Source organism: Podarcis erhardii (assembly GCF_964252035.2).
Source record: "Podarcis erhardii genome assembly, chromosome: 16".
NCBI lineage: Eukaryota > Metazoa > Chordata > Lepidosauria > Squamata > Lacertidae > Podarcis > Podarcis erhardii.
Genome location: NC_138514.1, coordinates 3,732,676 through 3,856,765, shown reverse-complemented (window position 1 = coordinate 3,856,765; position 124,090 = coordinate 3,732,676). Strand labels below are relative to the sequence as shown.

At 44.3% G+C, this 124,090-nt stretch overlaps 1 protein-coding gene across 3 annotated transcripts; it reads left to right on the top strand.

Moving 5' to 3' along the window:
- The first annotated feature begins 7,409 nt into the window (after positions 1 to 7,409).
- On the top strand, positions 7,410 to 68,149 carry ADRA1A (adrenoceptor alpha 1A). Of its 3 annotated transcripts, none has more exons than XM_081843318.1 (3): positions 7,410 to 7,567; positions 12,196 to 13,909; positions 65,376 to 68,149. In XM_081843318.1, the coding sequence occupies exons 2-3, from the start codon at positions 13,021 to 13,023 to the stop codon at positions 65,897 to 65,899; spliced, it is 1,413 nt and encodes a 470-aa protein (XP_081699444.1). In that variant the 5' UTR covers positions 7,410 to 7,567; positions 12,196 to 13,020; the 3' UTR covers positions 65,900 to 68,149. The 3 variants fall into 3 exon arrangements, with proteins under 3 accessions (XP_081699444.1, XP_081699445.1, XP_081699443.1); XM_081843319.1 differs by having other exon boundaries at positions 7,410 to 7,816; positions 12,649 to 13,909; XM_081843317.1 differs by having other exon boundaries at positions 7,410 to 7,816.
- The last annotated feature ends 55,941 nt before the right edge of the window (positions 68,150 to 124,090 follow it).

Genomic DNA, 124,090 nt, shown 5'->3' with positions numbered 1-124,090 from the left:
GAAAGTGGCCTGCTGTTCTGAAGAAACCAGAGGCCTTTCTCCTGGGCATGGTCGGCCAATTGGTGCCAAAGAAGGACAGAACTTTATGTATGCAACAACAGCAGCAAGAATACTCATCGCGAAGTATTGGAAGACACAAGATTTATCCACCCGGGAAGAATGGCAGATGAAGTTGATGGACTATATGGAATTGGCGGAAATGACTGGCAGAATCCGATACCAGGGAGAAGAGTTGGTGGAAGAAGATTGGAAAAAATTTAAAGATTATTTACAGAAATATTGTAGAATTAATGAGCTATAGAAAAATGGTGGAATGAAGTTATATGGCTTTGGCAGAAATGTTATAAGGAACTAGGTACAGATAGATTGTTAATGTATTAAAGGGAAAAAATAAGGTTAGAATATGTTAAGATTAATTACAGGACAGAAAACAGATGAAGATGGAAAGGAATTGCTGAAACAGTTAATTGAAGTGGAATACAAAAAGGGAGGCGTGAGGAAGTCAATGAAACAAGTGAACGAAAGTTAAGATTGAAAATATTGGAAGTGTTTTTAATTGTTTTTGTTTTGTTTTGTTAATTCAATGTTTCATGTAGTGTTTTTGTTTTTCTTTTGTATTTTATTATACTGTCATGTTTAATTCTTTTTCTTTCTTTTTGTAATATTTAAACTCTTAATAAATATTATTTTTTAAAAAAAGAAAAAAAAGAAAGTGGCCTGCTGTACAGTGGCTAATATTTGTATTCATTGCTCTGCCAACAGTTGCCTCTGGGGCCACCAAACATGAACATGTGGCCTCCAAAAAGGTACCGAGAAGTGAATGTGGCCCTCAGGCTAATAAAGGTTTCCTGCCCCTACTCTGCATTCTTCTCCTGCTTTAATCTTGCTGGCCATAATTTATGCGAAGGCTGATCGCCAAAGAATTGATGCTTTTGAATTCTGGTGCTGGAGGAGACTCTTGAGAGTCCCATGGACTGCAAGAAGATCAAACCTATCCATTCTGAAGGAAATCAGCCCTGAGTGCTCACTGGAAGGACAGACCGTGAAGCTGAGGCTCCAATACTTTGGCCACCTCATGAGAAGAGAAGACTCCCTGGAAAAGACCCTGATGTTGGGAAAGATGGAGGGCACAAGGAGAAGGGGACGACAGAGGACGAGATGGTTGGATAGTGTTCTCAAAGCTACCAGCATGAGTTTGACTAAACTGCGGGAGGCAGTGGAAGACTGGAGTGCCTGGCGTGCTCTGGTCCATGGGGTCACAAAGAGTCGGACACGACTAAATGACTCAACAACAACACAAATCATGGCTGTGTAACTTCCTCCTGTTCCAAGCTCATTCAGGCACAGGGCTACTCCCAGCTGAACTAGCCCAAGCCAGACAAAGAGGAAACAAACCTTTAAAACAGCTTTACACCTGTTCAGGCTTCTTCTGAGCTGTCTAATCACTGACTCAGCCAGGATGCAGGAGTTACATCAGTGTTCCTTTGACTGAGCCAGCACTTTAGCTGGCTTAGCCCAAGCACCCTCTATTCCAAACTCACTCCTCCTGGTGGATCTTGGGTTTGGATCAAGCTGTTTACTGGACAGCACTGAATTCCCATGCATCTGCATCAGAGAGAACAAAAAGGCCTTTCAATTCTTGCCTGCGTATGAGAACACGGATGCTTTGGCAACGCTACCACACTCCCGTCTGCAAAGCACAATTCCACCTCCCCATTCCTCCCTTTTGATAATTGCTATCTTCCCTGGAGCTGCCTTCCCATACCTGTGTTTGTCAGTGAAACATTGCAAGTGTCATTAATCTCTATGAAATGAAGTAATTACTTAACTGAGAGCACTCAGCAGTTCCTTTGAGCCTAATGATGCTGAAAATGAAAAAGAAAGAAAAAATAAGATCTCAGCAATACCATGTAAGGACAAAGGAGCCAGGAATGACTCTTAGCTTCCCCTTCAACTTCCCACACTCCCCCATGCAACCTGCTGTGCAGGCGGACATTGGTGGCCCCCCTCCCATGGAGTTCCCTCTGTAGGGGGTCCCCTTTCCTTTCTCCTGGACCCAGCTGCATGCAGGATGAGGATGACATTGGGGGAGGATGCCTGCCTGCACATTAATTAAGTTCTCAAAAAAGAGATGATGGGGCAAGTGTACCTGCCAGGAAACCATGTGCTCTTGGCCTGTCAGGAACTTTGCCCAGTAATCACAGGGGCTGAAAGGCTAGCTGTGGTTACTCACTGATTAAACAAATGTACTCAGCACCTAAAGGATCACTCCTCTATTAGAAAACTTCAGGGCTGGCTCCATGGTAGTTCCTGAGGCTCAGATGAAGTCTTGCAGTCACACTCTTGTAGCAGTGTCCAGTCAGTGTGGTGTAGTGGTTATAGTGTCAGACTAGGACCTGTGTGAGGCACCAAAGGGATGGGCCCCTTTTACTCCACAGTTAAAGCCAAAGGTTAGAGTGAGGAGTAGGTGATGGAGAAATAGAAGAGCTGGAGGCAAGGCCTTTGGGAGAAGCAACACTCTCTTGGCGTGTTAATGCTGTGAACCCCTCCAAAATAGTCTCAGCTTGTATATATGTGTAAATAAACCACCTATCATACAGACACCACAGTCTCCTCTGTGCTTCATTTCCAAAAGGAAACACAGGGTAAACATGCCTGGAATCTGACACCACTGTGGAGACTGGGGTGTAACATTGGTGGCAGGCAACGATATATACATGAAGTTGGCATGAGACCAACAGTGCATTACATCAGGAAGATTTAGTGACTTCAGTTTCCCCTGCCTTCCCAACTTAGAATAGCATCCCAAGGATATAAGAACCTAAGAAGAGCCTACTGGATCAGGCCATTGGTCCACCCAGGCTAATCGCCCACACAGCTTAGATTTTTAAAATATTAAGTTGTACAGTATATAAATGCTTAAAATAAATTCCAGCATCTTGTTCTCATGGTGGCCAACCAGATGCCTATAGGATTCCCACAAACGGAGCACAGAGCACGACAGCACTTGTGATCCTGCAACTGGTATTCAGAGGCATATTGCCACTGACAGTGAATGCAGAACACAGCCTTGGTGGCTAGGAGCCATTGATACCTTTACTGTATATTCCTTAAATATGACTTTTCAACCAAAGTAGTTATTTTTGAGAGAAAGCACGTATAGAAATGCCTCTTTTGAGAGAAAATTCATTTAGAAATATTTGTATGTGCGTTTTAATGTGCTTTCTTAAAAAAATAAATTACAGAATAACACAGAGATTACTCGTTGGTGCACATATGTGAAAGTCCATCTCTACAATTGAGTAGTGGTCTGTAATGGCGGTCACTCAAGAAACCAAGGAAACTTCCACAGTGACATGTGACGGCCTAGTTTACGCCTGGAGGTTGGCAGAAATATTTCCATCAACTATTATAGATGATTGTATCAAGTGCTTGTCTTGCTTTCTATCCACTCAAATGTAACATTTGCTACAAACTGCATACTATGGACATGAAACCCAAAGATTCTCCCAATCCACGCAATCTGGGACATCACCACTTGCTACATCTCAAAGCATTTGAGCAAAAACACCGGCTAGGCTTTTGACCCTTATAGGAAATTTTTGTGCAGAAGGTTTGCAGAAAAAAGGAAAACCTTCCTTCAACTAGTCCTTATTTGTCTGGATTTTGTTATATAGCATGCTCAGTATTCAGGACAAGGTCTCAAATATCTTTCAGAGAAAGAGAGAAAGAGAAGAAGAAAAGATCTTAGATTTGTGTGGTTTGCTAAAAAAAAAAAAAAAAAAACCGACAGTGCTGAAGACTCATTTTTTTCTTGAGCTCCTTTGTAACTAACACTTCCTCCAAATGACTCAGGGCATAACTACATATTACTCTGCAGCTGCATATAAAAATGTCTCTCTTGCAAAACACCCTCATAAGAAGAAGCCACTTCTACATTAACACCCTCCACCAGTGGGCTTATCTGCAGGTGACAGAAAGCAATATAAGATAGCTTCCCCACAACATCCCCATCGCCAGCAACCCCACCCCAGACCCTAATCCACTGAGTGGGAAGGTCCAAAGGGGGAATCCTCACACACCCAGCCAAACACACACCGAATCCTCTGGATCACTGGGAATCTCAATTGTGCAGGTTCCCAACTACTTGGAAAACTCCAGGATGCACACCCAGTGGGGACAGGGAGACAGGGGTGGGAGCACTTCCTCCACATAGTCTGAGAAAGCTGCTGGTTGCCTTCTCTCCCTTTTTTCATAATTTACTACTCAACATCATTTGGCAATGTTAATACATAGGTGATAACAGAACAAGAAATTGATAATTGATATGAAATTGCTTATTGTGCCAGGAGAAAGCCACTACACCTAATCAGTCTAGGACTGTTTCCCAAAGCACATTTAAAATTAGTAAAGGCATGCAGTGTGTGTACTGCAATGCTTACTACTTACTACCAAATTAGCCATGAATACATTGCGAACTCAAAAAAATATGTGTGGTAATAAAGGGCATCTTTTACTGTAATCAACACGCCTTCAACTTTACAAAAAATAATAATAAAATGCCCTGCCTTTCTCTTCCTTCTTGATATTTTAAGAAATTTGTCTGCTTGGTCCTAGCAAAATCCTATATTTTATCCATCCATTCTTTGATTTGGGGTGTTGCATATAATGTCAACCAGTTTGCAAATGTATACAGAACTCCCAAAAGGTTGGTGATCCTACACCTATGCATTTCAATCCTTGGCTACTGAATCACAGAGTTATGGACCTGAATAGGGCTTTGCAGGTCATCTATTCCAGTTCCACCAATGCAACTCACCTTACAGGGGAAGTGCCTTAGCTCAATGGTTACATGCAGAAGATCTCAGGTTCAGTTCCTGGCATCATGGGAGAGACCTCTATCAGAAATCCTGGAGAATCCTGCTAGTCAGTGCTGAACTAAATAGACCCTTAGGAAGCTTGCTAGGTTCCTATATCCAATATTACATTATGTTTCGGTGGTCAATGAGCCTCTGCTTTAAAACCTCCAATGAAGGAAAATACACCACCCACTCCGTTGTCATACAGCCTGTATCACTATCATTTTTTTCTCTAGTGTTTGGGAGAAATCCCCTTGTCATTTGAGCCCATTCGTTTGAGTCCCACTCCCTGGAAAAACAGAAAACAAATTTGTTCCATGTGATAGCCCTTTACATATTGCCTCTTACCTGTTTCTTATCCAGGCTATTGTTTCTTACCTAATGGCTTCTTAGCAGCTCCTTCAATCATTTCTCCAGGCCCCTCACAATCTCTGTCACCCTGCTGTAAATACACTCCAGTTTATATAAAAATAAAAAAATGTCCAGTAGCACCTTATAGACCAATTAAGTTTGTTCTGGTATAATCTTTCGTGTGCATGCACACTTCTTGCACATGAAAGCTTATACCAGAACAAACTTAGTTGGTCTATAAGGTGCTACTGGACAACTGTTAATATTTTTTTTAAATTTCAACTATATCAGACCAACACAGCTACCTACATGACTCCACTTTATAGATATTCTTCTATGGTGCTGAGAAAGCAGTACTGATGCAATCAAAAAAACCAAAAACAGAGAACATTAATCCTATGTGCCATTCTGTGTAGTGGATTTATAAATTAAATCCAGTTCAGATCTGTTCCTCAGGATCTATGTGTGCAGATCACTTGATAAGCCTTCTTTCATCCAAACCAAACTCTGCCTCAAAACCACCGGATTCATGCATTAAGAACAGGAAATATAATGCCTACTTTTCCCTGCTTGAACCACATTATTGACAGTATACAAACTGATTCCCATAAGCAAATTCATCATTTGATGGCTGCAACATCAAGTGATATCTAAGAACTAGAGGGTGTCCTCAGCTTCCTTTGCCTCCTGAATTCTGGTTTAGCATTAGGAATTGGAGCTTGCCTGCCTTTCAGTTCCTTCAGTTAATTTGTATTATTTTTATTTTATTTTATTTTTATTTGTACCCTGCCCTTCTGATTGGGTTGCCCTGGCAAGCTCCCAGCATTAGCAAGATGCACCAGTTTGCATCAATATTCATGCAGTGCTTTCCTGTGCAAATAGGAAATAACTTAGGACTGATCTTAGAGCTGAGCCATGTGCTCACTTCTGGCATTGGTGGTGGCTGTGTGCCCCAGCTGGTGCCATGTGCCAAACCCTCTATGTAGTGGCTCTGATACATTCTGTTGGCCAGCTTTTCACATGTTATTGACATTTCAGGATTTCGAAGCCCTCACTTTGAGTGCACAGAAATCCATTCCCCAGTTGGACTCCAGTGGAGTTTTTCAGCCTCCCTTGCTTGCTGGAGCTGCCTTATTTCCAGGTGCAGGTTCAAAGAAAGAAAAAGGCAAGACGGTGCTTGTGCGAGTTTTAGAAGCTGAAGGGGAATCGATCAATAAGGGTTTTCATTACTGTGAAAAAGTAGAGAACATGGGGTGCTCAGAATAAGCAGAATCAGATGAATGGTCTTCAGAGCACTCGCATGGGGGGGGGGCTGGAATAGCTGCCCCGATTTTTCTTTTCTTTTTTCTTTTCAACTAGTAGTTTTCCTACTCAGAGAAGAAGGTTTTATTCTTTAAATGAATTATTTTCAAGCTTATTATCTTCACTCAATCAAGTTCTTTGCTGGGGTAAATCAGGTGGGGGGGGGGGCTGGCCCCAATTTGCATGTGTGGTTGACAGCCGCTTGAAGACATTTTGCCAGCGAATGTGCACCGCAGTGCTGATAGTAGGCGAGGTCACATTCATCTCGGTTTGTTTTTTAATTAATGGCACTTCCAAGCTGCTGATATTTTGAGGACCGTTCAATCACATGCCAGCAAATTCAGGCTGCTCCATTACAGCTGTCAGGGAAGCACAATAAACCCGCTTCCCTGAAAGATTGGACTTTTTGCGATAAGGAAAATGCGCCGAGAAGTGTGCGATGGCACTTGGTGGATACAATATTATCAGACCTTCCTGCAAAGAAGTCAAGGGAAATGCTCGATAAACAGGTCTCCAAAGCAAGAAAGATCGTGACAGTTTCCTCTGCGTAAAAAACACCAAGCTTTTTACAATAGTTCTAACATCACCCTTCCGTTCCTTTTTTTCCCCTTTTCTGTATTTCCCTTTTCTTCTTTGTATCACACGAGCCCGGTGTGAATGCACAGCTCACAAACATTTCCCAAATATTGTTGCTATACTATAATTTCACGCGGTTACGAGAGGCAGCTAAAGAACCAAATTCTATCATTGCTTTTGCATCTAATAGGTGGAGGAAAGGGGAAGAGAGGGAGGGAGGCAGAATCGGCAGAGAGAGACGTTGACAACTGTCCAACGTGCTCTTTACTATGCTGCAATACGGTAAGAGGCGGGAGATTACGGTAAAATCGGAGGGGATCCTACCCAGCCAGCTGCATCAGCTCAGCAGCCGTGAAGTTGCTGCTTCTCCTTGACAGTGCAAAGCGGAGTATTCTTCGGCGGGGAGGAGGGGAGGGGGGGGTCAGGGAGCTGGCCTCCATCCCCGGCCAGCCATTGGAACAGAGGGAATAAGTGTTAATGTGAGTCATCAAAATACATGGGGGGGGTGGGGGGGTGGAGAGTGCTTGCATGGTTTGGTTTTGCTTCCGCGCAGAATGTCCCACGGTGCGCTGCCTGGAGATGTCTGCCTGTCACCCTCCTGCCTCGCGCGCTCTGCAACAGGAGGTCTGCAGCCCTTCAGCTTGAAGGAGAAGCGCAGACAGCAGCTTAGAGACGGTGGTCGGATCCAGAGACCCGCGTTTGCATCTGCCAGCTGCTTTTTTCCCTAGGTAATGCTGACACGATTTGTTTGTCCGTTCGGGGTTTGACCACCTTACAGCCATTCGCAATTTTCCCATTTTAATTTCCTAGTCCCCCAATAGGCAGTGTTGTTGTTTATTTAGACTTGCTTAGACCGGTTTAGACCTCTGCTGGGACTTGGTGCATTTTCTCCTCCCAATTTTGTATATGTGTATGGGGGGGGGGATACTCTTAATGCTCCAGTTTTCCCCACTTGTTATGAAAGATCTATACCATTTGAATGAAACTGTGTTCATTATTTGCCATCATTTCCCCCTCAATAATTTTCACCTCATAACTTGTTCATCTTAGAACTTACCATTTCTATACGCTTTTTCTTTTCTTTCCTTCCTTCCTTCCTTCCTTCCTTCCTTCCTTCCTTCCTTCCTTCCTTTCTTTCTTTCTGACAAGGAAACAACTTCAGAACAGTCTAAGAGGCTACTTTGTGTTCATATCTTGACATTTTTAAACTAAAACTGTGAAACTACTTGCAGAAAGAAAATTCAGCAATATTTCTCTCTCCTGGTAACTAGCATGTGTGAAGAAGAGGGAAATGACTTTTTCCTGATTGTAAATTGTTTTAACTGTTTTTAATACTGAATTGTAAATTGTTGTAACCTACTCTGGGACCTAATGGCACCAAGTGATGATGGTAGTAACTTTCATTGTTGTGGTTGTTGTTGTTGTTAACAGAGAGACTTGTAGCGCTCTAAAAACTAACAGATTTCTTGTGTCTAGAACCTGTTTCATCAGATGTTCAAATTGTTTCCTCAGGTAGCAAAAATATGTGTGCCTGAGTACACATGTGGACATCCATGTACGGGGGGGGGGGGGAGATGTGAATGTTGGGTCCAAAAGGTCAGGAATTATATAAGTCTAGTCGAACTGTAGCAATTTTATGCAAAGCTTAAATGTATACATTGCCTAGATGCGACCACCAATAACTATCTGTAATAGGACTTACCAAGCTTGTCTGTGTTAATTTCATCCCTGCTGTGGCTAAAAAATCTCAGGTCTCAAGTCCTAAAATGAAGTAGAATCTGTGAATTTTAATATATTGTTTCCCAAAATACTAGCAAGTGTTGCATACTGGGAAATTGGACAATTACCAGTTACAAGAGGCATTGTTACCCGGTTGATACCTGATTTTTGTGTTCCCAACCGTATAAATCCTACAAAGATTGGGTCCAGCTCTTCTGTGATTTATTTTATCTGCATTAGTCTTAGTAGAAGCCTTTTGGGAAAGTCACAGATCAGTGACAGAGGGCACATTTTGCAATGCAGAAGGTCCTAAGTCCAGTCCCTGGAATAGCTAAGTAGGGCTGGAAAGATGTCTGTAAACTTAGGCAGTCAGAACAGTCAGTACAGAGCAGACAATATTGTGTGTCTATTGGTCTCAGTTTGTACTCTGACATCTCCATGTAACGAAGAGAGAACTTGGGGAGCAAGACTAGGAAAGATTCTGTGATTCTGTTGAGGTGCTGCCATCTTTAATGGGCAATTTGGGACTAAAGAGATGGATGAGTTGCATGGTCTGACTCAGGAGAGACTTCGGAATCTCTTAGCAAGTGAGGGAAGAAAGCCTGTTGTACTTTCTGCTCCTCTGTTTATTTGTTTGGAACATTCTGTTGTTGTTGTTGTTGTTGTTGTTGTTGTTGTTACCCTGCCCATCTGAAGAATATGTCCTCTTTCCTTACCTGGAGAGGTGCACATGCTGTTTTAATACCTGGAGTGTACACAACTCTCATATAGAGTGAAAATCACTGTTTTCAAACTTCTAAAAATGCTTTTGCTGTAAACCATTTGCTATACCATTGCTTTAGTTTCTTAAAAGAGGGCCATTGGGGTTCACATGTACCCCAAAGTTATTCATTAGACCTATGAATGCCCAACACCCTAATCAAGGGTGCTCGGAAAAGTAATTCATTGGGGAATAAACTACAGTTCCCAGACTCTTTGGTGGAAGCTATGGGCTTTAATTCAAATGTCTGGGATTGTATCCAAAGTAGCACTATGGGAACAGTCCAATAGTGCAAGGATTTCTGCTTGCACAATGGAATGTTCTCCCTCCATACTCCCACTGCATCCCCTAAATTTGTTCTATGGGTTCCCACAACCCTCCAGGGCAGATTTGGGGAAGGCATGGGGTGTACATGTAGGGAGAAGTAGGGTTCATTGCACAAGCATAAATCCTTGTGCAAATGCAAGAATGGGGACCAGTCCCGACCCAGGCTTCCCCATTTGGCCTGCAAGGCCACCTACCCACCCTACACCCAACATTGTGCAAGTAAGGACAGGGGTTCACCAAAAGGGTGGGTGGGGGTTGACAAAGTCTGCTTGATTTGCTTCCAATTTGCTCAAAAACAAGGCTTTGAAGCACTGCACAGAGCAGGAGGCCAGGGCTATGCAGGATCACACACACACACCAACACACACACACATCAACTGATGCCAACAGCAAATGATCATGCTTGATCTGTGTATATGGGAGAACACCCAAACCCAGCACCAAGCAACCTCCCCCTGTCCATCAGCTGATGTGAAAGGAGGACAACCTTTCCTTGGTCTGGGTGTATTTTCTGCCTTTATTTCATCAGTTCATTCACTGCGAAGGGAGTTTCAGTGAAACAGCTGCTGAAACAAGGGGGGCTGCCTGCTGGTGCTTTTTGAAGCCCCAACTTCGGGACCTCAGAGCACCAAATCCCCTGGTGCCATTTGTGACATCAGAAAATTGAAAGATGGGTGGCCCCACACACCTGTCAAATTTGGCCCATGCAGACAAAACAGTAAAGGAATGAGTTAATTAGATACTGCCCATAGTCTGACTAATTTACCCGTTCAGCCCATTATTCTGCTTTGACTGGCAATGGTCTCAATCAGAGTGGAGTCTTTATCATTAATGTGCTACCAGATCATTTTAAGTGGGGATGCCAGTGATTGAAGCAGGGGTCTTCTGATTTTACTGTGTCACTGAACCACGGCGCCCTTCTCTTCTGCGCAAGGGCTGGTAGTGGTCACTCATTACTCAGTGCTGAAGGTATTCTACATATGGCACAGAGCTATGTCTAAGTATTGATAGTGGGGTCATCCCTAGCATGGATCAGGCCTTCTTGCCTGGGCAAAACATTGGCTGTAAAAAGAAAATGCAGCCTGGAAAAATCCCTACAGAGTAGCCATGGCATATTTGTATCTAAGAGCTGAATCAGTATAAAGTCTATCTTGCCCACTATTTATGCATATGTGGGACCATTGCTAATGTGGAAGAGAAAGTGGGAGATCATTGTAATTCCAGCTGCTAGTCTGTGTTACAAATCACTTTGAGCCTGTAGTGTGAAAATGTCCATAGATTTGTTCTCCACTGTGTAGCCACAAGCTTTTCTGTGTTCATCACATGAAATAGGAAAACACACAGAGACTTCTTTTGAAATATGTCAAATTGTCCCTATATTGAGACTGCAGGGTTGTGATTGACAAAACCACCAGGCAGCAATAGCATTCTTGCATTGAGAGTCAGAAAGGATGGTGTAATGTGGGGGGGGGGACTGAGGGGGCCATTGCCCCTGGTGCCGTTTAGCGCCCTGCCCCATTGTGAGCACTTGCATCCTTCTCAGACCTTCCAGCTAGAGGGCAGCTGAGAATGATGCAATAGGTGTGCCCCCTGGCCCCTGTGGGCCCAGCACTGCTTTTTCTAGTGGTGCTGCTTGCCAGGAGGGTGCAATGAGCTGTTGCATCCTTCACACGGAGCCCTCCAGCTGGGGGGCAGCTGAAAAGGAGGCAACAGGCATGCGCCCTGGCCCCTGCAAGCAGTGCCATAGTGCTGAATTCACGGGGACAAGGGCACAGCCCTGTTGAGTCCTTCTCAGCCGCAATGCAACTGGAGGATGCCATGAGAAGAACGCAAAAGCTCACAGCACCCTCCCTTGAGCCCAGCACCACTTGCAAAAGCAGAACTGGGTTCACAGGACCAAGTTGCACACCTGCTCGCAGCACCCCACAAGCCCATTTTTGTGAGTCTTGCAAAGCAACACTGGGCTTCCAGGGCACCGTGAACTCACCCCATTTTGAAGCAGTGGGCAGGGGTCCCTCCTGTGGTGTGCCCTGCCCCCACAGCGTGCCCTGCATGCGCCCTGGTGTGCACCTGCCCCGGACGCAGGTGAGGGATGCTCCACCATTGGTCAAAAGCAAGGGGTTGAGCATCTACTGATCAAGCAATATACTAGTAAACAGAAGTTAGTGCTGCAGATGATAAGGAAAATCAGTCAAGTTGATTCCCAGGTCCCAGAAAACCTTTGCAGTCTGGACATTACAGCAGCAGGGAGCCATGGCTTTTGAAATAAGCTTCCTTTTCTTTTCTTTTTTTCTTATTTAGGAGTTAGCATATCTATCCTGCAAGGAGCACAGCAAGAAGAAGTCCCTGTTTGGAGCTATGACCAACATTGGTTAATAAGCTTACATCCTGGAGGCAGTTGGCACAACGCTGAGAATCTTACGGCTTCAGCAAACTTTGTTCCACATCTCAAGACCGTGATGCACATCTCTGATGATAACAAAAGCAAAGCTTAATTGGAAACATCCTTGTGGTCTTCCACTATTCCAACTTTAAACATATTTGAAAATCAAGTATGATAAAGACCCAAATAAATGGGAGAAAAGAGCATGTTCCTGCCATTGGTGTCTAATGAGACAAATTTAAATGGACGCACTTCAGATGTTGATGGCCTTTCCACGAACTCAGGCATTTTCCTTTGCTACAAACCCAAACATATTTTCCTTGCTTAGTAGCAGAAAGCATTCCGTAACCTGATGGCTCTTTTTTTAACAGCCCAACAGAAACTTGGAAAGAGATCTTTGACCCCTTCTGCAATACTGTGTCATCAAGCATCCCACAAGGTCCAGAGAACATCAAGGAGTGTGCCCTAAAGAGAGTCTTCCAAATTGCAGCAGCATTTTTATTTGGCCTGACTGGAACAGATGCCACGGAATAAATGTGGATTTTCAAATAAGTTTCCCAGTCTGGGGTGTCCTTCCAGGTTCTGCATTTATAAAGCAAGCACCACATTTCCAGTTAGTTTTTATCAACAATGTGGAAATAAAGCTTCTTGCAACACTACCAATATTTGTTCTTCGCTCTTTCAAAGAAAGGGCAGAGTGAATCACAAACAACACTGGATGAACATTAACCAGTATTGATATAATGGCTTTGAACTCCGAGAACATCTCTGCCTCTGACTGCTTCAACTGCACCCAGCCTGTGGAGGAAGTAAACATTTCAAAAGCCATATTATTAGGTGTTATCTTGGGGGGGCTGATTGTTTTTGGAGTCCTGGGTAACATTTTGGTTATCCTGTCAGTAGCCTGCCACAAGCACCTGCAAAGCGTAACTCACTATTACATTATCAACTTGGCTGTGGCTGACCTCCTGCTGACTTCCACCGTCCTCCCTTTCTCTGCTATTTTTGAGATTTTGGGGTATTGGGTTTTTGGGAGGATCTTCTGCAACATCTGGGCAGCTGTGGACGTTCTATGCTGCACAGCTTCCATCATGAGCCTTTGTGTCATCTCTATAGACCGATACATTGGGGTGAGCTACCCGCTAAGATATCCAGCCATAGTGACTGAAAAGAGGGGCCTGCTAGCCCTTCTGTGTGTCTGGGTACTGTCCCTTGTGATATCAGTAGGGCCCCTCTTTGGCTGGAAACAGCCGGCTCCAGAAGATGAAACCATCTGTCAGATCAATACTGACCCTGGTTACGTCTTATTCTCTGCCCTGGGCTCCTTCTACCTCCCCTTGATCATCATTCTGGCAATGTACTGCCAGGTGTATGTGGTGGCAAAAAGGGAAAGCAAAGGACTGTCTTGTGGCCTCAAAACAGAGAAGTCCCATTCAGAGGAAGTGACTCTTCGCATCCACCGCAAAACCACCACAGAAACCACTGGATCAACACCCAGCACCAAGCACAAATCCAATTTTTCCGTGAGGCTCCTCAAGTTCTCCAGGGAAAAGAAAGCAGCTAAAAGTCTGGGGATTGTTGTGGGGTGCTTCATACTCTGCTGGCTCCCCTTCTTTATCATCATGCCCATTGGTAAGTCAAGCAAATGCATTTGGTCACGAAGAGGGTGGGGTTGCGCAACTTTTGTGGTGAATTGCATTAATGTCCACGATTCTGCATCAGATCCTCTGATGATTGTAAATGAGATATTTGGTGCTCCTGTAACTCTGGAACAGTTAGGGAACAAATTCATTGAGGATAAGGCCAGTGCTTTATTTTTAGGGGGAAAGGTGCCAGTATTCACCATGAAGTTGTTACGGTAAGTGCCATATTTTTAACATGTGGGGGGGCAGTGCTGGTGCTGAGTACCCTTGAGTAGCCCCAGGAAAAAAGGCACTGGGTAAGGCTATCTGTGGCTATAGGCCTTCATGGCTAAGTTCCTTGAAGGCAGTACGCTGCTGAAGACCAAGCAGGGTGAGTTTTGTCACACTCAAATCCTGCTTTGAGGCTTCCCATAGGGCAATATGGTTGGCCAATATGAGAACAGGAAGCTGAACTGAATGGATTTTGGTTTGATCCAGTAGGGCTTCTCTTAGGCTCAAACTAGACGTGACAGCCACTGCGGCATTTTAGCTGCGTGCCCTTTTCATTCACATCTAAAATGTGGCATATGGGTTCTGTTTAGAAGGAGTGCACAGCAGAGGGCAGGAGTCCTGTGGGTGCCTGGCCCCTTCATGGGGAATTTTGTGGGTGCTCAGGCACCCAGGGCCCCAGGGAGTTGGCACCTATGGCAGAGGGAAACTGAGCTCTCCCTTTCCTTCCCTGTGGTCCATTATCCCATGCTCTTTTCTTTCCCAGCTTCTGGAGCTGGGGGGAAATGGGAAGGTGCAACTTTGCACAACTAACAATGGGGAAATGAGACAGGGAAAGGGGCTGGTTCTCCTCCACTCATGCTTGGCCCCCTTTTGATGTCGGACTAAGATCTCACAGTCTATTTGATATGTTAACAGCATGGGCATAGGGCTGAACTGCTTTCATTGTGCTGAGTTTGACCCAAAGGACGAAGGATGTGATTCTGTGCATGCCTATATAGGAATAAACCCCACAGAATGCTCTTGCTTTTAGTAAAGAGGCCCAGGACCAGGCTGCAAAGTATCGACTCTAGGGTAGATCTGTGTATTTTAAAACTAACCTGATATAACTAACTGTCTGGAAGCTATCCTCTTTGTGGTTTTCGAAAGTCCATCATTGCCAGTGAAGTACCAAATCTGACTTGGTACCTTATTCTAGTGCCTGTGGAGGAGTGAATTTTCTTGATTATTTCAGAAGAAATCTTTCCTTGATAATCAATGTGTTTGGATCAGACATCTGCTCAATGTACAATCTGTATACGTCAAACACTCAAATCATAATTCTGGATGCAAGCTGGTTTAGGGCTTACTCCCAAATGCATTTGCATGGTCCTATTTTATCTATCATCTATCTATCTATCTATCTATCTAATAAATTTATACACTGCTTGATTGCAAAAAAATCTCAAAGCATTTACAAAAATACTTGCTTTCTCAACACTTGATGCTTATAGCTCATTGGACTGGAGCGAAAGTGATTTTGGATCTCTGAAAGCCAATTCACTCAGTGCTACAAGCAAAAAACACATGTGTGAACCAATTTGGCTTGACCTTTATTTAATGGCCCCAATCCAGACATATGTGAAAGCAGCAGTTGTTGCAAATCCATTACCTTCTTGAAGAGATAATTGGCAAGGTTGTGAGCAGAGTGTACCTGCTCTGAGTTCAACTCCTGTCCCAACACATTAATTTTTCTACCATTATTTGTTTGGGGCTAGATATGAGGAATCTCTCTTCTCCTCTGCCTTGGCCACTTGGATACAGAACTGTGTTTCTGTATGTAAATCACAATTTACTGCTATCAAAATGCACAGGTTTTTAAAATGGGAAGTTATATATAGTTACCTGAAGGTGTAATACACAATGACTGAATTATCTGAATATGCAGTACTTGTTGGAAATGTCATATTCTTGGTGATTATTTTCAGAAAAGGGGGTCTCTTGAATTTTGAAACTTGGAGACCTAAATATATTTTCACATATCTAGCACAATAGCTTTATAAGGATCATCTGTGAAGTTATGTTTCTGATAAACATCAGACTTCTTCACATTATGGGTGGAAGGTGCTATATACAAGCAAACCAGTGGCATGTACCCATAATTGAGATATATGATCCTAACTGTGCTTATTTTAGATCATGGGAAAATAGAAGGTATGTTGAGTAAGTTGTCTCAGTCTATTCTCATTAGTATAATCATTACAATTGTAGAAAATTTGGGAAGTGAGCACAATGGAGATTTTCTCTGTTATTTATTTTTTTTTTTAAGTATGCCAACAGAAGAAAATACAGATTTCCACAAAACTAATTGCTGGCCAAGAACTATATGCAGATTTTTCTCCTATTTAGGGAATAGTCTGAATGAAGAATTGCTTACTAATCCTGGATATTAGATTAGTTCTAGTTTAAACTTGTTAGAGCACTAGAATTGCCAGCAGGCTAAATCCTTAGGTGTGGCCAAGTGAACTGCCGTTCTTTTCCAGGGGGGTGAGTGGGAATTAAACAGCTTTGAAATGCTGTAATGTAATTCTGTACAGTGCTAATGCCAAGTCTGATTTAACAAGGCTGCTCGCAAGGGGTCAGACTCAATTAATTTTAAAGAAACGATAATCTACTCTCTTCCACTCCGCACTTCTTATTTGTTCATTGGTTTTATGAATTTTGTGGCTTGGAGATCCTAGGGCTGGGTGCTTGGGAGGGTAGAAGGATACTTAAAGGAAGACTCTTAATCTCAGGAATGTGGTTTTGAGCCCCACGTTGGGCACACGATTCCTGCATTGCAAGATCCTTGCGGCCCCTTCCAATGCTACAATTCTGTGATATAGTTTTACGAGGAAGGGTTAGGTGGGGTGGGAATGATTAAAATTAAATTAAAATTTTGGGCCAAATCTTTTAGATATTTTTACTGAATTGTTACATTCAAATAACAAACTGTATAAAAAGAAAGGGTTTTGGGAAAAAGTGCCACACCATAATGCTCCCTGTGCTAGTTATGATTTGGTTAACTTTTATCTGCTTTAACTGTCCTGAATAAAGTCAGACAGAAATTATTTAGGTACAGTTCCTTGGTGAGTAATTGAGTTCATTATTTTCAGCTGAGAGTATACATAAGCGTTTTTTGAATTATTTATTGATTTTAATTAATATTCAGTTGTTTGGCATCCCTGGGGTATTCACTCTGTGACTCTTTGTTCATTTATCGCCTCCTTGTCTATCTATTACAGAAACACCCCTGAAAAAAACATGTAACATGAATAAATGTAACTGTTGACCTTTCTCCCCCCCCCCTTCCACAGAAAAGTATAATTAAGCTAATATTTGAAAAAATATTTTATGCAGCCCCATAGTTTTGCAACATCTTAATCACAAAGCAGAATCATATGCGCCTCCAACAAGATGAAATAGGGAATTTTTTGTACTTTTTGTAATACAGGAAGAACAGTTCTTATCTGGATAAGCTTGTCTGTTGGTTGATAATTATCAGCTAAATGTATTAAAGTGATAATTTCCTTATAATTCAAGGTAAAGAAAAAAATACAAGTTATTGAGAAATATTATGCTAATCAACCTGCCAGCCTGAGAAAGTTATTAACACATAAGCATTAATGTAACTTATCAAAACCCACTTACACTGCAATCCTCTGTTTGTCTACTCAGAAGTAACTGCCACGGTGTTCTATGAGGCTCAATCCCATCTCTACCAAGTACATTTAGGACTGCGCAAAAACATTTACTTCTAATAAGTCTAATTTGAGCATATATATTTCTTCATTTCACAGACGCTCACTTTTATAGGCTTTACTAACAAACAATTGATATCTATTGACATTTACAAATGAATTGGCACAATCCTTGTGTGTCTTCTCATGTGTAAGCCCCATGGAAGTGGACGGGAAATAAAGAAGGGCAGGGCAAAAAAGGAAAGCTGCTTTATACCATTGGTTCATCTAGTTTGGGATTCTCTACACTGCCTGGGAATGACTCTCCAGGAGCTCCAAAACATCTCTATAGATGTTATCAAAATTGCAAGGTAGCACCCATTCAATATCCAATTGCAAATAATTCATAGTTGGCTTCATATAAAGTTAAATGATATCTAACATTTTTTGTTTTTATATCAATTCCAACATTTCTGATATTTATATATTGAATTTTTTAATTTCAATGCTGCATATATATTTTGCCAACACTGAAAAGAGTCTCTACATTTAGATAGTGCTGTCCCAGACATTCTTATAATATGATACCTTATTGATAAACTGAATTGATGATTGACATTTATGGTTTATAACCATAAGGATGTCCAGTGATGTCTGTAAGTTTTTGTTTTTCAAGAAAGACAGCTGCCTTTCAATTACATGTTTTCATTTAAACAAGGAAGCTTAGAAAGTGAACAATTCAGCTATTGAATTCAAAAAGCTGTAATCACATTTCACATTTCATTCTTTAGAACAATCATTAGGCTCTGACTAACGGCTTGTGGACAAGGTTTGCTCGGCTCTGCAGAAGGTAAAGTCCTGAACAGACTAGCTTTCAATGCCCAGGCTGTAATGATGTTGGAATGCTGGTTGCCAAACAGCCACAAACATACCCAAAAAGGATTAGAAAGAGAAGGAGAGACATAACATTCCCCCTTCTATCTGCTTACATGGAGCCTGCAATCAAGCTGTTGCCATAGAGTCCTTGGGTTGAGCTTTAAGAAATCTTCCTCAATTTGAAACTGACCTCACATATTTGATCCCTTATAAGGGCAGTTGCCCATGGTTTGTGTCCATCTCTTTCCACAACTCCTGTGTTATTTTAGAATCACATCGTTAGTCTTTTCGGAGTCTTTTTTGCCCCTTTTGTAATGCAGAAAATTGAACACAACAGTCAGGCTAACATGATGAAAGCTGCCCCATTAGAAACAATGGGCAAATGTTGATCCAACCAACAAGCACAGAGTTCCATAACTCAAGTTTGCAGGCTTCTCATTAAGAGAGACATCAGCCAAGTGCAGCTGTATTCTTAAAAATCATTCATTTTTGAATGATCCTATTGATCCTTAAAAACTTCATACTACAATGTAGCCCATTTGCTCCCTCTCCCCATTAAAAGACCCTTCCTGCATGTAGCTACCCTGAGGCAAAGCTTACTCCATCTTTGCCTCAAGAACACTGAACAGGCATTGCAAAGGAAGGCCTTTTCAATGGTGGGATCCAGATTCTGGAATGTGTTGGCTTGGGACAGAAACCTAGGTTGTTCCTTTTACCACATGTGGTGGACACATAGTATAATTAAAAACTACTGGGCAATGATCCATAATGAAGTAAAAAAAAATGTTTTAGAAATCCTTCTCTAAAAACCCAGAAGTATTGTTGCTGGAGTTAATAACAACAGAAGTGACTAAAAAAAGAGAGAAACTTGTTCCTCTACACAACAACAGCTGCACCTGTATTACTAGCCCCAAAATGGAAAACAGATAAGGCACCAAAAAAAAAGAAGAATGGAGTATCAAATGGTTAGAATACGTGGAGTTAGCAGGGATGACCACTATGATAAGAAATCAAAATGATGAAAGCTATAAGGAGGACTGGATATTTTTTATTGAATATGTGGAAAAATATAATAAACAATTAACTGAGCAAGATGGTAAGATTTTCAGCAGTGTAAGAGAAAACTCATGTGTATTTAAGTAGTTACGATAGGTGGGGTGAACCAAGAAAACATGAGCAACAGAGGAGACAAAAGGAACCATGGAAGGAGAGGATGAGAAGTCAGTGGAGGAATGCTTTCTGGTTTTCTGCTTTTTTTTTATTTCCTAAAACTGTTCGTTCTTTTCTATTCCAGAGTTTCTTTTTTGTGTCCTTTGCATTATTTCCATTCATTTCTTTGATATGGAATTGTATCAGAAACACAAATAAAACTAAATATTAAAAAAGAAAGAAACCTAGATCATTCATTGCATATTATTAGGTACCAGGTCACAATGCTGCTGTTTATTTGACCTAGACAAGTGGCACAATTAATCTTGTGCAGCTACTGCATTTATTTTTTGCCTTCACTTGCATATCTTCACTTTGTGATACCATCTGTAGTTAAGTTTCAGAGTGAGCTCTCTTTCGCTAATGTGGATTTAAATGATGGTTTAGACCACATTTTTGAACACTAGGTAGAGTTTATTTTGTATCCTATGTTGTGTTCCAGTGTGTAGAGGGTATTTGTGGTGTCTTGGAGTAATATTTTATATATTGTAGATATAGGAGCATCATATGTCTGGTTTTCCTGGTTTTTTCAGGGTTAAAATTTCTGCCCAGGTTCTAAAAAAAAAATTGGCAAAATGTCCAGGGTTTTTTGTTTTTTAGTAAAATGAAAAAAGATCCTTGAGTGAGTTGAATTGCAGTTCATTCAGAATTTGGCTGTGCGGCAGCTGCTGCTTGTGCAAATAACCGAGTGTCTTTCTTCTGTTTCAATCAGCAGGAGAGAGGAGGCTGGCTCTCATGACTTGCCTGCTCTGTAGCTGCTTTTGCTGGCTTCTAATCGTGACTTGCAGACATGGCCACTCTTTGAACATGCTTTGTGGGTGCTGTTTAATTTCTTCCTTCCTCTCATCCTGAATCACTATACCCGGTTGTCAGGTGGTGGTGTGGTTGAGCAAACAGGCAAGACTCCAACCTGTCTTTTCCAGCTTTATTCTTAGTGCAAACTATTTACAGTGAAGAGCGTCGCAAGTTCATGTCTGGCTCAGTCGCTAGCAGAATCTGGGAGTGGTGAGTCCTTGTACCTCCCCCAGCATAACAGCATCCAGTCCATTACTGAGCCAAAACACTGGCCAAGGACTTCCACTGCCTCACTCGCAGATGCAAAGGAGAAATAGAGCTGGGTGTCACCAGCATACTGGATTTGAACTGAACCACCCTTTAAGTAAAAGCTTCCTTCTTTCCAGGGGCGTAGCTAACTGCTCCGGCACCTGGAGTGGTGGGGGCGGGGCAAGCCGGCCATGAGGGTGCTGCAGCAATCTGTGCACAGGGGAGCCACACAGGGGCGCCATGGCGATCCACGCATGGGGGCGCTGTGGCGAGCTGCCCATGGAGTTCACCTGGCAGACACAAGCCCCACGCTGCTGTTTCAGGCAACGCGGGGCCCCGAGCCACCGTGTCACTGCCAGGAGAGATGCATGGCCCGGGCACACTGTAGGCCAGGCCCTTCGGTAAGTGCCAATCACCACGTTGTGCCATTTTGTCACACACCCCCCCATGGATGACACCCAGGGTGGACCGCATCCCCCGCACTCCCCTTCCTACGCCCCTGCTTCTTTCAGAGGGCTGTGCTCTGACAGCTCTTCAGATAGAAGATTGTTCTCTGTAAAGTCAGAGACATGGCTACCCTAATCTTATAACTAGCAATGATCTGTTGCTCAGACAATCATCCCCATTTCACAGGGAATTTAGTTTGAGAGGTAGGAGCTTGAATAAGGTTACTGGAAGGAGACTGGATTGTCTTAGGACAGAGCTTTCTGAACTTTTCATGTTGGTGACACACTTTTTAGACATGCATCATTTCGTGAGACAGTAATTCAGTTTTACTAGCAAACTAGAGGTCAAACTAACCCCATGAGGAGCACAGGGAACATGCATGTGACACGCCTACACACTGCAGCTGACACACTAATGTGTCACAACACACAGTTTGGAAAGCTCTGTCTTAGGATATGAACTGAGCAAACACCCAGCCTCTGAAGGCAGGTTTGCATTGGGCTGTACATTGCAGCTGTAGGTGTGCACTTTCACATCCCCTTAAGTTGCATAATTCAAATTTGCATAATACTAGCCGGATCATGTCCATTGTCAGATTTCTTCCCCTCTGCTCATAAGATCAATCCACTTGCTAAGTGAGTCAAATGGAATTTGGAAAAGGGTCCCGCCTGTGCTGGCAGTATGGGATCTTCCCTGCCCCCAGTTTTTATCTGATGCCTGTGATTTGCACAGCAACCTAGGAATCAAACAATTGCTGGGGGCTTTTGTAAGACTAAGGGCTGATTCTTGTGTTCCTTTTCCAATATGGTAAAGCCACTACCAAGTTGTTTTTCCAAATCTTTTTGATGAGGATACCATTTCTTCCACATACTCCCTCAATTGATAAGATCCAATTTCAAGCTGTCTCATATTGACCCAGATCACTGGTGTTTCTAGTCCAGGACTGTCTATCTTGACTGACAGCGGCTCTCCAGGGCCTCAGGCAGAAATCTTTTGCACCGTGCTAAATGAATTCATTTTGATGCAAGGGACTGAACAGTAGGGTCTCAGATTTCAGCAGCATCCTGTGTGAAGCCCACATTCGGCACACACACATGCCTTCCAGTCTACGTAATAGCTGTGCCATCTCCAAGGCTCCATGCCCAGTGTGACCGAACCAGTTGCGTTCCCCTAAAATCCCAGAGCCTAGGGCTTGCCAATCAGAAGGTCGGCAGTTCGAATCCCTGCAACGGGGTGAGCTCCCGTTGCTCAGTCCCTGCTCCTGCCAACCTAGCAGTTCGAAAGCAGAGTCAGAGTTCAAGTAGATAAATAGTTACTGCTTCGGCGGGAAGGTAAACGGCATTTCCGTGCACTGCTCTGGTTCGCCAGAAGCGGCTTAGTCATGCTGGCCACATGACCCGGAAGCTGCACGCTGGCTCCCTCGGCCAGTAAAGCGAATGAGTGCCGCAACCCCAGAGTCATCCGCGACTGGGCCTAATGGTCAGGGGTCCCTTTACCTTTAAATAAATTCATTTTGATGCAAGGGATTGAACAGTAGGATCTCAAATTTCAGCAGCATCCTGTGTGAAGCCCACTTTCGGCACACACACATGCCTTCCAGTCTCTTCTTCTTCTTTGGTGATCCATCGTAGCCGAGTAAGATTGTCTTCCATAAACACGGTTTTAACAATGAGTCCATCAGTGACTGTGGAGGCCAATTCTGGATCCCCACGTCCTTCTACAGTGGGGACATTGGTTTCCGGGTGGGAGTTGATCACGGTGTGGATTTGCCAATCGTGCCTTCCTCCTAGCACATTTCTCCCTTGTGTCCTGAGTTCAAGTGTCTTCAAAGCCCATGACAGCTTTGGTAAAGGCTGTTCTCCAACTGGAGCGATTGCAGGCCAGTGTTTCCCAGTTGTCATTGTTTATACTACATATTTTTAGATTTGCCTTGAGACAATCTTTAAACCTCTTTTGTTGACCACCAGCATTACACTTTCCATTTTTAAGTTTGGAATAGAGTAGTTGCTTTGGAAGACAATCATCAGGCATCCGCACAACATGACCAGTCCAACGAAGTTGATGTTGAAGAATCATTGCTTCAACACTGGTGATCTTTGCTTCTTCCAGTACACTGATATTAGTTCACCTGTCTTCCCAAGTGATGTGTAAAATTTTTTGGAGACACTGTTGATGGAATCTTTCGAGGAGTTGGAGATGGCGTTTATAAGTGGTCCATGTTTCACAAGCATATAGTAAGTTTGGTAGTACAATAGCTTTGTAAACAAGCATTTTGGTTTCCCTGCAAATGTCCCAGTCCTCAAGCACTCTGCACTTCAGTCGGGAGAAAGCTGTACTCGCAGAGCTCAGATAATGCTGGATTTTGGCATCAATGATCTTTCACACTGAAAGAGAAGTGAAACGTGTCCAGTTTTTAGTCACCATGTACAGATTCTCTCACTTGACTGGGATTTGTAGTTATTTAGTACTTGTTCCAACAAGGCAGGGAAATTAGTTAAGAATACATGAAGTTAAATGATTCAGACAAGAGTCATCTCCTGACTTTGTGTAAGTTAAAACTGCATGTAACAAAATCTTAGAAGAGCCTGATAAAACTTCAATTGTAATTGCTCCAGATATGTTGTTTATAACTCAGATTCTGAGCAGACACCAGAATGAGTATGTCACTGCCAGACATGGCTGATAATTTGCGAATAGTCTGGCTAGAGATTGTGTGTGCCAATGTGAGGCTCGCCTGACTACTGGACTTTGGGACATTTGTCCAGTATCAGTAATACATTTACTTCTTAGGAGGTCAGCTGTAATCAACAACTCCTTTGCATGACACTGGCTGCATCCAGACAGCACTTTATTCCATTTTCCTGACATTTCCTTACCTGATAATTTTTATGTTTTATGTGATCTTTCATACAATGTGAAACTCACTTCTGGAAATCTAATGGAACCTAGGAGAAGTTTACCATTTATTTCTGCATAAATTGCTTCTGGGTGGGGGGAATCTATTTGCAACCCCCAATAACCAGGGAAATTGTGGGAGTTTAGCATTATAATTTTCCAATGGTTTTCATGATCACACAATGTGATGAAATTTGGAATGGTATTCTGGCATAGTTCTTTCCCACCATTTTCATGTGTGAATCACGGGAAAACAAGTACCTAGAGTGTGGTGGCATGTCCACTGATGTGTCACACCATGGCCCCTGGTGTGAATGAAATTTAGTGTGACATGGGAGTAAATCAATCAAAAAGCCATAATTCCATAATGCAAAATGTAAAAGGAGGACCAGGAAACGGAAAAGTGCTAGCAGTAGAACCAGGAAGACTAATGCAATAATCCCCACTTCTGAATCCATCATCAATGAGGCTGTCTTCTGAGTAGACATAGAATTGTAGAGTTGGAAGGTACCCCAAGGGTCATCTAGTCCAACCCCCTGCGATGCAGGAATCTCAACTAAAACATAAGTTGCAAAAGGCTGTCCACCCTCTTCTTAGAAACCTTCAAGGAATGAGGCAAACTATTCTATTGCTGAACAGTTCTTATTGTCAGAAAGTCCTTCCTGATGTTTCATTGGAATATCATTTCTTGTACTTTGAATCCATTGGTTCAGGTCCTAGTCTCCAGAGCAGGAGAAAACAAGCTTGCTCCATTCTCCATGTGACAGCCTTTTAGATACAGCATTTGAAAATGGCTTTCATATCTCCTCTCAGTCTCACCTTTTCCAGGCTAAACATACCCTCAGCTCTTCCTCATAAGGCTTGGTTTGCAGACCACCCTTGGTCATCTTGGTTGTTCTCCTCTGCACGCATTATAGCTTGTCAATATCCTTTTTAAATTGTGCTGCCCAGAACTGGACACATGACTCCAGGTGTGGCCTGACAAAGGCAGAACAGAAGAGAACTATTAACAGAGCAGAACATGTAACATATTGAATTCATAATATGTCTTATGGTGCTTAAAGCACTGTAGCATTTTGAATATCATTACAGTTCTCTGCTAAAGAGACCTGGGCCTAAAATCCCAAGATTCCATGGGAGGAATCCATGACAAAGAGACATTGCTATGCAACCAAGTCACGCTTCTATAAATGCAGTTTCTGAAATCCTCCACATCTGCCTACGTGCTTGGCTGCATCTGGCTTCTAATCATTCTTCCATGGGTTCCATGAAGATTTATGATAATGTCCATTTGCAAAAATAAATAAATAAAAATAACCACAGGAGCTGCACCACACACAAAAAATAAAATGCCTTTTTTAGGGAACAATCTCCATCTATCTTCCCTATGGCCAAAAATATATAAGCAATGCCAGAAATCTGAAAGTGATTGTCACGTTGTTGCCTTACAGTGTTTTAAGTTTGGTTTTTCAAAAGTCTTGGGATACTGCTTGCATCCTCTGAATCCTTTTAGCCCATAGGGATTTTGCAAATAGCTCTGCAGACCTTGCTGAAAAGTCCTTGCACCATATTTGATGCACTCTACTTGGGAGAATGTCGTGCATCTGGCACAATATTTCTCCAGGCTCTTAACAGACGTATCAGTCATTTCATTGAATTTTTGCTTGTGGGAAGAGGTTTTCCAGCTCCTTCCTGCCAAATCTGAGTATGCCAGAAATATACAAGCCAGAACATTCTTCTCCATTGCCTTATAGCTGGAGCGTAAAGGGGCAAGGGACAGGAAGGGAGGAATGGGGCAGGGGCCAGAAGAGAGTCGGCTGCTGGGCAGGGGCCAGGGGGGCAAAGAGTGAAGTGGTTCCAAGATCAGAATAAGCCCAACTTGTGGGGGAGGGGTGGAGCTATCCAGGCACAAGCTGGGTCAGCTGCAGCTTAAGGCTTCACATTTATGAGGGACCTCTAAATGCCCAAAATTAATGGATTCCAAGTTTTACATTATTGGTTAAGAAATAATGGAAATAGAAAAAACCCCTCTAAAACATACACCTTTGACATGACAAATACAGTGGTGCCTCGCAAGACGAAATTAATTCGTTCCGCAAGTCTCTTCGTCTTGCGAGTTTTTCGTCTTGCGATGCACGGTTTTCCATAGGAATGCATTGAAAATCAATTAATGCGTTCCTATGGAAACCGCCTTCCCCCGACCTCTTCTGGCGGGCGGCATTTTAAAATCGCCCGGGACAGCGGAGGACTTCTCCGCTGTCCGGGCGATTTAAAAGCCCCTGGGAAGGCAAGCAGGGGGGACAAAGACTTTTGCCCCCCGCCTGCCTTCAGAAGAGGTCCAGGACAGGCTTCGCGGACCTCTCCGCAAGCAGCGGGAGCGCTCCTTGCGGAGAGTTGCCAGCGCGCCCAGGCTTCGCGGCCCCGCCGCCCGGCTTCGGGACATCGTTCCGATGCCAGGCGGCGGGGGGAGGCTTTCTCGCCCCGCCGCCCGGCATCGGGACGATGCCCCGAAGCCGGGCGGCGGGGGGAGGCGTTCCTGCCCCGCCGCTCGGCTTCGGGACATCGTTCCAATGCCGGGCGGCGGGGGGAGACTTTCCCGCCCCGCCGCTCGGCTTCGGGACATCGTTCCGATGCCGGGCGGTGGGGGGAGACTTTCCCGCCCCGCCGCTCGGCTTCGGGACATCGTTCCGATGCCGGGCGGTGGGGGGAGACTTTCCCGCCCCGCCGCTCGGCTTCGGGACATCGTTCCGATGCCGGGCGGCGGGGGGAGGCGTTCCCGCCTCGCCGACCGGCATCGGGGCATCCTTCCAAAGGCTGGTGTGGGGAGAAGGTCTCTCCGCCCCACCGCCAGCCTTCGGAGGAGGTCCGAGGACAGTGGGGAAGACGCGCTGCGCTTCCCCGCTGTCCCGGAGATTTCCCTATGGGCTGTCGTCTTGCGAAGCAAGCCCATAGGGAAATTCGTCTTGCGAAGCGCCTCCAAAACGGAAAACCCTTTAGTCTAGCGGGTTTTCCGTCTTGCGAGGCGTTCGTCTTGTGGGGCACCACTGTATATATTTAATGGTTGCACAATCATTTGCCATATTGTATTTATAAATCTGTTCAGAAAAGCTATAATACTAGTACACTGGTATCTCCGGTTGCGAATGGGATCCGTTCCGGAGGTCTGGCGGCATCCCGAGGAATTCGCAACTGGAGGACCGCATCTGCATATGCGCGTGCGACGAAACCTGGAAAAAGACTTCCAGGTTTGCCGCATTTGCATGCCAAAGTTTACGTATCCAGAGGGATATGTAAGCAGAGGTACGACTGTACAGTACTCATACTGTATATGCTAAGTACGAAATCAGAAGGTATTTTCATTTAAAGGTATTTAATATGCAAATAGTCTTATTGCAATATATGCTTTAGTTAGATTGCTGGTTTTCCATTGCATCATCACATTAGTATATATCCAAATATAAAAGTACAATAATCCCCCATCTTTCCCATTGGTCTAACATAAGGTTCAGACACTTGGTAAAGGTAAAGGTAAAGGTAAAGGTAAAGGAACCCTTGACCATTAGGTCCAGTCGTGGCCGACTCTGGGGTTGCAGTGCTCATCTCGCTTTATTGGCCGAGGGAGCCGGCGTACAGCTTCCAGGTCATGTGGCCAGCATGACTAAGCCGTTTCTGGCGAACCAGAGCAGCGCACAGAAACGCCGTTTACCTTCCCGCTGGAGCGGTACCTATTTATCTACTTGCACTTGACGTGCTTTCGAACTGCTAGGTTGGCAGGAGCAGGGACTGAGCAACGGGAGCCCACCCCGTCGTGGGGATTCAAACCGCCAACCTTCTGATCGGCAAGTCCTAGGCTCTGTGGTTAAACCTACAGCGCCACCCGCATCCCCAGACACTTGGTACCTGGATGTAAAGAGAGCTAGACATCAACTCCCCTTCTCCGCTCTAAAGCCTACATTGGTTGGGGGCACAAGCAAACTCCACCCTGCCGCCCCCCCCCCCCCCCCGCTCTCAGCTATGCACGCAAGGTCAGCCTTCTCATCCTTGATTCGATCATGCTTAAGGGATATCTTATTGTGAACCAACCTGGCATTTATAAGCAGCCCCCAGAGACCCACGGGCAGCCTGGCACAGCCACCAACAAACCTTCAGCTGGAAAAAGTGTCAGAACAGAACACAGGCTGCAGCGCCCTGTGCCGTGGTCCAGGCTAGGTGAGTTCCCCTCAACTTGGCGCACCCTTGATCCAACTCCATAGCTACCCCTCATCCACTTAAAATGGACTCCCATCTACTGCCCCCATGTGGCCCAAGGTACATTTTCCTAGGCACATGATCGATTTGATAAATAATTCGTGGCTCCATTAGAAAATAATACACACACTGACCAGCAGATAAATCTAAAACACAGATACCCACCCCTTAGCTCAGAAGTCAGCTCAGCAATGTAGCTCTTCCCCCCTCAAGGCTGGCAGCTGCAAATTGGGTTGGTGGGTGCGGGTGTCCTCCAGGGATGAGGGAACATCTCTCTCTACCTGAAGAGAAAAGCAGCAGCTAAAGCAGAGCAGGGACAGGTGGCGAAAGTTTGCCTTTCCTGTAGTTGTTCTGGATGCTGCTCCTCTCCTGCAGCTCCTGGAGGTCCATTTGCACTGTCCTTTCTGTGAGAACAATGCACTTAGCAGTGGGGTACTGTAATGCAATGGAGTAGGGCCGGATCAAGACCTTTAGAGGCCCGAAGCACCTAAAAGATTTTGGTGTGCCAAAAATCTAATTCAAAACATCAACAATAATAAACCGTAAAATAAAATTGCATTCTTTGAAATGAAATGAAACCTACATTAAGATGGAAAATAATGTTTATTTTTGTATACTTCCACTTTATGTGTATTTGGGGGGAAATCTCCTACTTTTTCTAATTGCAAAGTGTTTGATTAGATACTCAGAAATAATTTTACATAACACATCTGCTTCTGTAGAGGTGAGGCAACCAGCCTTGCCTTCTTGCATAGTTGTTCGGTTGGGATTTTTAATATACTTCAACTCAGAAAATGAATGCTCAGCTGAGCAATTTGTGTGGGGAATTTCTGTCGTGTCCACCTTCCCTTGATGCCCTAAGTAAGCACATACTTATTTTGCTTAATGGTTAATCCAGCCCTGCTATGGGGCCTTTTCAGTTTGACATAGGGCTATATGTATTGTAGCCCTATATTGTAGCTATATTTTGTTGTTGTTGTTGTTGTTTAGTCATTTAGTTGTGTCCAACTCTTCATGACCCCATGGACCAGAGCACGCCAGGCACTTCTGTCTTCCACTGCCTCCCGCACTTTGGTCAAACTCATGCTGGTAGCTTCGAGAACACTGTCCATTGCATATATTCATGCATATCAGTTCATATCTTGACCCTCCTCCACGAAAAGAGCTGTTTACTTGGCTGTTTTCCTATGTCGCGAAGGCTGAAATTTCCATTCAGGGAAGCAGGGTCAAGACTGGCCAGCTGGGTTGGGGGCGAAGGCAAGGCCAGGCCCAATCTCCTCAGCCTAGTCTCCTTTTCTTCACCTAGGCGACTTTCCGGGCTGCCAGGGAAGCCTGCCAAGGCCACTGCCTGGCTGTGCACCCCCTTTGGGCCCCAATCCCCCTCCAGAAAGCCCCTGCTGCCCCCCGAAAGTGGAGGGCAGGGGACAATGGCAGTGCTGCCGCCTCGTTTTGCCCACGTGTGGCACCAGGAGGAACAGCTCAGTGCCACCCTGGACACTCAGCAGGCCGGCCTCCCCTTTGCCCCCAGCCTCCCCTGCAGTAAGCGAGGACCCCAAAAGCAGTTGTGGAATTAAAAGGAGAAAAATCAGCAAAGCAATTCTGTGGCTAATTGAACAATTCCTTTAAATAGGGTCTATTAATGAAGCAACACGGGTGGCGCTGTGGGTTAAACCACTGAGCCTAGGGCTTGCTGATCAGAAGGTCGGCGGTTCGAATCCCCACGATAGGGTGAGCTCCCGTTGCTTGGTCCCAGCTCCTGCCAACCTAGCAGTTCGAAAGCACGTCAAAGTGCAAGTAGATAAATAGGTACCGCTCTGGCGGGAAGGTAAACGGCGTTTCCGTGCGCTGCTCTGGTTCACCAGAAGCAGCTTAGTCATGTTGGCCACCTGACCCAGAAGCTGTACGCCGGCTCCCTTGGCCAGTAAAGCGAGATGAGCGCCGCAACCCCAGAGTCGTCCGCGACTGGACTTAACCATCAGGGTACTGTTATGTACTGAAGTTCTCACCCTGGGCCAGCAGGGGGATACTGTAGATAGTTTTCACTCAGGTCCACATCAGTTATTTTAGGCAGGAAACCCTGGGTTGTTGTTGCTACAATGTTGACAGCCGGCTGCCTATAAAAGCAGGCCGGCTGAGCTGTTTGCTGTTCAGTTCTGTCCAGCGTACAAATAAAGAGCTGCTCTGGAGAAATCGCTGTGTCGTCTGCTATGTTCGCCCACAACTTAACAGGTACCTTTACCTTTACTGAAGTTCACACTTTTGACAACCAGTCTGATGCTTTTGCGGAAAAATATTCCTAGACACAAGACTTTTATTTTTTAAGCCCTTTCAGTCTCCCATCTCAAGGCTAAGTACAGCAAACTGTACATTAGAAGAACAGTGGTAACAATACATTGAAGACAAGTCAATCTTTGGGGGAGGGTGGTCCCAGAGCCCTAGTGCCACCATCCCAAAGAGGATCAAATGGGCAGACTATCGGAGCTGGCTCCCTGCCTGTTATGTTACATGCGGGGAAACCCGTGTGGGGTTCCTCTCTGTGTAAAGTCTTCAAGCTGTTCCTGCGCATGCCTGACAAACCTGCCCCATTGTCAAAATTTACCTTTCCCCCCGCCTCCAGTCTCCGTTGTTGGGTGTCCTGGCTGAGGGGGAAAACAGAAGACAGATGGCCATCGGTCAGGGATGGTCTAGTTGAGATTCCTGCATTGCCCCAGGGGTTTGGCTAGATGACCCTCAGGGGTCCCCTCCTCCTCTACAATTCTCTGGCGCAGGCTTGTGCAGAGTTTTAGGTATAAGTTGGATGCGAGGGGTGCAAACGATTGCAGCCCATCTTATGCACCGTCAGCTCAGGAATAAGTCCCACTGATCATGATGAGACGAGATTGCTGCTGTGCAGTCCTGTTTTTTAAAGAAATGTTTTCCTTTTCAGATAATACAGAGCACGGTGAAATCACAATAAATAAAACCTCCCCTTCAGTAGTAGAGATCACATTCACCCAGTGCTATACCAGCTGCACTGGCTCCCGGTGGAGTACAGGATCAGGTTTAAGGTGCTGGTTTTAACCTTCAAAGCCCTATAGGGCCAAGGACCCTCGTACCTACGGGACCTCCTCTCCTGGTATGTCCCACAGAGAAATTTACGGTCTTCAAATAAAAACATCCTGAAGGTCCCAGGCCACAGAGAGGTCAGGCTGGCCTCAACCAGAGCCAGGGCTTTTTCGGCTGTGGCCCCGATCTGGTGGAACGCTCTGTCACAAGAGACTAGGGCCCTGCGGGACTTGACATCTTTCCGCAGGGCCTGCAAGACAGAGCTGTTCTGCCAGGCCTTTTTTTCGGGGTTCAGTCTGATTCCCTCTCCCCTTCCATAAGAACTTGCATGAAAGTGGCCTCCCAATTTTTCTCACAGGCCCATATAAGTTCAGCACAAACAGTTGGGCCTGGTGAGCATTTAAGGTCCCAAATCCCTAATCTGCGGGTTGCCATCTGATTGGATTTTATTCTGATCCTGATCTGATTTGAGGATGTATTTTAATTGATTGTCTGATTTTATGTTAATGTGTTATACATTTGATGTTAGCCGCTCTGAGACCGGCTTCGGCTGGGGAGGGTGGGATATAAATAAAATTATTATTATTATTATTATTATTATTATTATTATTATTATTAGGAACTCCCCGCCTCTTGCAACAAAGCACATGCCTTTGCTAGGCGCTTTTTGGGCACCTGCTAAAAGCATTCTTCTTTAAGCAGGCTTACCTAGGTGCTTAGGAAGTTGTAGTAATTTTAATCTTAATATTTTAGCTTTTGTATGTTTTAAAGTAGAATTGTTAATTTTTCTTTATTTTACTGCTGTGGGGTTTTTTGTTTTTTGTTTTGGTAAACCACTTTTTGGTAAACCAGGTTTTTAAAAATAAATAAACAATAAATATGAATAAAATATCACAAGCCAAAACACAATCCATCCTGTAGATTTAAGTATCTGCCCATAGTCGCCTACTTTTTATCAGAAGCCCAGAATCCACATTCCTTTGTAAGAAAATATGAAATAAAGTAAAACCATTTTTGCAGTCAAAACTAAAAATAAATAAATAAATGGGGGGGTTGAGAAGAAATTTTACGCACCAGCCACCACCTGACCTTCCTTAGGGCCCCCTCCACTGTCATGTTTGGTGTTCAGCAGCAGGAGTTTTTGAAGGAATTCTGTAAGCAGGGCCAGCTGGGGAGAGGGGTTGCAGGGGGCATTTGGCCTGGTGCACAACCTCAAAGTGGGCCTCAGATTTAGTCACTTCTTAATATTTTTGGTATTTGATTCTTCTCTCAACTTGTTTCTACCTGCAGCAGACCAAAATGTGACACCCACTCTCAGCTTAGAGCTGGAAACTTAAGCAAATGAGAGATGTGATTTGGTAAAAGACATGGTTCTTTTTTGTTTGCAGATATTTCATCAGATTTAATTACATCTCACTTCTTTGGTGTGTGGCACTATTTTGTTTTGTGTTCCATCATTTTTAATTTTTTATTCTGCCTAAGGCTGGAAGTGGCCTAGGTCTCTCTGGACCACTGAAACCGGGTGTCCCTGATCATTGTTCTTGCTGGCCAGGGCTGGGAGCAGCACACAGGCACTCAAAGGCTTGGCCAGTATTCTCTCTAAAACAGACTGCAAATACACACACAGAGGAAGCATGCCCCAGAACCTTTTGCGATTTGCAGTGTTTCTGAAGAAAATTCAAAAAGCACCATAGACAGTAGAGTCTGCAGCAAAATAAGCACTCCAGCATAAGTTTGCAATGAGATAACATTCTTTTTATTGTTAACAGAGATATAGCATAAATATCTACAGGCAAATATAACAGTTTTATACTTTTAATTTATTCCCCCTATTTATAGTTAACCCTATGTTGTAAGCATCCCAGAAGCATTCAGTTAAAAAAAAACCCAGCAGAATATGCATAAGAAAATAAATATACACAACGTCCCCTGCTTCCAGTTTAAAAAAGTCAGTCACAGGACTGGAACCATTCCTTAGCCATATTGCTAGTGAGCCTGGCATGGGTTCCGTTTTAATATGACTTTGACATCTCCGCCAGTTTTCTTTTTCACATTCCAGTGTCACAGAAGAGAAGTACTGTCTGTATTTCATCCTCAGCTTTGGGTTTTCAGTGTCTGTAACACTTTCTGGGACATTTACAAATTTTGGCTTGGAAGTGTTTATTTCACTCCTTTTCCAAAAATATTTTCACCCAGAACAAGAGTTCCGCTTAGAATCATAGAATCATAGAGTTGGAAGAGACCACAAGGGCCATCGAGTCCAACCCCCTGCCAAGCAGGAAACAGCTGCGAAGCTGCAGCAAGAAACCCAATATAGATGGCCATTCCAGCACGTTGTTCTGTGGGAATCGGAGGCACTCCCAAAACCTCCGGAAGCGGAATTCCTTCATTTGTTAATACAGAATGAAGATTCCATGAAATGGAAATCAGTGCACAAGTACCCGCTGCCAACTCCATCCTTCCTCCAATTGAAAAGAAGCTATCGATGAAATTCTCGTCTTTTCCCGGCTCAAAGATGTTGCATAGAGCAAAGGCCATCCAAAGAACGGTCACCGCATTGGCCACTGAGGCCATTGGCATCAAGTCCTGGGCCACGATGATTTCATCTGGCAGGGACTCCTCATCATTGAATGGTATGCATATCATGTTAGTTTTCTTCATAGTAACTCTTCTTACGGAACAGGCACCCCAGATGCCAGTGCCCACAATGCCCTGCTGGTTGCTGCCCATGATTTTGTCCACTTGCCACACTCTCCAGTCAAGGTTGGCAGATGTGGAGCAGATGCTCATTAGGCAGCCCAGGACAGCCAGGAGAAAGGCAGCGAGTTGCACGCAGGACACCCTGCACAAGAGGCGGACTGGGAAGGACCCACCATGCGTCTGGGGTGGAAGATCCGCTTTAGCGCTGGGAAGGCTGGCGATAGAAGGCATGCTGGAGAAAAAGACAGACAAAAGATAACCGTTCGATAATTCGGCACAGTATCATATGGACATCTCCTAAAGTTTGAGCAAATAGTGATGCGCAGCTAAAACAATGCCACCATTCTAGGGCAAATTCTGCATTTCCCACCTTGAGACGTCTGCAGCACCTGCAATCATAAGTGCCAGGAATCAGACTTCCCCAGGGGTGAAGAAATTGCACAACGGCACAACCCCTTTTGTTCTAGGGACCCCCTCCATGCAGATAACTGGGCTCTTGTCTAGTCCACTCCTCCTCTGCATTCCTCTGCTCCCCTCCCTTCCCTCTCCATTGGTAAAATGTCAGGCATGATCCCACCAAAGTTATGCATTCTGCCCTTGAAAGAAAGTTTGGTGCAAAGAATCCTTTCTGGCTTTAGTCCTCATTCTCTCTCTCTCTCTCTCTCTCTCTCTCTCTCTCTCTCTCTTTCTCTTTCTCTTTCTCTTTCTCTTACACACACACACACACACACACACACACACACACAGTGAAAAGCCTACCAAGTGGCTCTCAGACAGGACAAAAGGAAATAAAAGTCAATTTGTTCCTATCTGAGAAAACACTGCTATGTTGGTGGGGAACTGAGGAGTGCTGCAGATATGCACCTGCGTGAATCAATTCTTCAACCAGTCTTTTTCCAGAGCGAGGGCTTTTTCCAGGTCTTTCTCTTCCAGCGTCTGACCTAGGAGAGGACCTGGAAAGAGTGAAGCTGGTCTAAGCACCGTAGCAACTGCTCCTTGGAGTTCTGAGGCAGTTAGAATGCAGCTTGCTTTGAACGCTCGGAAGAACACAAATCATAACTCCAGGGTACTGGTCATTTGGAACATTTGGCAACTGCTTGGAGGCAGTATGCATTTGAATACCAGTGTGATTCTGCAACTTTTAAGATACACTTTTTTGTTAGATGTAAGCTTATGCAAAAATTGGATGCAAAATGTGGAAATAAACACCCCAGCTGCCAGTTCCAAAGGAATGAGCAAGCAAGATTTGAAATAAACAAATACATAAATAACATTGGGTTTGAACACCACTTTTAATTACAGCAACTTTATTCAATAGTACTGGTGGATCTGATTGTCCAGTATCCCTTTTCTAAAACAGAATTTTTTAATAAAAACTCTATGGGGACAGACAAGTATTATCTGGTAAATGCTGGTAAAATGCGGACTTGACTATGCTACCACTCGGTGGATTTGTAACTGGCTGACTGACCGAACCCAAAGGGTGCTCATCAATGGTTCTTCTTCATCCTGGAGAAGAGTGACTAGTGGGGTGCCACAGGGTTCTGTCTTGGGCCCGGTCTTATTCAACATCTTTATCAACGACTTGGATGATGGACTCAAGGCCATCCTGATCAAATTTGCAGATGACACCAAACTGGGAGGGGTGGCTAACACCCCAGAGGACAGGATCACACTTAGAATCATAGAGTTGGAAGAGACCACAAGGGCCATCGAGTCCAACCCCCTGCCAAGCAGGAAACACCATCAGAGCACTCCTGACATATGGTTGTCAAGCCTCTGCTTAAAGACCTCCAGAGAAGGAGACTCCACCACACTCCTTGGCAGCAAATTCCACTGTCGAACAGCTCTTACTGTCAGGAAGTTCTTCCGAAGGTTTAGGTGGAATCTTCTTTCTGTGGTCTTCTGTCAAAGTCATTCCTAGCTGTAAATCACTCTGGGAAAGCTGTAAGGGGCAGAATTGTATTTACGGCAGCAATAAAAACTGGAACTCAGTTCCGGCACCTCTCAGGTTGGCACTGTTGCCATTATAAGAGAACAAGGAAGACTTTTGTGGTGAGTTCCAGCACCTCTTTTTCTAGAAAAATAGCACAGAGTTTGTACCTTAGGCCTGGGCTGAGTGCCCCCTTTGCCATTCTTGTTCTTCTTGATGTTCCAATTAATCCTTTTTGAACTGAGTCTCAGTCTTGGGTCATGCATGAACCCACCCTCACTTCATGTACTATTCTAAAGACTTCCCCACGAAGGAAGCAATCAAAGGACTAATAAATCTGGTTCTTTTGTCAGTATAAAAGTTACACACAATACAACTTCTAACTCTTCACTACCACACAGACCTACACAGTTTGCATACGGTGGAGGAAAACACTGCTGTGCAAGCTTTTGAGAGGCAGAGACACAAGAGGGCATCAGAGGAGGGGGGGGGGAGAAAGAGACCAGTGTTGCCGGCGACACGCCTGACCATCATTCAAGGCACCCCAGGGTGCCATGGCACACTAGTTGAAAACCACTGAAGATACACAATTGGAAGTTTATTTCTTCTTTTTTTTTAAATAATTTTTATTAATTTTACAACATAAACAAAAAACAAACAAACATAACACGACTTCCCCATACCTCCCCTTCACTGCATCCTTGTTTTAAAATTTTTTAGCAACCCTTCATCCATTTTTATATTTAATTCTCTTTAAAATTTTCTTAAGCTTAAATTTTTTCAGCTGTAATTCTTTATATCAAATCCCTCGACATCTTAACATTCCGAAATTTTACAACAATTTTTAAGATAGATTTTAAATTTTTTCCAGTCCTCTTCCACTGTCTCTCTCCTCTGGTCACGAATTCTGCCGGTCATCTCTGCCAGTCCCATAAATTCAGTCACCTCGGTCTGCCATTCTTCCAGAGTAGGTAGTTCTTTAGTCTTCCAATACTTTGCCAAAAGAATTCTTGCTGCTGTTGTTGCGTACATAAAAAATGTTCTATCTTTCTTTGGAACCATTTGGCCTACCATGCCCAAGAGAAAAGCCTCCGGTTTCTTTGCAAATGTCCACTTAAGGATTTTCTTAATTTCATTATAGATCATTTCCCAGTAGGCCTTAATCTTCGGGCAGGTCCACCAAAGATGATAAAAAGTTCCTTCGCATTCATTACACTTCCAGCAGTTGTTATTGGGCAAATGATATATCTTTGCAAGCTTGACTGGGGTCATGTACCACCTATAGATCATTTTCATTATATTCTCTTTTAAGGCACTACATGCCGTAAATTTAATACCTGTGGTCCATAACTGCTCCCAGTCAGCAAACATAATATCATGACCAATATCTTGTGCCCACTTAATCATGGCTGATTTAACCGTTTCATCCTGTGTGTTCCATTTTAGCAGCAAATTATACATTCTAGACAAATTCTTAGTATTGGGTTCTAACAATTCTGTTTCTAACTTTGACCTCTCCTTCTGGAATCCTAGTTTCCTGTCCTGCTTAAAGGTCTCATTAATCTGGTAGTAATGTAACCAGTCTCGGACTTTAGGTTTTAATTTCTCAAAATGGAAGTTTATTTCTTTATTGGTAAAGCACTTGACTACACCAGTTCCTAAGAAGAAGAAGAAGAAGAGGAGGAGGAGGAGTTTGGATTTGATATCCCGCCTTTCACTCCCCTTCAGGAGTCTCAAAGCAGCTAACAATCTCCTTTCCCTTCCTCCCCCACAACAAAAGGTGCAAGAATTACATGCACTGCTCCTGTAGGCATCTTCTTTTTCTGACTTGTGCTCTGACCCAGACAGTTGGACCAACACCTCCATCAGCAACAGGAAGAAGTTGCATAGGATGTTGGCAACTTCTCCTGTGCAGCTCCCGTCACATTAAACCCCTCCTCATCTCTGGAGAGAGTGGTGTAGGGGATGGAGGAGATTCTAATGGTCAGACTCTGTCTGGGATCATCTCCCCCTCTGCACCTTCGTGCAACTCTACCCCTGCCTCCGCTTCTCCTATCTCTGACTGCCCAGACTCTTCCTCTTCCTTCTGCCTCATGGGTGGCAACAAACCCCACAATTCACTGGCCCCTTCCCCTGGACCATCATCCCGCCCCCTGTCTCCACTGCCCACCCTTCAGACCCCTGCCTGTCCCTGATACTGCAACACAGCGGGGGTGGGAAGAAGAGAGACTCTTTCGTCTTCACCTTTTCATAGCCAGAATTCACCTTAAGCCAGTGGTTTTCAACCAGTGTTCCATGGCACCCTGGGGTGACTTGAGGAATGTTCAGGGGAGCCCAGGGTGGGGGCTCCTTTCATTAACTTGCAGCCCATATCTTCCTGCATCATCTCTATCTCCTTCCCTCTGACGAACATTCAAAAGAACCGGTAGCTTTAACTTGCAGCCCGTTATCTTCCTGAAATAAAACAGTGTCCAAAAAAAGTAGGGAAACACTTTTGCATGACTGTTTATCTTCTTAAAATCTTTCTCACACACAAACAAAAATCTCCCCCAGCTTTAGTAACTAACAGTTCCTTAGTTTTAGACACAGGGCATGAGAAATGCAAGAAAATAGCAACAGTAGCTTGTTGGTGTGTGTGCCTGGATGTATGTGTACTCTGTAAGGAGGGATTTAAAAATAACCCTGAAAGTGAGAAGTGTCTCCTGTGTTTCTCTCTCCTTCTACCCTCAACATCCCTCCTCACTCTTCTCCTTTACCTCTCCCTTCAGGCAACCCCCCTCCTCCTTAACAGTCACTCAGCTTTATGGGAACAGGAAGAATGCTGCAGGAAAGGACCATGTCCGCAGACCAGGTGTGGCCAAGTGATGCCCACCTAATGGGCATGTAGTTGCATTAATTGGAAGACTGCGGTGTTTCTTCCTCCTCATTCCATTGCCTTGCCATTTTAACTCATCTCTGCATGAGGCGAGGCCTGATTGTTGAACAAGCCGTAATCACAGCTTCTGTGTAATGTATTTGCGGAGGAATCAAGGGATGCCACCAAATTGGCACTTTATCGTCAGGAGGCACATGGAAATGTTACAGCTGTCAGCTCAGAGCCGTAAACACACCCACACACCCCTTAGCTGCAGAATAAAATGAAAAAACACCACCAAAATCTTACACTTTTATGGAAAGAGGGAAACTCCCAGGAAATGAAGTAAATTAGAAAGCAGATGTACCAAAAGAAAAAGGGGGGCTGCTTTAGTTTTTAATAAGGGCCTGTTGAAGCATGTTGAAGACTCTTAATGAGCCTTTTAACTCTGTTGTTGGGATCCAAAGCACAACTTTGCTGAAGTGGCCACATCTACTTTACGGAGCACAGTCCTCTGTTTGAAGGAGTCCTCAGCTGGAAAAGCTGTTTGAGAACTTAAAGAGAACTAATGGAAAGTGCCCAGACTTGCTTCAGAATGCTAAGAAAACCCCCCAAAACAGTGCAGTTTTGAAAGGTTCAGTCTGCCACCTTGAGTGAAAATGGGATCCAATTGTATTGAAATGTAGACAACTATCATCAAACAAAATTTGGTTATGCTTTCAATGAAATAGTTAAATATGCTATGATCCACTGGGCTAAAGATATAGTACATATCATAGAATTAGAATCATGGGGAAAGTTGTAGAAATCCAGGTTGAAATTCACAGCATGTTATACCTAGAGGGAGAATTTTATTAAAATGATATATAGATGGTTCCTAACACCTAGTAAATTAACCCAAATGTATAAATCAACATCAAATCTTTGTTGGAAATGTAAAATAGTAGAAGGCTCGTAGCTAAGGACTTTTGGGAGATGAAAAGGAAATTTCACTTTCCCAAAAGGACCAGAAGCTTTTTTAGTAGGGATAACTGGAGGAGATATTCCAAAAAACTGATAAACCTATTTCTTTACATAACAACGGAAGCACAAATATCACACGCACAAAAACGGCATAATGAGGTGGTACCTACTAAAGAATAATGGCAGCTGATATTGATACAATATGTAGAATCGGCAAGCTTGACATGTAAAACTTGAGATCAGAAAGAGACTGATTTTAAAGAAGATTGGAAAATACAGATTACTTTAAAACCCAGTGTAAAGATGTTAAAACGCAAATAGGATGTGAGTAATAACAGCAGTAAGGGTAAACATTGTTTTTACAGTATTGTGAGAAAAGGTAAAGGTATACTATAGAGCAGGCACGTTCAACAGGTAGATCATGACTGGACATCTGTGGTAGATCACTGGTAGTCCACTGTCTCCCTCCAAAGAAGCTCAACAAATTTGGCTCCCCTAAAAAAAGCTCATCATTTTTGCCCGGCACCCCTAAAAATGTGGCTTTCCCCCACCCTAAAAAAAGTTCTGCAACTTTGACCTAAACCCCTAAAAAATGGGCCTTCCTCTTCCCTAAAAAAAGCTCCAAAAAAGCCCCCCCAGCCCAAAAAAGGGGGTAGATCAGTGCCAGTTTTTAACTCTGTGAGTAGATTGCAGTCTCTTGGGAGTTGGCCACCCCTGGTATAGAGTAGCTACAATATGCAGCATAAATTGAAATTTTGAGGGAACCATGGAGGGAGGGAGGAGAAGTTGTAGGTGGAATGATTGATTGCTAAATTTGAAACATTGAATTGTTTAATTGTTGAAAAATTATAAATAAATTTGGTTTTTTAATTGGTTATGGTATCTCACTGAGGCGTAGCTAGGAGGTGGAGTGGGGTGCATTGGGCGCTACACTGTGGGGGCGGCCCGCCGCCTCCCCCTCAGCTGTAGGGTGGCTGAGGGGGAGGCAGCGGGTGGGCTCCAAAGAGGCTCTGTGCGGCGCCCCTGCCCAGGTTCGCTCCTCCCTGTGGGTGGCTTGAGCCCTCCCCATGGGCAGTTTCTCCACCCCCAGGCGCCCAAGAGCTGTCAAAATGCATAGTGTCCAAACTTTTTTCAAAGAGGGCCAGATTTAATGAAGTGAAGGGCCGTGAGGGCCGACCATAGTTGTTGAGGTTTTCTTAGGATTTTACCCCTGGAAATAAATTGCCGCAGGGGCCGGATTAAACCAACCAGCGGGCCGAATTAGGCCCCGGAAGTGGACTTTGGACATGCCTGGCATAGAGAATAAGCACAGAGACAAATAGCTTTCCTAAGTCTATAACAGAGATGAATAATCAGAAAGGAGAGCAGGGATCCTGAAGACAGCCATTAGCAGTTAGCAACTGGCAGCAGATGAGCAGGCACACGACTCACCTGGCCACGGTTTTTACCACTATGGGGAGAGAGATTATATTTCAATTTAAATTATAACAATTATTTCTAAATTTGGCACCTACTGTATACACATAAATTAGCTTATGCAAATCAGTCTCCTATTCTGTCTTTTTTATTAATAACTAGTAGACAGTTCCCAGCACTTTCCAGGAATTCTAAGAAACAAGAAAAATACTAAGATTTATATATTTACAATTTAATTTTGTCTAGCTTCTTAAAGACAAAATGTATTTTCATTATATATTCATATAATGACCCCCAAAATGTATTTTCATTAGGGCTGTGCACAGTCCCTACCATCTGACCTGGAAAATATCACCCCATCCAGCCCTGTCTCTGGTCCTGAATAAGTTCATGGGGCAGGACTAATGTGTAATTAAGGTTTTAAAACCCAGATAAAACCTAGAGACATTAGAGAACAAGACTGGGGTGCTCCCCCACCCCAAGAATTGCCCCTTCTGATCAATGTAATTAAGGCCCAGAACAGGCATCCCCAAACTTGGCCCTCCAGCTGTTTCAGGACTACAATTCCCATCATCCCTGACCACAGGTCCTGTTAGGTAGGGATGATGGGAGTTTGTAGTCCCCAAACAGCTGGAGGGCCGAGTTTGGGGATGCCTGGCCTAGAATCTCACACCAGCTTAACATAAAGAGGACAGACAGAGAAAGGTTTCCAGATGCGTCTTCACCCCCATTGTTCAGCCCAGACACTGAGATCCCGCTCCGAGGGCCTTCTGGCGGTTCCCTCATTGCGAGAAGTGAGGTTACAGGGAACCAGACAGAGGGCCTTCTTGGTAGTGGCACCCACCCTGTGGAACACCCTCCCTTCAGATGTGAAGGAAATAAGTAGCTATCCTATCTTTAAAAGACATCTGAAGGCAGCCCTGTTCAGGGAAGTTTTTAATATTTAACACTGTATTGTTTTTAATACTTGATTGGGAGCTGCCCAGAGTGGCCGGGGAAACTCAGCCAGATGGGCGGGGTATAAATAATAAATTATTATTATATTATATTATATATGCTTTATTTTTCATGTTACAAGCATGGGGTGCTTCAGTACACATCATATACAATATAATCACATTGGCTGAATATTGAACCCTGTTCATTGTGTATGTGTGTGTGTGTGTGTGTGCCAGTGTCAGAGAGAGAGAGAGAGAGAGAGAGACTAGAATGAAGATGGTGACAGTAGGCATTTCCTCCCAGACACACGTTTGAATTTTTGCACAGGGCTGCAATCTAGCCTTCCTTTTTTCCAAAGTGAAGACAATTCATCTGGAGCACTGATGAGTCCCAGAAAATTGAACCTCCTTTTGCTGCAATTCCGGTTCTCATCTCTCCAAAGCATTTGGTTCAGCAGAGCTGCATCACCTTCGAGCATCTATTTATAAAGTTCACTTTCTTCTCCTTCTTTTCCAGACTTTGCATCTGTCTGGCATTGTGTGGTACGCTGCGAAGCATTCATGTGTGTTTAAGTAGTAGCAAACCCCCTTAGCAGTGAAACCAGTAATTAACTTGGCGGCAAACATATGGATGTGGAAGAATCCTCGCGCAGAGAATAATTTAATGTTGTCCCTTGTCACTCCTTGGGAATTAATTGCTAAGAGTAGCTTCTGCTGATGCGCTTGAAGACCATGGGTAGAAATGACCCGTGATTAAGAAACAAACTGCACAGGCATAATTGGGCTGGGGGTAAGTGAGGATATTGTCCGTCAAAATAGGAAATATCTCTGTCCTTGACATCAGTTAGAACTGAGCCATCATTGTCATCAAGTAAGAGAGATAAGTTAAATGTGAGCAGATTTATATGGTAAAGAGCAATCCTTCAAATATTATGGTTCCAGGCCATTTAAAGGCTCTGAGGGTTGAAACCCTTTTAACTGGGTCTAGAGTGAAAGTGGCAGCCAACAAAGCTGAGGTAATATCACTGTTGTGTGTCCCCCATGGCAGCTTCCAGTTGGATTTTCAAGACATTTGAATGGAAGACATTTGTTTGAGAGGTTTAATTCTCCCCCTGGCCTGGGAGGAGTCATCCTGTCAAATGAACGTCCTCCAATCTACTCCGAAAACAGATATTCACGGTAAGAACCAATTTCTGTATTTCTTGTCATTACAGTTTGTATCAGCAGGGCTGGCCCTACCATTAGGCAGAGAGAGTTGGCTGCTTCAAGGGGCGGGTGCTGGGAAGTGGACAGAGCTCTGTGAGCCATGCCTCAGATGTGGTGTTACCAGTGTTGAAGGAAGCATCAACAGCTGGTTTGGTAGCCTTTGTCGCATGGAATGGGGGAGGCATTGTGTTGCCCTTGCCTCAGTAGCGATGGACAAATCTATCAATTTCAGTTTCTCATTTTTCTTATCTTGCTTCTCCACATTTCCACTTCAGTTTACTTTTTTTTTTTAAGCCCTCATGAAACTTCATCAGTATTAGATGCTAACTGTTGTGGGACGACTTCAAGGGCCCCCTTGCTCTCCCTTCTGATGGCTCTTGATTTTTGCTTGTACTCAGACAGTATTCAAAGAGAGGACTCTGTTGTGCAAAGTAGGACATGTGGCTACATTATACTTATTGAGACAGTAAACCCGTTTCCGGGCTGTTCCACTTCAGACTGCAGGTAGAGGCTCACACAATGTAATTTCCCTTACTACAAAAATACAAATAAAAGATTCTGCACGCAGGAAATCAGTGTTGTGGCCTTCCCTGAAGATTCTCATCAGGATGGCAAATGGGAGCAACTGGCCCTGGATCAGAACCCTTCCCCTCAAGCCTCTGGGCCTTCCCATTGAGAGTCTCCCTCTAGAAAGGGTAGAAGCTGGGTCCATCCAATGCCAAGGAGACCCCTGCTAGGCTATGAAGGAGGGGGAGTTCCTCAGCATGGACTGAGCTTCCAGGGAAGGCGCAAAGCCATGCATTTTCTCCAAGGTGCCTAAGAGGAAGGAGCACAAACAGCCTGCAAGAAGTGGTGCCCATCTTCAGGTCAGGAGCTCTTGGTGAGTCAGGCATTTCCCAGCCTCTGTTTAAAACCATGTGAGACAAACGGGGCTGATTGTTGAAACAATGTCCTGCTCCTGTGCAGCTTCAGATCAAAGCTCCTGGTCCTGGAATTCTGCCTCCTGCCTTTAGAGTCCCCTGGAGCTCTTCTCCTGAGGTGGTTTGATCATTGTCATTGCTGGTGCCTCATGGCACCTGAATTACTTCCTACTCTTCTCCTTCCAATTATACACTCTCAGTCCACTAGAATAAATCTTGGCTTTTTTGCTTACAAGAAAGTACACCTGTGGCTGTTCTTGGGCGGGAGCCTGGAGAACTAGCACATCATGGAAAATATTTAGTTGGAACTGATGGCTAGTTTCCTGGGTGCATGAATTTTTATTTTAATGGACAACTTTAGCCCCACTTACAGTCTGAAATAGTAGAGCCTAAACATAGGTTTACTTCTTCAGTGAGTGGTCAATCAGGGGTGGCTCATTAACATATACAAGTCAGTGAGTAATAAGTATCCTTGTGAGGATTATAAGAACATAAGAAGAGCCTTCTGGATCTAGTCCATCATCCTGTTCCCACAGTGGCCAACTAGATGCCTCTGGGAAACCCACAAACAAGCACAAGAGCACTCTCCCCTCCGGAAAACCAGTTGCTGGGAGCCACAGAAGCATCACTGCCTCCAACCGTGGAGGCAGGACATAGCCGCCATGGCCAGTAAGACCTCAAGTCATAGCATTTTCCAGAAACATTTCCCAGAATCAGGATTCAGTTACAAGCGAGATAATTCAACTTTATCAGTCAGATTTTGCACTTTTAGCTAATGGTGGCATTTGCACTAAGCAAAGGCTCTTTTGCCAATGGAATGAGGAGGGATGCGTTTTTGTTGATTCCCCCTACTCCTGCAGGCCCTTCACACAACCTCCTCCCCTGCTGTTCCAAAGGTGACCCCAACTCTTCCAAACAGATTTTGGGGGAGGGTGAACTGCAGGGGAGATGGGGACTCAGTAAAAATGCTACTTGTTCTGTTGATGGTAGCCTGTGCAGGATCAGAGAGCCTTTTAGCAGCTCAAGGGTCATCACTGATGGGAATCCTTGGGCGACACTTTTGTTTCACAGAAGGCTGTTGCATTTAGGCGAATGGGCCCCACCAACTTGACTTCAGCCAGTCTCCAGGCCACCTGCCCTGCTTTCTTACTTACAAAGTCCCGGAGGTAGCACCAGCCAGTCAGCTTCCTCCACCTGAGTCTTAGTGTTGCCCCTTGTACAGCTTAGCAGGGAGAAGGATGGGACAAAGCTAGAATTAGCTGGATGCCTGTAATTGGCTCGGTTGGCCTGCCTGCCCCCAACCCCACCTACCCCAATGGGCATCAGTTACCACTTCTTTTGCTACCTTGCTGCTCTTAGCCTTTGAGATGCGCAAGTTAAAATGAAAGGAAGGGAAGAGAAGAAATGTCTAATACTGGCATTACAGCTATACTACCATCCTCACTGCCCCATACGTGTTACCATTTAGTATATTTGTTTTATCATGTGATAAACTCACCAAATCATAAAAGAGAAAGTTGGACACATTAAAAAATGAAGAAGTTAAAGAAAATGTGTGGTGGCACAATTTGTGTGTTCTTAATTTGTGTGTGTTTTCATTGAGTGCATGCTTCTTCAAAACAGGACATTTCAACACTGAGGATAGGCCAATAAGTTTGTATCTTGCTCACTCCCCTGCACCCAAAAAGAATGGGAGATCTGTCATCACTATTTTTAACAGACTTTGGCAGCATATCAGGATTCCACTTAAAGTTTGCCAGAAGTCACAGCAAAGTTGAATGACTGGGTGGTGGGGTTTTTCTCCTTCACAAACAGCTATGAGACTCTTAATAGATTGTTCCTTGCAAAACATCTGAGCAAAACTAAACTTGAAACAAAGGAGAAGTAGTGAAGTTAACACTGGGGTGCAATTTCCTGTCTCCCCCCCCCCCACTTTTTCTCATGAAAATTCAAACCCACATTGGTAATGACATTAGAGACACACACCTGCAAAACAGAAGTTTTGTTTTGTTTTATTTATTTACAATTTGGGGCAATTGACATATTCTCAAGGCTTAGAAACCTCATGAAGCTTACTCAGAGCTGTACATAAGCCTGCTGCATCCTGATATATGATCTCAACTTGACTGACACTTCTGTCCTTTAAATTGACATTTGGGCTAATTTAAACCATGAGCTAGAGTCTTCTTGACCAGAGTTTGCTTCCATTGCACCCCACAGCTACAAGGGTGATCGGTTTCACCACAAACAGAGATTCATGCCAAAAACTGACCTAACACCATGCATGCAGTAGACTCCCAATTTTCACAGTTAACCTGCAATTCTTGATTAGTGACTAGAATGATGGTGGCGGGAAGGGGATAGAGAGACAAAGCTTGCATGATTATTCCTGCTGACCCTTACAATAGGGAGTTTATTCTACAAAAAGGTGGTTGATTGAGACCCTCCAGATGTTGTTGAACTCCAACTGCCATCAGCCCCAGCCAGCATGGCCAATAGCCAGGGATAATGGAAACTACATCCAACAATATCAGCAGGGCTAGATTGGTCATCAGATTCAGCTGCCAACACCTGTAGTGATGACAGCCTTCTGAACAAAATAAGTGAGCAGAAATGGCATACTTGAAACATTATGTATAATTTACTGTACTTTACTACTGCAGGGTGGTAACACTAACTTGTAAAAGGAGTTTGTTTGTTTTAATAAAGTGCTGTCACAGTCTTACTGTGCAAATATTGTGCAAGTGTGGGTATCAGATAGGGTTGCAAATCTCTCCCCCCCCCCCACAACTTCTACTTTTAACTGCAGATTGGACTTTTAACCCAACAAATGGCAACCCTAGTGTATGTGTCTGTGTTTGTGTGTATCTATGCACTCATATAAGGGATGAGGAGAAGGGGAGGGGGAGGGTGTAGAGGAAATAAGAGAATGAGAGGATAGATGAAGATTAAAATGAAAAGAAAAGGAAGGGAAATGGGGCAGGGTAGAGGGAAGGGGAAGATTAAATTATTGAATGAGGGTAAAGAGTGCAAGTGTGAGAGTAGGAGTAAGGGTTTGGAGGTAAAAGTCAGAGTTCAAGACTGAGAATCAAGTTAAAAATGGCAGGTTAAGTTAAAAAATCAAAATCTAAACATCCCCCCTCTTTCTTTGAGGATAAAAATGCAAAATCAAAATGGAGATTCAAATTAAGGTTTGAAGGAATAAACTAAAAATTGTAAGTTGAAAGGTTAGTATTTTGGAGGTAGTTTTTAACAAGCTAGTGTGAGGCTCTCTCTAGTTCTGGGTCCTGGTATACTCAGCTGAAAGTTAACGCAGCTCTCTCCCACCTCCTCAAATTGGCATAGAGGGTGAGAGGGAAAGGGGGGTGAGTATTTAGCTAAAATAAAATGATAACAAAACAAAAATAAAAGGGGGAGTAGTAACAATCTTTAAAAATTAGAGGGAGAGGGGGAAATCCCTTTTTAAAAAGAGGAAAAGGGAGGCAAGATGGCAGTTGCCATGGCCTTGCAGAGCTGTGAGGGACCACCAACACCAGCTCCATGGTTTGGCTGGTCCCCATGCCACCGACACCAGCGGTGCAACCGCCACTGCCACAACAAATGGGAGAGCCCAATGTGAGAACCGAAGAGGCTGCTTGGACACGCCCCCCCTTCCCCAACAATCTCAGCCCCAGATCACACCAGCGTGTAACTATAGTGTAACTATGAGCTCTGTGAGGAACTTCTTCCTTTTATCTATCCTGAATCTTCTACCACTCAGCTTCAGCTTTCTACCTGGCTCATCATCTTATTTGCTGTTGGGGCCGTGGGGAAAACCAGGGATTTCTAAAAGCTAGCCAGGAACCCAGGCAGCTGGTGTGGGGACTTCCAGCCTTGGGATAGGAATGTCCTGGTCCAACGTTTCTTCAGAGCTATTAGTGGTGCAGAAATCTGCTAGAGGACCCCACCTGCTTTGTTCCTCGTGTGATTTTGAGATCTGGGCAGGGATCAGACTCAAGGACTGTAGCTACTATTCCCAGAGTTCTCTTTGATGGACAATTGATTAATAAACCACTCAATAAATTGTGAGTGGGATTGGGTTGTGTGTCTCCTAACAACTCTCAGCACCCTTAACAAACTGAAGCTCCCAATACTCTTTGGAGAAAGCCATGACTATTTAAAGTAGTGTCATAGTGCTTTAATTGTATGGTGTGGCTGTGGCCTAATTTAGGTCCATTAATTTCAGTGAGCTTACTCTAAGCAGGATTTAGCTGAATGCAACCCATAGTGTGCTCTGGAACACTGAACTCATGGAGATGTAACACTCCCAATCTTTTAACCTTGCTGGCACAACTCAATTGAGCAGATTGTTGAAAGCAGGCAGGAAGGCAAAATTAAGCATGGTGCATAGTGTGTGCAATGATAACAACCCTGGGATATCAAGCCTAAGAGAACACATCTAAATCTTTGGAGCCTCAGCATTCAAATTTTGTGAGCCAACAGATGGACCCTTGTGCAATATGGGAAAATGACATGTGTATATATAATTATATTGAGATAATCAGACTCAAACATCCTCAGTGTTAAACAATAAATTCTCAGCAAGAGGTCGGGGGGGGGGGGTCTGGCTGAGTTTTTTATAGACCAAACAGCTGCCCCCAGGAGCCAATGAGATATTAAAATATTTGGACATGATTCAGATCCATCTCTCTCTTTGTGGCCCACAGCATGGAATGCAACCAAGAAATGGCTGTTTACTGTTGAATCTCTGTTGCATAAACAAAGCAGCCAAAATATTGCTTCCCTTAGGATTTCACGTTTAAGTCAGCATAGTGGATAGATCTCAGTGATGACAGCAAAACAATTTTTTCATCTGAATCAGTGGAAATTGCTGCAACCGGGTTATATTTGGAACAACACAAGCACATGATGAAAGGTGTAAATCTTTTGAAAACTTTTTAAAATATGCTGGGGAATGTTGGGTTATAGCCTGGAGTGCTGGATGATGGTTGATGGCTCTCCAGATGGCGTTGTGCTCTGAGCCCCCTTCAGCCCCTGCCAGGGATGTTGAGAGTCATAGTCTAATAACATCTGAGGAGTCACAGGTCCCCTTCCCTGCTCTAGATGAATATTACTCTTCCAAAATGAAGACTTTGAGGCAAAATAACAACAGTAACCTCATCATAACTGAACTATGTTCCTTCTCGTGTATCAGGAAGTAATAGCTTCTAAATTAATGCTCCTAAATTTGGGATTGTGGCAGGCTCTACCATAAAGCACAGTGAGGCAACTGCCTCAAGTGGCAGATACTGGAAAGCAGCTGCAACAGCCCTCTGGCTGTCACTCCTAAACCTCCCAGTTATTTCCCTCTGTTGGATGACAGCCTGTGTATGGTATGTACTCTACCCCCAAAAAACCTACCTTAATGTAGTAGGTACTGTTCTGTTACCAGTATTGGAGTAAGATTCAGTGGCCAGTCAGTTTCTATACATGGAATGGCGTGTGTTCCATCTAATCTTTCACCTTTGGGTTGGCTCTGTCTGAGATCAGTCAACAGTGAAGCAATAAGGCACCATTCTCCATTCTGCCCTATAGTCACTACTTGCAGCGCTGTTTCTGTTCCACTGCAGTTCATCTTCTGCCAAAAACTACAATATTTTTTTCACTGTCCACTGTGGCAAAACTGTATAACTTTTGTAAATTAATTTACATAACTAATTTATGTACTGTAAATTATATTCAGGGCCACCGAGAAAGAGTTCAGGCCTCAGGGTGGGGAATAATTCCGGGGGCCCTACCAAGGGTAGAACAGCTAGAAATCTTTACATGGGATATAAAATACATGTGTGCTATCATTTGTATGTTGATAATAAATATGATAATATTCATCCCTGTAGAGAATATTAAGATCCTAATGACTAATATAAATAATATAAGCACCCTCATGATTATTGCTGAACTAGCCATACATTTTAAACATTATACTTGCATGTGTAACTTAACACAATATATATCACACAACAACTTTGTTGTGTTTGCAGGGTGTCCAGTTATGAAAACATACAAATGTGACTGTGTGTAATTAAGATGAGACTGCATTGTACTAGCTAGGCGCAGAAGCAAATGTACATATAGAATCAGAAATACTTGGTGTCAGGGGTTCAGGGAGAGAGGCGCAGATGAGGGAGGAGACAGAGAGCGAGGGGGAAGGATTCCAGGGTGACGAGGAAGAGGACGACAATGACCCAAGATTGTCCATGAGTCCGTCCAGTGAATCGGAGGACTCCCAAAAGGGAGCCCCCCTGGTCAAGCCAAGGGGAGCTAGAGGGGGAAGCAGTCAGGAGCAGGGGAACGAAGGGGGAACCCCCAGGGGGAGTTGGAGATCGGGACCGGCTTCTCCGCCGGAACGGAGTGAAGGGGGTGGAGTGACCAGTGTGTCAGAAGGAGCAGAACAGGAAGCAGAGAGGGGAAGGAGATCGGGGCAAGACGTCCTGCCGGAAGGGGCGGAGAGTAGTACCGAGAGCAGTGTAACTGTCGGAGGGAAGGTCAGAAGCAACGTACGCGTGCCAAGTTCAAAATGGGAGGCGCGCGGAAGTGAAGAGAGTCCTGGGGAGGAGCCTGGTCCCAAAGCGCGAAGGAGGGGGGAGGAGGCGCCAGAGGATTCAGCCTCTGGAGAGTCCCGAAGGGAGAGAACACAGGGGGGCAGAAAGACCCTGCGGAAAAGGAAGGAGAGGAAGAGGTGGACCAGTACAAGCCTCTTAAACTGGTGTAGAGGCGGGACTGACTCAGAGGGGACTTCGGTGGTCTAAGCGTAACAGACGTAGAGCCACGGAGCTCGGATGTAAAGCTAAGAATAAAAGCTTATTCAATAAAAGCTTTTGTACGTAAGCCGGACTGGACTTTGGTCTCTTGTGAGCTGGGACCACGGGTGACTCTGACAGTAAGTCCCCTCTCCTAGAACGCAAAAAATTTTTTTTGCAAAGCTCACGAACGGTAGCGGCCATGAGTGCGGAGGAGCAGCTGACAACACTGCGAAACGCAGTTACAGAACTCACCGCTGCAGTCATTGCATCTCAGAAGAAGAGTGATGAAGCGGAGAAGCGCTGCCAGGACCTGCAAACAAGGTGGGAGCGTGCAAGCAGGGAAGGGTTCCCAGGGTCCAGATCGGAGGGAATTGGACTTGGAAGGCGGGGGGGGGGCAGTCTAGTCACCCACTTCGATGGGAACCTGAAGCACTACCCAAGTTTCAGAGCAGACGTCTTGTATGCACTGCATTTGCTTCGTAATGACTTTAAAGATGAAGAGGAGAAAGTGGGGTTTATTGTGTCTCATTTGCATGGGGAGGCAAGAGCTTGGTTGCGCAATTTGTGGCGCGAAGACGGCCCTGCCCGCCGCGATTCTGATGAATTTATTAAAGCGATGGATGCTTGTTTCCAGTCAACCGTGGATCTTGATCTTGCGCGCAGGGAAATGCACGGGCTGCGGCAAGGCAGAGCCACTGTGCGTCAGTATCATTCACGATTTTTCGCCTTACTGACTGTATTAGGCTGGGAGAAGGACTGCAAACCAGTGAGAGATTTGTTCTGGGAGGGTCTCAGCGGCCCCATAAAAGATGAACTTGCCAGGGGAGACAGACCTCAGACCCTGGAGGACGTCGTGCAGAGGGCTCTTGCGATAGGGGTACGGCACGAAGAACATCCTTGGCACAATGAGGAGGGACGCCAGGCGCGTGCACCGGCAAGGACGCCTCCTTTTCTCCCCAGAGACTTCAGCCAGGCACATCCCTCGCCTCTGGTGCGGCAGGGAGAGGAACCGATGGAAATTGGTGGTGCTAAGGCTCAAGCAACAGCCAGAGTCCCAGCATCCGGTGCAGTAAAGGCGAAGCCTCCTAGAGGGAACAGGAAATGTTACATCTGTGACAGTGCACAGCACATGGCGAAAGAGTGCCCCCAGAGGCTCCAGAAGCACACTGCAGCCTTAGCAACAGTGGCAGCAGAAGTGATGCAAGAAGAGCAACCTCAGGGAAACGACAGTGCCTGGCTGGAAGCAGAGCTGCTGGGGCTCAGCCAGGCGAGTCTGTAGAGCAGTCCCCAGTGCCTTTGCAACGTACAGACCCTTTACCACCCAAGCCAACGGTGCAGCTCACTGCAACACTCCAGTTGCCGAACGGAACCACCCTGGAAGTCCCCATCACGATCGATTCTGGGAGCAACGCGGACTTTGTGGGGGTGCATTTCGTCAAGCAGCATCGCATAGCGCTTCTGCCCGCGACAACGCCTCTAAACGTAGTCACGGTTGATGGCAGGAAATTGCTGGGAGGACAAGTTGTGCAACAGATGCCTCCCATGGTGATGCGGATTGGACATCATAGAGAAGTAATCAGCTTCAATGTCACCCGCCTGTCGGACACGCCTATAGTACTAGGCATGAGTTGGCTGGAGAGGCACAGTCCTGCGATAGCATGGTACCAACGGCAGATCACCTTTTGCTCATCGTACTGTGCTCAACATTGCATCCAGTCCAGCCAGGAGGAGGGGGCGGAGCAGCAGCTGCAACTTGGCATGGTGCAGGCAGTTCCTCGCAAGTACGAGAGTTTCCTGGAGGTTTTCTGCGAGAAGGAAGCTGACCAGTTGCCGCCCCACAGACCTTACGATTGCGCGATCGACCTGTTGCCGGGGGCGCAGCTGCCGACTGCGAAGCTGTATTCCATGTCTGAGGACGAGATGCAAGAACTCAGGGAGTTCATAGAGCATAATTTGAAGCGTGGATTCATCCGGGAATCCAAAGCAGTGGGGGGCAGTCCTGTGTTTTTTGTAAAGAAGAAGGACAGGCCCCAGAAAAGACTCATTGTGGATTACCGGGCCGTCAATTCTATGACCAAGCCCAAGGCCTTCCCCATGCCCAAGATTGATGACCTCCTAGCGACCGTGCGGAAGGGGAAGATCTTCACCAAGTTGGATCTGCGTGGAGCGTATAACCTCATCCGTATCCGGGAGGGCGATGAGTGGAAGACGGCCATGTTCACGCCTCTGGGCACGTATGAATACAGAGTTATGCCGTTTGGTCTCCAAAATGGATCTCACGTCTTCCAAGCCTTTATGCATCACGTGCTGGCGGGGCTCCTCTACAAGAAATGTGTGTGTTTCCTCGACGACATCCTGATCTTTTCGGAATTGCAGGAAGCTCATGAAAGGGACGTGAAGGAGGTCTTGCAGAGACTACGGGAACACAAGCTCTACGCCAAGTTAGAGAAATGCCAGTTTGATGTGACGGAGGTGGATTTTCTCGGCTACAAGCTGTCTGACAAGGGGCTGGCCATGGACAGCGTCAAGGTCCGCGCGGTGTTGGACTGGAAAAGCCCACGCAATCGGAAGGAGGTCCAGAGATTTGTCGGGTTCGCCAATTTCTACCGCAAATTCATCAGGGGTTTTGCAAAGGAGACGGCAGCAATCACGGACACTCTCAGTTCCAAGAAGAAGAAGTTCGCTTGGACGGAACAGGCGGAGCGCTCTTTTAGGAAGCTTAAAAGCCTCTTCGCTTCTGAGGAGCAGCTGCTGCACGTGAATCTGGGCAGACCCATGCGAGTAGAGACCGACGCCTCAGATAGAGCGGTGGGAGCCGTGCTCCTGCAAGAAGATTCCCAAGGAAATTGGAGACCCGGTGCCTTTTACTCCCGAAAGCTCAGCAAGGCGGAGCAAAACTACACCATATGGGACAGAGAGCTGTTGGCCATTCACGCTGCCTTCAAAGCGTGGCGACACTTCCTCATAGGAGCCAAGCACACGGTGCAGGTCCGCACGGATCACAAGAACTTAGAGTATTGGCGCACGGCGAAGCTCCAGAGCCAAAGACATATGCGCTGGGCTGAATTCTTCGCGGATTTCGACTTCAGGATAGAATACATCCCGGGAGATTCCAACGTTATAGCCGATGCGCTCTCCAGGAAACCGCAATACCTCGAGGAAGCGGCGCCAGTGGCAGCCAAGCACATTTTCACACCGCAGGCGTGGGCGTGCGCTGCCATCACAGTCGACCTGGACGCGGTGCGACGTGCGTTGCAAGTGGATCAATTTGCACAGTCCAAGATGGAGGCGCTGCACAGGGGCGGTTCGCAGAGAGACGATGAGTTCCAATTACGCGACGGGCTGTTAACTCACAAAGGGGCCCTCTACGTACCAGGCGAAGAGCTCCGCGCAAGGGTTCTGCAGCAGTTGCACGACGCCCCCAGTGCGGGCCACTTCGGCAAGGAGAAGACAACAGAACTGGTGGCCAGGGACTTTTGGTGGCCCCAGATGCGGGGAGAGATAGCGGATTACGTCGCCAGGTGTGACACTTGTCAGAGGTCCAAGCCAGTGCACCAGAAGCCAGCGGGGTTACTGGAACCGCTGGAGACGCCACAGCAACCGTGGGAGAGGGTGGCGCTGGACTTCGTCACTGACCTGCCCAGCTCCAGAGGCAAGACGGCGGTACTGGTGGTGGTGGACCTGTTCACTAAGATGGCGCACTTCATTCCTTGCGCGAAGGTGGCGACGGCGGAACAGACCGCCAAACTCTTCGTCGACCACGTGTTCAAGGTGCATGGGCTGCCGCAATCCATCCTGTCCGACAGGGGGCGCCAATTTGTTTCTACTTTTTGGCGGAAGCTTCTAGGTATCCTACACGTCAAGATCAACCTAACGTCGGCAAGGCATCCACAGACCAACGGCCAAGCAGAGAGGGCCAACGCGATCATGCAGCAGTACCTGAGGTGTTACGCCAATCAGCGCCCTGCAGCGTGGGTGGACTACCTGCCGATGGCGGAGTTTGCCTACAACAACACGAAGCACGCGTCGACGGGGGTGACGCCCTTCTTCGCGAACAATGGTCGTCATCCCAGAACCTTCCCGGGGTTCGTAACGCCGGGAGGGGGGTGACGCAAGAGGCCGACCAGTTCGCAGCAGAACTGCAACAGGTGCACGAGGAGCTGCGGAGACATTTGGAGCTAGCCAAACAAGCATATAAGGTGCAGGCGGACAAAAACAGGAGAGTGGGAGAGGACATCCAGGTGGGGGACTGGGTATGGTTAGCGGCCCAAGCGATGCCAGCCAAGTCGTTAGCTAAGAAAAAGCTGGGACACAGGCAGCTAGGGCCATACCAGGTGGAGGCTAGGATCAACCCTGTAGCTTTTCGACTGGCCCTCCCCGAAGGTTCCAGAGTGCACCCGGTCTTTCATAGGTCGGTGCTCACTCCCTACAAGACCCCGCACAGGTTTCAGGAGTCTGAAACAGTACAGCACCCACGCACAAAGTCACCCGAGAGGGAGGGGGCGCCCAGGGCCGAACCACTCAACGAGGTCACTGAGATCCTGGACTCGAGATGGGGGGTAGAGGGAGTAGAATACTTTCTAGCCAGAGAGGGTACCCCGGCCAGTGCCAATGTTTGGGTGCCGGACTACGCTTTAGACGAACCTCTTCTGAAAGACGAGTTCCATGCACTTTTCCCGCATAGACCCATGCCAGCCGAGTACTTTGATGACTGGCTCTTTACGCCCACACTTTCAGACAGTACTTTCAGGGGCTTTTCTTCCGCCGAGGAGAGAACGCCAGACTCAAGCCCGCCCAGGGGATCGTGTTCGGGGGTAGACACAGAACCCTCTTATTGGTGGGACGAGCAACCAGAGGAAGACTGGCGCAAGAAATGGCTGACGGGGCCTTGGCAGGCGGCACCAGACGAAGTAGCAATGGAAGAGGGAGCTGAGAACACCTTGGGTGAAGAACCCGAATTCGAACACACATACACCGAGCTGCTAGCAGAGGACATTGAAGTAAACGAACTGTATCCTGCATCTACCTCCGAGGAGCTGCAGCTCCCACAACCTGCCCCCGAAGGGCGGGAGGGGGGAAGGGGGGGCTTCAAGGGGGGGATGGATGTCAGGGGTTCAGGGAGAGAGGCGCAGATGAGGGAGGAGACAGAGAGCGAGGGGGAAGGATTCCAGGGTGACGAGGAAGAGGACGACAATGACCCAAGATTGTCCATGAGTCCGTCCAGTGAATCGGAGGACTCCCAAAAGGGAGCCCCCCTGGTCAAGCCAAGGGGAGCTAGAGGGGGAAGCAGTCAGGAGCAGGGGAACGAAGGGGGAACCCCCAGGGGGAGTTGGAGATCGGGACCGGCTTCTCCGCCGGAACGGAGTGAAGGGGGTGGAGTGACCAGTGTGTCAGAAGGAGCAGAACAGGAAGCAGAGAGGGGAAGGAGATCGGGGCAAGACGTCCTGCCGGAAGGGGCGGAGAGTAGTACCGAGAGCAGTGTAACTGTCGGAGGGAAGGTCAGAAGCAACGTACGCGCGCCAAGTTCAAAATGGGAGGCGCGCGGAAGTGAAGAGAGTCCTGGGGAGGAGCCTGGTCCCAAAGCGCGAAGGAGGGGGGAGGAGGCGGCAGAGGATTCAGCCTCTGGAGAGTCCCGAAGGGAGAGAACACAGGGGGGCAGAAAGACCCTGCGGAAAAGGAAGGAGAGGAAGAGGTGGACCAGTACAAGCCTCTTAAACTGGTGTAGAGGCGGGACTGACTCAGAGGGGACTTCAGCGGTCTAAGCGTAGCAGACGTAGAGTCACGGAGCTCGGATGTAAAGCTAAGAATGTTCTTCAATAAAAGCTTTTGTACATAAGCCGGACTGGACTTTGGTCTCTTGTGAGCTGGGACCACGGGTGACTCTGACACTTGGAAATGCTGTATTCATGGCAAGCCATATTTCAGAACTGTGCATGCATTGAAACATATATTTCATTAAGAATTATATAAAACATACACAAGATAGCCAGGGGCCCTTCTAGACATTACATTATTCCACCCCATTCATTTCAATGCAAAGGAGGTGCAATCCACACATCATTTGTGGACGGCACACAACAGTAATGATGAATACCTATTGTATTCACTAGACTGAGTTCTCTTCCAGAGATGGGACAAATAAGTGAACACTGGCAATTTCAGCTGCCATTTCCATTTTCCTCTCCAACATTCCTAACAGTCGGTGATCCCCACTGTCAAGCACAGCTCTTTGAAGAGGAGCATCACCTTCCAGTCTGCCTCTGACCACTAAGACAGAATTTCTGATACATTGCTGAAAACCCACCACTAAGGAAGATGGGAACTTCTCCTAGTCTCAGACTGCATTCCTCTGACTCACTGAAATCTGATTAGGACCCATATCAAATTAGTCTTGCTCATGCTCTAGAATTTCCCAGTCGGACTTGCAGTTCAAACATTACTCACAGTCAGGCCACAGGGCTGACCACAGGAGTTGGTCAACTCTGCATAAGAGAACAGCCTTTTCATTCCCCTTTGGGTTCACAAAGCACCCAGATGTCAAGGCCAGATTATACCATGAAAAGAATTAAGTGACAAATGTTTTCCAGAAATCTGCTACTCTAGGCTGCAGATTAGTGCATAGGTGTAAGCGTGCTCAAATGTCCATATAAAAATAGCACATCATAAAAAACACTTTTGCCTGACATGCTAGCTGTCAATGTACAAGCAGCTATTTGCTGTTTTTATGAAGGGACATCCAAATCTCATGTGCAGCCTGAAATGGTACAGTCCAGGGAAAGCTTTACCACTTTGTTCTGCCAGCTTTGGCAGAATACCAAAGAGAACATATGATTTCATGCATAGAATTCAGCTAAAGTATTTCAAGGACTGATGGATTTGGGCCCTATCTTTTGGGAATGTTTTGGGGAAGGAGGGGAGTTATAATTTCAAAAGTATTCTGTTACTGTAACAATAGCTTTCACTCTGAATTTACATTATTTCACAGAATCATAGAATTGTAGATTTGGAAGGGGCCACATGAGTGTCATCTAGTCCAACTCCCTGCAATCTTTTTGCCCAACATGGAGCTCAACCTCACAATCCTGAGATTAAGAGTCTCACACTCTACCAACTGAGCTATCCTGTTTCTCCTAATGTACACCACAATTTGCCTAAGTGAAGCTAACATGTAGTCAAATCTGATGCGTTAAGTAGCATTGTGTTATCATTCTCAGCCAGGTGTCAGTTGCTAAGTTTGCCCATAGTGATGTCAGCATGTAGCCAAATGTGATTGGTTATGCAATTTCTCTAACTGGGCATCTAACAAAGCCCATATGTTGCTCCCAGGGTGGACGGAGCCTTTAACTGGTATATAAACATTGGCACACAGTATTTTAAACCCATTTTCACTGGACAGCTGGACCACTTGGAACTCTGGGGAGAGAGATACTATTTCCTCTGCCATCACATTTAGACTTGTCAAGACACTCAGAGTCAATCAACCCCTTCTTCTTCCCTTGCTATTAACTCTAATAGCTGGCTGGGAGTAGATAGCATATCCTTGCATTGTCATCTCTTCCACCCGAGTCTCCTGCAGGCAAATTACATGAAACTGCTTAAGATATTCTACAAAGCCACTATCCATCACTTTGTATGAGTCATAAAGCCTTTGCTTTTCTTATTGTCCCATCTTGCCAAATTCCCTGTGGGGATATTACAATCTTTCTGGTGTCTGCTAAGTCAATACTGGGAGCTCTCTGGCGCTCTCCCCATAGTGCCAGCATCACTACGCCTGTCCATGTCACCAGCTTTACATCTTGAGAATACCAAGTTTTAGCTGTGAATCTATTATGGCACCAAGCAAGTGTCAGTTCCCCTTCCCTAGATGAAAACCTCCTGGGCTCTGTGGGTTTCTTAGGTTGTGTCTGAGTGTTATTTGAGAAGGTGACAAACGCTGGGATCTCAGCTGTCCATTGCCCCCTCCCTTTGCTGCTTTGACCTCCATTTCTGGGCCTGGGTCTCGGGCCCCAACTTCCATTCGATATTGGGGGCCTTCTGTTCCTCTGTCTGTTGCCAAGCTCTGTTTGATACCCTTTCAGCTCAGAAGGAAGATCTCTGTTTGCCAACAAATATATTAGGGACCAGAATCTTGAGACTCAAAATCATGAAAAATCAACTCAGTGCTGCCTCACTGCTTGTATACAGTAAAGGTAAAGGTAAAGGGACCCCTGACCATTAGGTCTAGTCGTGGCCGACTCTGGGGTTGCGGCGCTCATCTCACTTTATTGGCCAAGGGAGCCGGCGTACAGCTTCCAGGTCATGTGGCCAGCATGACTAAGCCGCTTCTGGCAAACCAGAGCAGCGCACGGAAACGCCCTTTACCTTCCTGCCGGAGTGGTACCTATTTATCTACTTGCACTTTGACATGCTTTCGAACTGCTAAGTTGGCAGGAGCAGGGACCGAGCAATGGGAGCTCACACCATCGCGGGGATTTGAACCGCCAACCTTCTGATCGGCAAGTCCTAGGCTTTCTGGTTTAACCCACAGTGCCACCCACATCTCCTTGTATACAGTACATCCACCCAATCACAACACAGGTCATTATATAATTTCAGATGTGCCCCCATAATATCTTGAATGTCCTGGATTATTTCAGTCTCAGACCTCAGTGCTCCTCTAAAGTTTTGAGCTGACCAATTGTGTATGATGACTTTTGGCCTCAAATTCTGGGCAGCATCATGGTGTTCTGGGTGGGCCCCCTTGAGATTTGAGTCCTTGGGAGTAGTTTCTATATCAACCTGTGAACATTGAGTTGGGACCCACTCCCCCTCTGTCACTGGCAGCATCTCTCCATGTTGGAAGGAGCAGCTGACTGACTGCCAGGGGAAGAGCTCTATCAAGTTTGGCACATCATGGCACTGGGACATGCCAACTGAGCTCCCCTGTCTTAGCCTCACCTCCAATTCACTGCTAGGCTCCAATAATTCATCTACTAACAACAGCCTAGGATCAGAGGGAGTCAAATCCAAGGTATTAAATGAGTCCAAGATATTAAATGTGTTATCCAGGGCCAGAGATGCTGATTTGGACCCCAGACTCAAGACATCGATACGTGCATGTGGCCCAGCACCATAGAGGCGACTGGGTGCTTTATGAGATAGATTGGGGGTGCGGAGTAGGGCTGGATAAAACTGCCCATCACTTCTGATTTGCGGTGCTATTTGCAGAAAATGAGCAAGCTCTCAAGGGTGTAGACAGAAGGCGCTTCCTTCTTCACTGCTCGGACTGGAGTCTATTCTCATCTGTGCTTTTGGGGAGCCAGGAATGAGGAGCAGGGGAAAAGGAGGTTCCGGCAATGTTAGTGCGAGCTCCCTCCATCCCGTTGCTCCCACAGCCTCTACCTCACCTGCCTTTCTGGCTGCAAAAATTGCCAGAGTTCCCCCACCCCAACAAGCAGTTTACAGATGTTTCAGAGCCGGAACTTGCAGGTCCCTGTCCTTTCCACCACCCCAGCTGCTGAGGTCTCTGTGCCACCCCAATGCTTACAACATTTATCTTACATTGCCCATTCATGGCAAGGTGGAGGAGGCCAGGAGACAGCATAAGTGCTGCAGTTCTGAAGAGCTGAGTGGGGCTGTTTGCATCCCCATATCCTCTCGAGACCTACACCCCAAGAGAAGATGGAAGCTGCCACAACAACCTGCCCAGGGTGCCACAAACATTTAAATGCAGGCTTGCCATATACCCAAACTATATTGTAGCAACATGATATCTTCCTGATTACTGCTTGCACCCAAATTGGCCAGTATCAGCCAAGCAAATAATCTTGGAAGGTGAAAACACTGTGTGAGGAATAAAAATTGTAGCAGATCAGAAAACAATGGCAACAAACAACCCTGCATTAGTTGCCTAAAAAATAAAATAGGAGAACATTTGGTACAGCTCAGTTCTGCATCTGTTTTAACCCAAAGGTGTATTCTTTGCTGAAAGATGCACAGTGTTCAAAATGCTTTTCAACCTCTGCAGAGGCACAATAAAAAAGAATGGGGTTGTATCCCATGCTAATCCTACTCCGAGTAGGCCCACTGAAATTAATTGACATGGCTGGTTTATGTTCATTAATTTTAATGGGTCTACTCTGAGTAGACTGTGGCCCTGTGCATGCATACATTCCCATTCATTTGCTTGCTATATTCTGGTTGAACTCTAAGTTATTAAGGGTGGAAGAAGCTGCTTGCTCGTTCTTGCATTGTGAGCACTCTGAAAAAACATTTCTCACTGAAGTTATTTTACTTCTAACTATGACTCGTCTGTGCCTGACTTTAGCTGCAGAAATCAGAAGTCTGTTTTGGCTTTGAGCCACTTTGCTCTTCCCGTTTTAATTACTTTGGTGGGAGAAAAGCTCGCAATTCAATCACAGCTGAAATTACAAACTGCCTTGGAGCGCTAACAGCAGAGTCAAGCAGAGACAATGGCAATGTGGAAAGAGGGGGGCATAGCTCAGTGGGATGCAGCATGCTTTGCACAGAGAAGGTCCTATGTTTGATCCCTGTGATTTCCACCTCAAAGGCTTCCAGGCAGCAGAGCTTGAAAAGATTTCTGCTTCCTATCTTGGAATGGATGACTAGTAAAAAGTAAACAAAATATACAAGGTGGACAGATATGCAGCTCAACACAGATGAGCTGGTGGGGAAAGAAACAGATTGAGGGGTCTGGTGGTGGTGGTACCTTCCCCCCTGCTAGGGTGTGGGGTTTTGACAGGTGCCCAGCCATGCCCATCTCTGACGCCAGCCCTGAGCACTTTCTTTTTCAGCCTGAGGGCAGCATCCCCTCATGGGGAACCTTCTGGGAGCCCCATGTCAGTGGTTGGCAGGGCTAGAGCAATGGCAGGCAGATCAATGGATGTGACTCTCACTTTTCTACAGTTGCATGACGTTCCATGCAAAAAGGCACAGGTTTCGGCACACAGCTCCTTCCATCTTCCATTCAGGCAAGCATGAGGAGAACGGCTAAGGGAGCTGGGCATGTTTAGCCTGGAGAAGAGGAGGTTAAGGGGTGATATGATAGCCATGTTCAAATATATAAAAGGATGTCACATAGAGGAGGGAGAAAGGTTGTTTTCTGCTGCTCCAGAGAAGCGGACACGGAGCAATGGTTCCAAACTACAAGAAAAAAGATTCCACCTAAACATTAGGAAGAACTTCCTGACAGTAAGAGCTGTTCGACAGTGGAATTTGCTGCCAAGGAGTGTGGTGGAGTCTCCTTCTTTGGAGGTCTTTAAGCAGAGGCTTGACAACCATATGTCAGGAGTGCTCTGATGGTGTTTCCTGCTTGGCAGGGGGTTGGACTCGATGGCCCTTGTGGTCTCTTCCAACTCTATGATTCTATGATTCTATGAGACATTATCACAGTCGAAGGATACAACTGGGCCCCCAATAATTATTTTTGTGCCCTCCAAATTTGCCGTTTTTAAGGGGGGGAGTTTGTTTTAATAGACTGCTCCTATGGGTCCTCTGCTGTGATGCCATTATGCCAAAAGTTGTGTGTGAGAGAGTGCCAGCCAACCAAACCCCAGATGACATTTTCTTTTTTTAAAAAAGGTCATACCCATTATTACTATTTGGCCACACCCACTTTTATACTTGCCCCATGCCCAGTTTGACATGCAAAGCCTGGCAGGTTGACCAGGAATTAATGTAGCCCTTTGCCTGAAAAGGATTAGCCCCACCTGCTTTAAAGCATCTCTTTCAGATAAAGGGTTCTCCGTGTGGCCATCCTAAATGGCAGACAAATGAATGGGAGATGCTTTGGGCACCCCCTATACTGAGTTCACTCCCTTGACCCTGTAGTGTACCATTTGAGGACATAATTATGCCATGTGCTTTCCTGCCCCCACCAATGGCAGCCAGAGATGAGGAAACCCATGATGTGTTGTTGAGTGCAGGCATTGTGAGAGCTGGGGAAGAAGGCATGAAGCTGGGATGTCCTATGTCTGCTGCATTCCCTCCTGGAAAGAGATGAGTTTTGCCAGTTATACATGCTCTGGCACCATCACTTTTGTTTTTTCCAGGTGCATGAGAAAGAAGGAAACTGCCTTATCAGTTTCAGATTATGGGTCCATCTATCTCAGTATTGTGTACACTGACTGAAATCAGCTCTCTAGGATTTCAAACAGGGGACTCTGCCACCCCTGCAACTGAGCTATTGCGTGTCCTGTTCTTTGGAGCCTTTGATGGGTTGTTTATGATAGTCAATTTGTTTAAATTATCTGATTTTAATAGCTTTTTAAAAAAATAATATTTATTAAAGTTTCAACCATTACAAAAAGAAAAAATAAACATACCACATTAAACATTAAACAAAAACAAAAACAAAACAACACATCACAATGTAAAAAAAGAAAGAAAACAGAGAAATAAAACCCATTAAACAAAAACAAAAACACAAAGAAAAATACATCAGATCTCCTCATTACTATTCTTTCATTAACTTATTTTCTTGACCTCCTCACATCTCCCTTTTTTGTATTCTAGGTCGATTATCTATTTCAGCAAGTCCTTTCCCTCTTTTAAAATTTTTGTCCTGTAAATTGTCTTAGTTAATGTGGCTTTACTTTTCCTCCTTTCACCAATTAACAGTCAGTTATTACATAAAAAAATTTTTTTAACCTTATTTTAACGTTAAAACTAAAATACTTAACTCCTTATAACATTTCTGCTAAATCCATAAAATATCAATCCACCAATTTTCTATCACTCATTAATTTTGCAATATTTCTATATATAAACTTTAAGTCTTTCAATCTTCTTCCATCAACTCCTCTCCCTGGTTTTGGATTCTGCCAGTCCTTTCCGTCAATTCCATATAGTCCATCAACCTTGATTTTAATAGCTTTTTTATTTGCATTAGTTGTCTTTTTCAGCTGCCAGGTTACTGAATATGTATGTGACTTCCACTGTTTGTTCATTAGTGCATTTATATTTCATTCTAGTTTTAATCATTTTATTGTAAGCCACCTTAAGGCTGTTTTTATTTATTTCTGTGGATAGTTCTATCCCACAAGGCATGAGAGGGAAGGCAAGAAGTAATTGAAGAAATGAGTAGCTAAGTAAATAATGCATGGATCTGCCTTATAAAACTTTGACTGATCCAGAATACATCAGCTAGGTTAAACACTCAGACTCACCAGAAATTTATTTGGGGAAGACAAGAACTGTAACTCAGTGGAAAAGAATTTGCTTTCCATGCAGAAGGTCTCAGGTTCAGTCCCCGGCCTCTGCAGGTAGCCCAGAAATGTCCTGTGTCTGATCCCTTGGGAGCAGGTGCCAATCAGCTGCCTGGTTTGCATGTCACAGTAAGTCAAAACATGTTTTAGTGTGGATGTGCAAGTGTGCGGCCTCCTAGGAAGGAGATCACAGCTGCTTCACTGCTCCTTAGCTATTCTGCTACTGCACCATGCTGAGCTAAGCCATAGCTGGATTTGAACATTGTATGAGCATTGGCTCATGGTTACCTTTTTCCAGACTTAACCACCAGCTGTAACCAAGATTTGTGGATTTAGTCTCTGTGAAATGTGTGTGCCTAGTACCAGCAATGTACCCTCCAATAGTACCCGCCAACATTTCTCATTCCTCCCATTTCATCTGAGTAATGTTGGAGGCTATGCTGCCCCTTTGCCATATGTGTTTCTGCCCCCCCATAGTTCTTAATCCCCCCCCCCGCAGCTGACCTTCATTGTCCCCCACTTGTTTGGTGTCCCTCAGCCACCACACAGAACATTTCCCACCAGAGGAAGGGTGAGTGCCAGCACCACATCAGTGGGTTGCAGCACACTCATTACCTGAACAGGTACTTCTGGGAGTGGGACGCCTTCCCCCCATCCACTCATCCCTTCGCAATATGGGATTATGTGATGAGTGGATGGGTATCTGTGTCTGAGTGTGTGTCCGTCTCTCTTCTGCCCTGTAGCTGCCCCTGTGTTTGTGTTTCTGCTGCCTCACCCATGCAGTCTCACTCCCCCTCCCCAACTGACCCTCCTTGACCCACCATTTTTGTTCCCCACCCCACCCCACCCTGCAGAGCATTTTAGTGAGAGAGTTATGCATGTGCTTCAGTCTCCCACAGTGAAATAAACAGGACTTAGAAGCTGAACTTTAGCCATCTTGATCTCCAGAGACGTAATTGAATAATGTGGTGCTGGTGGGCACAATCAAAAACTTTATCCCCTGCCATCACTTTTTTTCTTAACTAGTTGATAATCAGGAATCGTGCTTCTATTATTTCCAGTAATGGTTCATATATTTTCAATTCCAGGTTCTTTCTTTCCCGAGAGCAAGCCCTCAGAGACAATTTTTAAAATCGCATTTTGGCTGGGATATCTGAACAGCTGCATCAACCCCATCATCTACCCTTGTTCAAGTCAAGAGTTTAAAAAGGCATTCCAGAATGTTCTAAGGGCCCAGTGCCTCCCACCACGGAGGTACTCAGCCAACAAATATTCCCTTAGCTTCAACCTCAATCATGCAAGCAACCACGTTGCCGAAGCTCCAAAAGACGTTGTCCGCATCCCTGTCGGCTCTGGAGAAACCTTCTATAAGATTTCCAAATCGGACGGTGTCTGCGAGTGGAAACTCTTCTCGGCCATGCAAAGTGTGTCCACCAAGAGCACAGCCTCCAGGGACAAGGCCAGCTGTGTGACAGCCAAAGTCAAGAGCAAAGGTTTCCTGCAGGTGTGCTGCTGTGCAAGAACATCAGGGGAAAACATGGCAAAGGACCAGAAAGTGCCCACCATTAAAATACACACTGTCTCTGTCAGCGATAACGGAGAGGATATTTAAAGGCATCCATCATTCCGGTGGGACCAGAAGAGGTTTACATGCAGTACTTCAATATGGGCAGCCTAAGGAGGGGACTGCTTTTAATGGGGTAATACAGAAGGGAGAATGCCAGCAAGGGAATGATACCAACGTAGAACAAAGCACGTGAGCTTCAACTGAATCCAAGTTATTGAGGGAATCTCAGGCAAGGTGATTTGAATCCCATTGAAATCTGTGGGGTTCAGAAATGGGACCACTTGAGGCTGGACTTCTTCAAGCGATTCTGCTATTATTTCCTTGCTATTTTCAAGGCTCTGAGGTTCAGTTAGTTTTATTTACAATTGTTTAGCCATTGCGCTCTTAACTTTGGGGGGTGGGGTGGAGGAAAGTGTTGTGGCGTGTCCTACAATTGAAATCTATGAATATCTGTTATTGGTTTCAACACAGAAACTTCTTTCTGGCTCTCCACTTCTATGTCGTGGAGTAACTTCATACACCTAAAGGGGGAATTTGACAAGGCGGAACCATGAGTTAATTGGAGAAATGTGATAGTCTTTTAACTTGACTCCTTTCTTTTTGTTGATTCCAGTCCTGTGAAACTTTGGACCATATAGCTTAAAAGACACCAAAAGAGTAAGGGTGGGGGACTTCAGTCCCAGGATCAGAATGCAACCCCCTAGGCCTCTCCAACCAGCCTTTGGGCTCTTCCTGTGGTACATCCCTTCACCCGGCCTCTAGTTGGCCCTCCTCCATACATCCCTTAATTGTTTTTGCCAGGCTAGAATATGTGATTGAACTGTGATAATGCCTCTTGCTTGCCTGGATGGAGAGGTCTGGGGACAGGAGACCTCTGACATTTGTATGTCTGGAATATAATCTACTGCACAAAGACAAGGCACAGCCATTGCTCCCTCCACTTTTGCCTCTGGCCCTGCCCACTACTGGCATGTGGCCACTGGAAGGTTGTCCATAGAGAAATGCAGCCCTCGAGGATGCGGGGGGGGGGGGCTTTCCCACCTTTGCAATAGGGAGTACACAGCTCAGAACTGGCCCTGATTCTGCACTTGTCAACAACTGTTCAGAAGCTTGTGTACCCTTCATATGAATGGCAGACTTGCTGAGAACGGCTCCTTCATCCCATGTGGTCAAAATGTGGGAGGGGAAAACACTACAACCACATAGGCAAGGAAATCATATGGGGGTCTATGATAACAAACCAGTACGCTCCCTCCTTCTGGGGTGCTAATCAAGTGGACTAATCCATATGATTAGTTCTGGGCAAGTAGTTATAATATTCACTCATAGGACATCATCAAAGAGAAGCAGCTCCCACAATTTGGTGCAGATGTGAAGTGGGTCTTATTCCCTCTCCCTCTCATTGGGACCATTTCCTTATTCCGAAAGCGTTTGCAAAAATCTCTGTGTATCATTTTGAAACTTCACCTTCTCTGTGTTCCTCTTTGTTGCCTGCCTTGTAGTGCTGAAGTGCAGCATGTAATGGTGGAAAATATTCTGTAGCAAAAGAATGTACCTTTGTCATAATAATGATGCCAAGAAACTGCCCTCTGAGTTTGTGGAGCAATTCCCAGCCCCTTCATCAACACCAGTTGCCTTTCCTTTGTATTTGTTTGACTCCATCCCATCCCAGGGGCCACACCTGTTCCTTCAATAGCCTACCTCAGGTCTCTCCTCTTTAGGTCCTTCAATCCCTTTTTGCTTCCTTTTGGGATTTCCAACCATTATTGTTGTCATACACACTCACTTAGGGTACACGTGCAATGTGAAATAATTGGAAACTGTGGAGATTCATATTACAAGGTTGCACCGCAACACTGGTCCATTAGGGCAAATGGGGCACTGCCCTCACCCAGCCCCTCTTACATCCAACCACCCCGAGGGGAGGCCTGTGCTGTTAGGTCTCTCCTCTTTAGGCCCTGCAGAAGTCAGCAGGAAGGAAGATTGAGACAAAACCAGAATTAGTTGGCTCTGCCTTTCATTGTTCTGGCTCCGTGTACCATTGGCCTCCCTGCCTTCCACCCTACCAGTCCAAATGGGCACTAGCCAGCACTGCACTGCAAGGCAGCCTTTTGTAATTCTCACTTGCAGAATTCTGGGGCAGCAGGATTTACTAAGGCACCAATGAAAGAGAGGTTCAGATCCATATGATGTGGGTTATTCATTATGGGGATACTTGTTGAACCATTGATAAGACTAGGGTTTAAGGCAGCCTTTGCCACAAGTCAACATCAAAGATTCGATCTGTTTAAATCATGTGCTGGAGATTGGAGAACATGGTTATTTGGAGACATCTCAAGGAAACAGAAGTGAAAGTGCATGAAACAGTGATTTAGTAAGATTCAGAGTTTGTCCACATTTCTGCTTGTCCTGTGCCTAGAAAGCATGAGTCCAAGAGGTCTTCCACTTGTCTCATGTTTCTAGGCATGGGTCTGAGCAGTTTTCTGTTTGTCTCACTGCATTCCCTGCAAAAACCCACTCTTTACTGCTGAACTGAAGCAAACTTCAATTTACAGTAAACTTGAGTGACATTCAGGTTTGATGGTGTCACAAAGAAGCCTCTACACCCCCCCCCCATGCATCTTTACAACAGGGTCAATTTAATTTATGTTTTCCTGCAAAAAAATCTGTTCAAAATTGTTTCTTAGATCCTTTCTTGGTCCTGGATTTCATAGAGTACCCCAGGGAAAGGGAATTGAATTTAAACAAGTTCAGGTATGCTGTATAACTGTGCCCATGGAGACTTATTTCAATTGACTTTGACTAAATTAAATTGCTTTTTGTAGGATTACCAAAATATAAATCAATCCCCTGCAACAAGGATGAAGCAATTTATCTTTCAACTGTTGACGTCAATAAGAGTATTTTACATTAATATATTAAAAAACAAAAAGCAAAACCATGTTCCCTCATTAAACCAGATTACCTGAATTTGGATGATCAGAGACCTAAACAAACAGGAATGAATAGCAGTTGCACAATACGTAATTCTGAATAACTTTGAATTTGTCCATTGAGCTCTGTATAAGCAAGAGCTTTCTACACTAGGTACAGCATTGGGAAATGTGCCCCATGCTCATTGGAACTGTGTGTGGAACATTTCTTAAACACGGAGGTTAATGGGGATTCCTTTGCTGCTAGTGGACTCTAAGCTGATGCACATATGCAGGATTTATTGCTTGATGACCAAGTGGGTAAAGGGGCCATTTCAGATCAAATGTCACACCAGAACTTCTAAACCATTTAAAATGCATTGGAAACGATCCAGATTCAAGCACTAGACATGTGTCTACTCACATGTAGAGAGCTTGCATGTAGCAACAGAAATGGGGCCATACTTACAGCCCCACCCCTGATACTGCATTCCCATCACATGTGTTGATATAAGCCCTATTCAAATCAGTAGGACAAGTTGCTCATCATGACGGCCTTAAGTCCAATTGGTTCTGATAGAACTAAAGCAAGGCTAACTTAATATAGATTTAAGTCAATACTTTTAAGTGAAGTCATCTCACATTTTCAGCTGCCAGTCATCATGTTGGACAAATAAAACAGTGAAAAGGCATGTCTGCATTATCTAGGGCTGCCATACATCTGGAATTTCCTGGACATAGCCAGGATTTGTCTCTCAAAAATGGCATCCAGGTGGAATTTTTGAAAAGCAGCAAAAATGTTCAGGGAAACCCAGGCGTATGGCAGCCCATATCAGAAGTGTAGGTTTTTTGAGAATTTTCCTTTAAAAATAGGTTTAAAAAATAATTTATTTATTTACTGAGATTTTGCAAAAAAAGGGGAGGGAATAAAAGCTGAACAACTTTTGTATCTGGACATTCACTTTTTGAAATATGGCAACCGTAGCACAACTTCAGTCTATATATTGGGCCAGGAATATTATGTTTATTTTTTTAAAAAAAAAATCTACAGATTTTGGGTTGCCAAAGTTTGCTTTCTCTCTGGAGTGCCTAACATGAAAAGCTTTTCAGATAACCTCTCTTCATACCATGCCAGTGTCATTCAAAGATTCACAAGACCAAACATATTTATAAGAGCTTTTCCCATTTTGTTAGGGGTATCAAGAGGCCTGACAGTATGGCTGTCATTTTCCTCCCTATTGTTATAGCCTCATAGGGATTATATAGAATGTGTTTTAGACATTGAAGGACCAGAAGCAGTTCACGGCAAATGTGAGGTTTGCAATGTAGCAACTGACCTTTAAGGAAGCTTGAAAGTAATTTGATTTGGGTGTTTTTCCTTAGTTTCAGCCTGTCAGGAGATTTCTGCACCCTCTGTAGAAAAGAGGTAAAGTACACATTTGGAATTAATAGTTCTCAGCTCTGCACACCACACGCTATCTATAGAAATAATCTGGCAATTAACTTTGTAATGTAGGCAGAAAATGCATCTATAGCATCAGAAACAAAATGGGATTCAGTGCAGTAAGCGAACTCTAAGAATTGAATTGAACTCCATGCTAATCCTTAAATCTTCACAATTTTCCAGTATCCAATAGATAGGAAGCTGCTTTTTCTGTTCATCCAGTTAGCTTATTATTGTTCTGCAATGACTGCTAGTGGCTTTTGAGGATTTCAGGCAGAGATCTTTCCCAACCCCACCAGGAAGTGCTGGGGCTTAAACCTGGGACTACCTGCATGCAACACAGAGCCTTGCCACTGAGCTACAGTGCTACTTGTTTTAAGTTACAGGGAGGCAGATTTTGGTTGAGCATTAGGAGACATGTCTTGATGGTATGGGCAATATGACAGAGGGATGGTGTGCTCTCCTTTGCTGGAGGTCTCTAAGCAGAAGCTGAGCAGCCATCTGTGAGGGGAGCTCTAGCTCTTGATTTCCAGTACAGTGGTACCTCGGGTTAAGTACTTAATTCATTCAAGAGGCCCAGTCTTAACCTGAAACTGTTCTTAACTGGAAGAACCACTTTAGCTAATGGGGCCTCCTGCTGCCGCAGTGCCGCTGGAGCACAATTTCTGTTCACATCCTGAAGCAAAGTTCTTAACCTGAGCTACTATTTCTGGGTTAGCGGAGTCTGAAACCTGAAGTGTATGTAACCCGAGGGACCACTGTATTGAGGTTGAATTAGATGGCTGAGCATGACAGCAGCATATTCTGTGGCCCTTACAAGCAGAACTGGGCCCTGCCCTGGTTTGGGAGGGTGTATGGCATAGGCGCCAACTCCTTAGGGCTGAAGACACTTCAGCCCCCTAGATATTGTTTAGTAGGGGGCTCAGCACCCGCCCTCCAATATTGAGAGGGTGGAGGAGGCTGAGCACTGAGCAGAGCGCAGCACTGGGATAGGCCCAGTTTCTCCAGCTTCTGGCATGGGGCATGGAATGGAGCTGCTCCTTCTTCCCCATGAGACAAGGCAAGCCAGGGGCACCGCTGGCACTGCTGCTTGCACCGCCACTGCCTCCTCCTCCTCCTCCTCCTCCCACCACCAGTGACCACAGCTTGGGCGAGTCTGGAACCCTACCATGGCTGGGGAGCCCTGCTGCAGTGCTTTGTTTCTGCTGCCCTCAAGGAGTGTAGCCCTCAGGCTGCAAGAGGTTCCCAAGCCCTAGCGTAGGACAATGCTGACTATAAGTAGAAGCTGACAGTATACATTTGAAGGGGGGCATTTTTGAGATGCATTGTGGGAACATCAGAAAAGAAAAGAAAAGAAAAGAAAAGAAAAGAAAAGAAAAGAAAAGAAAAGAAAAGAAAAGAAAAGAAAAGAAAAACTTCAGCGGAGGATAATAATGCATATGATTTGCATGCAGAATCAACCCTTTCTCCTGAGGGACTGCGGATTTTAATGAGCATTAAAATTGCTCATTACCTCAGAAAGGATAGTGTAGAGTTGGAAATGGTTCAGAAAAGGGCAACCCAAGTGATTAAGAGGGTGGAGCAACTCCCCTAAGAGGAACAGTTACAGCATTATTAAAAAAAGTGACTTAGAGGCGATATGACAGAAGATTATAAAATTATGCATAGCATGAAGAAAGTGGATAGGGAAAAGTTTTTCTCCCTCTGCCGTAACACTAGAACTCGTAAACCAACTTCCAATGAAGTTGGAAGATTCAGGACTGATATAATTATTTAATTATAAGTATTTCAGCTGCGGGGAAGTAGACAATTTCAGGGTTGAAGGATCTACATTGTTTTTACTAGAACCCCAATACCCACCACCTAGAACCTGGTGCAAATGATATAAACTTAGAAACAAATTATTCTGAATATGTAACAGAGCTGAACAAAGCTCATTGTCCTTCCCTATAAAAATCCCACTTCTGATTACCTCCAGTCCTCTTATTTTCCGCAATTTATTAATATTGGGGAAAATCATTTTTCTTGCCTCTATTCTTAAACTATTTGGAGTCAAAAATCCTTGCTGTTCTATGCAAGTCACCCGGGGATCAAGACCAGCAGATCAAGACCTACCTTCTGCTCACCCCTGATGAGCAAACCTCCTCAAAATAGGAATCAATAACCCTTGGGTTACTACCAGGCTAGGGATACACCAATCTGTCAAATGTTCATTTTTCTAAGTTTCTCATCCCCACCCCCACCCCTGCATCTTAAGTTCCATTCTTCACATTTCTGCAGAAGCTTGTGATTTATTTATTTTCGGGGGGGGGGAATCATCATGAAAATTATTTGTGTGAATTTCTCCCCAAATGCACATTTTTCTATGCATTTTCTCCTAATTTTTGCAAGCAATTTCTACCAGTTTGTGCACTTTACTTTTCCCTGTTATAACATTGGTTGGCGAACTGTACCACAAAATTCAGAAATGTGCAAATTTCACAGGAGCACAATTTCAATTTGTGTTTTGTTTCAGAAATTGCAAAACAGGGTATTTCCAATGCATTTCAAACTAATTTCTTGCTCATTGCTATTCCACATTACCTGCATTCTGGGCATTCATTTTGATCTGTTTGCAGGCAGGTTAGACAACATCACATCAAGCATTATTCACACCATCCAGTGCATTTTCATGCCCTTGGAAAAAGTCAGATCTTTTGGGAAAATCAGGATTGCTTTCCCCACTTCCTGCTATCTTCTCCCTCAAGAGGTGGCCTCTAATATCTCCTTCACTTTCCATGACTCTCACTGAGCCTTTTACAAGATTCTCAGAGCCAGACGCATCTCACTGTTTGATCTGGTTTTTTTATAATAGATTTTATTAAAGTTTTAAAGGTTACAGAAAGAAAAATAGAGAAAATTAAACAAACAAAGCACAAAAACAAAAAAACACAAAAAACACAAAAAACACACACAAATCCAACCTTTACATAACTTTCTTTCCTTTGCTTATTTCCTTGACCTCCTCACACCTCCCTTTTTTGTATTCTAGTTCAATTAGATATGTCAGCAAATCCTTTCCATCTTTGTTTTTATCCTAAAAATTTATCTTGATATACTATAATTTTACATTCTCCTCTTTCACTAATTACCAATCTATTTTTACTTAATCCTTTATAACATTTCTGCTGAAACCACATAGCTTCATTCCAACATCCTTCTAACATTCCTTCTCACTGTTTGATCTGATTGCAACTCACGAGTAAACTGCTAGTTTGGTGACTTCTTCCATTCCCCATATCAATTTATTTTCATTAAGAGTTTGTTAAGATTGGTGTGTTTGGAAGAATTACAGCCTGCACAGATTGTTATGGTGTTCCAGACTTGGCTGCTGAATGGCTACTTGGATTGTTTGCATTTCTCATACCAATTCTATTTTTGACAGGATTTTACCTGCTATAATAGCCCCCCCCCCATCACACACAAACCCCAAATTGTAGATCTATAGCAGGGGAGTTTTTACTGAGCTGTACCAAGGTTTGGACACGCTGTACAGTCCATCAGACATTAATCCTAAACTAAACACTCTGCTCCTGAACTGAAATGTTATCGGGAAGGTGTCAGTGTGTTTGGACAGGCTAAAATTAGAAAGGTGACACTCCTGCCTGCATCATTCCATGAGGTGTGAAAGTCAAGGTTGGGTTGACACAGAGCCCTGGCCTTGGAGGGTAGAGGTTTGCCAAATAAACCCCGTGGAGAAACCCTGCAACCAATGACAGTTTGTGAGTTGGAAGTAATTTGCTAAAACATTTAATCCCAGGATTGTGGTATTCTGCCTAACAGTTCTGTTATAGGCTTCCTAGACAAAATTTGCTATTCCCAGAGTGGTTTAACAGTCAATCCCTCTTCCCAGGGAATTCTGGGAATTGTAGCTCTGTGGGGGGAACAGGAGTCCCCTAACAACTCTCAGCGTGTTTAACAAACTACGGCTCCCAGGATTCTTTGGAGGGAAGTCATGACTGCTTAAAGTGGTATGAGACTGCTTTAAATGTTTGCTATAGATATAGCCATAGTGGTGGCTGGTGAAAAACAGGGAGGCCAGCAGTAGCTGGTGCCAGAGTCAATGTCAGGTGGAACCAACTAATTTTAGCTTTGTGCCTGCCGAGTTCTACATGGAGAACCACTGGGACTGCGGAGTAGGAAGCTGACAGCCTGGGGCATCCCCTGTATTGGTTGGAAGAAAGAAGGTGGTGCAGTGTCCCATTCACCCCAATGGACCAGCCTCCACTGCCTTTGCTTTTTAACCTGCTGCTGCTCCACAGCCAAAGCATCATATACTGCCAAGGAAACACCTTCTAGCCAACTGCTATATCTAAAAAGGCTGTCTCCTGTGCACCCATAATGATTACTGGGGGGGGGGACAGAAAGAAAAAAACAATGGACTTCTCTGCTCCCTAAGTTAACAGCATCTCTGGAATAATGAGTTGTCCTCAAAACTGGTGTCAGGGACTGGAGTCTTTGGAAAGCTACCAAGACACCAGTACCCACCAGAAGGGCCAGTTTCAATCTTTGACCTGTCACAACTGCCATTGCCTGCTCACTTGCTCAGCTAAGAGCTCTCTAAGTGAGCAGGTGACAAGTGAGGTGGAGGGGACATATCCTAAGGAGATGCCATCCCACAAGGGCATCATACCAAGGGCCACTGCTGAAACCTGCAGTCAGCCATCTCCTTGTTTGAGGAGACCCTGGACAATATGTCCTCCTATGGACCTCTTCTGCCCCTCTCAATGGTGCCTGATTAGCTTACTTGGCTGCAGCGGCAGCTGTACAAGTACCAGTGGATGGCTGTGTCTAGCCACTCTATAAATTTCCCACACTGCCCCAGGCCAACACTAGACTGGACCTGACATGGCTTGCCTTTCAGGGTCAGAAAAATAAATAAGGGGGTATTGTCAGTGAGCCCTGTGAAGGAACTGGGGCCCTCGGAATTGCCCAAGGACGAGAGATGCTGACACCATCCCTGACTGTTCTTACTTTTTGAAGTGACTTTGTAGAGCATACAGATAGAGCAAAAGTGCTCCATCATCCTTGGGTTAAAAAGATCCTGAGTATATTGAATTACTTTGCAGAGTTAGCACACAGCATGAAGCTGACTGTGCAATGGATCTTTTGCTGAGAGATGGCAGGCTTACCTTGGCTGCAATCACACAGAGATACACTTGCTGTGGAATCATGAAAAAGGCTTAGTTTGTTTTTATAGGAAATGCATACTTGGGTAGAAAAGGTTCCTAGCTCTTACTAACTAAGGTGGAGGTGCAAAGGACTCTTGCACTCCACAGAGATACATCCAAAGAGGTCCTGTCTCCAAAAGAGCTCAAACGAGAGGAAGGGGGAGGCACAAAGTGAAGAGCTGCAACCTGAGAATGTCAGTAACATCAAAGAAAGGTCATCAGGAAGATCAGGGAGACCCTTTAGGAATGTGAAGGTTCCCTTCTCTATAATATAACCCCATGCAAACCCCTTAGCAAGTTGAGCTGCATCCCAACACTTCCAGTGGATATTGCAGAACTGCTGCCAGTTAGAGGAGATGGTACCAGGTCTGACGGGTCAATGATTTGACAAGGCAGAAGGCAGCTTCATTTGCAGGGAGGTGCAGCTATGCTTCACTTTTGTGCTCCCAGAACAATCCAAAGTTGCAGCCAAACCCTCACACCCTAAGAGGTAGGCTGCCACCCTGATTGCAACTCAGGAGTAGTGCATATAGAACAGCCTTATAGAACTTGGTGCCTTCCACAAGTTTTGGACTACAGTTTCCATCAGCTTCAGCCAGTGTGGCCATGCTGGGTGGGGCTGGTGGGAGTTGTAGTTCAAAAGCTCTAGAGGGCACTAGAATGCTGAAGGTCCCAGGCTCAGCCTCTGGCACCTCCGATTAAAAGTGTTTCGTGCCAGGTGGTGGGAAAGATTATGCTGCTAAACCAGAGCTCAGCGGTGGCTTTGCATCCTTAAAGCGCCAGGGTCAGTTCCTGGCTTCTCTCGACAGAGCTAGAAATGTCCAGTACCTGAAATCCTGGAGAGCCTCTGCCACTCAGTGTAGAGTAGCCAGTACTGACCTAGCTGGACCAATGGTCTGATTCAGTATAAAGCAGCTTCCTAGTTCCTATAGGTGAAACAGACAAATACTCACCTGGCATGAGGCAGACTTCCTAACTACTGGACAAAGGTGAAATGTTTTCTCTTTTCAGAATAATAATAATCTCACAGCTGTGGGCAATCAAAGAGGCTCCCTGCTCATTAAAATGTTCATTAAATTGATGGACATCTGGATCAGTGATTACAAAAGCTATTTCAAGAACCGTGTTTAGAGAAGGGGGAAAGTCCTTACAGTGACTGTCAAATTCAGAGAATCAGCTGGATGACAAACAGACCAAACTTACCCAAGTTTATTTGTTAAAATATTAGAAGCCACACTGTGGGGTAGTTGGGTGGGTGTGTTTAAGCCAAACTGAAGGAAGGGAGAAAAGAGAGGGAGATTCTTGGGAAATTGCTTCCAAAAATGTGCATATTAGGCAAATTTGTGTTCAAAAATATATTTATTAGATTTATATCTTACCTTGCCTCCAAATAGCTGAAGGCGGCAGCATACCTGTTTTTCCATCCCTATTTGATCCTCACAACAGCCCTATGAGGTAGGTTAGACTAAGAAGCAGCAACTGGCTCAAAGTCACCCAATGAGCTTCATGACTATGTAGGACTTTGAACCCTGGTCTCCCATGTCCTAGCCAAGCCCTAAAACTCCAGCACCACGCAATGCTGATGAATTTTCATGCAGACTTTTAAAAGGAATATTTGCAAACTGAAGTTGGGCACAGTGAAGTGAAGGTCAGAGACACAGAAAAGGACAGATTTGGCCATCTCCAGTTGTAGTGGTTAGAATTGTAGAGTTTAGAGTTTAAACATAACACATAACTTTAATTGGTATCCCAAAACAAATTTACATGTCTTTCTCTCTCTCTCTCTCTCTCTCTCTCTCTCTCTCTCTCTCTCTGTGTGTGTGTGTGTGTGTGTAAGAGAGAGAGAGACTGACTATATGAGACTGGCAGACTTATGAATCATTCTGAGGCACCTAGCAGCATAAAACAAACTCCTGCTGGACTCACTCTCTAACACTCTACAGGTGATAAGAGACCTTACTGAAAAACTGCTTACTGTGGTGACATCATAGGATTCTGTACTACATTAACTCTTTCCATAGCCTTTTGGCTGCACTCCCACAAGAATGTCAGACTAGAACTGTGGTGACCCTGGTTCAATCCCTACCTGGCCATGCAGCTCCGTGGTTAGTCACTATCTCTCAGCCTAAAGTACAAGGAGGGGGAGACTGTAATGTTTGCTGTTCTGAACTCCTTGAAGGAAGAGCATGATAAATATGGTGACACTCCAAGAGCAGGTTCTGTTTTCCCACCCCCAGCCCTTGAAACTCCTCCACCACATCTGGGAGCAGCAAGCTAAGAAGGCCATGTGGCACACACAGTTGTATTCTTCAAGTGGAACAGCAAATTGACTCATCAGGAAAGGCTGGGAGGCTCCCACCACTTCTCCCCAACTTCTCTCGCCTGAGACAGTTCCCTCATGGTAGGAACTATCCTGATATCTGCCACTGCTATCAAAAGTGTCCCAAAGGCCTCTCATTTTGTTGGCCTGTGTGTGCATGTTTTTGCTTAACATTAATGAAAATGGACTTCTCATATGTAAGGAAACACCTAAAATGCCAGCATTAATGTACTGAAGGCTATAAATTTTCATTGACCCTTAATACTCTTTTAGCCCTCTCATTTGGGTGCACTAATATTTGAACAGCTTTTTAAAATATGGGATCACATACCATTCCTCCAAGAAGCTATCTAAAGAATCTTCATTTCCAAGTTTTGTACTGCGGCCAAAATAGAGTATAATTCATTCCATTTTCTGGGCAATGTTTTAATTGGAACAGACAAGAGGTTTGCAGAGCTGTGAGACTGAGCTTTCATTTCTGATTTCTGATAACCTTCTCTGACAAAATAAATGGTTTCAGCAAATAAATGCAGGCAGGGCACTGACCTTTTCACACTCCTCAGTGTGATCAAATTCATTTATTTGAATCTAGTCATCGGACCATTACAAAGTTTAAACAGTAAGAATATGAGGCAAGGCAACTTTTCAGCCTTTTGGCCAAGATCAATACCTCAATTCTGTGACCCGGGGTTCTGCAGAATAGACTACATTCCAAGTCAATTTGACTTAGTGGGGTCTCACTAATAGAGTTTTTCTCTGTTTCTGTATACTATAGAATCATTAGCAGGAGTTCCAAGGGTGTTTCCACACGAGGTTTAAGGGGGGGACGGACAGTTCTACTTTGTCCTCACACAGAAGCTCTATTCAAGCATTCATTTCTAAATACATGGGACTAGGCATGAGTGGGACTGTCCCCAGTCCCTTGATGCTATCACACACACTAGCAATAATAATAATAATAATAATAATAAATTTTATTTATATCCCGCCCTCCCCAGCCGAAGCCGGGCTCAGGGCGGCTAACAACAATCAAACAATCAGATTTTCACACATTCTAAAAATATTTCATTATAAAAATCAATTAAAATCAAATTAAATTAATGGCAACTAATTAAGCAAGATTCTGTGCAGGTTGCCAGAGGAGGGAGTCAGGCTGCGCCCTGACCAAAGGCCTGGTGGAACAGCTCTGTCTTGCAGGCCCTGCGGAAGGATGTCAGGTCCCGCAGGGCCCTAGTCTCTTGTGACAGAGCGTTCCACCAGATTGGAGCTGCAACCGAGAAGGCCCTGGCTCTAGTTGAGGCCAGCCTAACCTCTCTGAGGCCTGGGACCTTGAGGATGTTATTATTTGCAGACCGTAGGTTTCTCTGTGGAGCATACCAGGAGAGGCGGTCCCGTAGGTACGAGGGTCCTAGGCCGTATAGGGCTTTAAAGGTTAAAACCAGCACCTTAAACCTGATCCTGTACTCCACCGGGAGCCAGTGCAGCTGGTATAGTACCGGATGAATGTGATCTCGCAGCGAAGACCCCGTAAGGAGTCTCGCCGCGGCATTCTGCACCCGCTGGAGTTTCTGGGTCAGTCTCAAGGGCAGCCCCACGTAGAGCGAGTTACAATAATCCAGTCTGGAGGTGACCGTCGCATGGATCACAGTGGCCAGATCAGGGCGAGAGAGATGTCCCACAACACACAATCCAGCTTCCATATAAGCCAAGGTTTCTACCAGTCAAGGTTCTTGTCCCACCTCTGCCAAGAGGAAATATTACATTCATTGAAGCAGCTCCCTGGAGAACTGAGCTGATTGTGCTTTTGATGGGGAATGTTGCTGGTGTGCATGTTAAGTTGTTTTAAATTGTTTTTAATATTGTGTTTTAATATTGAAACCCACCCTGGGACCTTAGGATGAAGACCAGGAAACAAAAACATCATCATTAAAGGGCTAGTCCGGCATGTTTCCACTCATTCCTTGTTGGATCTGGAAGTGAATGTGACTATTGCTTCTAAGACACGGAAGCCACACAGTGCCTATGTGCAATGTGACCCCATTTCCCATCCGTCAACATACCGGTAGTAGACAAAGTGAATCCTGGCAACATACATGTCTGGACTGATGCTATAAGAATGATTTCAGGCTTGAATGTTCTCTCTGTCCTGCTCTCTTCTCCTTGCCATTTCACAAGTCCCAGCAAAGTGCAATCTGTGTCTCTTATGTGAAAAAGACTGATAGCCGGAATCAACCATGTTTCCCCATCTTTCTTTGCAGGACAAGTGTTGAGCCGGTTGAGAGACATGAAAACTAGTGTGGTGTCTTTTCATGTGTTGTCCCAATTCAGAAAATGTGTTCTGTTTTCTTGGACTGAGAACCAAGGCACACATTCCGAATTCACAGCACAACATTTTGGACATGCATGTGGCATGTCCTGTTAGAAACTTCTGCTGCTCTGCTGGAAATAGGTGAGACTGGAACTAGATACAGCATAGAAGCCATGGGACCCCGAAACCTGTATTTTTCACTGAGCATGGATGTGGGCGCAGGGACATTTGGAGAAAAGAAGCAGTGGGCTGGAAAAGAGTTCTTAACCCTTCAGCTTCCTTGAGCAGCTCCCCTTCTCTCTTGAATTTTAGCTGGGCTTAGCTCGGACAGAATATTGCCTTGGGGTGGTGCCTCTGGGGAGGGATTGAAAAGGGAAAGTGGTGGGTGTGGGAAGGGTCATGGCAACTTCCCTTCATTCAATTGCTTCTTTTCCATAATCCCTCCATTCCACATTCACCAATAAATCTGGGTTGGGAATCTTGGGTAACGCCTGGGTTTCTGCTTCAGAATTCTACAAAAAAAAAATCTGTTGTGCAATTCAGATTCATGCAGATGGAATTTAGGGGAGGAAACTCCAAGCGCATTTTGGATGTTGTTCTCAGCGTTAATGAATTTTCTCTATCATGCCATTTTTAAAGATATTTGTATCTCATTCAACATGGTGCAATTAGTGCTTATCGTTACCTTGAACACAATTCATTGTATTTGGAATGTTAACAGGTTGACAAATAAATTATTGCAGGAATGCATATTTTGCGAGTAATTATTTGTCTGTAATTATTTTGGTGGATTGTGATATTATATGGTGATTAATATAAGAGCAATGGAGCATCATTTATCTTTTGGGCCCTGGTCTTCTGGTGTCACCATCAATCCTGTTTTTATTGCATAAACCTTAATATTAACTGTCTCGATTCAAAATGGGTTTGCACTTTCCAATAACTTTAGAGTTGTCTGAGAGCCCTCTGAAAGATCAGAAAGAACCCACCTATTAAAAATCAAGAGGAAGGAAAGCAATGCCAAGGAAGACCTCAGTCAGGGGTTAGGCAGGGTGACCCTCGGGTCCTTTCCAACTATGATTCTATGATTGCTCTGGTTTCACCACACTGTTGTTGTTGTTGTTGTTGTTGTTCCGATTTATTCCTCATTTACAGCAGTGAAAAGCACTCATCCTCAGGCCCAGGAATCTGTGTAACCTCAAGATAATAAAAACAACTGAAGTAGAGGAACTAGACAAATACAACAGATTTGAGAGAGGGATATCATCGCTAATGCAACAGTAGTAGCATACACAACATTACTCATGGAGAAGTTCAGGAACATGATTTTGGGGGAAATTAAGATTCCATCCCACGCTTGAGCAAGTTTATGGAGCTGTTTCAAAGACTGGAACAATGCCTTTCAGCTCTGTAATTTCTGTTTTGATCTCTGCTTTAAAAGACTTGGCTGCTCTGTTCCTGCCACCTGCAGAAAGCAACCTGCAAGGCTGTAATGATAACAAAAGCAAGAACAGAACGGCGAATCAGAAAGCTCCATGAAATGCAAATCTGTAGGAAATGTGTCACCACCAGATTTAACCCTAACCCTCCACACCACCCCTGAGGCTGCCTTTCAAAAGCATTCCTGCTTCTTGTTGGCCAACTGCAGCCTGTCAGTTTTTGGGAGAGGGATTCAATTGCACACAGGAAAGTCAGCCTCGTGCAACTGAAATGGATTAAAGTGCTTTGCCACTCTAGCACAAGAAGTCCACTTTGCAGGGGAAAGTGGACTTTTGCAGTCAGGAAAATAGTGGAGAAATGCACTGAAAAGTGTGGGATAAATTAATGTTCGACAGGAAGACATGTAACCTTCTCACAAACAAATCAGAGCATAAGCGATGTTTCCAGAATGCCAGCAAGGGCCCTCATCTCCTTCCAGCCTTCCTTCCCTTCCATATGATCTGTTTATTGAGCATTCATCCTAATTTACTTGAACAAGGCTTACATGGAGGTCACACTAACTAAAAGTCACCGAGGGTTCAGCTGCTCCACAAGATTTGGAGGGTGAGGATTGCATCCACAAGCATTAGTTGTTGGATTATTATTATTATTAAAATATTTGAGGGGGCTGGGTCCCCCCACAAGATTGATGGGTATTGCCATTCAAATGGTGTGTGTGCACCGCATCATGTGATCAATTATGCAGGTGGGGCTTACTTGCCTCCCCCCATATTTTATTCAAGTTGACACCCCTGACACCACACTGTTTTTTGTTGATTGTTAGGCACATTTATTGCCTATTTTGATACAGAAGAATGGGGTGTAGATATTCTAAACAATTAACATTAGGTATTTCTATCAACTGAGCCTCACCTGCAATTTGAAGCGTAACAGCCCAGACCATTTACCAATTCAGTGACAACCAGGCCTAAATCAATCTACTTTAGTGTTTATCAGCGACTCAGATGATAGTATCACTGTTCCGTGTTTATTGGCTGGGTGCCTCCTAAGCCAAATGTTCCAAAGGCTGTCATCTTTCATGATTTATTCCTTGAGAAAGATACTAGGGAATCCAGAACGTTACTCCAGCATCAGGAATGCTCAGAGTTTCCCTAGAGAATCATAAAATGTTAGAGTCAATGCTACTTTTTGGAGGTCTGAAACAGGACATAGGTTAAACAACCCAAGTTTCTAGTTGTGTTTGTATGTGCACACAGAGAGAGATATCTATAGTTTCCCTGAGCAAAGCCCCTTTGAGATATTTAATTATGTTCATAGCTCTCCCACTGAAACCAGTGGGACTGAAAAGCCATTAATTCTGCTTCATAGCTGCAGACTGGGCACATGACTGCACATTTGACATTTCTAGCACAATTTTCAAAATCATAAAGAATTTGTCTGCTTCTGAACAGAAGGCATTTACTCATTATTTCTGTAGCACTTTTCAGCATGTGCATGCTTGAACATTCCCATGTCATCGATTTGATATATCTTTCACATGTATCACTTGTGCAAGGCATTGGGATTGGTTATTCTCTTTTGAAATGACAAAACGATGCAAAACACCCACACCCTCCAAAAAAGAATATTGAACACATAGGATTGTATCCAATATAGTGCTGCTAAGCAGCAATGGAGCACATCTCCATGCTGCCTGGGCTGGTGTGCATGTGTGTGTGCGCACCGGGGTGGGATGGGGCAAGGGGCGGAAGACTGACCCCCCCCCCAGCCCCTGTGGCCGAATGTGCGACACCAGCCCGAAGCAGCATGGCTGTTGCACCCTTCTTGCACCAGCCTCCCTGGATCGAAACCTTGAAAGCCTCTTGAGGAGGATGGTGTGGGGAGGCAGCAACCATCTGCCCTTTGCTTCCAGCCTCACATGAGAAGGGTGCAACAGCCATGACACTTGGGGCTGGTGTTGTCCCAATGGCAGCAGGGGCTGGGCAGCTGTGGTGGGCTCCATTTGTCCTCCACCACTCACTCCACCCCCACACGAGGCTGGGGTTGAAGGGCAGAGGGCTGTCGGGTCCCCACTCCGCTGCCCCCCAGCAGCCCGTGCAGGGGGGAGGCTTGGTTCCTCTGACACCAGGAGAGGAGCACTAGGCCACAATCTACAAAGTCCACGTCCCACTTTCTTCTCTTTCCCTCCCCAATATTTAAAGTTACTTGCAGTTTGGCATGCTTGCCGGAAGATATTTATACAGTCTAAAAGTTATGCATCCAGTACTTGGGCAAATCATAGTTTTAACTCAGTTCATAAACTGGAATGCTTATAAAAAAAAATCATTAGCAGATGTTTATTTTTTCGTTCTTATTTCAGTCCCTGCAGATTTTCTCCTTGCAGTTCAATACAGTAGCACCTCGGCCTACGTTACCCTCAGGTAACATAAACATCAGGTTGCAAAAGTGGCAAACCCAGAAGTGTTTCGCTGCACGCGCATGTGCAAAAGCACTCTACCACACTGCGCGCATGCGCAGAATCAGTCCCTCCGGTTGCGGAAACCTCGGGATCTGACCAGAGCTCTGGAATGGATCCCGTCTGCAACCAGAGGTACCACTGTACTGGCATCCAGTGGGGAACCTCCTCTTTACCACTCTGGTGTGGATCCAATTAGTTTATTCTTCTTAATATTATCTTTTGACCTCATCTAATTGGTCTGAATTCCTTTTATTTTTGGAGAGGCTGCTGCTTCAATGGTGAGCAGTTTGCTGTGGGTCTTGATTGCGCCCTGTGTCTGTGCTCAATCTCAGAGCTCCCTTGGCTCCCTCCAGAACTTTGGGAGTTCCTAGAGAGTGTCCTTTGACACCGCTGGCCCTTTCAGAACCCAAACATTTCCTTTTGGGCTTTTTAGAGAAAGTGCTTTGCCTGAGCTCCCTTCCTGCCCCTTCACAGCAATTGGGCCACTCAGAGCGGGTGGTCTCCAATGCCCACAGCCAACCCGGAAGTTGCCTCCATACTTACTCAAGTCTATACCATAAATTTAGGTTTGTTCAATTAAAAGGGATTAAAGCACATCAACAAAATAAACTTTTTGGCAATTAGGAAAGTGATAGGGAAATGATCTGAAAAGTGTGAGATGAATGAATACTAATAATATTCAAACAGCCCACAATCAAATTAGGCTGAATGCTCATTGTTGTATAACCTTCCCACAAACCAAATGCTCAAAAGAGACTAGACATAGTCTAACCTCTATGTAAACTTTGTGCAAGTAAATCAGGATGAACGATATGGGGGGCGGGGTCACCTGGAAAAGTCTCTAACACTTGACAATTTGTCTGAGCCCTACCTAAAACTTTAAAATGTGGTACATGTTGGCTTAAACCAAGAACTACCTTCACTGTCGGTGGTTCGAATCCTGCGACGGGGTGAGCTCCCGTTGCTCGGTCCCAGCTCCTGCCAACCTAGCAGTTCGAAAGCACATCAAAGTGCAAGTAGATAAATAGGTACCGCTCCGGCGGGAAGGTAAATGGCGTTTCCGTGTGCTGCTCTGGTTCGCCAGAAGCGGCTTAGTCATGCTGGCCACATGACCCAGAAGCTGTACGCCGGCTCCCTCGGCCAATGAAGTGAGATGAGCGCTGCAACCCCAGCGTCGGTCACGACTGGACCTAATGGTCAGGGGTCCCTTTACCTTTACCTTCACTGTACAAACCAACAGCAAAGGGTTTGCCTGTGTCCCTTTTGCCCCTATGTTGTAATTGAATGAGGAAGGGGATGTAGGAGAAATTTGCAATGTGCGCTAGCACAGCTGCTCCCTCTTAAAAAAAATTATTAGGAGGATAGCTGAGAATCAGTATATGACTGAGTACTGGGAAGCAGCAAGAACAGTTACTTAAGAGCTCATAAACTGTATAGGAAGATTATGAAAAACCCAAATGTGTCAACTAACGAAAAGGGAAAAAAGAATACATATTACATGAATCCAGATGCCTCGATGGTCTTTGCCAGGAACCAGTATTTCAGGAGTTTATTGTACTGCTATCTTTACAGACTTCTATAACTTTGCATTAGCTTTTTACTGCCTGATCGTATTCTGCAGAATATTTGCATGACAGCTATCTCAAAATATGTGCAGCTAAATGGAAGGATAAGGCTTCTGCGCCAATCGTTTCATTTATAGCATGTCGGGAGTATCTTCAGGCATCATCAGGGGAATACTTGCCTATAAATCTCCTTGAAAACTGTAGTTATATATGGGCGAGGGAACGTTTACTGGGGTTCCAGATAACTCATAAAAGTCACATTGTAAATCCTGATGCTTCTCAGCAAGAGACCTGTGTGTTAAGTACACTATGTATGGTATGTATAGCACCCAGGCTGTATTTTGCTAAGCCCTTGTTTTTCAAGGATTAGCCCAAGGGCACTATCTGTCCCTCTAAGCTTCTTCCACTTCATTTCCCTTCATTCATATATATATATATATATATATATATATATAGAGAGAGAGAGAGAGAGAGAGCGCACTCCTGGAAGGATGCATTCTTGCAGCAGCATGAGAGTTAACAGTATGCAGGGCAGATATGAAAGGTGTGAAAGTAGGATGTTAAACATATAAATTGAAGACATTTGCAGATGACGTAGTTCTTACATTAGAGGAACCAGGGAGTAGCATACACAAAGTGATTGAAGAAATGAATAATTTAAAAAAGTAGCAGGATTTAAGATAAATAAATTGAAAACCAATATGTTGGTTAAAAACATGGATGTGTAGATGAAAAATGATTTAGAATTATTGAGTGGATGGAAGGTGGATAAAAAGGTGAAGTATTTAGGATTACGGCTGACAACTAAGAACCCCGATATATTTCAAGATAAATATGGAAAGAAGTTTAAAAATGACTTAGAAATATGGGAGAGAATGACATCAGGGTTGAAATTAACCGCCTGTTACAATCTGAAAAAAAATTACATGAAAATGATCTATAGATGTTACCTGACACCAAGTAAATTAGCAACAATGTATAAGTCAGAGTCACGTAAAGAAAATGTAAAAAAGGAACTTTTTATCCTATGTGGTGGACCTGTAGAGTAGTTAAGGAATATTGGGAAATGATTCATAATGAGCTGAAAAATATATTTAAAACAGGTATTCCTAAGAAGCCAAAGGCTTTTCTTTTGAGTATAACAGGTCCAGATGTAGCCATTAAAGAAATGAATCTATTCTTGTATGAGACCACCACTGCAAGAATGTTATACGTCCAAAGATGGTGTGAAAATGCTGTACCCGCAAAGGAAGAAGAGCACATGAAGTTGATGGAGTATGCAGAATTAGCAAATCTAACAAATAAAATTAGAGAAGAAGAAGAGACCATATTTAAAGAGGATTGGAAACCATTTGTAGATTATTTGAAAAACTATTGTAAAAGTGTTAAGACACTAGTCAGTTTGGAGCAAGCTCAGCACTTTAAAATTGTATGGAAGTAAATACAGAGACAAGCAGGATTGTGTTTAAATAGAACATGCAGCAGTAACCGTTAATTTAAGGAAACCCTGGAAGGATGGATGGAAAGTCAATTATCTGTATTTTTTCTTTTTTCTTTCTTTTTTATATCTGTTATGTTTGTATTTTGAAAAATTTATAAATAAAAAAGATTTTTAAAAGTATGCAGGGCAAGTAATTGCATCGTGCTTTGTCTTTGAAGGTTTGAAGGGTCCTCCTGTGAGCCCCAGAGAGATTGCCTCACAGCACTGGTGGGCAGCAGCAATGCTCCGATCAGTCTTCAGAGGCTGAGAGCTACCGTTTTAAATTCCCACAGTGCCCCAGATTTTGCTGCATCAGGGGCATTGCAGGAAAATTTATATAATGGCTGCCAGACCCAGCTGATGGCACTGGAGGAAAATTAAAGAGCTGGGCTAGAATAGGTGTATCTTGCTGCAGTCATCTAAACTGTGTTCTTTAATCCTGTTTGAGAGATGATTCACCTCTAACATCCCGCTGGATTATCTTCACAGAAGTCCATAGCCTTTACCTTGACTGTGAAAGAAAAAGGAGAAAATTGTTGAGATGAATGACCTGCCTCTTGTAAGTAGCAGGAACAAAGAGTAAGCACTCCATGATACAGCACTTAATTTTCAGAATATGTGTATGTATTTGAGCTGATACATAATTATGAGGGGAGGGGGGGAACCCTCAAGCAATTTTATTTACTTCAATCTGCTGGGTTTACTGACATGTATAAAATATGGAATGGACCATTATTGCCTTATTTGTCAGGCCTTTGGTCATATCATAAAAAGATGCTGCTGGATCCATCCAGTGGCCCATCTATTCCCACAAATGTCTCTTGAAAGTCCTCAAAGCAGGATTTGAGTTCAACAGCACTCTCCCTTCTGTGGTTTCCAGCAGCTCGCATACAGAAGCATCGCTGCCTCCAGCAGTGGACTTCGAACATATCCCTCAGGGCTAACAACCATGTAGCTCCTGATCCAGTTCCCTCAGAAATGTCAGTAATGTCTGGCCTTGGCTGCACGTGGTATCAGATGGGGTATCTCCCAGCCTGACCTGGAAAGGCCAGGAATTGAACCTGAGACCTTCTGCATGAAAAGCAGGTCTCTACCCCTGATCCACACCCTTTCTTCATCAGATATGTATCCCAACAGATATTCATCACAATTGCTAAATATGTAGTATGTACAGACCTTCGAATACCAGTAGCTGGTGGACAACTGAGGAAAAGTGTAGCTCGTGAGCCTCCCAGAGGCAACTGGCTGGTAGCCCTTGGAGACAGGCTGCTACATCCAACAAGGCAAAGTCATTCCAGGGAGGGGGAAGGGTAAATGTTGGGCAGGAGGTTTGCACTTCTATACTGCTGCTCAGATACGCCAACTCCAGGGGGCCAAAGGTACCTCAGACCCCTCAATATTTGTTTTAACGGGGGTAAGCTCCCTCAATCTTGGGGTGTGCGCATTGCACATTGCAGGTCCAGTGGCCAGCTCCTCCAGAGCACCTGGCCTCCCTTGGAACATGCATGTCGTCACACATGCATGAGGCAAGATGCATGTGATGTCATACTAACATGACACGTGTGACGCACACCAGCTGCTGCCCCCAGTCTTGGGGGCAACTTGACGCCTCTGCTGCTGCTTCATGCTCCCCCACCCCACCCTCCAGAAGCACTGCCACCTGCAGTGTGCTGAGTGAGACCATAAGTCCTATCATCCCTGACCCCTACTGGGCAACAACAGAAATGGTCACTTTGCTCTATAAATTTATTTCTTTTCCCCCTAGCATATGATTGCATCTAACTATAAGGCTACACTGCTCTCCTGGGCTCTCTCTTGGGGACGAATTGTTCTTGATTGTTCCTCCTGCAGTTTCAGTGAAGAACAGTGGGCGGCTGATGATGCTGCATTGTCAAGATGATGAAGGTGGAGATGATGGTGATTAGAATTAGAATTTTTTTTGCCTGCCCTTTACTATAAGGTAACTTAGAACAATTTAAAAATACAATGTTGAAACAATTTATAGAAACACTCAAGATTTTGTTGTTTATACATTCTGGATAATATTGTTCTATCTGCTGTAGTTTGGGGCACTTTATGATTAGTAATCCCACCTCAAAATTCCCAGGGCTTTGGCTGTAGTTGCCAAACACTATTTTCCAAGTTGGCTGTCATGTCTTAAATAATGGAGGATCATATCCAATGTTCTTCTGGCCACTGAAATTAATGCATCATTACTTTTATCCCTAGGGTTCTGAATACCTTCCTTTACAGCTAACAACCGGCCAACCTAAATTTAGATGAAAGCTCTCCTTAGCAAATGGCAAGGTCAGAGCCAACAGAATGCATATACAGTACATTCAATGTGAATCATAACATAAGAAGAATAGTTAAACTTTCCCTGGAGTACAACCTCTTCCTAGTGTTAAAACTAGTTGGTTACTCTGTTAAAAAACAGTGTAGTATTAAAACAGTTGGTTACTCTGTTAAAAAAGATGTGATCAGCCAACAGTGCAATCCTCTGCAGGCCTACTTACAAAAGAAGTCCCATGGAGTTGAACAGAGTTTATTCTCAGGCTGCGTGTACTGTAACTGTGCAACTCTACTCAGGCCTAAGTCCTGCTGACTCAAAGGGGGCCGGTCTTACTTCCTAATAAATGGGATTAAGATTGCCACAAGATGCCCCAACCTCCAAAGGAGCAAAGCTTGTGGGATAGCTCCTTGCTGTCTCTGAGCCCTGATTTAGGAAGTCCTGGTTGCACTCCGTGGCCTTTACTCATGCTAAAGTGTGCACAGGGTTACAGCCTCAGAGCTCCTTAGGAAATGTGCAAGATCTCCCAATTAGCTCTTTCACTATAGATAGATATACAGGGATATATTGCCTGGGAAATATAATTTAACAAAGAATGTTGCTGTAATGTAATTAGTGATTTAAATGATCATCTAACAATCATGGCGGGAAGGAGATCCACTTATCTGAGCAGGCAGAGGGAAGACCTCTGGGGGCTTCTGTTCTTGCTTGCTTCCTGTCTGCCGGGCTCTGTGCTTCTTGCATTGAGAGTGGCAGTCTCCAATGGTGTGGGGTGTAAGTGAGGGTGCCCCCCACCTGCCCCTGCCCCCTCTTTCTCTGGGGAGGGAGGGATAGGGAGAGAGCAATGTCCTGCCAGGTGCTGCAGGATCCAAAAGGGGTCTATTGTCACTATCTCTACCAGTCAATCTCCAATAGTGATTTTTGTGCCCCTCCTGGCCTATGCCTCTGGCGCAGTGGTTTCACTGTATTGCTTAAGTATCTTTAGCATCTTTGCTGGGGGTGGGGAGATAACCAGAATTAGTTGGCGCCAGCTGTCTTGATCCCTGGCTCCGTCTGCTGTCAGTTACTTTGCCCTCCAACACACCAGCTGCCACACCTCAAGCTACTGCTTCCCCAACAGGGAGAAGAAGAAGAGCTTGGATTTGATATCCCGCTTTATCACAGCGTACAGCTTCCAGGTCATGTGGCCAGAATGACAAAGCTGCTTCTAGCAAACCAGAGCAGTGCATGGAAACGCTGTTTACCTTCCTGCTGGAGCGGTACCTATTTACCTACTTGCACTTTCAAACTGCTAGGTTGGCAGGAGCAGGGACCGAGCAATGGGAGCTCACCCCATCGCAGGGATTTGAACCGCCGAGCTTCTGATTGGCAAGTCCTAGGCTCTGTGGTTTAACTCACAGCACAACCTGTGACAGATACAAGTAAGAACTGCTAAAAACATAGATTAGTGTGCATTTCTCCTAACATACACATTTTTGCATGCAGTTTTGCCTAATATACAAATATTTGCAAAACATATTTTCCCTAATATTTATTTTTCTCCCAATACAATGCATTTGGTGTGTGATTTTTTCCCTAACATTTGCATTTCTATGCACACTTTACATTAGCATATGTGTTTCTGCACATATTGCTTGGCTGGAGAACTGCCCTGCTAAATTTGGAGAAGTGTTAGATTGACCTTTAAATATGAGCTGAATCAATTCCACGCGCACACTACCCCATCACTGTTCCTCACCATTTCTTTTCCAACCAATACATTTGTATATCAACACTTTAAAAAATAACTTGCCAAAGGAAACTTGGCTGACAAAAGAATTGCATGAACTTTCTGTTGGGAAAAGGGAAAACAAATCCTTGTTTGCCTGTGCCAGGATCAGTTAACTACACTTCCAATTTCCCCCCCCCCCATTCCCATTGTTCTGCTTTGCATTTTTATAACATCATTGTGCAATCCTCCCCTGAAGTTTCCATAGACCCAAGATGGAAGAACCATCTTATCATTCTTTTTAAAGAATAGGGTTTTCTTTTTCTTCTTGGTAGCTGCAAGCTAGCTTGGCAAATCTGCTGTTCTGTTATTCTGCTTCCCTGGTACTGCATCACTGCCTGAAAGTCTCCTGGGCTTATAACCCCTTCCTGAAAAATTCAGAGAAAATAATTCTTTTGCTTTTTACACAAGATATTATACTGTATTGGGTTATCTGTGCAAATCATAGTTTAAGAGCTAATTGATTAGGGAAGAAAGTCAATGGGGTCTGCAGCTGAAAGACCACCTTTCATTTCAGTGGGGTTTCACTGGGGCTGTCAGAAGTTCCCTTCAGGCACACAAGCAGACAAAAGAGAGAATACAACACCCCCTCCCAAAATGATGAAGGCGCAATGTCATAAAAGTCAGTGAGGTTCAGCAGAGGGCAAATTTGTCATGGGCATGGGTAGTTTAAGTCCCTGAAAGACAGCATGGTCTTGGGAAAATCAGCCTCTTGCCTTCTGCTTTCCCTTTGTAACAATTGTGCACTTGGGCTGTGCCAAATCCTGGATCCCAAACCAAATCAGGATGTGGGGTTTGATTGAAGTAGCAGCATGTGGGAAGGCTGCAGAATGCAGCCCACCGAGGTGAGATGGATTTCAGAATGAAATTCTTGGCTACCTCAAACATAAAGCAAGAATGACAAAACCCCTGATCCTGCCCATGAGAATTTCACTAAAAGTGCTTTCTTCACTTTGATAACTCTCAAATCCAAGCTCTCAATTGCATTTCCCCCCTCATGAATAGATACAGAATGGAAGAAAATTTCAGCATAGCACTGCTGGTTTGTGTCTCTGCCAGCAAAACTAACCTCTCCTGTTTTGCCTGTGCAGTTGCTACCCTAAGGACTTCATCTAGGTCTGTGCAAGAGAATGAATCAGCAAGATGAGTGCTGTGCCTCTGCTGTCACAAAACGCCAGCATCTTTTGATGAATAAAGAAAATAACGGAGCCTGAAGTATTCATTGGGATCCAACTACCATCTCAAAATAATTCATTTTTGTAGCCTTCTGAAACACATGCAAAGACAAAATTTTGATTTGTCTACGCTGCTGCATTTGCTTTGATCAAAAGTCTGTATTTTTTCAGTGATGGATACACAGAAGCAGTAGAACCCTGCTGGTTAATGATTGCTGGAGAAAAACATAGGAGCCTGAGTTTAAAGTCTGTAACTGTTCACATTATCTTTCTCAAAAACAATATTAAAGTTTCTAGAAAAAACAAAGGAAGGGGAAAGTGGATAGAGAAGAGCCCCCCCCCCCCGTAACACCCAGAGAGGCAATATTAGAAGATTCAGGACAGACAAAAGTAAGAACTTCAGACAGAGCATAGTTAAACTGTGAAATTTGCTCTCACAAGAGGCAGTGATAGCCACCAACTTAGGAGTGCTCTGATGGTGTTTCCTGCTTGGCAGCGGGTTGGACTCGATGGCCCTTGTGGTCTCTTCCAACTCTATGATTCTATGATTCTAGGTTGCTTTAAAAGGGGTTTAGACCAAAACATGACTGCTAGCTATTATGGCTATGTTCTCCCTCTACTGCTGGATGCATAATGCTTCTGAATTCCAGTTGCTATGAACCAGAGGAGGAGATAGTGCTCTTGTGTGCAGTTCCTACCTTCATGTTGCCCATAGGCATTTGGTTGGCCACAGTCAGAACGGGATGCTGGACATGATCCAGCTGACTCTTCTTAAGTTCTTTTCAACACTAGATATAGGACAATGCACATGAGGGGAGCAGACTAATTTAGAGAACACTTCATGACACACACAGAGCATCCAGGCCAGAAAACATGGCGTTACAGGACCCCTCCAGCTCCCCTCCCACTCATGCTCACAGGCCCCATGCCAAGGAATAGCCTCTACAAGAGCAGACAGCTCTTCAGGAGGAGGTGGGGCTAAGAGGAGGTTCTGGCCAGTCAGCCTTCAGAAAGTTGTAGCTTGTTCTAAGTCAGGGGTGGGGAACCTCAAGCTCCAAGCCTCTCTACCTGCCCCTCAGGCCGTACCACTCTCTGACCCTGTTCTCCCCCCCCCCCCCCCGGATATCTTTGCCTGGCTGGAATGTATTCTTGAATTCTGTCATTGCCTCTTGTTTGTCTGGTGGGAGGATAGTGTGTATAAACTAACCCACTATACTAAGGTAAAATCTATACTCATTGCTCCACCCACTTTTGCTTCTGTCCCCACCCACCATTGGAATGTGGCTCTTGGGCTGAAAAAGCTGTTGCTCTAAGTAACCAGCTAGTGAGTCTTAGCAACTACTGGCTGCCGTGAACTCTCCAGGGTGCTGAAAAGCTGCCTTTCTGCTCTCTTTGGGGTATGGCTGTGCCTACTGGATTTGACCAGATTTGCTTTGCTGTGACCTTTCTCTTTGGGATGTGGCCTCTGTCTTATGAGTGAGTGAACTAGTATCAGCCTGGCCTTCCCTGGGATATTTAGCCGGCTTTTCATCCATTCTGGTATGTGACCTTGCAACAGTTTTATTTAAACATTTCAGCAAAGAAACAAAACCAAAATATAGATGTAGTTCTGAGCTGATGAAGTTGTAATAGGTGGGGAAACTGCTGTGCAGTTAAAATGGTATAAATTTCTTTATTGCAGACCTGGGTTCAATCGTAGTTCTGTTTCCTGCATTGTCCTGAAGTGCAACTGACTTGCCTGATCTGCATTGCCTCTGCATTGGATGGGAAACTGTGGAAATAACTGCACCACTGTGAGCAGGGCAGGGCTGTTAATTAATTAATTAATTAATTAATTAAAAGGAAGGGAAACCTTTAAATACCCTACATTTGGAATTTCTGCACAGATTTTTCATTATTGTTAGTTTTTGGCAAATGATACACAGAGCATGCAAAATGCAACCATTCCACCATTTGTCCTTTAGTGAACCCATTGATCTTGTCTCTATCCTTGAGAAGCTGTGATGTTAAAACATAATAATAGCTAGCTACTGATATTCTGCTTTTGGAAAGGCCTGCTTATATTTTGGAGCACCACAAAGCATGAGATCACGTTTCATCTTTATATATATAAACTGATGTGGCTTATTTAATGTGATCTGCTGACTCATCAAAAATCTCCAAATAGGAAGGTCAAACTAATTCTGGGAGCTGCTGTTAATATGCATGGTGACTTGTTCACAAAGCAGATAATATATGGGCAGAGGAACCCAGCAGAAGCATGCACTGTGAATAATCATGATCATAAAATTTAAAGCCGGGGACTTTGTGACTGATATTTATTAATGGTTCTGGGACTAGGCCTTCTATCACTGCCTTCTTGTGATTAGATCTCAAAATGACCTCAGAATGGCAGTTAATATTTAGAATGTTCACTGAGCTGTGCATGCCAGATAGCTATAGCTATAGATGATATAGATATAGATATAGATGATATAGATATAGATGATATAGATAGATAGATATAGATATAGATATAGATATAGATATAGATATAGATATAGATATAGATATAGATATAGATATAGATATAGATATAGATATAGATAGATATCTGATGTGGCATTGACATCTGTGTGAAGTAGATATAGGTAGGGCTGCCATACGTTTGGATTTCCCTGGACATTACCAGGATTTCAAAGGTGGAACTGATGTCTGGGAGGAATTTCCGAAAGGCGGCACTTTGTCCTGGATTATTTTGAAACATGGCAACCCTGATATATGATTTGCAACTCAGTCAGTTGGGCAGCATATAAACAAAAGAACAAAAACAAGAACAAGAACAACAATTACCACCACTGTTATGTTGTGGGTTGACATAGCAGACGACACAGTGATTTCTCCAAAGCAGCTCTTTATTTTGTAAGCTGGAATAGAACTGACTAGCAAACAGCTCAGCCGGCCTGCTTTTATAGGCAGCCGGCTGTCAACATTGTAGCAACAACAACCTAAAATAACTGACGTGGACCTGAGTGAAAACTATCTACAGACCTGAGTGAAAACTATCTACAGTATCCCCCTGCTGGCCCAGGGTGAAACTTCATTACATAACAACCACCACCACTACTACTATTTCAGAAGAAATTTAAAATAAGACTGCCAGTACAGTCATACCTCAGGTTACAGACGCTCCAGGTTGTGTTTTTTCAGGTTACGGACCTGCCAAAACCCAGAAGTACCGGAACGGGTTACTTCCGGGTTTCGGCGGTCGAGCAGGTGCAGAAGTGCTAAAAAGAAGAAAAGACCAATTCATGGAAGAGAGGGCTAGCAAGGGTTACGAGCCATGAGGGCTGTGCTCTGCTGCCACAGCTGGAGGCAGCAATGATTCTGAATCCCAGTCGCTGGGAACCGCAGGAGGGGAGAAGAGGGCTCTTGTGCTTGAATCCTTCTTGCTAGTTTCCCACAGGCATCTGCTTGGCCACTGTGAGAACAGGAGCTGGACTAGATGCTGAACTAGATAGTCCCTTGGCCTGAACCAGCAGGCTCCTCTTATGTTCTTATATATCTAATTATTTGTTAATGCATATTTTCCATTCTTCACCATGTTGACGTATGGTAGATTACATTCAACAGAAAATACATTTTTAAAACAGATAAAAATAATTAAAATTTAGAAACACCTAAAACCCTTCCAAAATGGAAGAACACAATGTGGTGTTCTATCTGTTTTAAGCTGCCTCAGGAGGACCTTTCCCCAGCAGACAGCCTAAACCTATTTAAAATTAAATTAATTGTTTTTAGATGCTTTAAATATGTTTTTATTTTATTTTTTAATGGCATTGTTTCATCACTTCCACATTTGTTGTCCTCGGTAACTTGGGAGGAAGGGTGGGATACAAATGCCATTATTACTAATATCATATGAAATGGTTTATCTTGAGGACTAGAGGAGACAGGACATAGTTATGTACACTTAAGCCAGACTCTCAGAATACTGCAGAGGATGTGGTTTATGATGCCCAGTTTGAATCTTTTTTTATTCCTTTGAGTATTAACACTTTTGTTCAGTAAGCTGCTTCTTTATACCACCCTTGAAACACTTCAAAAGCACTTTGTGACTATATTGCTGAAATGGCTTCTTCTGTTCCAGCTTCCAGCCTAATTAATAAGACAACAAAGATTCTTGTCACTCTCAGAACACTAAATCACTTCATGAAAATAAAACGTTTAGGAGAAGAACACAGGGAAACTGAATGCATGACAAACTAGTTGTGACCATTTAGGGAGCAAATACCTAGTTTTGAGGTGGGAAACACTGCAGGGATTGTTGGACTCAAACTCCATTTAGCCTCAGCAAGCATGGTCAGGGAAGATGGGAGTTGTAGTCCAACAATATCTGGAGGACCAAAAATTCCACAGCCCTGACCTAAGCATTACACCAGCAAGCAGTAGGAAAGATGATTGTTTTTGTAATCAGGCTGACAGTGAAGTTCCCTGAGCTTAGGTCTGGGAATGAAGTTCAGGTGCTCATGGAAACATGCTTCAAAGGAGTGATGAGCTTCAGTTCCTCTCAGGCTTCGATTAAAATGTGATCCAAAGAAGAATTCTGGCTCCACTGATGGCCTCTTACTTGAATAGATGTAGGATAGGGAGGTTGTATGTGGGGAAACTAGCCTATTGTACAAAAGTAAAATGATATTCATTGCTTCACTTACAGTAATTTGCCCCTGGCCACACAAACCACTGGCAGGTGGTCCTTGGAAGGTGGCCCAGGAGAGAATGTGGTCCTCAGGCAGAGAAAAGTTCACCACCCCTGGATTAGACAAATTTATGGAGATGTAAATATCTATTGATGCCTATTAGCAGTAGGCCTCCCAAGTACCAGTTAGGCCCTGCTTTGGGGGCTTCCTGGAAGCACCTGGTTGGTTACTGTTGAAAATGGGATGGTGGACCAGATTAGCCTTCTGCAGCTTGGGGTAATGCCATTAAGAGCACAAAAGAGCCAAGTACCAGTCCATTAAGAATAATTGACCATGCAGATGCTGTCCAAGCCCCGGCTGAGAAGTGGACAGAAACAGGAGAATTGAGAGGGGAAGGTTGCCAGGGGTAACAGAGGGTGTGACATCACTATAGGAAAAATGTCTCCTTTTAAAACATAGGTTTTGGAACAGGGGGGTTGGGGAAGAAGAAGAGAGGGGCTTAGGACAAGCGGTGCTGCGTGAAGGAGGCTGCACACAATAAACCAGGGGGCCTGGTAGACTGTTGCTTTGGATCCAAGCTTGCTGAGGTTATGAGATAAGCAACAGCAGCAGCAGCAGCAACAACAACACCAATAATTAATGTAATACAGTAATAATAATTTATAATGTAATAATAATTTATGAGAGATGCTCTTGGGGTGTAATGTTCTGCACTCTCTCCAACAAACCTTAGGTTGTAAATACGTGTAAAATGAACCATATTTCATAAAGACACAACAGTTTCCATTACAGGTAGGTAGCCGTGTTGGTCTGCCATAGTCGAAACAAAATAAAAAATTCCTTCCAATAGCAGTTTAGAGGCCAACTAAGTTTGTTATTGGCATGAGCTTTCGTGTGCATCCACACTTCTTCAGATACACTGAAAAAGAAGTCACCAGACCCTTATATATAGTGAGAAGGTGGGGAGGGGTATTACTCAGAAGGGTGGTGGGAATGGGTGATTGGCTGATAGGTGTGGTAAACCTATCTGCTGAATTGCAACTTATTACCAAACTTAAAACCACAGAGAGACCTGCTCTGAATTGGATATTGGATTCTTATCTCATTATACATGATAGCTTTTTCCTGTAAGTCCAATTGCAGCCATTAACAGTTTCCACTGTGCCTCATTCCCGAGGAATACAAGACCCCTGGAATCTTGGTACCACTTGGCAGACACTGGGGTGGCCTGTAACAGTATGTTTATGTGTATGCTTGTGTATTGTGTGTATTGTGTGCATTGTGCACCATAAGAATGTGTTGAGGGCCTTCCTACTACCAGCTCAAGGCCACACCCACCACCGGATTGGGTCTTTGGGAAATGCTGGGAAAGGTTTCTTTCTTCTGGGCCATTTGGGCCATTTGTGCAAGCCAGCAGAGCTCTCCTTGTGATGACCATCCAATCTCAATACAGGGTACCAAATCTTTATTGACTCTCCACCCAAGACAATATTTGCAGAGAATAGCCACCATCTCCTGAATAGAAAGTATTAGTTCAATATTAAAGCAGAGTGAGACAATGTTATTTGACTTTGTAACAGAAAAGGATCAAAGTCTTGTGTTCCTTAGAATTCCAGCCTAATGTGGCCTTTGTAGTTAATCTTTATCCTTTTTCAGATATTAAATACTAATGCTGAGCCTGCTCTCCTCTCCTCACTACAATCTGTAAGACTGTTGGCAAGGCTTCTTCTGTGTGTGGCCACGTCCTCCTTCCTGCTCCTTCCCAAAGAGCAGGGTGATTCATATGTTATAGTAACCTACATCTTGACTTGGCACCATCTCTCTTCTAAAAATAGACCCCAGAAAAAGGTCACACTGCTTGATCTTCTCCAAAGAAAAATGTGCTTTCCTTTCAGAGATCAGTATTGGGAGAAGGAAGGGCAGAGCTTTTAGGTTTCTGGTTTAGGATCTAGGCTATCTTTGTAAGTTAACCCTTTGTGCTTGAGGGTAGGCAAGAGATTGCTAATTGGATTGATTGATTCCAGACCTTTTAGCAGTGATGCAAAAATATTCGCATTAGGTAGCCTCTTTTGTGGGCAGTGCTACCCAAGGAAAATAATAGATCAGTGAGAAAGCATTGCATACAGATGGTTTGAAGTTCAGCGCCCAGAATTTCCAAGGAAGGTTTCAAAAGGCTCCTTCCTGAAATCCTGGAGAGAGCAGTTCCAGTGGATCATAACCTGGAAGAAAGATCTGTGGTTTTCCTTGGTATAAAGCAGATTTCTGCCTTCCTAATAGCAATGCTTGGTGTTTTACTTGATTCCAGTGCTGCAGGAATTGGATTTCTGCATTAAAGAAACTTTGAGGAAAAGGAAACTTAGGGGGAAGGGCCAGAACTCAGAGGTTGTGCCCCATGCTTTGCATGCAGAAGGTCCCAGGTTCAGTCTCCAATGGCTTCTCCATCTAAGGTTGGGATGGATCCCTGTCTGAAATCCTGGTGAGGTGACACCAGGCAGACATCTGAATAATGTTTGCTCTGAATGAAGCACAGCTTAGTCTGAAAGTTAGTGAGGAGAACTTTCAACTTGGATTTGGGAGGTGAAAGCAGCCCAATGTTTTCATCAGTTTCTCTGTTTTCAACACTGCCAAGCATTTTGTGGTTCCTCTTAGAATACCACCTAAGACATGAGCAACACAATGTGTCACTACAGCATTTGTTCCCAGGAGCCAATGGCTTGTGTTTGAGAGTGCACAGTGGTAGATGCTATTGGTAGCCATGATCTAGTGGTTTCTGAGAAACTGTTGCCAGCACCGAGGTTCCCAAAATATTTGCCCCATTCTGTGCACCCCCCAAATGTCTGAAATGGCCCTCTCATTTTTGATATCTCTGCCTCACCACCTCCAAAGTAGGCACTTGCCCAACTGTCAGTGGGCAAGGTCATGCTCATGGTCTTTTGGGACCAGCATGGAGTAGTGATGATGGATTTCCTGGCAAAGGACACCACAATTACCGGGACATACTATGCTTCACTGCTGCAGAAATTGCAGAAGGCCATCAGAATCAAGAGGCGGGGTATGCTGACCAAAGGTGCCTGCCTCCTGCAGGATAATGCCCCAGTTTACAACTCGCATGTTGCTCAGACAGAAGCACAGTCCTGTGGCCATGAAATCCTTCCTCAGCCCCCTTATTGTCCTGACCTTGCACCATCGGACTTCCACCTTTTTCCAATGATGAAGTTATTTTTGAAGGGGAAGCTTTTTCCAGATGATGAAATGCTGATTTCTGAGGTCAAGTTGTGGCTTCTGACACAAACTGCTGACTTCTACAGACAAGGTTTCCACAGCTACATAAAGCAATGAGAGAAGTGTTTGATTCTTGCTGGTAGCTATGTAGAGAAGGACTAATATCTGTGCCCAGTTTCATTTGTCTCAGTGCACGGGAAGTACATCAGAGGAAATCTTTAATGAATGTCCCCCCTCGTAGTTTGGTTGGAGAACTGCATATCAAAATTCAGAGAAGTGCAAGTTTGGAAGGTTGCCTGTGTTTTGGTTCACCTATTGGTTTGTGAATTATGTAGTTTCTCATTAAAATGAAAATGAAATCATATTTGTCCCTCATCACTAGTCCTGACACACATACATATTTGTGACCTTCTCGAAATCCAGAGACTGAAGGTGTTAGCAGCTGAATCATCCCAATGATTCTAATTATATCCCAGATAGCATAACAAAGCAGCTAGCAGTTCTGTTGTCCTTTCTGAATGTACATCAGTGCCAGAAGTGTCTAAAATTTGTTCAGCACTGCAAGCTGCAGCCTGGCTGTGCTGATAATGCAATATTATTGATGACATGGTGTGTCAGCAAAGGCCATGGTATCTTATCAGCATCCTAATAAAATGAGGGTGGCCTTACATACGGGAAGATCAGTGCAGCTGGTCATCTGCCCTCTGCCTGCAGCATAATCAATAGAGGGCAGCAATAATGATCAGAGTATCCAGAATGAAAAGGGAGTGGGGGAGGGGGACCATAAAGAAATATTTCTGTGCTAATGAAAGAGGCTTTTCAGGACCTTCAAGGATGATTTGACCTCAAGCCTTTTAGCTATAAAGCAACACACACACACACACACACACACACACACACACCAGTAAGACTGGAGGTTACTCTTTGAATATAGCTGAGTGCCTTCAGCAACATTTACAAAGCCCATCTCTTGCATTTTGCAGCGGAAGGCTGCAATCTTTGCCAGACTTACTTAGGAGAAAGTTTTATTGAACTCCCTGGGACTTATTTCCAAGGACACAAGCTTGCTGCCTCCCTGAACTCAGTGGAAACTACTTTGAAATAAACATGTTTAGTGCATGTTACACAAAAATGCATCTTTAGCAGTTTGGCAGAGGCAGGGATGTAGGAAACTGCCTTCTATTGAGTAAGACCAGCTGTCCTTTACCCTCTCTGAAAAAAGAAAAACCATTGACTACAATGTTTCACACTATCCAGTTTACAAAAAATATATATTAAACTACAGAGACAAGAATAATAAGGATTGCAGTTTATATTGCCTACCTAAAGCTTATATTTAGTTAGGGGATAGTCCTAGAATGATCAACAGTATTCTTGTTCTCCTGTCTTTTACAGAGAAACCAAGTGGGAGAAGTTTAAATGGTACCTTTCAGGAAGGATAAGGTTATCAGTGATGGCTCTGTCTGCTTCCACCATTGGAGGTATTCTGAACAGGAAACTTCCAGAGGAGAGAGGGCTCTTGCGATTGTGTTCTGCTTGCTGGTTTCCCACAGGCATCTGGCGGGACTAGAGGGGCCACTGGCCTGATCAAGCAGAGCTCCTATGTTCTTATATACCTGTAGGAAGTTTGCATTTGGAAAATGTCCACTTTATGCCTCTTATTACTATGTTTTTAATGCCAGCCTTTTTCCTGAAAGTGGGAGGGAGTGTTCAGACCTCTCTGTTTCTTGAGGGTTTCCTACTGGCTTTTACCATACTATTGTTTCCTCAGTTCTGAAAGAACTTTTCTGTTTCTTTCACCTCCAAATTTGTGTATGGTTTGTGTATTCTCTGTGCCTCAGTTTCCTTTCTTCTAATTCTTTTTAAAAACTCTGACTTGTGATTTCCACAGTATCTTGAGAATTCTCTGTGTCAAATCCGACTAACTCACAAAAATTCTTCCTTTACTTTGTCTTCAGGTAGGAAATCAAGTTAGGTCTTCATGAATATAAATGTATCCCTGTACTGGAAAGTATCCCCCAACAAGTGAGAGGTTGGGAAGGGCTGCAGGTGGTGGTGGCTGATGCCCATTTGAAGGTCAGCTAGAAGGCAGAGGTTTGCGTGTCAAGACTCCGTAGCCACCCCTCATTGGGAAATAACTCACGGATATTAGGTTAATGTTACTGGGCAAATTTGGGCACAACTTTATTGATTACAGAATGTGAGTGGTATTGGCTTAGGCATTGATTGGACCCAACTATATCTGACTCCTGCCTGATGTGCAGGAAGTCCGGTAAGGGTAAACCACCGGAAGGGGGAGCCCTGTCGATGCACACCAACTCAAGCTCCCCCTGGTGTTCCCATCGGGATCGTGTGATGGCCCTAGCCCCCTACCCAGGCTTTGGACAAGTTCAACACCCCCAGATTCCTTTAACGGAATACCCTTAAGCTTAGAGGGGCAGGTGATGGCCACACCGCCCCTCCCCCATCACAAGGTCAAACAATGCCTAACTGCAACCCTAACAAAATTGTGACGATTGCTACGAGGTAGGCAAAAACCAAATGGCCAGTGCCATTTGCCAAGTGGAAAAATTCCTACTAGGCCCCTCAACGGTGACCAACCGAGGTCCATAGCAAGGCGAGTGTCTAAAAACCTGCAAAATAGGGAGGGAGGGCGGGTGATTGAAGAAGCGAGCCAAAGAGGAAGCCCTCCGACTCACACCTCTGCTTAAACGGACCCAGCCACACACCCCAGCCAGCAGATTGGCTGGCCAGGCTCTGACGTGGCCGGAATACCCCAGGCAATGGGGGACTCAGTCCCCTGCCCCTGGAGGGGAGTGGGTGACCACGTGGTCCACCACAAGTCCTCCCCACTGGGAAGTGGAGAGAATTTGCAGCAATATCTATACTACGCCCAACATCCTTTGTCCACTTAACCATAGTTGTTTTAACCATTTCATCCTTTGTTTCCCATACTAACAGCAATCTATGCATTTTAGAAATTAATTTCTCATAATTTTCAAATAAGAATCATAGAATCATAGAATCATAGAGTTGGAAGAGACCACAAGGGCCATCGAGTCCAACCCCCTGCCAAGCAGGAAACACCATCAGAGCACTCCTGACATATGGTTGTCAAGCCTCTGCTTAAAGACCTCCAAAGAAGGAGACTCCACCACACTCCTTGGCAGCAAATTCCACTGTCAAACAGCTCTTACTGTCAGGAAGTTCTTCCTAATGTTTAGGTGGAATCTTCTTTCTTGTAGTTTGGATCCACTGCTCCGTGTCCGCTTCTCTGGAGCAGCAGAAAACAACCTTTCTCCCTCCTCTATGTGACATCCTTTTATATATTTGAACATGGCTATCATATCACCCATTAACCTCCTCTTCTCCAGGCTAAACATGCCCAGCTCCCTTAGCCGTTCCTCATAAGGCATCGTTTCCAGACCTTTGACCATTTTGGTTGCCCTCCTCTGGACACGTTCCAGTTTGTCAGTGTCCTTCTTGAACTGTGGTGCCCAGAACTGGACACAGTACTCCAGGTGAGGTCTGACCAGAGAAGAATACAGTGGCACTATTACTTCCCTTGATCTAGATGCTATACTCCTATTGATGCAGCCCAGAATTGCATTGGCTTTTTTAGCTGCCGCGTCACACTGTTGGCTCATGTCAAGTTTGTGGTCAACCAAGACTCCTAGATCCTTTTCACATGTACTGCTCTCAAGCCAGGTGTCACCCATCTTGTATTTGTGCCTCTCATTTTTTTTGCCCAAGTGCAATACTTTACATTTCTCCCTGTTAAAATTCATCTTGTTTGTTTTGGCCCAGTTCTCTAATCTGTCAAGGTCGTTTTGAAGTGTGATCCTGTCCTCTGGGGTGTTAGCCACCCCTCCCAGTTTGGTGTCATCTGCAAATTTGATCAGGATGCCCTTGAGTCCATCATCCAAGTCGTTGATAAAGATGTTGAATAAGACCGGGCCCAAGACAGAACCCTGTGGCACCCCACTAGTCACTCTTCTCCCGGATGAAGAGGAACCATTGATGAGCACCCTTTGGGTTCGGTCAGTCAGCCAGTTACAAATCCACTGAGTGGTAGCATAGTCAAGACCGCATTTTACCAGCTTCTTTACAAGAATATCATGGGGCACCTTGTCAAATGCCTTGCTGAAATTAAGGTAGGCTACATCCACTGCGTTCCCTTCATCTACCAAGGTTGTAATTCTGTCAAAAAACGAAATCAGGTTAGTCTGACATGACTTATTTTTCAGAAATCCATGCTGACTATTGGTGATCACAGTATTCCTTTCTAGGTGCTCGCAGACTGTTTGCTTAATGATCTGCTCCAGAATCTTCCCTGGTATTGATGTCAGACTGACTGGGCGGTAATTATTTGGGTCCTCTCTTTTCCCCTTTTTGAAAATAGGGACAACATTTGCCCTCCTCCAGTCTGCCGGGACTTCGCCTGTTCTCCAGGAATTCTCAAAGATGACTGCTAGTGGTTCTGAGATCACATCTGCCAGTTCTTTTAATACTCTTGGATGCAGTTCATCTGGCCCTGGAGACTTGAATACATCTAAACTAGCCAAGTATTCTTGTAGTATCTCCCTAGTTATTCTGGGCTGTGTTTCCTCTGCTGAATCATTTGCTCCAAATTCTTCAGGTTGGGCATTGTTTTCTTTATTGGAGAAGACTGAGGCAAAGAAGGCATTGAGGAGTTCAGCCCTTTCTGTGTCCCCTGTTTGCATTTCACCATCTTCTCCTCTGAGTGACCCCACTGTTTCTTTGTTCTTCCTTTTGCTACGAACATACCCATAAAAGCCATTTTTGTTGCTTTTAACCTCTCTAGCAAGCCTGAGTTCATTCTGTGCTTTAGCTTTTCTGACTTTGTGTCTACACATGCTGGGTATTTGTTTGAATTTCTCATTGGTGGTTTCCCCCCTTTTCCATTTTTTGTACACATCCTTTTTTAATCTTAACTCAGTTAAAAGTTCTTTAGATAGCCACCCTGGCTTCTTTAGGCACCTTCCATGTTTCCGTCTCATTGGTATTGCCTGAAGTTGTGCTTTTACTATCTCCCTCTTAACAAACTCCCAGCCATCATGAACTCCCTTTCCTTTTAGTATTACTGTCCATGGGATCTCACCCAGCACTTCCCTAAGTTTTATGAAGTTGGCTTTCTTAAAGTCAAGAAATTGAGTCCTAGTATGCTTGGCTGCTCCTTTCCGCTGTATAGTAAACTTCAGAAGAGCATGATCACTCGCGCCTAATGATCCTTCCACTTCTACCCCACTAACCAGGTCATCAACATTGGTTAGGACCAGATCTAAAATGGCTGTTCCTCTTGTTGCTTCTCCCACTTTCTGGACAACGAAGTTGTCTGCAAGGCCTGTGAGGAATCTATAAGGATAAATCACTTCCTGGTTCACACTGAGAAACTGTTTATATAATTAATTAAGTTGGTAAATTCTTCAAGTTACAAGAAAGGAGATTCTGACTAAACTTCAGAAAGAACTTTCTGACCATAAGAGCTTTTTGACAGTGGGATGGTCCCCCTCGGGAGGTGGTGGGTTCTCCTTCATTGTAGGTTTTAAAGCAGAAGTTGGATAGCCACCTGCCATGGATGCTTTGGTTGAGATTCCTGCATAGAAGGGATGTGGACTAGATGAGCCTTGGGTGTCTCTTCCAACTCCAAGTGCTCACATATTGTTTAATTATCTGTTCTAGCACCTTTCCTTACACTGCAGTATTTAGTTGCAGGGCCCCAATTTGTCATGCCGAATAGCAAATGCTGATGAATGCACAATCAAGGACTGTGTGCAAATTTGCAAAATACATTTCATGGAATTCTTTTCCTTGATGCAGAGTTTTGAACTTTTGGGCTTGCCCAAATTGTGACTCTCTTAACCAGCTTTCACTTTTTCCTGATCCTGGTGCTGATTTGATGCATCTCTCTCCCTCTCTCCTGCATTAATATGTCAGTGGCTGGGTGTTTTCTGGCTTGTGCCTCACTCAGCAGGGGAAAAGAGCTGTGTGCAGTTCAACTGCTATTAATCAATGCCATTCAATATCCTTTCCTCCTGTAGACAGGATGGTTGGGTCAGTGGGTGGGGGAACTAATCATCCTTTGCTTTGTTTGCCTTCTCCCACATCTTCCTCCCCAAGGCAATTGTATTATCATCCTCCCAGTCTTTAGAGACCTGCTTGGTCGTGGGCTGCTTGGCATGCTTTGAATAGGATATAAGGCAGAACAGCGGCTGGCTGGGGCTGCCGGCAGGCTGAGTCAGCAACAGCAAACCTAATGGCACTCCACCAAGGACACTGCAGGAAGGACAAAGGCATATGCTTAGAGCCATAAAGCAGGAGCCTTGGAATCAGGAGTGTCTCTTCCTTAATTTAGTGCCGTTCACTCCTGGAGGCAATTTCTTCCCTGTTAAGGGAAGGGGAAATCATTCCCCACCCCCTTCTCAAAGATGGAGCATTTCTCATCTAATCATGCATTAACCTTTGCCCTCCCATTAGGTCTGAATGCATCTCAGTCCTCAGATGCTTTTAGGGCAGAAGTCCAATTAGCCAAAGTGGCTCTTCTTGACAAGCGTTGGCTGTTCCTCCCAACAGAATCAAAGCAGAGGAGGGGGAGATGCTTTAATGTAAGGGGAGTCAGATTATTGATTTTGTATAGATCATCCCTGGGACTGGTGGGTGGAAGCAGAGACTCCTCTCTGTCAGGGCTGAAAGGGAGGCGGGAGTGCAGCTTTCTGGGAAAGAAATGAAAATCAGCTTATGCAAGGAGAAATCTCCTTTGCCCACCATCACCTGAGATTCTTGTTCCCCATGCTCCACCGATGGCAGGGCAAACCTGTCAACTTTGATAGTTTTTTTCTCAGCTTCTCATGCTTCCACTCTTATGTTTCATCAACCCTATTTCCATACCCATTTGCATTTTTGTTTTAAAAATTGAAGTTTGTCTGCATTTTTACAAGCATGCATGAATATTAGGAAAATGCATAAGAATTTTAATTAACTACAGTGTTCATTTATTTTTTCCACATATTTGCCCGAAGGTTTGCCTAGTATACACATTTTTGCAAGCAAATTTTCCCTACTATTCATTTTTGTATGCTATTTTCTTGAATATAAACATTTTTGTAAGAATTATTGTTGGTTGAAGGACTGCATCACAACACTTGGAGAAATGCAAATTTTGAAGGATTGGCTGGATTTCAGTCTGCACATTAGTTTGGGAAATGAAAATTTGGCAGGTTCATATTAAAAAGCAAACCAAACCAAATTTCTCTCGCATCCCTATTTCTCCCCATTGCACAAGAAAATTATTTTAAAATGTACACCCACAAATACTCAAACTGATCCTAGAACTTTCATTTATTCCGTGTTTCTCTGGTGACCCAATTATGTTGTAAAGGTGAAAGTCATTGATCTTGCATGGCAGGCTCCAGCAATTCCTCCCTAAATGAAATAAAAGGGTGCAAATAAACTCCTTAGTAATACGTGCACTGAAAACTGAGTATGGCATTATGTGGTCTGGCTGCATAATTATTATTTTTTTATATATATAATATTTTATTAAGTTTTACAAAGTTTTACAAAAGAGAAAAATTAACAAACCAACAAGAAAACAACAGATATCACAAAAACAAAAGAACAAAAAATAAAAATAAAAAGCACATAAAAAAGCAAACTTAGCATAAAAAAAACTCTCTTTCAAATTTATAACCTTCAAAGCCTTATTTCCCTTACTTCCACCCGCCTCCCTTTCTTGTATTCCACTTAAAAATTTAATTCAGCAAGCTCATCCGTTATTCATTTTCCTCCTTTATCCCTCCCTTGTACTCTTATTTATCTTGATCACTCGAACCCCTTCGTTTCGTTTTCAATGTCCTCAACATTCATATAATTTACAGTGTTTTTGTAGGTAGGCTTTAAACTTCTTCCAATCGTCTTTCACCTGCTCTTCTCCTTGATCTCGGATTCTGCCAGTCATTTCTGCCAGTTCCATATAGTCTATTACTTGCATCTGCCAATCTTCCAGAGTGGGTAAATCTTGCGTCTTCCAGTGCTTTGCAATAAGTATTCTAGCTGCTGCTGTGGCATACATAAAAAAAGTTCTGTCCTTCTTTGACACCAATTGGCCGACCATGCCCAGGAGAAAGGCCTCTGGTTTCTTCAAGAAAGTGTACTTGAACACCTTTTTCATTTCATTATATATCATTTCCCAAAAAGCCTTAATCCTTGGGCACGTCCACCAAAGGTGAAAGAATGTCCCTTCAGTCTCCTTACATTTCCAACATTTATTATCGGGCAAATGATAGATTTTTGCAAGCTTGACTGGGGTCATGTACCACCTATATATCATTTTCATAATATTCTCTCTTAAGGCATTACATGCCGTAAATTTCATACCGGTGGTCCACAACTGTTCCCAGTCAGCGAACATAATATTATGACCAACATCTTGTGCCCATTTTATCATAGCAGATTTTACCGTTTCATCCTCAGTATTCCATTTCAACAGCAGATTATACATTCTCGACAATATCTTAGCATTGGGTTCTAACAATTCTGTTTCCAACTTTGATTTTTCCACCTGAAAACCATTTTTCCTATCCAAATTGTAGGCCTCTCTTACTTGAAAATAGTGTAACCAATCACGCACCTTATCTTTAAGTTTCTCATAACTCTGCAGTTTCAATTTATCTCCCTCCTGCTCCAAAATTTCCCAATATTTAGGCCAGTTCGATTCCATATTAAGTTTTTTCAAGGCCTTTGCCTCCATAGGTGAAAGCCACCTTGGGGTTTTATTTTCCAAAAAATCTTTATACTTCATCCAGACATTAAACAATGCTTTCCTAACAATATGGTTTTTAAATGCTTTATATACTTTAGCCTTACCATACCACAGGTATGCATGCCACCCAAAAACATTATCATATCCTTCCAAATCTAGAATGTCCGTGTTTTCAAGAAGTAGCCAATCCTTCAGCCAGCAGAAAGCTGCTGCTTCATAGTATAACTTAAAGGCCGGCAGGGCAAACCCCCCTCTATTCTTTGCATCAGTAAGAATTTTATATTTTATTCTGGGCTTTTTGCCCTGCCAGACAAATCTAGAAATTTCTTTTTGCCACTTCTCGAAACAGTCCATTTTGTCAATAATTTGTAACGTCTGAAACAAAAACAACATTCTTGGCAATACATTCATTTTAATAACCGCAATTCTACCCAGTAAGGAAAGCTTCAAGTTTGTCCAAATCTCAAGATCTTTTTTCACTTCTGACCAACACTTCTCATAATTATCCTTAAATAGATTAACATTCTTAGAAGTCATGTTCACCCCTAGGTATTTTACTTTTTTCACCAATGTTAGGCCTGTTTCTTCCTGAAACCTTTCCTTCTCAATCGGTGTTAAATTTTTCTCTAAAAGCATAGTTTTGGATTTATTCAATTTAAATCCTGCCATCTGACCAAATTCTTGGATTATTTCCAAAGCTCTTTTAGTACTTGGGATTGGCTCCTGCAATGTCAATACTAAGTCATCTGCAAAAGCTTTAAGTTTGTAATGTTTAACTCCGACCTGTATACCCTGAATCTGTTGGTCCCTTCTAATCATGTTCAGCAGGACCTCCAGGACTGAAATAAAAAGTAGAGGGGAAATTGGGCAGCCTTGTCGTGTCCCTTTCTCTATCTTAACTTCTTCTGTAACAGCATTGTTCACTATTAATTTTGCCTTTTGTTCTGAGTAAATCGCACCTATACCATTTCCAAACCTTTCTCCAACCCCCATCCCTTGCAGATTTTTCCTCATAAAACTCCAAGAAATATTATCAAAGGCTTTCTCCGCATCAATAAATATCAAGACAGCTTTTGTGTTAATATTAACTTGTAGTTTTTCCAAAATGTCAATTAGGTTCCTCATATTGTTTGACAAATGTCTACCTGGGAGAAAGCCAGCTTGGTCTTTATGTATCATTCCTGATATAACTTTTTTCAATCTTTTACTGGCTGCACAATTAAAAGTGGAAGGAGGCTATCAATGCATAGCTGCAGCTGCCAAATTTGGGTAGCATTTCCCCCAGTGAAAGAAAGGCTTATGTGTCTTCACTGGAGACTGGTCCATTAGAGTGACTGGGGCACTGCCCCACCAACTTCAGCCAGCTCTTAGCCAGTCCCTACCTCTTGCTTTGACTTACATCCTGTCATTGACTCTGGCTCCACCTACTGTTGGTCTCCTTGCCTTCTACCCTGCCAATATATTCTAGAGGTGGAGGATATGTGAAATTACGTATATTGGCTGAAATAAGGGATCTATGGTGCCTCCACATCAGAAGAGCCCTGCTGGATCAGACCAAAGGTCTATTGCAGGAATGAAGGACTTCAGGTCTGGCCTCAAGGCCTCTCTATCCTTCAGGGCTCTTCCTCCCCAGGCCAGCAGTTGTGCTCTGTGACTTCCTCAAGTGCTTTTGTCATCATGTTTTTGATCAAGGCTTTGCTTTCCTGGATGGAGAGATATGGGTGTGGGCAGAAACTTCTGGTTCTTTCACAGGTGGAATGTGGCCTTCCATTCAAAGGTAAGAGTCACATTCAATGTCTATATTTACCACCAGATCCAGATCTACCTTCTCTCTACTTCTGCCATAAGCTTCGGCTATTGGCAAGGGAGCAGTTTAGAAAACACACATTCACAGGCTGCACCACACGCTGCAGCAGCTGTGCCTAATTCCAGCATGGTCAATAACTTGGGTGTTAAGATCCACATCAAATTAAGACTAATGCATGGTAAGCTGCCAATGCACATAAACCTTGCCAGTCTAGACAAGCCCTTAACATAGTCTAAAGAAATATTTCTGGCACCAGTTTCTTCTTTCAGCTGTATCAGCTCTTAATCAAATGTACTGACAATATTCCCAGCTTGGTTGCAAGAGAATTGTTGATGGCGTTATTAGCCGAAGTGTCAATACCAATTTCAGGTGTAATATTCCATGTGGGTCCTCAGTTTTCTTAATTTTCTCCCCCACCCCCAGCATGATACAGAAGCAGTGAGGCATCCTGAGAGGTGTGAGGCAAGTCTGCTGATTGAGTTGCCTCTTTCACACGCCAGTGAGAATCGCTTAGCAGCCTGTCTCTTTTCAGCCGTTTGTCTCTCCTTCTTTTCAAATATAGTCTCAGGGATAGGGAGATGCTCTGACCACAAATTGAGAATCAATCTCATTTATTTGTCTGCTCTGAAGTGAAAAGGAATGCCTTTAAAAGGACATTCCAAGAAATTAAAAGTGAAACGACCTTGACAGATTAGAGAACTGGACCAAAACAAACAAGATGAATTTTAATAGGGAGAAATGTAAAGTATTGCACTTGGGCAAAAAAAAATGAGAGGCACAGATACAAGATGGGTGACACCTGGCTTGAGAGCAGTACATGTGAAAAGGATCTAGGAGTCATGGTTGACCACAAACTTGACATGAGCCAACAGTGTGACGCGGCAGCTAAAAAAGCCAATGCAATTCTGGGCTGCATCAATAGGAGTATAGCATCTAGATCAAGGGCAGTAATAGTGCCACTGTATTCTGCTCTAGTCAGACCTTACCTGGAGTACTGTGTCCAGTTCTGGGCACCACAGTTCAAGAAGGACACTGACAAACTGGAACGTGTCCAGAGGAGGGCAACCAAAATGGTCAAAGGCCTGGAAACGATGCCTTATGAGGAACGGCTAAGGGAGCTGGGCATGTTTAGCCTGGAGAAGAGGAGGTTAAGGGGTGATATGATAGCCATGTTCAAATATATAAAAGGATGTCCCATAGAGGAGGGAGAAAGGTTGTTTTCTGCTGCTCCAGAGAAGCGGACACGGAGCAATGGTTCCAAACTACAAGAAAAAAGATTCCACCTAAACATTAGGAAGAACTTCCTGACAGTAAGAGCTGTTGGACAGTGGAATTTGCTGCCAAGGAGTGTGGTGGAGTCTCCTTCTTTGGAGATCTTTAAGCAGAGGCTTGACAACCATATGTCAGGAGTGTTCTGATGGGGTTTCCTGCTTGGCAGGGGGTTGGACTCGATGGCCCTTGTGGTCTCTTCCAACTCTATGATTCTATGATTCTATATTTGAAATCTCATTTTGTACAGATGCCTTTTGTGGCTGGATTTTTAGAATATATATGTGCATATGTTTTTAAAATAGCTTATTCACTGGGGAATTTTTATAAGCATGTTCCCTAGGTTTTCTCCTTCTTTTGAAATATGAGGATTCTGATTTAGGTGATGGGCTTACAACTTGATGATTCACAGTTTGTTTTTTGTTAAGATCTTGGTAGCAGAAAGCAAGGTGTTCACAGCACAGGGGCATCAGGGACATAGACAAAGGCTGCAGATGGAGGGACCTGTCAGCTTGGTTTCTGCCTGTTCCTCATTCTCCCCATTTTAAAATCAGCCATCTTTCCACATCAGTTTGTGATTATTATTAAGTGCTAAAAAATCAATCAACATTTTAGTGTGTATTTTTTTTCCATTATACATTTTTGCAAGCTAGTTTTCTAAATATAATGCACATTTGTGTGTTATTTGTTAATTTATTTAACAAATATATTTATTTAGCAAAATGTCAGAAAATCTCTAAGTGGTTTACACTAAGACTAAATTAAGACTTTTTCTGCGTACTTTCCCTGGCCCTCTTTTTCACGTGCAATTACTTGGTTGAAGAACTGCACCACAAAATTCAGAGGAGTCAGAATTTCAAAGGACAGTTGCATTTCAGTGTGTATTAGGTACTTTTGTGTTAACATGCCTAACATGCAAATTCATAACAGAACTGAATTTTAGACTACTGGGCTCTTTCCATGTAATGTTGGGGAATAGTTTGACTTAGTTCAAGTGAATCTGAATATGTTTCAAACCCTTGAGGATGTAAAAAGATCTAAGCCATAGCTTAGCAGCCACCTATTATGAGCCCACACCTTCCCTCCTCTCATCCATCAATGATTCTCAAAACTGCTACCCTTTTCCTTCCCACTCACTGTATCGGGCTGCTGCTGCTAATTCCAAAAGTAACAAGGAGAGGGGAGAGAAGGAGTGAGGCCTTTCCCCTCCCCTCCCTCCAATTGCATGATGAGCAGCGGTGCAGCATGCCAGGTGCAAGTAGACCTGAGAAATGTAGTTTTGTGAAGGGTAACCTTGGATATTTGCTTACTGTTCTTTGAAAAAGCTTGCAGACAACAAGCCCATTGCAAATCAGGATGTGTGGTGCAGCCAAATAATATTTGTCACTACAGTCCACAAGGTGACTATAAAGTAGGGTGACGTGGGAGGGAAATGTGAATCACTTTCCTTCTGGAGCATGTACTATGACCACCAAGGAGAGAGCTTTTCCAGTGTTGGTGAAACAGCTCCGGCACAACCTCCCTAAAAGGAAGCCTCCTGGACCTTACTTTTATGAATGGAAGAGGGATTTGTTCAGTCTGTTTATCACAGTGGACTCATCCATAAGAAATGCAGGTGGCACTGTGGTCTAAACCACCGAGCCTCTTGGGTTTGCTGACTGGAACGTCGGCAGTTTAAATCAGTATGACGGGGTGAGCTCCCATTGCTCTGTCCCAGCTCCTGCCAACCTAGCAGTTCAAAAGCACACCAGTGCAAGTAGATAAATACTGTGGTGGGAAGGTAAACGGCGTTTCCATGTGCTCTGGCTTCCACCAATGTCTTCCGTGCGCCAGTAGCCATTTAGTCATGCTGGACACATGACCCAGAAAGCTGTCTTTGGACAAATGCCGGTTCTCTTGGCCAGAAGCAAGATGAGCATCACACCCTATAGTCACCTTTAACTGGACTTAACCGTACAGGGGTCCTTTAACTTTATCTTTACTTACCCACTCCAATGCTCCTCAATTTGTTTGTGGTTCAGCATGCAACTTTGAGTTGGATTAAGCACTTCTCTGGATTTGCAGTACTGTCAGCACACACACACACCATAATTTGCAAACAAAATGTTTATTTCATGGCATGGGAAATGCATTGAAAAAATATTGGAAAATCTGTATTTTATGTAAACAGTATGCACAAAATGTGTACAATTTCAATATAGATTTTTTACGCTCAGCATTTGAATGCTAGTGAAACCAGAAAAGGATGGAATTTAACTGCTCAGTCCATCCCAACTTACTTTACAAGCTTTCAGGTTAACAATCAACAAACCGAAGCACAACCATCCTTCTGAATTTACATTCCATGAATTTTGCAGTGCAGTTCATTAGTCAAGTAGCCTGTACTGAAATGCATATACTGTGCACAAAATGCATTTATTGGTGGAAATAATACACAAAAATACATTATATGAGGAAAAATTGCTTTGCAAATATATCTATTCAGGAAAATTGAATTCAGAAAAATGTGAAATAGAAGAAATTTCCACTAAACTGTTAATATTTTTTTTTATGAGAACCCCCTCCCCCCAAAAAATCTGATGCAGAAATATGGAGAACTGAACTCAAGAGGAGAAAGTGAGAAAAAACAAAACTGACAGTTTTGCCCATCCCTAAATAAGACATTGTTATTTAATGAGGCATCACACAGTCCTTTCCTGGACAACTTCTGAGCTTCTGTTGCTCACTTTATTGCAGGGCTCTAATGTTTTAATTACTAATTACATGTTGAGAAATTTCTAAATATTGCAATTTCCCCCTTAAATAATTTGTGGTTGATTTCCAATCTCTCTCCCCCCCCCCCCAATTTTCTGTATTTTGCATTTTCTTACTTTTTATGTTTGGTTGGTGGATCATAAATAATACATATTTGCATTTGTGTTTTATTGCATTCTGATCTTCAAATAAGTTGTACACTGCCCTGGAATTTGGTTTGATTAATTTGGGCTGCAGACTAGAAATGTTATAAATAAAAATGAATAGAGAGAAGGTTTTGAATTCTATAAGAATTGCAGAATGTAATTCACTGATCATCAGGGTTGGACACTGCCTTAATTTGTTTGTTTTGTTTGTTTAGTCATTGAGTCGTGTCTGACTCTTCGTGACCCCATGGACCAGAGCACGCCAGGCACTCCTATCTTCCACTGCCTCCCGCAGTTTGGTCAAACTCATGCTGGTAGCTTCAACAGGCAAAGACAAAGACAACAGGCCTTAATACTACTTGCTATTATTATTTCAGACAAAAAGAATACTTCAGATAGATCAGAGGTCAAAAAATATTTTGTATTCTTAGTCTCTCGCATCAGAACAAATGGCTTCCATTCATCCTATAGCTCTTTTATTCTTCTTTGACCTGATCGAAATAGTGCTGTGAAAACTTATGGCTAAACCAATTGCTCAGGCTTCTTGTGTAATCTTGGTGAGATATTAGGAGCAGAACGTACAAGAGACCCATATATTATCAAAGTTGGAGGGGCTAAGATGGAATCTGCACAAGATTAGCTCAACTAGTTTAAAAGCTCAACTAGTTTAAATGCCTGGGATGATAGGTAGTGCCAAGAAGCAGTAAATCTACAGCATCCCTTCACTTGGGCAGAATATTAGATACTGAGATATTGTGCATATTCCTCCCAACTAGACAAGAAATGAAGATCTCAAGCAATTACTCTAAGTCTAGAATAATTAGCCTTCTGTGGAAAGGACTTGCACTTTCTAGATTTAAATCTGGTAGCTTGTATTCTTAGCTGGTGCAACAAAAATGATCCATTGCTAGCGCCATTGAAGACCATGCTCTATCTGTTTCAGGGCATTCTTTTAAAGCAAGGATGCCTTTCCAGATATGGTTGAACTCTAACACCCATCAGCCTGAGCTGATGGTGGAAGTTGTAGTCCAGCAACATCTGGAGGGCCACATGTTCCTTCCCCCCTGATTTTACAGAGTTAGCTGTTCCCCTGTGAGGAGAGACACTTGCTCTTGTACTTACTTAGAAGCTGAGCAGGGGAAGTGGGTAGACAGGCTCTCAGAGTGATAGTGCGAATCTTTAAAACAAATGGGTTTTTCCCAAAGCAACAGCATTACCTTACACACAAACACACACAGAGCCTCTACTTATTAATGATTTATTTATTAGACTTGCCTACTGCCCTTCAAGGTAAAAGCACAAATAAATAGTTAAAACAACAACAACAACAACCCCTCCCACGAACATATATAAAAGGCTGTGGGATATTAATCACCCAAAGGCCTGGCTGAAGAGGGACATTTTTGCCTGGCGCCTGAAGAGATATAATGAAGGTGCCGAAAAGGCACTGGAAGGCGTGCCAGATGGGCTGTGCTGCAGCATTTGCCCTGCACCAACCTCCTTGCTGCCTTGCGCCTCCTGGGGAGTTGGTATAGCAGCTCCACCCCACCCAGCAAGCAGTTCCTCAAACAGAAAATTATACAAAACCAAAGCCCCCAACAACTACCATGACCATGAGAGAATATCCATTTACATAGCCCAAGGGAATATTCATCATTTAGCAACAGCAGCAGAGGGACAGTATTTATTTATTCATTTATTACATTTACGTTCCATCTTTCCTCCAAGGAGTTCATGGTGGCATATATCGTTCTTTCCTGAGTCATTTTATTCTCACAACAATCCTTTGAGGAGAATTAGGCTGAGAAGCTGCCCCAAGGCCACCCAAGATGCTTCATGGCAGATTGAGAATCCAGCCAGATCATAGACCAGCACCGAACCACTATGCCACACTGACTTTCACAGAGCTGGAGGAGTGAGGAATTAACCAACTTCCCCTGCATTGTTGAACCCCCAGTCCTTTGTTTCTCTACAACAGAGATGTGCAAACTTTTCCCCAAGGCCTGCATTCCCTTCTGGACAAACCTCTGGTGGCCACATCTCAGAGCCAAAGTGAGCAGGGCAACAAATATTCAATTTACTTTTATGTAGGCTAGTTTCTACTCAGAACCACACTTCTCTTTCTATCCCCAATCCAGGCAAAGAAGATGTGCTATCAGAGTCGAAGAATGCATTACAGGCAGGCAAAAATGTTCAGCATATGAAGCTGGGTCAGTTTTGGGTGTGGCCTGTGGAGAGTTCCAAGGGCCAGATGGGGAGGTCTGGAGGGCCACATCTAACTCCTAGGTCTGAGCTTCCTCACCTCTGCTCCCCAAGGCAGAGTACACAGCTTCAAGATATTTTCTAAACTACTTCAAGAGTTATAGTAAGTCAAGCGTGTGCTAGCTCCACTCCCTATCACCATGGCCACCGTACTGCAACTGATGGGTGATTTTCCTGCGTTCCAAAATGCATGGAGAGCCTCCATGAACACAGAAGGTTCCTCATAGAAGGGGAAAGGCCACAGCTCACTGGAAGAGCAACTTCTTTGACTGCAGTTTCAACCCCCAGCATCTCCTGGTAGGGATGAGAGGAACCTGGTCTGAAATCCTGGAGAACCACTGCCAGTCAGTGTGGACAGTACTGAGATAGATGGACCAATGGTTTGATTCAATATAAGGCAGCTTCTTGTGCCCACTCCTTGAGCTGAAAGGGGATAGGAAAGGCATGGGTGGTGGGGCAGAGCTAGCATCTCATCATCAGTGCCCTTTGCTGAAAAAGAATTAATAGAATTGTTAATAGGAATTAATAATTTCCTTTAATTAATATTATGCAAAAGCAAAAATAACAACTGGGACTTTCTTGAGTCAGCAGGCTACATCTCCTGCTTTGGCCACATCTTCTTCTTAGCATTCATGGCAGGCTGCAGCTGCCTCCCAGCCCATGTCTTTATTTGACACTGTCAGTAGTAAGGATTTTTCTAATATACGTACAGATCTTGAAGTGGGAAATTGATCTTTCCATACTGTTTTTATTACTTCATGGTAGCTAAAAATAAACCCTCTTTCCTGCAAAGGCACTCCATTTTATAGAGTTGAGTGTAAGGCAATGATATTTGAGGGCATGGAAACATTTCAAGTGAACAGATGCAATTACAAAAGGCTAAGATCTTGTGATTGCTTTGTGACATTTTATTACATAAAGAAAACTCTGTCTTCTACGTTACATTTTGCAAGACAAGAAATGTTTTGTGATAGCATTTATAATTATGGCATACATCCTTTTACACATTCTGATTAGGTCACCAACATTTTTATGACTCATTTTGTTGTGGTTATTTTTACCTCTTTTTCCTTATTACATTTTTACCCTGTCCTTCATTGAAGGAGCTTACAACAGCAAGCCTGTCACGGCAACAACTCTGTGAGGTGATTAAGCTAAGGTGCCATTCAGATGCTCATCAGCCCTGGTCAGAATGGCCAATGGTCAGGGTTAATGGGAGACTTAGGCCAGTGTGCTTCAACCTTGGTTCTTTAAATATTGCTGACCTCCAACTCCCATCATCCACAGCCAGCTTACCCAGGAGTCAGGGATTGTGGGAGCTGAAGTCCAACAACATCTGGGAACCCAAGGTTGAAGAATGGGTAAACATTTGGGTAAACATGGGCTTGTCATATGTCAGGAAAATTCCTGACACATCCTGGTTTTCTACAGTGACTGCTCCCCACATCAAATGGGGGCCCCGCATTTTTCATGGTCATGTGCAGCCCCCCGGATCCCAGTGCGGCTCCTGGTAGTACGGGCTGGCTTCACCCTCCCCAGGCTGGATACCTGGAGGTCTCTGCCTACCTCAGCCAATCGTCCAATCCCGCCTGGGGAAGTGTTGCTAGGGGATCGGCCAGGTAGGGGGAGGGATGCCCTGCCCACACAACGGAAGGTGAATCTTACCTGTGAAGTGTCAGTTGGCTGCAGAGCTTCTCCTACCCTGCCCTCCCTCAATTAAGCCCCCCCCCCATTTTTTTTTGCAAGTTAACCTATTCTCCACAGGTATGTGGGCGCTGCTACATCATGGTCACTACTGAAGGGCCGGAAAGGAATTTTCCTGCATTGGCAGGTTTTGCCTTCCCCGTAGCAAAATGCCACAAGTTTGGCAGTTTCAGGCCTTAGGTGGAATCCTTTAGTCTATCTTCCTAAATGGGGGGGGGGCGTGAAGCGGTGACCCATGCCCCCCTTGCGGCAGTGATCCCAGGGTTCCCCATTAAAGGGGTCTTGAAGGGAGGCATTGGCCATACGCCAAGAGGTTGTCATTGCTCTCTGCTGCGACGGTAGCAAAACAGGGGGCGGGCTCTCTGCTTGAACATATGTTCTCCAGAACCAGCCCAATCCCCACACATTCTGGATAACCCTGAAGTCGCCCAGATCCACGGCTGTGGACTGGGAAGGATAAATGCCCAATGCCTGAGCCAATGTCTCCCTACATCTGAAACTTAATAAAGTTGTGGCCAATTTTAATCCCATAGCACGTTGTCTTGAGTCATTATTCCACTTGGGGGTCACCTGGGGTTGGGGGGACTCCACCTGTCCACGCAAAATTTTAGGGAAAACTGGGATGTATGACAACACAATGGAAAAAGCAGCAGAAAGAGCCCCAAAAGTTTAAAATCACTGGGGGTGGTTTTTTTTTAAAAAAAAAAGCTCAACAATTTGGGTGGTTACTTTGAAAAATGGCAACCCTAGGTAAATGGGGCACTGTCCCATCAACCCCAGTCTGCCTTCAGACAGCCTCCAGCTGCCTGTCTTCTGATTTATAACCAGTCCAGGGGGTTGCACTGACTTGTCAGCTTCCTACTCCTTGGGGAACTGGCAAGGAGGAGGATGGAGACAAGCCAGCATTAGCTGGCTCTGGCGCCATCAATGGTTGGTTTCCCTGTCCTAACAGTCGCAACAAACACCAGTCACCACTGCTCTTCAGACATTGGGCTACTTCTGCATAGCCCTCAACTGCCCTGATTTATGGAAGGCATCCCCTTTTAGGGGTCTGTGCTCTCTTGCAAGTCACCTGGCTCCTGTGAGATCATGGCCCTGGAAGATGTGCATTCCAGTTTTCTGCTGGGTCGTGTTGGAGTGTATCCCTTGGGGTTAGAGTTGCTACTGAATGCCATCTGAAGTGAAATTTTGAGGTAATCATTAGAATTCTTGTAAAACACCAGAATAATTTTAAGGGAAGCAAAACTCCATAAAGCACAAGAAAGTCTGGGGTAATGTTGGTGGGCCCACACACTTGTAATTTCAAAGTCAAGAAAAAGAAAAAGAAATTGCATATAAACTGGCTCTTGGAATTACTTCGCTGCAGGCAAAGTAAGGTTGGGGCAGCTTTGCAGAGAGAGAATATGTGTGTGATGGCCTCAGAGGAAATTCTGGATTCAGAACAAAAGTGGGCATATTTGGGAGTTCTTTGAAGCTGGGGTGCTCAGAAGTGGCTCAATGAAGTTGTGCCATTTAGGGTGTAATCCAAATCCCATGCTAATCCAAATCTCAGGGCTATAATGAATGTCCTGAGGACATGCTATGACAGTCACAAAAATTATGATAGATACAGTATAAAATAAGCATCTTTATTTTATTGATGTTGTTTGTGAGCTTTGATGAAGACTTCTGTTAACTTAAGAGACAGAGTCACAACATCATTTATTAGCTGGTCTACTAGTGAATGTTACCTGCTAAAACCTGATTATAGAGACCAAGGCTGGGAATTTAAAATAGTTGTTACTGGGTGGGGTTGAGCTGCTATTCAAACGTCCCAACAGGTGGGCTGCTGTTGGTTCCTTGGAGAGAGATGGGTGAGGAGGTGAGCATAAGCATGAGCAGAGCAGAGTATGGATGGGTGCAGTAGCTGTGCCATACGAAAGTGACATTTTTCTCCTGCTCTCATAATATTAGAACCTGAGGCCTGAATATTGGAAGAATTAGGACAGGCAAAAAGTACTTTGCATTGCGTATAGCTGAGCTCTGGAATTTGCTCCTGCACAATACAATCGCGACCACTGCATACCAGTGGCTGAGAAGCACAGGCTACATAAGTAGCTTATTGTTTCCCATGCTATCATTTCAGGAGTTAGAACGTGAACCCAACGAAATATCTCACACATCCTTCTGTGATTTCTTAAGTCCTCATCCCAAGTCATCAGCAGATTCATGATCTGAATCAGTCGTTTTAAGACAAAAGGATATTAATAAATTATTACTTATTCAGGTTATATCCTGCTCTTCTTCCCAAAGGAGCCCAGAACTTGCAAGCGTATTTGTGAGATTATGGTTGGTCCTCATAAAGGCATTTGAAATTTACCTTTTATTGTCCTCCCATTTGCACAGCAGATCATACAAAGCCGCTCTCCTTCACAGGAGAGAGGGGATGCGGGCTGGCCTCGCACTCTCCTGTGCTTAGCGGGGGGGGGGGTGACGAGTCCCCCCCCCCCGTGTCATTGGGGAGTCACAGCCCGTGTCACAGCCACAGCCAGCCAATCTGGCTGGTTGGGGGGGGGCATGGTTTGCCACATTTAGGCGGCTGCAAGCTCTTCCTTCTGCTTCCTGCTTCCGCGGATCTCCCGCCCTTTCTTCTTGTGTTCAACACCTTGACCTTGCTATGGACCTCAGTTGGTCGCCTGTTGAAGGGACCTGGTAGGAATTTTTCCACTTGGCAGATTGGCACCAGCCACTTGGTTTTCGCCTACCTCGTAGCAAATCGTCACAACTTTGTAAGGTTTGGTGGTTAGGCATTGGAAAAGCTTGGTTGATGGGAGGGGAGGCTGTGGCCATCACCTGCCCTTCCCCTTTAAGGGTATTCCATTAAAGGAATCCGGGGGTTGTGGTTCCTGTCCAAAGCCTGGGTAGAGGCTAGGGCCATGGCACGACCTCTCCGGTGACCCTGAGGGGAGCTCTGAGTTGATGTACATCAATAGAGCTCCCCCTACTGGTGGTTAATCCTTGTGAGACTACCTGCATGGCGGGCAGGAATCAGATATAGTCGGTTTGGGTTCAATGCCTAAGCCAGGCTTCCTCAAACTCAGCCCTCCAGATGTTTTTGGCCTACAACTCCCATGATCCCTAGCTAGCAGGACCAGTGGTCAGGGATGATGGGAACTGTAGTCTCAAAACATCTGGAGGGCCAGGTTTGAGGAAGCCTGGCCTAAGCCAATGGCACTCACATTCTATAACCAAAAAAGTTGTGGCCTTTATTAGCCCATTAACCTAAAATACTGGTGTCCACGCGTTTTATTCATCAAATGGGGTGGGGTGGGGCCTTGACGCACAAATATGTCTGCAAGTGGCAATAGCATGCAGCCTGATCCTAGGTATTGTCTGGAAAAGGAAATCCCCTGAGAACAATGGGAATTACTCCCAAATTACTCTATACACTTCTTAGAGCAGAAGTATGAGACATATCTAAATATAACTTGTCGTTCATTTTACATAACTGCTGTAGAATTTTTCTTCCAACTGTGGTGCCATAAAAGAAGAAGTGATCTCATGCACTCTGGGGGAAAAAAAAAAAGATTAGAATAGATTTCAAGCAAATGAAGTCTGGTGGATTGAGAGGATGATAAAGAAACAGGCATTCTTATTCTTTTTACCACCTCCAGAAACTGAGTGGAAGGAAGGAACAAAATGGCTTTTAAATTATACATCCAATCCAACTAATTTTTTCCTGCATTATGAATGAGATAGTTAGGAGACAGAACTATGGAGGTTAGGATGACAGACAAATCTTCAATAAGTAGATGAAGAAAGCCAAGAAAACCTAGCCAGACCTGAAAACTGCATTCATCATTCACTTAGATCTGTGCCAAAAACCTGTATCAGCTGCACATCAAGGTAGATCAAGAGTTTGATAGTTCCAGTTTTCAGTACCTGTGAGGAGCACCTGAGGGCTTAAAGGGAGAAAATATCTCTTTCTCCATCTTTGGTCCTTTGGTTGCAATATATTCTGAGGTGATAACAGCAACAGCTGTGTTCCCAGCAGCCACCAGCTGGGAGCCTCCATTTCCACCTTCAAAGTACACGTGAACATTGCCCTGTCATCTTCTGGCATTGTTTGCAGGGGCCTTCAGGGCAGGGAGATGGAGGCCACCAAGGGGGGCTTCCATTTTCCTTTATATCCCTGCTTGAGTGACACCACATGCAGGAAACTCAGCTCTCTATAGAAAAAAGCTCTCTGGTAGGTGCATCTTGTCTCCCTCACTATATACATGCAGAAGGAAGTTGAAATTAAACTATCCCTGTTCACTCAGGCATTTAAAAATCTGTTTTTATATGTTCTTAACATTTTTAAATGTTTGTTAAGATGCTTTTATTTTAATTCAATTGTGCATTGTTTGTCTTCTTATATGTTTGCTGCCCTGGGCTCTTTTGGAAGGAAGGGTGGAATAGAATCTTTAGGAATAATAATAAACAAGAAAAATAAAATTGATAGAGTTGTCTTTTCCTTTTAAAAACTTTTTTTTTTTTTTTACAAGAATTGGATCAGTATCACCCAGATAAAATTGTCATAAAAGTTATGGCATGACATTGGCTAAGTGGCTATTATCCTGTGTGCTGCTGCTGCTGCCCTGGTCAATGTGATAAGTCTATTGGGATGATAAATCACAGGACAAAAGATTACACTTGCTGGAAGGCTGGAAAAGCTATCTGAACTAACAATGGATGAAAAATATGCCCCATTGTAGCTGCTGCTAAATATAAACATTTTCCCCAGAGGTAAAAGGCGGGGGGGGGGGAGAGAAAGCAAGTAACCCTGATGCTGTCACCCACGTATCTTGAACTGCAAGATGGCACATCAAATACACTTCCTTTTATTTGATAAATAGTTTGGGGATTGTGAAAAGATGCAAGAGTCCAGGGTTGATGCAGACATAGTATTTGAAGGTGGCTTGATATAACTGCCTCCCAAACAAATGTACAATGGGGGGGGGGAGGATGGCTGCCATTAGACAGTCACCCTCACTCAGCCTAACCAACCTCACAGGGTGGTTGGGAGAATAAAGGGGGGGGGGGCTAAGAGAATATCAGTCAGAGTTATTAAACACTACCCAGAGTTATTTATGATTTAATGGGAACATAGGAACTGCCTTGCGCCAGCCAGACCATGGGCTGATTGAACTGGCAGGGGTTTCTTACAGGGGACCTTCTGCATGCAAAGCAAATCTTCTACCACTAAGCTACAGCCTTGTC

Excerpts from the sequence above, each read along its gene's own strand:
- ADRA1A (XM_081843318.1), top strand. The coding sequence starts at position 13,021 with ATGGCTTTGAACTCCGAGAACATCTCTGCCTCTGACTGCTTCAACTGC. Across the intron at positions 13,910-65,375 it reads CTTTATCATCATGCCCATTG|GTTCTTTCTTTCCCGAGAGC; the intron begins GTAAGTCAAGCA and ends TTTCAATTCCAG.